The sequence below is a fragment of the Agelaius phoeniceus genome, chromosome 17, assembly GCF_051311805.1.
Source record: "Agelaius phoeniceus isolate bAgePho1 chromosome 17, bAgePho1.hap1, whole genome shotgun sequence".
In the NCBI taxonomy this organism is placed as follows: domain Eukaryota; kingdom Metazoa; phylum Chordata; class Aves; order Passeriformes; family Icteridae; genus Agelaius; species Agelaius phoeniceus.
Genome location: NC_135281.1, coordinates 1,053,734 through 1,175,670, shown reverse-complemented (window position 1 = coordinate 1,175,670; position 121,937 = coordinate 1,053,734). Strand labels below are relative to the sequence as shown.

At 48.9% G+C, this 121,937-nt stretch overlaps 5 protein-coding genes across 13 annotated transcripts in view; 2 read left to right on the top strand and 3 right to left on the bottom strand.

The window, feature by feature from the left end:
- The window catches only part of TP53INP2 (tumor protein p53 inducible nuclear protein 2), a 21,953-nt gene extending 13,374 nt beyond the window's left edge, over positions 1-8,579 (bottom strand). For both annotated transcript variants that reach the window (XM_054644326.2, XM_054644327.2), the window contains exon 1: positions 8,368-8,579. The gene's annotated coding sequence lies outside the window, so the exon portion shown is untranslated. The remainder of the gene's footprint in view (positions 1-8,367) is intronic.
- Positions 8,580-33,561: 24,982 nt separating this feature from the next.
- PIGU (phosphatidylinositol glycan anchor biosynthesis class U) lies at positions 33,562-53,558 on the top strand. Of its 2 annotated transcripts, XM_054644568.2 has the most exons (12): positions 33,562-33,782; positions 35,448-35,512; positions 36,808-36,867; positions 38,373-38,435; positions 39,705-39,814; positions 41,473-41,573; positions 43,533-43,630; positions 45,668-45,822; positions 46,341-46,484; positions 47,254-47,378; positions 49,159-49,301; positions 52,016-53,558. In XM_054644568.2, exons 1-12 carry the CDS (start codon positions 33,653-33,655, stop codon positions 52,127-52,129), a joined length of 1,308 nt encoding a protein of 435 aa, XP_054500543.1. In that variant the 5' UTR covers positions 33,562-33,652; the 3' UTR covers positions 52,130-53,558. The 2 variants fall into 2 exon arrangements, with proteins under 2 accessions (XP_054500543.1, XP_054500545.1); XM_054644570.2 differs by lacking the exon at positions 35,448-35,512 and having other exon boundaries at positions 33,649-33,782.
- TLDC2 (TBC/LysM-associated domain containing 2) lies at positions 53,339-63,223 on the top strand. Its single transcript, XM_054644663.2, is given in 8 exon segments — positions 53,339-53,376; positions 55,531-55,683; positions 55,685-55,745; positions 56,470-56,625; positions 57,004-57,156; positions 57,304-57,399; positions 57,929-58,002; positions 58,458-63,223. Coding segments are annotated over 8 exon segments (867 nt in total). The 3' UTR covers positions 58,594-63,223.
- SAMHD1 (SAM and HD domain containing deoxynucleoside triphosphate triphosphohydrolase 1) lies at positions 61,560-88,990 on the bottom strand. Its single transcript, XM_054644542.2, has 16 exons — positions 88,798-88,990; positions 88,651-88,717; positions 83,712-83,784; positions 82,213-82,373; positions 80,444-80,559; positions 78,442-78,512; positions 77,539-77,694; positions 74,840-74,940; positions 74,633-74,741; positions 74,044-74,135; positions 72,581-72,696; positions 68,953-69,092; positions 66,192-66,281; positions 64,996-65,100; positions 64,543-64,680; positions 61,560-63,463 (listed from the first exon to the last, which is right to left on the bottom strand). The coding sequence occupies exons 1-16, from the start codon at positions 88,958-88,960 to the stop codon at positions 63,341-63,343; spliced, it is 1,821 nt and encodes a 606-aa protein (XP_054500517.2). The 5' UTR covers positions 88,961-88,990; the 3' UTR covers positions 61,560-63,340.
- Positions 88,991-95,617: 6,627 nt separating this feature from the next.
- RBL1 (RB transcriptional corepressor like 1) lies at positions 95,618-121,446 on the bottom strand. Of its 7 annotated transcripts, XM_054644292.2 has the most exons (22): positions 121,285-121,446; positions 121,036-121,169; positions 119,914-120,114; positions 118,538-118,602; positions 118,318-118,446; positions 118,052-118,212; positions 117,253-117,302; positions 115,417-115,600; positions 113,819-113,985; positions 111,811-111,923; positions 111,250-111,353; positions 110,564-110,701; positions 108,585-108,749; positions 108,280-108,415; positions 106,511-106,777; positions 104,219-104,397; positions 102,204-102,380; positions 100,749-100,820; positions 100,481-100,565; positions 98,606-98,772; positions 98,031-98,195; positions 95,618-97,793 (listed from the first exon to the last, which is right to left on the bottom strand). In XM_054644292.2, exons 1-22 carry the CDS (start codon positions 121,414-121,416, stop codon positions 97,623-97,625), a joined length of 3,162 nt encoding a protein of 1,053 aa, XP_054500267.2. In that variant the 5' UTR covers positions 121,417-121,446; the 3' UTR covers positions 95,618-97,622. The 7 variants fall into 7 exon arrangements, with proteins under 7 accessions (XP_054500267.2, XP_077043536.1, XP_077043537.1 ...); XM_077187421.1 differs by having other exon boundaries at positions 118,052-118,446; XM_077187422.1 differs by having other exon boundaries at positions 104,219-104,343; positions 118,052-118,446.
- Between the last annotated feature and the right edge of the window lie 491 nt (positions 121,447-121,937).

Sequence of the window (121,937 nt, the reverse complement as noted above, 5' to 3'; positions counted from 1 at the left end):
CTCTGGCAGTGGGAAGCCATTCCTCCTTGTCCTGTCACTCCAGTCCCTTTTCCAAAGTCCCTCTCCAGCTCTCCTGGAGCCCCTTTAGGCACTGGAAGGAGCTCCAAGGTCTCCCTGGAGCCTCCTCTCCCCCAGGTGAGCACCCTCAGCTCTCCTAGTCAGGCTCCAGACCTGACAGACTCCAGCCCTTGGAGCATCTCTGTGGCCTCTCTGGACTCACTGCAGCAGCTGCATATCCTGCTGATGTTGGATCCCCAGGGCTGGGGCAGCTCTGCAGGTGGGGTCTCACCTGGGTGGGCAGAATCACCCCCATCTGGTGCCCACCCTGTGAGGACAAGCCCAGGGTGCTGCTGGCTCCCAGGGCTGCCAGCACACACTGTTGTTCACATCCAGCCTCTCATCCCAGCCCTTTGTGGGTCTCTGCCTCACCTCTGCTCAGCTCATCACTGTTTTATCCCTGGGAAAGCAGATTCCCTCCAGTGTGGGGGGAGGTCAGCACTCATTCATTTCATTCATGTCTGCCAAGCTCCTGGCAAGGCACAGGAGGGGCAGCCAAAAGGTGCAGAGTATTATTTGTGTGTTATTTGTGTGCCACTTGGTCCAGAGACATTAAAAGGGCATGAAAAGGCCATAAAATGCCAGCAGGAGCTCAGTGCAGTGAGAGGGACAGCTGGGTGCTGCCGTGCTTGCACACTGATGTGGGTGCATTGAAAGGGTCAATCCCCATCTCATGGCAAAGCCCAGGTCAGGACCAAGGGGCCATGGAGCTTGAGTGATGCTGCACCCAGTGAAACTCCATCTGCTGCAGGCAGAGTGGAGTGGGAAGGGTACAGGAGCACCACCATGGACGCCCACGTCCATGCACACCCCAATCCTCCAGCAGGAAAAGTTCTTGCTCAGCCCTGCTGCCCCCTGGCCTCCCCAGTCCCAGCACCCTGCCAAGGTGGCTGGCCTGAGCACTGCAGTTCTGGGGCTCAGGCACTCTTTTCTTCATCCCTGTGGGATGGAAATGCCTTTTGCAGTCTCTCAGGTGCCTTGGGAGGAACAGCATCTGCTCTACAACACAGAAAATGAGAAACCAAAGGAGCCTTCCCCAGGGATGGGATCCCCTGGAGCTCAGAGGCCCTGATCTCAGACACTTCCAGCTGCAGAAGGCAGTGATGGAGCATGAGGCAGCCCTGCAACAGCCAGCTCTCCCTCCCTGGCATGGCAGGGCAGCAGTGTGACTCCACCTGTCCCCCAGAGCAGGTCCCTGGTGACTCCCATTGCCCCAGGGGCACAAGGCAAACCATGAGCCACAGCCATGCCCTCCTGCAGACTGCAGTGCTCAGGGCTCCAGCTTCCCACCCACTCTGGGATGGCTCAGCTGAGGCTTGTGGAGAGTCTCACCAGGAAGAACAGGAGGTCAGGGAGGACTCTCTGCTCTGTGTCCTGAGAGGGTCCCTGGCCTCCTCTGGAGGCACTGAGCAGGGAGGGTTTGAGCACTGAGACACGGCAGAGTGGTTTCTGTGAGCCCACAGCCCGCAGCCATGCTGTGACCCTGCAGTGCTCTCAGTGAAATCAGCCAGGCTCCCCCTGCACCTGGATCATCAAAGCACATTCAGATAAGTCAGGGAAACACCACACAGAGGGGCTGGTGCCCAGCTGGGCTCTGGCTGCACTCTGCTGTGCTTCACTCCCAGCTCAGTGAGAGCTGCCCCCACGGGATGCCCACGTGCCCCCAGGAACAGCTCAGGCTGGCAAAGGCCACCCTGGCAGCCCCGAGGGTGGGGGTGGCCTCAGCACCAGCTCAGCCTGGAAACCTGGCACCTGCCTGAGCACTCACCTAGGCAGTAAATACCTTTTAATATGACATGAATATTAATTATTTAAGATGTTTATTAAATATCTAATTGTGGCAGAAACTCCACAGCTCCCAGGCTCCTGCTGGTGATGTCCCAGAGTCTCCCACTGTTTGCTGCTCCCCAGGTGCCTGGGCAGGAGAGGCTGGGGCAGCTCGTGGCAGGCACAGGGGTCACAGGGGTCACAGGGGTCAGTCCCCCAAGGCCACCATGGCCCTGGCTCAGTGTGAGGCCAGCAGTGGGCTCATGTGCTCATTGAGCTGGGGCACTGCCAGGCTGGCAGAAGTGCTGAGCCAAAGCTGAGCCCAGTGCCAGCAGGGAGGTCCTCAGGGTGACACAGTGGGGCTGGGGACAGCGGGGTCCCCTCTGCTGTGCCCAAGCCCACCACATCAGGAGGACACTGGCAACACTCTTGACTTACTCATGCTAGTGTCAGTCATTGTCCCTGCCCAGATCTGGATGTCACCCAACAGCAGAGCTGGGGACAAGGTCTGGCACACAGGGACAGGGGAAGACAGTGGCCTCAGTTTGGCTGCCAGGGCAAGGTCACCCAGAAAAGCTCCCAAGCAGCCAGCACAGGTCAGAGGCTGAGGCAGGCAGGGGTTGTCCCTGTTGCCTAAGACAGCCTGGAATCTCTGACTGCACCGAGTGCTTCCCATGCTCTGCAGCCTTGGCTTTGGGAGCCCCTGCCAGGGGCTCATCCTCCAGCAAGATCAAGGTCAAATAGCCACTGACATGGTCAAAACCTTTTAGTTTTCCTTTGTTAAATGATGATAAAAGCTTTTACAAGACAGTAGGAAAGCTGCTCCCCCAGGAACCACTCAGAGCACCTGCCTGCTTAGGGACTGGTCCCCAGAAAACCACAGGAAGGGAAGTGAGGTACCTGAATTCCTCAGGTCCACCCCAACCCAGAGGTAATTTATCTTTTCTGAGGACACAACAGACACTATTATTTTTGATTGTCCTCTCTCCCAAATGTCACTTCTCAAGTTAAGGCACAGGGGCTCACAGGCAGCTGCCATAGCTGTGGAGGAAGTGGGAGAGAATTAAAAGCTCCCCTAAGAGCAAAATTTGAAATGGATCATTTTAAAGGATCAGTCCTCAAAGAATTCAAGTAAATCTCCAGCTGTCACCCTCTCCAAGCCAGGGAACATGGGAGGGCCCTGACTCCTTTCCTGGTGCAAGAGACTCTGTGCCACGGGTGGGCTGGACCAGCCCCATGGTGGTGTCCAGGGAGCTGCAGGAAGCTCCTGGCAAAGCTTTCAGGATCAAACCTGCAGGGTGAAGGCATGAGTGAGGCCAAAATGTAGGCAAGGGCCAAAATGAGCATTAATCCTCCCCACTACTTTACCCTGTCTCTGAAAGCAGCAGGATGAAGCTCTGCTCTCCAGAGCTCTCAGCAGGTGTGGGGATGGCACTGAGCTGTGTGGGGCAGTCAGTTCAGCAGCCAGAGGGGTTGGGGCACCCAGAGGGTCTTGGGCAGGCTGGAAGAGCTCAGGTGAACCTCATGGAGCTCAGCCAGGCCAAGGGCAAGGTCCTGCACCTGGGTCAGGGCAGCACCAGGCACAGGCTGGGGCTGGCTGGGTGGGGAGCAGCCCTGGGAGAAGGACTTGGGGGTGCTGCTGGTGACAAACTGGATGTGACCTGGCCATGGGCACTGGCAGCCCAGAAACCAACCCTGCCCTGGGCTGATCCCACAGCGTGGGCAGAGGTGAGGGGGGGATTCTGCCCCTCTGCCCACCCAGGTGAGACCCCACCTGCAGAGCTGCCCCAGCCCTGGGGACCCAACATCAGCAGGATATGCAGCTGCTGCAGTGAGTCCAGAGAGGCCACAGAGATGCTCCAAGGGCTGGAGCCCCTCTGCTCTGGGACAGGCTGGGAGAGCTGAGGGTGCTCACATGGAGGAGACTCCAGGGAGACCTTGGAGCTCCTTCCAGTGCCTAAAGGGGCTCCAGGAGAGCTGGAGAGGGACTGGGGACATGGGATGGAGGGACAGGACAAGGGGGAATGGCTCCCCACTGCCAGAGGGCAGAGTTAGTTGGGATATTGGAAAGGAATTCCTCCCTGTGAGGGTGGGCAGGCCCTGGTACAGGTTGCCCAGAGAAGCTGTGGCTGCCCCTGGGTCCCTGGCAATGTCCAAGGTCAGGCTGGAGGGGGCTTGGAGCAGCCTGGGACAGTGGGAGGTGTCCCTGCCCAGCACAGGGGTGTGGGATGAGATGCTCTGTAAGGTCCCTTCCAACCCCAAGCAGTCTGTGAGTCTGCACTCTCCCACCCCCCTAGAAGGGAGCAGCTCCTGGCCTGGGAGACCCTCCAGGCCCTCCCTGGCAGCCACCAAGCTCATCCATCAGCTCATTGTAGAGGGCTTGGGTGACCTCCCAGCCCTTCACAAGACTAGAGACTCCTTGGCCAGCTCCTGCCCAGTGAGATGGCCACATGCCACCTCCATCCCTGCAGGTTCCACCAAGCACTTCTCTCTGGAGCAGCCAGCAGCAGATCAAGCTCTGAAGTTTATCCAGGTATTTGGAGTGCTTCTGCTTTCCCTGCAGCAAACATTTTCCCCATTTACACCAGGGCATGGAGGGCTGGCAGCCTCAATGGGAGCTGCAGTGCAGGAAGGACCCGATTGTGTCCCTGACAGGGGACTGAGGTCAATCTGTGCCTGGTCACCAGGCAGAGGCGGTGCCCACAGAACCGGTTTGGACCAGGAGATGCCTTCTCTTCCTCTCAGGTCCCTTCTTCCAGCTTTCCTGTGTCTGCAGATGCCCCACATCTGTGGGGGAGGTGTGTCCCAGGTGTCCCTGCTCAGGACACAAGGGGACTGCCTATGTGCCACCCTCTTGGGGCTGAGCTGCCCAGAAAGCACACACTGAGCCCCTGTCCCCTGCCAGAGCTGGGGCCACCACCACGAGACAGCTGCCATCCTTCCCAGGCTCCCACAAACCAGGCACTGCCAGCACAAGGGGACAGCCCGCCAGGGACACTCACCTGGGGACAGACAAGTTTCTAAATGAATTATGTCCATCAGAATCCTTCCAGAAAGTCCAACAGCATTTTACAACAAGCCAGAAGGTATTAAAAATATTAAATTTAAAGTGGAAGTAAAGAAACCACAACGCATCAAGTTATTTTTTCCCCTTCAGAAACCTCGACACAATAATTAGTTTTCTGAGTCACCGTGGCTGCAAATAACCCCAGGAGCTAAGAATAGAGAGCAGGAGGGCAGCAGAGCCCCGGGATGCGCCGGGAGCTCGGGGCAGGAGCTGCAGCGCCGCGGGACCGGCGGCTCTCAAGTCCCAGCGTGCAAGAAAACAGCAACTCCCCTTGGAAATGGCAACAGGCTCCCTGAAGGTTTCCATAAATACTCGGCGGCGGGAGGGATGCTGCTGGCAGGCGGCGGGAGCGGCCCTTCCTCGGCACAGCTAAGAATACCCCGCGCAGTCAGCCCAGCAGGAGGCAGAGGTACAAATCAGGTGCCTTCCTCCAACCCACTTGGGAAATGGGATTCTCAACTCATTTTACCTAAATTAGACAAGCGTTTCAAAGGCTCGCTGTGCTGCTTGCAGGAAAATCCTAAACCTGGCACAGAAACACAAAACACAGAAGGGATCCAGCAGCTGGGTAGCTCAGGGGAGTTCTGCTCATGACCCCAGAAATGTCCAGTGAATCATCCCTGGGCTGTCCCCCAGCCCTCCCCACCAAGGGAGGGACCAGAGCTGGCAGGGACCTGCCTGGGACAGTTTGGTGGGGCTGAATTAACGCTGAATTAGGTCCCACAACTACTGTGCTCCAGGTCCAGCTGATCTCACTGATGGATTGCCTTGGGGGAGCCCTGGGCACAGGGGCAGAGCTGCACCCTGAGGTGCTGCCAGCACAGACAGACTGATTCCAGCAAAACAGAGGCTGAGCCAGAGCCAGAGCCTCTTCCATGGCAGATCAGAGGAGTAGAGGGGGGGAAGGCAGAGAGGAGTTTGAAAAATCCCAAAAAACTCTTCATCATGACATTCTTCTTATTAATGGCAGACCAAGACAGGACCGGGAAGGCTTTTCCTCAGCCAGTCCGGGGTCTCAGCAGGGACTAGAGCTCCCACATGCTCCTCCAGATCCTGCCTGAAGGAGGGGGACCCTGCAGAATGAGGAGATGTTTTCCTGGAGCTGGTCTCTGCATTCACAGCAGCTCTTCTGTCACTGCTGCAGGAAGGTCCTTACCCCAAGGGCAAATGTGATCTCGTGCTGCTTGATATCATCACACACAGTCCTGGCAAATCTGCCAGGGGCTGGCAGGATCTTGGAAATTTTAGATTTGCCATGAGCCACGCTATGAAATTTTAGAGCGTTCCTCTCTGGGATGCGCTGAGTGAAGCATCCCAAGGAGTGAAGCATCCCAAGGAGCTGCACACACTGGGAGGGAGGGGAGCAGCCCAGCCTTACAGCCTCCCCACATCACAGAGCCTGAACAGAACCTGGTGCACTGCACTTCCACACCACAAGAACCCCGAGCTCCTGCAGCTCCCCCCAAGGCCACTCAGGGCCCCCCTCACCAGAGCAGGACTCGCTGTGCAGTCAGCATTAAAAACCCCTCACATACAAGTTTGTGTCACTTGTTTTCCAGTCTAATTACAAGCAGGTGTTACCATTTTATTACCTGGGGAAAAACTTTTCTATTTTTCCTTTTTTGCTCATGCAGATAAGCAGCAGTTTGACAACAGGTTCCCAACAGTGGCAGTGAGCTACAGCAGACAGCTTTTGTCTTTTTTTGTGGTAGGTTTGTTGTTTGAGGGGGGAGAAGGGGGGTGTTACCATTTTATTACCTGGGGAAAAACTTTTCTATTTTTCCTTTTTTGCTCATGCAGATAAGCAGCAGTTTGACAACAGGTTCCCAACAGTGGCAGTGAGCTACAGCAGACAGCTTTTGTCTTTTTTTGTGGTAGGTTTGTTGTTTGAGGGGGGAGAAGGGGGGTATTTTGGGGGGAGAAAAGATAAAAGGAGAGGAAAGATTTATTTTAGAGCAAAACAACCAGTTCTTGGAACTCTGTAGATAAAGTCTGGTGGGAAAGGAGGTCCAGCAAAGTCCTGTACCAGAGCCCAACACCTGTTTCTGGGAGGGTTTCTGGGATTGTTTCCTACCCCAGCAAAACCTTGGCCAAACAAGCAACAGCACTTGGCACCCGCCCAGCTCAGCCCTCGTTGGTGCTGCTTCAGCACTGGCTATTGCTGGGCTCAAGGGAGTTTAATCCACTATTTTGGGATGCCAGGGTGCCAGTCTCTTTGCTCAGGTGCTCTGAGCAGGGCTGTAGCTCCCCTATACAAATATGTATATTTATGTGCATAAAAGAATTACAAGAGCAAAAATGTCCTTTTTAACCTGCTTTTACACTCCACGAAGTCCAAGTTTTTCCACAATGAGTCCCCGTAGATGGGAGCAGGATTAGTTTCCAGGGCCTGCCAGGCTCAGCCAAGCTGAGGTGAGAGACATGAAATCCAGAGGAAAGCGGCCCTTTTAGGACTTATGACTTTTTTGAGCTGTCCCAAAGGAGGTGCCCTTAGAGCAGCAATAGCAGAGGGAGATGCTGTGTTTGGTACCTGAGGGACTCCACCCTGGAATGTGGTGGAGTTGCCCCATGGCACAAACCTCAACTGAGCACTGCCAGCACCTCCCCTTCCACATACGGCCCCCGCCCGGGCAGCACAACCAAACTCAACAAAAACATCAAAGCCTCTGAATCTCATAAAACCTGGGGGGATTTACAAAGACAATCAAGATCTAAAGACAGAGGGATCTAAATCCAAAGCATCAAGGATTTCCTGGAAATAAGTTAAATAGATAATATTTTGTGTTAGAGATTTACATCTATTTACATTCTTTACACAAATTTATTTCATATAGCATACTATATATATAGTATACTATATGCTGTATTTTATACAGTATATAACATACAGAATAGGAAGGTGTCCCTCCCAGGACATCCCCCCCGCAGGGGGTTGGAACGAGATGATTTTTAAGGTCACATCCAAACCGACTCATTCTGTGATTCCATTACATATTTCATACATTGACACATACTTATATTTATATATTCACATTCCTTTTCCAAACCGCCACGTTTCGCACCCGAAATGCGTCTAAACATCACGGGGGGAGACGCATCCCCGTTTCCTGCCGAGAAAAGCCACAGCAGCGACTGGCGCGGAGGGGCCCGGGGCCACCCACGCGTGCCCACGGCGGGCAATGCCCCGTGCCAGCATCGCCACGGCCCCGGCCCGGGGGTCACGGCGGGACACGGGGGGGAGCGCTCTGACGTCTCAATGTCAAATGCAAATGAGGCAACGTCACCGCAGCGCAGCCAATGGGAGCGGGGAACGACCGCCAATCTTAATCCGGTGAAGAAGAAACAAACAACGGGCGCGGGGGGGCCGGAGCCGAGGGGTCCCGGGCCACCCCCGCCCCCGCCGGGCGCTCCCCGCCCGGGCCGTGCGGGCCCGCAAAGCCCCGGGCCGGCCCCGACCCCGTCCCACGGGCACTCACCGGCCCTGCGTGTCCCGGGCGGCGGCAGGCGCTGAGGTAGTGCCGGTGCTGTGTGTCCCGGTGCTGTGTGTCCCGATGCTGTGTGTCCCGGTGCTGTGCGTCCCGGTGCCTGTGTCGGTAGCCGTGCCCGTCCCGGTGCCGGTGCGAACCCCGCCGTTCTGCCGAGCGCGCGCCGCTCCCCCGCACAAATCGGCACCTTCCGACAGCTGATCGTGACGTCACAAAGCGGTCCCGCCCCCCGGGCCCGCAGCCAATGGGAGCGGGCGCAGGGAGGGCGGGGCCCGCCCGGGGCGGGGCCGGGGGTCCCAGGAGGGGAGCGGGGTCTCGGGGGACGCGAGCGGGCTGGGCCGGGGCCGGACCGGTTCCTCCGGGCCAGGAGGCGGCAGAGCCCCGGGCAGGGGGCGGCGAAGGGCTGGGGGCTCCCGGAGGAAAGAGAAAGGCTGCAGAGTGTTGGGGCAGAGGGGAAGGGCTGAGCCCCCGGACGTGCGGGGGAAGAGGGGAGCTCCGGCACCGAGATACAACGGGAACGGGAGGAGGGAGATGGACGGAAATGAAGAGCTGATGCCACTGAAAAAAAAAAAATTATAAGAGTCCGGTCCCGCCCGCAGCGGCCCGAGGACGCGGGGGGGACAGGAAGGGTGCGGGGGATGTGCTGGCGCTGCCGAAGGGAAGGGACGGAGGCTTGAGGCTTCCCAGACACCCGCTCCCCTCTCACTGCTGCGCTGCACAGCCCTCATCCGCTGAGACAGTTTGGACACCAATGAGGGGGCTGGGGCCGAAACCCCTGGATGTGCCACCCGATCATTACCCACCTGCGAGGGGGCGAGGGGGGTTCGGGAAGAACGACACCAGGAACGTCCCTGGAGTGTCAGAGCCCCTCAGGATGCTTGGCATCACCAGGTTTGCCTTCGTCCTCAGCATGGGCCGACCGTGGGACCAAGGTTTGGTTTGACCTCGTGCCAGGCTTGTCACAGGGCAGGATATTGTCTGTATAAAGATAGAACATTTATTAAAACAGTCATTAATGGAGCCGTTTGGGTGTCTGAGTCATGCATGGAACAGTTAGGACTCATCTGGCATCACAGGTGAGAATTCCCCATTGTAAATTCACAAGAGGTAGAATTTAATTGTGTCTTATTCAACACGAGGTCACAAATTAAATAACATTTAGTCTTCTGTAATTGAAGGATCTTGCAGAAGAGTGTAAACCATATTGGGAGGAGAGCTGCCACTCTGCAGAGCTCCCACCCCACTTTGCTAGGAGGGGAGCAGAAGCCTGTGAAGCTTGAAACAGTCTGAAGCAGAAAATCCACTCATTTGGGATGTCCATGGAGGGAATTTTGAGCTGGCCATGGCAGTTTCAGTGAATGCCTGAGGAGCTGAAGTTGCTGGACACAGAGGGGGATGATCTGCAGAAGACACCCAGAAGTTAGAGCATAACCACACTTGTCCCCCAACCTGGTCCCTGCCTGAAGCCAAGAGCTCCTGCTGCCCAGGAGGTTCATTTTGCTGCTTCTGCTTGTCCTGGTTTCACATGGAGTGATTACAGGATGGCTCCTGCTGGCTGCAGCAGGAGTGCAGAAATTAGCCTTTAATCCTGCTGCCATAGAGGAGGGCATAAATAAATGCAGCAGAATGAATCTTGTTAGGGTGAAACATGTTCCAGGTAAACTGCCCCCTTTGTGCTGGCATATGCCCTAAAGCACAGGTTTAAATGGGATGCCCCTCTCCATTCCTACAGGGATGGGAAATGCTTCAGTCTCTGCTGCACCCTGCCCTGGTCTCCTGCTGCCAAGAGGGGGTGGCAGTCCCCTCCCAGGGCAGCGTGTAGCCCCAGTGATTTACTGCTGGAAAAGCACAGATGGTGAAGCAGAGGAAGGAGCTTCTCACCAGCCTGAGGCCATCAGCAGTGGCTGCCAGGGGCTGTGGCCAGGGGCTCTGGGGTGGGTGACAGCTGTGCCGTGTGACAGTGGGAAGTGACTTTAATCTTGCTGGCACAGGGAATAGTGGGCAAGAAGCCGTGGTGGCCCAGCCCTCGTGTGCCTACAATCCTGCAGGGCTGAGCTGGGGTCCACGTCACTGTGTCCAGTGTCTGCTGACACTGAATAAGGGAAGGGAAACCAGAGTGCCTTCCCTGTGGCATCCTGAGCTAGGATGGGGGGACACAGAGCATGACCTGGCATTGACTCCTGCATGGCCCTGGCCCTCAGGTCACTGGGAAAGTCACGCTGAGCTGAGCTGCAAGGCCTGGGGTGGCTGTGGCTGGAGAGGATGAGCAAGCAGCTGACTGCACCTCACCTGCCCACAGGTAATGGGGAGTTAAGTGGGGCCTTGTGTGTCACAGCACGAGCCCACCCCAGCAGCTGCCTCGGGCTCTGCTGCTCAGAAGCATAACTGGAGGCACTCTGTGAACTTGGGTGACTGCCGAAAATAGGAAGGTGATCACACTGGCTTCTGCTTCATGCAGGAGGTTTTGGGAGCAGCACTGAGAGCCTCTGGCAAGGTGCAGGGCCAGTGTGTAATGCACGTGCTTCATTTCACCCAGCAAATGGCATGCAAAGCAGGCAGGGTGCTCATTATAGAATGGTTTGTGTTGCAAGGGCCCTTAAGGATCACCTAGCTCCAAGCCCCATTTACGTGTCCTTTATTTAAAAAAAAAAAAAAAAGTTTCATCCAGCTGTCCAAAACTTCTAAAACAATAAGAGATCAGGCAAATAATAGTATGTTTGGATCTTTGCAAACCCCTCCAAGAACACGTCTCCAGCATTTGGCATTGACCGAGAAGGAGGTCCCAGGGCACCCCTCCAGCCTCAGCTGCCCACTCTGGTTACCCTGCAGGTGCCTGGGGTGACCTTGCTGCATCCCAAGCAAGTACTGCTCCTGGCATCCCTGCCATGATTTTCCCAGAGCCCAGGGAGCTCTGGCCCAGCCATTCCTCCTGGTGATGCTGAAGTCACCAGGTAACTACTGAGCACCTGAAGAAGCATTTCCCAGCCATGTCCTGGGGCTATGGGTCAGCAGCTGGCTCAGCCCTTGCAGCTCCCAGGTGCCTGAAGGCCCCAATCTCAGTGTGCCACAGGGCTTGCTGCCACACTGTGAGCTGGGCGCTCGTTAGCTGGGGCTGGGAAGGGCAGTTAATGAAGAAGTACATGTGCAGTGTACAGAGACAATCCTGCAACACAGGCTCTGTGCCAGACAGCAGAAAACAGGGAAATGAATCACAGAATATACTGAGCTGGAAGGGACCCAGAAGGATCATCGAGTACAACTCTGAAGTGAATGGCCCATACAGGGTCAAGACCTCACCTTGGTGTTATTGCCACCATGTTCTGACCAACTGAGCTAATCTCAGGGTCTTTATGAATGAGCAAAAGCTGTTCATTCTCCTTCCCCAAGCCATCCTGTCTCACCCCCATCACACTGAGAGTCCTTGGGGCACTCAGGGATGTGCCCAGACATCCACCCAGCCCCAGTGAAATGGACTGGGAGGTGCCACCAATCACCCACGCACACCCCTGGTGTCTGTATGTGCCACACCTCAGCTCCTCAGGTGGCTGTTCCCATGCTGCTTGTCCCTTGGGATAAATTTGCCTGGAAGTTCCTGCCTGGAGCTGTCTGTGTTGTAGATCAAGAAAATGCAACATGCACCCTTTTCACATCATTAAAAATCCTCATTGATCTCCTTGGGAGCCCCTCTGGTCCCTTGAGTGGTGGCACTGGAGACAAGAGGTGTGCTCCTTACTTAAACTGGGAAAGACCACCAGTCCCTGAGGAACCTCAGTGCCTCGCTGGGCTTTGGTGGCCTGAGTAAGGTCTATGAGGCACAGGCTCAGCGTGGCTTCTCCCCCACTGCACTGCCCCTTCCAGAGATGCCTGAGACCTGTCTGGCTCACGTGGTCTCCATCCCAGGTCCACAGGACTCCACAGCAGTGTCTCCTCGCTCTTCCCAGAGGGATGCTGGCAGGGACACACAGCTGTGTCTGGCCAGACACACACCCAGCTGAAGGGCTCAGTTCAGCCCCTGCCGGGGGCAGGGCAGTGTGGATGTGCTGTGGCTCAGGTGAGTGGTGAATGGGGGCTGTCACCAAGGTTGGTCACTTGCTGCCTGGTGGCCAGCACCCCAGTGCTCCCAGCACAGGGCTTTGCATGGGCTCCCAGGCCCCAGGGGGCACAGAGACCTCTGCCCAGCCCCCTGGCACGCACTAGAGAAGAGCTGTGAGACACTCAGGGAAGCTGTGGTTATTACAAGGCTGGGGACAGTTCCTTCCTGGGACACCTGTGGGACAGGGATGTGCTCTGCAGTGGGGAGGAGCTGCTCTGTGCTGCATGGCCTGGATGAGGGACAGTGACCTGAGTGAGGTGCAAAGCAGATGGCTGATGATCATATCTATGGGGCAACCAGCACCCTCCAGCTCCATAAAACCTCCTTGTGCCCCCTGTAGATACCCACAGCCCACGTAGCACCTGAGGGTGGAGGGAAGAGATGGGGCTTAGCTCCCCAGCTGCTCTGCCGTGCGAGAGGGCAGCAGGCCACCCTCATGTGGACTTCCATCCCAGAGAAACTGCCCAGCACCTGAGATGGGGATGGTCCATGAAGAGCCTGGGATTTGCCTGAGGCTCTGAGTGTGGCTTTCCAGCAGTGAAGGAGCATGGAGGAGTTTACCTAGAAAAAATACGGTGAGTGCCCTCTGGGAATGACCACAGCCAGGAGGTGACCTCACTGGAAAGAAATCTGGGTGTTACATTTGTACTTCTCTGACAAAAAGACCTATTTCCCAAAGATGAACGTGGGACAGAGGTTTTGCATTTGTCGCATAAAAAATGGACTTGCTTCTATATTTAGAATTTGGGTCACCAGCAGCTTTCTGCCAGGAGACACCAAAACAACTTTGAAAAACAGAGCTGCAAACCGGCTTTCGGCCAGACAGCAGTGTCCGGTCGGGAAGGCTGCCCAGGGGGAGTGATCAGAGGAGAGCTCGGCCGCCTTTGGCAGCAGCGCCGGCCGGGCCGGGCTGTCCCTCCTGCCTGGGGACGCTCTGAGCCCCTCCACGAGCGCCCCGTGATCCAGCCCGGCGGCGCTCTGACTCAGGGTATCCTGCACCGACACCTCCTTGTTTTTCACAAGCTCCTCGCTTGGCTTGGGGACAGAAGGAAATAGCAGCTGGTGAGATGAGCCCAGTAATTTGACCCAAGGCGATTTTGGGGTGTGTGTCTCAGCACGGAGTAACCTTGCTGGTCGGGGTGCAGCAGCCGGGGTCAGTGCCTGTGAGGCGAGAGGATGGCGAGGGACTGGAGCCGGCAGCGTCCTGCCAGCCCCTGGCACCGCCCTGCGAGCCCCTGGCACTGCCCGAGCCCGGCGGTGGGAGCGAGCAGCGGCCACAGCCAAGGAGAGCCCGCAAAGCTCCGCACTCTGCCCTGCAGAGGAGGGAGTGGGAGCGCAGCTGCTGCCCCGCTGACAGCACCGGCCACGGTGGCTCCTGATGGGTCTCCTCAAAAGTGACTGACACCCGGCTTCAACCTTCCACACCGTGCCAAGAGAAGGAGCCTGCCCACCCTGCTGCCCCTCGCCCCTCCATTGCGGGCCCTTCCTGCTCCCTGCCCTTCTCAATCCCCCGAGGCTCCTCATTCCCAGCCACTGGATCCCAGCAACAGCTGCTACCCCCAGGGTCCCCCAGCCTCACCCCAAAGCAGCTCATGCCATAAGCCATAGTGGGGGATATGCTCCATCGTGGTAGGGTGCTCTCCACAGGGGTGATGTGTACTCCATAGGGGTGGAATGTGCTTCATGCAGGAGGGATGTGCTCCACAGGGCAGTGTGCTCTCCATGGGGAGGGTGTTCTCCACGGGGAGTTGCTCTCCACACAGGGAAGTGTGAGTTCCATCGAGTGTGCATTAGCCCAGAGGGCACACAATGCCTTGGAGGCAAGGAATGGACCCCGGCTCAAGGCTTGCTCTTCCTGTAGCCCTTCTGACTCCAAGCAGGCTGGACAAGGACCCAGGAGCCCTTGGGGGCCTTGGCACTCAAGAGTCCCCCAAGACTCTGATGCTCCTGAGGGGCTTCAGTGATGGCATGGCTTTGTAGCTCCTATAAATCAGGACAGTTGTATTTTCCAGAGTTTGGATCACATGTCTCTGGCTCTTCTGCCCACTCCTGGGTAGAAGTGACCCCCTCCTGACAGATGCTATGAGGTGCCCAGTGTTCTGCCCAGTCACTGGTGCTTTATTCCCAAGTTGCTCTCAAGTCTGTGTGACCCAAAAGTGAGATAAGCATTTGAATCAGCATTTAGGACCTCTTTAAGGTCAAGGTTAAATCCTGCCTAAAACAACCCCAGGCCAGTAGAAGCGCAAGCCTGGCCATGCCTTTGTCATCGAAGGTGCTGCAGTCCAGTGGGTCAGGGCAGGTTATGCCATGGTGCTGCTGGGGCCCTGTGTGTGTCTGGGCTGGATGAACCCTGGAAGCTGCCACCTTCCACACAACAGCATTTCTGGCTCTTTTGACTCCTGCCATATATTTGCCTCATGCAAGATGAGGTTTTGGCAGTCAGTCCTGCTTCAGAACAGTGCTGAGCCCTGGGATCCACCCAGGCTGGGGAGGCTCAGCCCTCCATGGCAAGAGTAGAAGAAAAGGTTGGGCTGAAGCTGAATAAAAAAGCAACCACTCAATCACCTGGTCAGGCCTCCCACAGTTCAGTGTGGATTTGTTTGAGCCCCAGGAGTGCACACCCTGAACTGTGAGCCTGTCTGGGCTGAGGCACAAGGCAGTGACCATGGAGGACTTAATCCTCATCTTCACGTGTTCATAGTCCCATATATTTGTACCAATTGTAGTTTAAATCCCTCCCTAGGACAGAGGCAGGAACTTACTACACTCAACTTCAAGCCAGGACAATCATAACAAATAAAATGAAACCTGGGTCTTCCATTTCAGGGGATAGGAAAATTACAGGGTAGAAATCACTCTTCTGTAGCTGCCCAGCCTTGATTGTTCAGCTAAGGCTTGCTGGGGATTGGTCAAGGTGTTGTGGGCCAGGTGGACCAGTTTTCCTGCACTTTGCTGGTGCCATCCAACATGCTCCTTCTCTTTTGTCCTTGTACTTCATGATCCAGAGTCACACCACACCTTCCCCAGCGGCCGGTGTCCACAGGGGACACTGCTGCTGGACACCACCATGGTGACATGGTGACACAGCCTAGTTCTGGTGTGGAGACAAGCCTGCTCCATCAGGCTTTCCTGTGGCTGCCTGTGCTCCCACCCAAACCACATGGCCTCACCATCAGCATCCTCATCTGAGAAGGTCTGAGTAGAGTGGGGAAAAATGACCCCATCACTCCCTGCTGAGGAATCTCTGTCCTGCAGTTTGGTTTAGTCCCGATGTGGAGGGGCAGGGCTCCCCAGAGCTGGCAGGAGCAGCCTTGGGATGGCCATGCTGTGCTCAGCTGCCCTGGCCAGGTCACCACCACTAGCTCTGTAATAGGTGAATTTTCAACAATCTAAGTTGTCCATGCTGGAGTAGGATCCAGGCTCATCAGACAAAGACAGGCTCATCCAGCACTCAGTGGTATCCTCAGCCTTGGAGGATCTGTTCCAGCTGGGCTGATGGTTGTCCATGTGCTGAGTCACCTTGACTCTTCTCTCCAGACTATGATATGCCACCCAGGAGAGAGGCAGCTCCCACCATGGTGTCTGAGCTTCCTGTCCCGAGGTTAGAGGCAGCCAGGGGGGAAGCTGCACTCTGCAGCTGCCCTGGTTGAGCAGGGACCTCCCTGCTCCTGCAGCCCTGAGCCTCAGCCTTGCCTGGGTCTCCCTGGGGACAGGGACCACCTGCCTGCAGCTTTCTTTATGTGCTTCCCTGGTCCCGGTGCTGGGAGGATTCCTGCTCCACTGGGATGTCCCTGCTCATTTGGTTCTTTGGCTCAGTCTCTTCTTGGAGAGACCCTTACTTTCAGTACCCATTGAGAATCACTTTATATGTTTCATGGAACAAGATTGTAAAGCCAGGAGTGAAAAAAGGAGATGAGGGAACTCAGGAGTTGATGGAGAGCCTGGAGCAAGTTCACCAGTTTCCATATGGAATCTCTCCAAAGGAGGGATCTTCTTCCTTGTTGAGTTTCCGTGAGTGTGGTAAGGACCAGGCAGAATCTTTGGAGTCTTGTGGCACAGAGGGCACAGCAATGGTGTGATGCCACACCAAGAAACCTCCCGTGCCTCACACAGAGCTGGGATGGCTCTGAGGGCCATGAGGGGGGTGCTCCAGGTGCCTGGCACCACCCTTGTGCTCCCACCTTGCCCAGTGCTGGCCCCAGCCTGCAGGGAGCCTGGGGCTGTGCAGGGCAGGAGGACTCTGCAACCTCCTCTCAGCTGCCTCCAGCAGCACTGGAGTTTGCTCCCAGGTGTCACCCCAGAGTGAAACCCAAGAGAGTTCCCGATAAGGGAGGGCAGCTATAAATGTCCTGTCCTGTGTAGGTTTCGCTATATTGAGGGGAGGAAGGGAACACTAAAGTCTCCTCTTAATCCGCAGTGTGGTTTTGTGCTGAGATGAAGGGAACAGATCCCCTGTGACCATGGCCAGGGTGCCTCCCCCCAGTCCCAGTGTCTGCAGACACCGGTGTGTGCACATCCCTGCACGCGGCACGTCCCCAGGACGCCCTCCAAGCCCTGCCCACCACCCACCCCAACGACCTGAAAAATACACCACAGCCCAGATTAAAATTAGCCTGGGGATATTTCCAGTCAGGCCAGCAACTCTGCTCAGGGGCAATGCTAATGCATGGCTGGATATATCACAGCATGGCCCTGGTTGGAGAAGGAGCACAGCTCCCACACCAGAGCAGTGTAAGATGTGGGACTACTGCTACATCCAGCCAGGCGTGGGCTGGGGATCTGGAGAGGGGGGCTGGAATTCAGCTGCAAATGGCCAGGCTCCTTTTTCTACAGACCTGGAGATGTTTGGGGTTTGTAGTTATTACCTCAGACTGAGCCACAGCACAGGCCTGGGGAGGCAGCACTGCAGTGCACAGCCACATTAGGGCCATCGGGGAGAAGATTTCCAGCCCACCACTGCACATCTGGTGCCTGACAGGACATGAGCAGGTGGACGACTGGCTGCAGTGCCTGCAGGTCTCAGATGAATCAGGCCAGCAGAGCACTGGTCTCATCCTGGCTCTGGTTCTCCTCCTCTCCCACAGGCACAAAGCCAGACCCCCTTGCAGCCGTGCTGCCTTGTGCACAACCAGGAGTGAGCCCCACCATACAGAGCTGTGCCTCGTGGGCAGCCAGCTCCTGAAAAGCCAAGCACAAGCCACTTCCACGTGCTGGCAGCTATGGATGGGCAGCACTATTGGTCATGTTTGCTCTGGGTGCTGCCAAGCACCTGCTTGTGCTGGCAGGGCACCCTCCAGCAGCCCAGCACAGAGGCAGGGAGAGGCGTCCTGCTGTGGTGGGGTGCTGGTGGGCCAAGCTCTGCCGTGCTGGTCGGGTCCTGCAGGCTGAGGCTGAGGTCACCCCCAGGGCAGATGGGAGACAGCAGCTTTGCCCTTCCATGAGCCCTGGGCTGACCTCGGCTGGGTGTATCCAGTCTCACTGTGCCAGGCTGGGTGGAGGTAAACACTGCAGAGCTGGGTGACAGGACTGAGAGCTCTCAAGGACTCTGTGGCATTTCAAACATCCTCCCCCAGACACCATGAGAGGCAGAGTCCCGCTGTGTATACCTTGGCACCTTGCTGAAGGACCATGTCACCCTCCCCTGGAGCCAGCAGAGGAATTAGGATTGCAGTTACATGGGAGACAGGATCCAAATTTGAGAAGAGGACAAGGGGAAATTTTTTCATTTGCTTTTCAGGCACCATCCCAAGACCTTTGATACACAGAAGAGTTTTACAATACCCACAATCCCTGGTAGCCCCATGCCTCTGGGTTACATCATCTGGGTGCTGGGTGCAGGCCCAGTGTGAGTGTGGTGGCAGACACAGCTCTGCAACGCTCACCCTGCCTGCAGCAGGCTTGGTGCTGGCACTGCTCTGCTGTGACTGGCAGGAGCACTGTGCTGGCTGTGCCCAGCTCCACTCCAGGCTATGGGGGCTCTGCTGCTCAGCACCTCCCAAGGCAGGTGAAGCACCCCTGGCCCTGTGTCACCACACTGCTCTGCCCCATCATAGCAGTGAGACCTGTCACCCTGTCACGGGGATGCTGGGGACACGTGTGCCTGTCACTTTGCTCCTTGGATGGTGGCCTCCCCAAGCATGGTGCTTTCCAAGGAGCTGACCTTAAAAAGAGCAAAACACAGGCTGCCTTGAAGGTTCCTGCTTTCAGGCATTCCCATTGGGTCTTGGCAGGCACCCTGGTCCTGCCAGCCAAGCTCTCCCACCAGGAGGGTGGCTGTCACCAAGCCCAGCCACCACTGCCTTATAAGGACCCTTCACTGAAATTGCCCTTGGATCCCTCTGCTCTCTCCATGTTGCACATGGAAATGAAAACCTCAAGAACCACCAAACCACTCCAGACAGGAGATGCCCCTGCACCTTCTCCTTTTCTCTCCCACATGAAGCCCAGGCTTCTGCTTCTCTGAAAGTCTCCTTCTCTCTGAAAGAGAGTTGGCAAAGACTTTTCATGGTTTCCAGGCTTAGCTGCTCCACCAAAATGCCTTAAAAACAATTTTCTCACCTTTTTTTGAATATTAAGGAAGAAGCCAAAAAGCTTATTTCCCTGACTTCTCCTTAACCCCCTTCCAAATATTTGAGTACCTGAGGATCCCAAAAATGGAGAGGCTTTGACCTGTGATACAGTTGAGCACAAGAGGAAAAAGGGGCCCTAAGTCAGCACATAGCCCAAAAATAGAACCAAGGTTATCTGAAAAATGCACTAAATATAGACAAAAGCGTTTCAGCCCCAGCTGCAGCCAGTCCAGCCCAACACAGGGCTCAGTGTCACTTGCAGGCAGGATTTTAAAGGTCCACAGTCCCAGCTAACATGCTCAGAGCAGGTTCATGTCATATCTTGGTTGGTTACAGCCCCACCTTGCTCTGCCTTGGCTCTCAGGGCACCCAAAGTGAGTCCCCAGGATTCCCACCCCCAGGGGTGCTCCCAGGGTGAGGAGGAGGCAGCAAGCTCAGCTCTTTACAGCCCCAGGCACGTGGAACTTCCATAGAAAGTCTGCACTGGCTCTTGGAGGGCAGAGGTACAGGTGATCCTGCTGGGAGTGAGACCAACCAGAATGCCACAGCCACCAGACCTCTCAAATCACTCCAACCTCACAACTGACTTTGCTGTCGGTTTAAGCCAGAGAGGAAGGTGCAGGCAAGGACTCCTTTCATCTGAGTCAGGTCATTCAGCTCCATTTACAGCACAGTGGGAAAACTTCCAGTTTTCTGGCACTTTACAGCCTGTAAAAGCCTATCCCTTCCTTCTGCCCTGCCCAATGTGGAATGGTGACCTGCTGCAGAAGCTTTCAGGAAGGGGGCCCAGGCAGCCCTGAGCCCAGCAGCATCTGTCAGCCTGTGTAACATTGCTGCCTCTGGCACCATGCAGAGGGAATGTCCCCAGTGGGTCTCTCCTTGCCCAGTTTGGGGCACTAAAGCCAGGCCCAGGGGGAATTTTTCCACCTGCTGCCTGCCAGACCCCTTGACCTGATAGATCCACCTCTTCCCCATCTCCTGCCTATTGAGTTGTGGTAGTGACTGTACCATCCTGACACACGTTCCAAGGACAAGAGGCAAGGTCTGTGGGAGGAGAGGGCAGCACCAGTGGGCAGCAGGACGGAAGGAAGGGAATTTCACCCGTGACCCCAAGGCACTGGAGGACTGCTCTCCCAGGAGATCTCCAGAGCTCTGGGTGGGCACCAAAATGGATTTATAGCTCTGCATGTTTCTGGGATTTGGTGATTTTTGGTCATCAGCTCCTGGGATTTAAAAAACCCTCTCCTGAGTGTAAGGGCCGACAAAGGTGGAAAGAAACTCATAAAATGTGTCTTACAGGGCCAAGTCTTGCTGTCTTTTTAAAATGAGATAGGAAATTTCCATGAAAAAGGTCCAAGATCCTTTGAAGTTCTCATGGCTCATTGCCTGCAAGCCAAGTGACCCTGGCAGCCTGGCATCCTCCTCTGCCAGTGCTGGCAGCAAATCCAAGGAACAGCCTCACCTGCAGCAGTGGGGTCTCTTTTGGGAACAAAGCACGAGGTGGCCTTCCTCCCCAATGCCTGGAGATGTGCTTTATTTGTGGAATTTTTAGGTGAATGCACACTTTGCCAGGCAGGCCTGATGCAGCCATCTCAGAGCAAGGAGCACAAGAATTGCTGCTGCTCCCCACGGTGCTGCCCTCAGAGCCAGAATCCTTCCCCAGCACCTCTGCTCTGAACTCACTGCAGCCCTTCCTGACCTCCAGCTGCAGCCACCCAGTTTCAGCCGCCGAGGGAGCCGGTTTGGCAGCACCAGAAACACAAACAGCCTCCGGGGCCTGTGCCCAGATCTCCCCTGATGCCCCAGACTTTCTGAATAACTTCTTTCATAAAAACAATGTCGTGGCAGGGTGCAGATAAGCTCTGACAAACAGCACCAGGCGTTCCTGTCCTCACCTGTCCTCCATGGGACCATGACACCCCATCATTAGAGCTGAGACCAGGAAGGGGCTGGAGGGCGAGGCCAGCACAGGGAATTCTCCCATGGGGGTGCAGGGCAGGGTGATGGCTGGTGGGTGAGGAGAACCTGTAAAATGGAGAGGAACAGGATGGAGAAGTGCTGCTGTTGGCAACCCCTGCGAGGCTTCTCCCTTCCCCTGCTGGGAGCAGGGTCACCCCTGCAGGAGGGGCACTGGAGATGGAGGAGAAGCAGCACTTTGTGGGACTCAGAGCTGAGAGTGCTCCAGCAGGCATGGGTCAACATGCCCACCTGCCCATGACCTGGGCAGGCAGAGGGATGGGGGCAGAGCCTCCTCTGTGTGCCATCCACTTCTCAAAGTTATGGGCCTGGATTCTGCCTGGATGAGGGCATCATGACCCACATCCAGCAAAACATGTGCATGGCTGGTGATCAGAGCCAGCTGAGATGAAGGCAGGCAGCACTGGGAATAATTCCCTCACATCACTCCTCTCCTGCACCACTACCTGGGCAGCAGCTGCAGCACTAGTGTGGGATTGTGCCTGTGTGCCCAGGGTGGGGTTTAACCCTAGGGAAACTTCCCCGAGCAAGGACACCTGGGAGGTTGTTATGGCCTGACCCAAAATGAGGGTGATCAAACCATGGATCCAATGGGAAAAATCACCCCCATATACTTCACCCAGCTCCTGTCTCTGCATTAACAACCCCATGTCCCTGCAACATCCTCCTAGGCAGCTCTGCTGCATGCCTTCCCAGACAGGCATTATTCCCAGGAAATAAAATTCCTGTGAATTTTATTCCAATGAACCTTTTTTCTGGTCTTGTTCAAATTAAAGCAATGAGAGAATGAGAGCAGAGCAGCAGCAGAAAGAGTATGTCCAGGAGCACTGCTGCTTTTCTGGCTACCCAGCTCTAACCTGGGAACCCTCACACAGCTGGATGAAAGGCTTCACAGAACTGCTTCTCCTGTCAACCCCATTTTGCCCCAGTCAGATAATTGGTGTGTTGTGTATAGCTTAGGTCATTAAAATACCCCTTTTTACTTCCTGCTCTTCTGCACCTGGAGGCTGCTGTCAAGGTGATGCAAGAGGCAGCTGTGATTGCAGCTGGGTGGCACCAGCACTGTCCCTACTGCCCTGCCCCGGTCCACAGGGTGTTTGTTGTTCATGGGGGGGATTTAGAGAGCTGGTGTGAAGGTAAGGCTGGAGACAGAGGTTGGGAGTTGGGGGTGATGTGGAAAAGCAACAGAGAGACTAGAAACCATTCTTTTGGTTACCAAAAAGTATTTCAGATATGCCTAATTCAGCATCCCAAACACTGCAAATGAGATGAAGCCAGAACACTGTCACTCCCCCCCTGGGGCTGGCATCAGTGGGGCTGGTTCAAGGAGTGCCCATTATAGAAGAACACTCACAGATGTGCTTCTCTTTAGGAAGATCCTTCCAAAGGCAACTGGACTCCAACTGCTCCTGTGCCACCCTCTAACCAGGCACCTAAAGGCGGTGTTTTCATCACCACCTCTTTCTGATAGAAATCTGAAGAAATACAAAGGTGAATCAATTTGACTATCTCATGGAGGGTAGTGCATCCCCCTGCTCTGCTGCCCTGGGATCAGACAGAAGTGGAGGAGAGTGACCAGGTCAGTGCTGGGGCCAGGGTCCCCTCCCTCCATGCCCACCCCAGCAGGCCCAGTGGCTGGCACTGGCACGGCTGGGGCTGTGCTGGGTTGACGTTGGAAGCCAGGATGGGTCCAGCAGACCTTCCCCCTGCCGTGCAGGCAGCTGGGGACAAAGACTGGGCAAGACTGGCCTGAGCAATCTGGCCAGGCAAGTAGAGCCATGGGTGGCAAGAAGCAGGAGAGACAGGTTTGGGAGAAGGACAGCAGCTCCTCAGAGTTCCCTCCAAACAGCCTGTGCCAGCCTGGACCATACTTCCACGGCCAGATCACCTGGACGTGAGTCCCTGTCGTGGCCACCGAACCCCGTGGCTGCTTGGGGAAAGCAGCAAAGCCAGAGGTGCGGTGGGTGGGAGGCAGAGCCGAGCACACCCGGGGTCTGTCTGTCCTGCCTCCTGCCACGCCGGCAGCCCAGCCCTGACCCGCTGTCGGAGAAGGCGGCCGAGTCCCGATGGGAGGGAGGGCGGGGCCAGAGGGAGGGGCAGTGCCCAGCTTGCGCTCCCCCTGCCGTGGGCCCTGCAGGCCATCGTGGCTCCGTGGCAGATGTGGATGGTCTCCAGAACACGGCACTGTGTTGGGGTGGCACCTACACAGTCTGGAATTACCTTCCACCTGAGGAAGGCTGCGAGGCTCCATTCCCCTCCCTGTGCCCCGGAGAGAAAAGGAATGGCCATCATGGGCCAGGCAGGCAATGGGTGCACCCCAATGGGACAGGGTCCATTCCAGAGAGCCAGGGTGTACCCCAACAGCTCAGGGTGAGCCCCAGTGCTCTCATCCTTCCTCAGGAAGGACACAGGGCAGAGGGTTTGGCCAGGACAGGGCTGCAGCACAGGAGCCCTGGCTGCAGGGATGCTCTGTTGTGGCAGCAGCTGGGAGGACATGGTTTTCCAGACGTTGGCTACAAACATCCCACTGCTTTACCAGAGCTCAGATCCCCAACACTCTGGCAGTGGGATGGGGAGAGCATGGGGATGTGGTTGGCAGCTCAGGTAACGCATGACAAGCACAAGGGAAGGGTCCCTGGGGCAGCTGACAGCCGAGTCATGCACCACAGGACAGGTGGCGTGGGGACTTCAAAGAGCCCAGTCCCACGGGACTAAACAGGTGGGGAGTGACTCCTCTGGCAGAGCTGTGTGAGGCTGAGCACCCAGCAGCCATGCTGAGCATGCGGAGCAGGGACAGTCACAGCCAGGCAGGTCATGCCTCACGGAGGCTTCGGGCATGACCACAAATGGCCCCAGGTTCAGGCACAGGGAAGAAGGACCGGAGGTCACCGGCTGAGTCACTGGCAGGTGTGAGCACCACAGTCCCCAGCTCCAGCCACAGGCTCCCCTCCAGCCCCACTCCCCAGAGCACTCCCCAGCACCTCCTGCCACACTCTCGCACTTTGGCTGAATTTCTGTTCTCTCCCTGAGAATGCCTCTCCCCCTTCTTTTTCTCCTGAGACTCCTACCTGTGCCAGGAGGCTCGTCCCCACCAAACTGGTGCCAGGAGACCTCCAGGAGCACCCACATCTGGGGGGACCTGTGCCCAGGCAGAGTCACCTCACCCTCAGCTCTGGTAGGACTCAGCCCTCAGAGCTCCCCCAGCACCAGGAGATGGAGCTGGGAGTCCTTGCTCTGATGCCACACCTCTGTCCCAGGCAACCTGGCACAGACACAGTGGTGCCAGCACCTCCACCTCCACCAGGCTGGGCTGAGCTGGACACTCCCAGCTGGTTTGCTCATGGCCACTACCTCTCATCAGGGCTTGAGGAGGGCAGAAATTTTTTTATAACTTTAAAAGCCTGGGAGCATCTGGATGAGGCCTTGGGGTGAGGCAGGAAAGTCCTGAGCTACATCTGATCCCAGGGAAGGAAACTGTGGCTCTGTCCCTGCCCACGGGGTCCAGAGGGGTTTGTTACATGAGACAGATGTTTGCTACCTGGCCTGTGCACGCCACGGCAGAGGGAAGGGAGCCCCTCACAGCCCAGGAGCACCACACAGACTCCGGTGCCAGTGCCCTCAGGATCACCCACCCACCCACCCGGGCTCTCACAGATCAGGGTGCTTTGGCTTCAGGGAGGGACCTTCCCAGCCAGACCCTGAGCTGCAAACTTTTCTAATTAAGAAATTCAACATATTTTCAACCTGGAAGCAGCCTATCCTCCAGGTGGGAAGAGGCAGAGTGGGCAAGGGAGATGTCTCCAGTGAACGACTGCTCATGTGGGAATATGGTTTTGGGGAGCCTCCCTTGCTTCTCACCCCCACAGGACAGAAACAGTGTCTGGATGTAGGCTGGATATAGGGTGTCCAGCAGTGCTTTTGTTCAGGTTCAGAGCAGGATGGCCATGCCTGGGGATTTTCAAAGAGCAGCTCAGGGGTTCATGTGCCCATGTGGTGCTCCAGCCAACAGCAGAGGAAGATGTTTAGGTTGGATATTAGGAAAAATTTCTTCAGGAATTGGAACAGGCTTCCCAGGGTGGTGGTGGACTCATCATCCCTAGAAGCATTAAAAAACCGTGTAGATGTGGCACTTGGGACACAGTTTAGTGGTGGATCTGGGTTAACAGTTGAACTAAATAATCTTAAGATGTCTTTTCCAACCTTAACGATTCCATAACTCTGTGTTGGACACCTTGATCACCCTGGTGTATTTTTTGTCCAGTGCTCTGGACATGTTCTCCCCTGCACACTGGCATGGAAAGCTGTGCTTTGCAGAGTTGCCATAGCCAAAAGCCTGGGGCTGAGGAGGGGATGGCACTGTGCAGGGAGGACGCTTGCTGTCCCTGCAGTCCACATATTTTTCCTTTTTCTCTAGGCCAGAGCATTGCAAGCTGTGGGTTCCTCCATACTGGGTGCACTGAGAGCTGTTGCCAGGCCTCAGGACTCTCATTTTCCAGTAACAGGCATGACTCAGTCACTCTGCTTGACTTGGTGGACTTTCTTTGTCTATGACCATCCTCCACTTGTCTCTCCCAGAAAATTATCCTTGATTTTAATTACCAGGTCCCAAGCAGAGGGAACCAGGGGATTAGGACTGGGGCTGGGCTCAGGATCTGGAGATTCATTCACATCTGACTTGGGACAAGCATCTCCAACTCTCCCTACTTTTGTTTTCCCCTTGCCTGTTTCAACAGAGCCATCCTCTTGCCTGTGTCAGTGTAATCTCCAGTAGTGCTAAAAATTACTATACTTGTAATGTCACAAATACTGTACAAAATGCTCACTCAGACCCCATAGCACCCACCAAATGCCATTAATAGGACATTTGGGTTAACTTCAGTTGTAAGATTTGACTGATAAGGGCAATCCCCAGTGGCTCCTTCCAGAGAAAATCATGAACTCACAGCATGGTTTGGGTTGGATTTCAAATTCCATCCCACTCTTCCTCCTGCCATGGGCAGGGACACCTTCTACTGTCCCAGGCTGCTATGAGCCCCTTCCAACCTGGCCTTGGACACTTCCAGGCATGGGGCAGCCACAGCTTCTCTGGGTACCCTGTGCCAGGGCCTCACCATGCTCAAGATAAAAAAATCTTCTTTGCAACAGGAGAAGTCCCTTCCCTGCAGGTATCTCTCTGCATGCAGGAAATGTCCTCTCCCCTGCAGAGCTGCCAGAGGGGCCAGGGCAGGGGGACAGTACAGCCCTGGCTCCCTGTGCAGCACAGGAGAGGCACAGGGGCACAGGTGGCATTCTTGTGTCTATCCCAACTCCATCTCACAGATGACCAGTCCCTGCCCCAGTCCCCTCTGTCAGTCTGGCAGCCCTCAAACAGTTTAACCCAGTGAGAACGTGGAAAGACAACTTCAGGACAAGCCAAGCTTCCACGTTCCTTAAATCTGGTTTTACACATCCCCCCTTTGCCCCTCAGACTGGACTGGATCCCAGCTATTGCAGCTGAAACCCCGGGTAGCAATGCCAACCCTTCCAGCAACTGGTCCTTACATGGACTTCCTGTGGGGAATTCCCAGGAACTAATGGTGCCTCTGTACACAAATCAATACGCACAGAATTGAAGGATTAGGAAGAGGAGTACTTCTCAATGTCACCCGTGGTCACCAAATGGTGGAAGTCACAAGTCTGCACTTCTGGGGGCTGATGTTGGCTTTGCTGCATTGGTTTGGACCAGGATCAAGCTTTCCACAAGTTTGACTGATGTTCTGGGGAAAGCTTGCTGCTCACCTGACTTTGATTTTATCATTTAGCCCACTCTCTCCCATGCCTTCTGAGGATTAACTGGAAAAATATTGATCAAGACACTGGTTTCAGCTTAGCAGTGGCTTTCCAAGGCAGGGCTGCTTCCCACTCTAAGGACAGCATGGCTGCCTTACAGAACAAAGCAGGGATGGACAGAAAACTTGTCACAGGATGAATTTGCAATTCCATTTCTTTAAACCAAGAAATATGTTCACTATTACTAAAGCTGCACACAAGGAGGTGGGTTCTGTATTCCTGTTGCCTTTATTTCCAAGCAGAGGATCAAAATTTGTACTTCAGTGGTTTAAAACAACACCAAGCTCTTACAGGGCAAAAATATTTGACCCACAAGTGCCCACAGGCTCTGACACTCATTCCCCATGGCTCTGCAGCCACCTCCAGCAGCTACCAGAGCCCACATAACAGGAAACCTCTGTGCCATCTGCAGAGTACAGCACTGTAGAACACCACGTGCCTTTTTTCCACATTCCTGATGGAAAATAAGGCAAAAGGACAGGACAAACCCTCAGGCACCTCCACTGCAGTGCTCTGGGGCTGGATCAGGCTTGAGAGCATAGGTCTGGGAAGGACCTGGTGCTCCAGGAGGTCAGCAGCTGGGAAGGGCTGCTCCAGTGCCCTACAGCACCACTACACACCTCCTGCACAAACCCCTCCTGCAGCCAAAGGCCCAGCTGCCTAGGGGCCACAGATTGTTTTTTCACACCTCTACTGGACACTTGGGTGTGCAAGCTGGTCCCTAAGCAGGGGGAAGTTCAGCCCAGGAACAGTGCATGAGTGATATACTAAGGTCTGAACAGCAGGCCTAAGCCTGGGGTGACTTATAAGATGAATCTTGAGCATGATGCTGGTAATATCATCAAGGTTCTTTAGTTAAAAATAGATTATTAAAACATTTATATTAGTTATTCTTAATGCCAAACCGGCTGTTTAGAGATGTTTGTATAACCTTGTGTAGGGTATATCAAGAAATCCTCCCTACAGATGTCCCTAGAGACTTGCCAGTAGAATATTTTAGGCAAAACCCTCCTGGCTGTGGCCTGGGCTCTGGCCAAGCCCTGTCCCCAGCTAGCCATCAAATGTTTTCTGCACAAAAAGGTAAACAAGTAATTTGGACTTGTCAGATTGGGCCTATAAAGCTGGACCTTGGTTTTGGGCGAGCTGGAGAGCTCAGCTATGGGTGGCTGCACCACGTGGGATTTCCCAGTTGCTGGAAGGGTTCTCCAGGCCCTTGGTGCAGAACAGGGCTGCCCAGGCACTGAGGGCTCTGCCTGATGGTGGAGTGTTAGGCAATTGGTGATGTATCTTCCTCAGCCACTATTCTCCCTCTCTGGCTCATATAGTAATGATTAAATGCATTACCTTGCTTATTTTTACCTGTTGCTAAACCCAAGAGAGTAATGAGCCTATTGTTTTACCAAATGTATCCTTTTACTTCTGTTTTGCCTCAATATTAATAGTAAAACAAGACCATTCTTCCTCTTGGGGTCTGTGTCCATTCTATTGCCCCTGTTAACTTGCCAAAACAATGAGCAGGGAAGGGAAACAGGGAAGGGATTCATTGCTCAGAAATGCCCATAGGGCTTCTCTGCATCTGGCTCCTGCCTGAAAACACACACTTGCCTTGAAGACAAAGAAATCTAATAAAATGTTTGAGAAAACACTCTGCACTCACAGTCCCTGCAGCACATAAAGGCACCGTGCAGTTCAGCAGCTGCCAGCCAAAACCCAGCTTTTTGTTCTTAAAGCACAGAGACACTTGTGTGTAACCACACAGGGAGAGGGAGCATCCACCATATGATCCTGTGGCCTTGAACCACTGCCAGCAAAGGCTGAGGCAGAAGCAACAAGCCACATGTGTCAGAACAACAGAGAGAGAGAGAGACAGAGGGGTGCCAGCACTGGGTGTGGGAGCTTCCCAGGAGGGTGAACCCAGCAGCAGCTCCTGCTCCCAGAGGCACTGAGTGACAAGCAGTGCCTGGGCAGCTGGAAGAAACCTGCCTGAGGAAGCACTTGTCCTTCCCCACTGTCCCTGGCTGGCTGTCACCAGCAGCTCCTCCTCAGCTGGGACAGGGCAGAGCTCAGGAATGTGGGGCAGATCCAAGTGGGATTCACAGATCTGCTTCCTACTGGCTTCCCATAGAGGAAAACATGGCAAAGAAACAGAGTGTGATACACAGAGCTGCTGTTCATAACCCACTTTGCCTCTCCAGTCTCTCTTTGCTCCAGCTGTTACAGACCCACCTGGTTTTCTTTCACTTGAAATGGAGGAAGGAAATGGTGCTGCTGGCTGTGAATGCTCAGCCATGTCCTCAGCATACTGCATCTGGACAGCCCATTTTTTAGAGATGTCATGGTGAGTTGTTTAGCCAGTGCCCAAAAGCTGAACAGTGCTGTTTATCAGACCCCTTTGATTCCTCTTGCCTAACTTCAGGTGCCTAGAGTTTCAGTGTTGAGCTCATGTCATGAGCTCATCCCTTCACCACCCAGGAGAGACGTCTGAGGTGAGTTTGGAGCTCTCTGCACAAGCCCATCTCTTCCCTCATGTAGATGACAAGCTTCCACTAGATGATTAATTGCCTTAACTTAGCTGGCAGGAATTTAATCTTTGGGGATTTTTTTTTTAACATTGCCATTTAAAACTCACTCTGAAAAATATTCAAAGCAGAAATACAATCTTTCTGGGCACTGAGAAAAAGTTGATTTGCTTTCTTACAAAAATATCTGTCTTACATGTAAGGAAGTTCTGGTACATGAAGCCAGTCGAAGAAGTCTGAAGTGCAGTTTATTTTCTCCTGTCTCTGAACCCAAAGAAAGACCAGCTGCTCAGGTTCTGTTTTTGATCCAGACCACTGCTAACCTCCATAAAAGACGACAAACCTCATGCTGTCTTCTGTCAGCTAGCAGCAGAAAGACTGGAAGATACCTGCAGCAGTGGTACTGCAGACTGCTGGGAAAATCTGTTGTTTTCCAAGTTAATAAATAAAAGGCACTAACCTTTCTCTCAGCAATTCCTAGAAACAGCAAAACCCTTCAATTTAACAGCAGTTTTTACCCATGAACCCCCAGAAAAAAAGAAGTAATGAGTAGTCATGTAGCCCACAAAAATTAAAGCCATATGAATTTATGGATATTTTTTCACTGACAAGCCGAAAAGCTGTCAGGTGTTCTAGTCAGTAAACTCCAACAGAAGACAACTTGAAAAGAGGCAAAAGCAACTCAAATGTTTATCAGTAAAGGACCCCAGTACAGTGAGATAAGATATGTAAATGTGACTTTCTCAGGAACACCAAACCCAGTGAGGAGCCCTAATGACTACAATGCAATAACTACTGCTGTGCAAGGTCTGTGGTGGGAAAGGCAGAAGGAAACAAAGTATAACACTGAAGTGGTTGACTATGAAAATAAAACATGACAGCTTGGCCAAAATAAACAGTGGGTAAAAATTACCCCTGGGACATGGGATAGGGTGGGATACATCCCACAGGAACAGGAAGCATCCCTGAGATATGTAAGTCATTGCACAGAGCCCTGATGAAATCTCAGAATAACAACAAAGCTGTGGTCTCCCAAATGCAAAAAAAAAACCTGCATTAGGCTGGAAGAGTTGCCAGGGAGGACTGGAGGGTGCCTCAGGAATCAGAACACCTAATTTGTACAGTGAGTCAGGAAAAGGAGTGGCTTGTTTATCCCAAAAAATGTCACCATTGCATAATTCCAGGAGGGCACACAAGAAGTGCCCATACCAGCATCTGTTTGCAGGAACAAAGATGAATCATCCCTGAATTGGCTCAGTGTTAAACAGAGTGTTTTATGAAAGTTCTGTGATGCAACAAGCCCAGGTTGAATTCACCCATCCCCCGTGTGCTCTACGTGGGTGCCTGGCGTGGGCAGCGCGACCGAGGGAGCGCAGAGCTCCCAGCAGCAGCAGCAGCAGCAGCAGCAGCTCTATTGCATGTTTGGCTCCATCAGATCTTCTCTTTGTAAGGCAACAACACCTGGAGGCTGCAGGACAGGCAGTGTGAAGGTCCCCCTGCGAGCTGCATTTGCTGCTCCCTGTGTGGACCAACAAGTGTTCCACTGTCACACTGTCACCCTGCTGCTGGCATCACGGCAGGAGATCCCAAACTGCAGCTCCTCAGACTGCTCACAGGCCTTAGCACACCCAGCCCTCTGTGCATGGCCCCACCAAATCACTTGCAGAGTCAAGGAATTTCAGGAATAAAGGATAGCCAGTAAATGCCCCAGTGCTGCAAAAACTATCATCAGTTTGGGGTAAACACCAGGACTCAGAAGATCAGGTTTATGCCTTTGGAAAAAAAAAAAAAAACAAACTGCTGCACTAACCAAGTAAACCAGAGTTTTCTCAGTTTTCTGGTGTGTGTCCTTTCAGCTCCTTGCTGGAAGTCTCCGTTCAGCTCAGTATGAGTCTCTGACAGCCCCAAGAATTCTCCTCTGTTCTGTGTCATCCCTCTCTGCCCCTGCACTGCTGTGCCAGCTGACTTGGAGCAGCACAACAGCACTGCCAGGTCCCAAACTATTGCCTGTGCAAAACCCACCCCAGCATGGGTCTCCTGAAACTTCCCTTGATTTCCATAAAGCCTGTAAGGACCTCAAGGGTTTTAAAGGTCTGTTCCTTCATCTCATTAGGCTGAGAGTGGCTTCAGAAGTTACTGCCAGACAAAAGGCAGCATCACAGTGTGTGTGTGTGTGTGTGTGTGTGTGTGTGTGTGTGTGTGTTTACTGCAACTCCTCAAGGCAGCTCTAACCCCCAGATTAGTGGCCATCAGATAGCAACTGGTACTCAACTCTCTCATATTTGCCTGATGTATTTGATGCTTTGAGAGGGCTGAATATGTCAATTAGTTTAGGAATTTCCCTCCATTGCTAGCCCTAGGATCTCCTCCTGGAGAAATGCTGCAGCAAACTCATGCTCCAGAAAGCATTGCTGCATTTATCATTAATTATTCTTTGACCTTTCTTTTTGGTTGGCTTTGCACACTAATTAAACACAGAACAACTGTAGTGGCATGATTCTACATCTGACTCCTTGGGGCTTATCTGAATCTTCCCAGGGCTGCATCAGACACTGCTGGGCAGCACATGGCACAGCTCAAACTGGCAAAATCAGCACCCTGGAGCAGTGCAGCTTTAACCACACTACTGTGTACCAGTCACTCAGCAAAGCAGCAGTCACAGGCAATAGCTGTCAAGTACTTGGATCAGAACTGTCATTTGGAGAGAACCAGCACACCAAAAAGAGCATTTCTGATCAGAAAACTCAAGATACCATTGTGAACAGCTGCAAAGAAGAATCAGCATTTCTGACTTCCTATTTACAGATGCTTGCACAAATAAATTAACTTGAATGAATTCACCCTGATTTACCAGAGGATATGGTAGGCTCAGTCAGTCCTGGGGCCATCAAATCCCAGGGCCAGCCAGAGCCACACTCTCAGAGCAGCTTTACCAGCACAACCCACACCTTTGTGCCAGAGAGCCTGAGAGCAGAGCAGCTACCACATGGCAGGCTGAGCACTGGAGCTCTCCTTATGGCCTCAGCACCAGCTCTGCTGTCTGTGGCAGTGGATGAGAGAAGCCCTACAAAGGCAGCAGCTGAACCCCAGTGCGGCAGCGAGCACAGCAGGAAACAGTCCAGGGACCATCTGAAGATGGCTTGGATTCATGTTCCAAGCAGCCATGGTCCAGAAAGTTTATGTGACTGAGCACCTAACCCTACCAGCCTCTCCAGTCCTGGGGACAGTACATACTGGGTCACCTGGGCCTTTAGGGACCACGTCCCAGAAGAATTCAGCCTTTCTCCATTTCTGCAGATGGGTGCAACTCTACAGATCAGAGGCTGCATAAATCCAACATAAATGTTGGCTTAGATATTATCCAGCTCTTTTCAATGGCAAGCCCAGTACATTCAGCAAAGCCTAGTTTTAATTACATGAAAAATTACTGTCTTCACATACCATGTGAAATGTGTTTTTCACTGTCGCTCATTTTTAGGAGATTATCATGTCTTCCTTCCACCTGCCTCCATTCAGATAAGTGTTGTAAAGGCTATTTTTGTGTGAGATTGTGTGAACGGGCTGCACACGTACCCAGGGATGAGGATGGAGGAGCAGTTGTTGGAGAACAACACGGAGGTTGATGCTGGGAAGGTGGGTGATTGAAAGTCTCCCAGAACTCTTAAGCTCTGGAGCTGTGGAAACCACACAGACTGAGAACCTGGGTCTGCCAAGAGCCTTCTGAAACCAAATCAGCGTGCTCACAACAGCCCTGACTGTCTCCACAGCCCAGCCAACACGCAGGCAGATACCATGAGGGTCTGTGAAATACCTGAAAAATAAAGAACTGTCTGAGGGGATTTCCAAACAGCTCAGAAGCCACCGACGCTCCTCGTCCGAGCTGGGCCCAGCCCGCCAGGCCTTGCCCCGGCTGGGCAGAGCTCTCATCCAGAGGCAAATGAGATCCACAGGCGGTATGGACGGCCCGCGGGGAGCACGATGCCACTCGAGGACAGACCCATCCCTGTCCTCTGGCGGAGGAAGGGCTGTCCCTTGTGGCCGTCCTGGGCAAGGGCGACCCGAACGGGACAGCTCGGGGGACGGCATCGGGACTCCCGCCTGGCCGCTCCAAGCGCGCTCCTACTAATTTAGCCCCCCTGCGGCCGCCGTAGTTCCGAGTTGTGCCGGAAAGTGGCGGTGCGAGGGCCGCTGGGATATGTAGTCTGTCCGGCGGGCCGGTTCATTGGCGGCGTGTTCCCCGGCGCCGCTCGGGAACTACAGCCGGCGGCAGCGGCGGAGCGCGCGCCGGGATGGCGGCCCCCTTGGTGCTGGTGGTGCTGGCGGCCGTGACGGTGCGCGCCGCGCTCTACCGCTCCAGCCTCGCCGCCTTCATCGCCGAGCGGGTCGAGGTGGCGTCCCCGCTAAACGCCTGGAAGCGAGGTGAGGCCCGGCGAGCCCGGGCCGAGGCGCTGCTGGCCAGGCCGAGCCCCGCGGGGGCGGCGCGGAGGAGCCGGGGCGGTGAGACCCCTGAGCCGGGCGGGCAGGGCCTGATCCCGGCCAGGCGGCGGGCTAGAAGCGGCCCCGCGGTGCGGGCGCCCGGCTGCGCACCGGGCAGGGCCGGCCCGTGTTCGGCCGGGCCCGAACCAGGGCTGCACGAAAGGGCCCTGAGCAGCCGTGCCCGGGAGGAGCCCGCGGGTGCTCGGCGGCTCCGGGGCCGGGAGGGCCACGCGGCTGGAGGCACAGGCCGGGGCTACAGCCGGGGTGCCACGGTTCGCAGCTGGCCGGGACACCGGTGGTGTCACACATGGGCACGAACGGGCGCGACCCGCCCAGCACAGAGCGCGGGGCTCCATCGGCCTCGGCTCCGCTGGCCCTGCACGGGCACCGTGTGGCCGTGAGAGTGCCGTGCACGGGCCCCGGTTCCCTTCCCTTGGTCAGCTGGTGTCCCACACGTTACCGGCCATTCACATTCTCTGCTGAAGGCTGAGTGAGGTCCTGGGTAATCGGGGCTTTTCAGTGATGTTCAGCTGTGTATCATCTGAGCCTGAGGAACCTTAATTTATTTTGAAGACTTCCCTTTGGTATTCAGTTATTATGCAGGTAAAATTATTTGCAGTTTTGGGGTGGAAAAGTGTGAGCGGAAGTAATAAAGTTCAAAAGTACAAGTATATTTGATGACCTGAGGCCTCTGCTCCACAGTATATAGAACTTCATGCTTCCTGTGCTATTGAATCTTTCTAAATACCACCTTAGAGCATCAAGGTAGGTATCTAGATAGTAAAGGGGAAAAGTGGAATCATCTTGAAAAGTCTGGGCTGTCACCATACAGAAAGTTGATGGCAGCCAGAATCTATTTCTAATAGATTTCTGTTTCTAACAGAAATATTTCTGTGTCACTGAACTGAGCACCTCTTGTGTTTTCCTGCAGTGTCCTGCCTGTTTCCCTCTGAACAAATGGGCCATTTCCCTTAGCTTCTTTTACTGCATACTGTTCAGTCCAGGGAACCTCTGTGCTCAGGAGGGTGGAGATTCCTTGGAAAAGCACACACATGCATTGCAGGGCAAGCTGTAACTCCATGAGCACAAAGGAGCTGAATTAAGGCTATAAAATGTCAGGAAGTTTCAACAGAGATAAAGCTTTTAGCTTTGCCTGGCAATATGTTTTCATTTCTGTTCTTCCCTTGTGATTTTGGACCTTTGAGGCCTCTCTACATCTAATGAGGAAAAACAGTTCAAGCTCTATATTATGTTGTGACTGTCCTCTTGAAATTAAGTATTTCTCCAGCATAGATGCCATGTGTCACTTAATAAGTCACTCAAAAGGAGGAGATATCATGCATGTGATTTATATGAAGTGCAAAAGATTTCATCTAGAACACTTTTAGCTGAAACAAATCAATAGGTGATGAGTGCCCATGCAGGAACATGCACAGAGCTGGGGTGAATCTGTTCTGGCTGGCTGTTGGCTCAGGGAGGTATGGTCTCACCCATTCTATGGGTGATATTCTTAGAAGTGTCAGTATTTTGAAACTGCAGTTTTACCCTCAGGGGATCTCTGACTTCGCACATTCCGGGGTTCTAATGCAGGTGTTTTGTCTGTTTCAGTGGTCGAAGGATTAGCTCTGCTGGATTTAGGGGTCTCGCCATACTCTGGAGCTATTTTTCATGAGGTTGGTTGGTTGCATGCTGGGTTTTAAATGTGATATTCCAGTGGCAGGGGTCTTAGTTTGGCTACTCAGGGCCTGGAGAAGGCTGGGGGCCTGTTTTGTCCCAGAGACTACAGAGAACCTTAAGTTGTCTGGTTACACAGAGCAGTGGTTACACAGTAACCAGCACAAGGAAATCCAGATATTCCCAGTGAATTCCCTGTGCAGGAGCAGGCAGTGTCGTATTTGTTAGTGCATAAAGAAACTCTGAGACAGGGGGACTCTGTAGTAAGTCAAATACTCTCCTCACACCCAGCTGTTCTGTCAGCACAAGCTGAAGCAGGGACAGTGTCACTGTGAGTCTGATAGGATTTACAAGGTATCAGCACCTGGAGTCTCTGCATTTGCAGAAATTCTAATACTAGCACAAGCATGCAGTTTATTTATTCCTCATCTTGAAAACACCTTTTTCCTACAAAAGCACTTAAGCACCTGTGGGGTTTTGTGCCCTTGAATGCCCTTGCTGACATGAGGGTACACTCATACATTGTGTGCCTGGGGTGAAGCAGGGATCTGGTATCCTCTGAAAACTGGATTCTTTCCAATAAATTCTATTTCTTTAGACATAATTTCTCCCAGACTGTGAAATATTCCCCCATACTTATTTAGACCATCACATAATTTTTAAACTTTTTAAAAAGAAATTTATTTTCTCACAGTGAAGGCTGATTTTGCAGCATGTAAATATAGTCCTTCCAGACTAAGTTTTTGTGTGATGGGAATAATTCAGAAACATACTTTTCCTCTTACCTCAAAAGGGAAACCTCTAGGAGTAAGAGAATTATAGGATTATAACCCTACAGCTTTATGTTTTTAACATGCTTTCTTCTTTTTGCATTATGAAAGACACATCTAAACAGCAGGGGAACCAGCTATATAGGAAATCTTTCAAAAGTACCTGCAGACAACCTGAAAAATAAATTTTCTATAAGAAATTACTTTCTAAAGCTGGTCTTTGTACGCTTTCTATTGTAAGTCTACCACTATTGTAGTAGAAATAAAAAATTCGAGTAAAATACAATTTTCAGAGTTGATGGTGTCTTTTATAAAGTGCATTGAGGACTTTGCAAGGAAAAAGACCAGTAAGTGTGCTTTGATTAATCACTTTGCTCTGAAATACCAGTGTTGGAGTATAGACCAAAGGAAATTACCTTTGGAAGTGTCTAGTAGAACTGCTCAACTCTGGTAGTTTGTCTCATCAAATCACCAGTATTTCATCTGGACAGTATTTAATATGTATTTCCCTTTTGCTCTTTCAGACCCCGCTGATAATCTATCTCTTTCACTTCCTAATTGAATATGCTGAACTGGTATTCATGGTAAGTGCTCATGGAAAGCTTCTCCTGAAAGGTCCCATTCAGGGAAATGCTGAGTGTGACGTTCTTTTTTCAGTCCTTCAGCCTCCCTGTAGCTCAAATTCCTGCTGAGCTCAGTTAATTAGAAAGGCAGCTTTGCCTGCACAAACCCACATTCAGAGTTTCCCCTTCTTGTACATATTTGTGGTGGTACCAGTTGTTGGTTGGTCTAGACTGAAGGCACTTGAGACAGTAGTTCATGTTTGGACTCAAGTGTTTATTATTTTTTATCAGTAAAACAGTCTCACTACTGAGAGTTCGGCAGCTTTTCATTAGAAGGCACAAAATGGCCAACAATCTCTTGTTGCAAGGTCTTCTAAGACTAAACTATCCAATTAAGAACTGAAACCTAGATTATTTTCCCTTTCAACCCAATAACTGATCCCACAGAACCCACAATGGGGACTTTTCTGCCCAATTACAAAATGTCACCCAAACCCATGCAGAATAAGGAAGAAGAAGCATGAAGAAGAAACCCAGGACAACACCCTGTGCCCTCCATCTTGCTTCCATCCACAACATAGTAAAAATCCCAGAACCTAAATTTCTCACCAAGTGATACACCTACACTACTCTCGGTAATCTGTTTCACACTTTTGTGGATTCCAGTCTATTTTGAAGTCTAGGAAACTTTCTCCATGAATGAGGGTCAAAGTCAATGCTCCCCTGGGGGTCAGGGCACCCCAGAGCAGACAGAGAAATATTCCCTGTGTGTCCTGGGTTTCCACACATATTCCTTCCTTTTTGTGAGTTCTTGCTTAGATAAGTATCCCCACACAGAAATAGGAAGGTGTCATTTTGTTTCGAATTTCAAAGGTTAACTCTTCCAGCTAACACAATACTGTGTCGCCCCAGCCTGATGCCTACCCTGCTGTTTCTGTCTGCCAAACCCCAGACAGGCAAGGAGCACAAATGGCTTTATCCCCCAAATATCTCTTGTAAATTGTTCTCAGAGTTCTTCTGCACAATTCAGAAGGACAGAGGTGCTGTAGCTGGCTGCACACAGCAGACAGTGGAGGCTCAGTGCCCAGGTCCCTGCCAGGCAGGGCTTGTGCAGAGCCAGTGTGCCCTGTGCTGCTGCCTGGGCAGTCTGGGGCAGCTCAAGGCACTGTTATCCTGCCCTGGTGGCCAGGTGGGCTCAGCCAGCTGGGCACTGCCCTAGTGTTGCTGTGCTCTCACTACACCAGTGAGTCTCTCTATTACTCTCATGTGCTGCTCTCCATGAACAATTTCTTTCCTCTTAATTCCCTATTCTCTTGTTTTGTGAATATAAATATTTTTATTCAGCTTGTGTCTTCAAGGTGAAGTGGTGTGTAAGAGCACTGTACAAATCAGCCTTTCAGGATTTTTAAAGCTTGTGTTTTGTTTCTCTGAGCTGAGTCAGATCAGAGCTCCTGTCAGCGCTGACCAATATATTTTTCTCCATTTGTTTGTTTTGCTTACAATCAGTCTGTCCCTTGCTTTTTTAGATAACTGATGTGCTAACTGCTGTTGCCCTTTACTTGGCAATCCAGGACTTCAACAAAGTTGTGGTAAGCTGACTTCCCAGTGTGGCTGGTCCTCTTCTCCCAGCAGATATAATTATCTTGGGCCAAAGAAAAGATGTGCCAGAGGATGTGGTGTCAAGTTCTTGTTGCAGTAAATCTGGTCATATTTTAATGATAAACAAACAGGACTGAATGTGGCAGACAACTGAGGCATTTTAAATTCTGTACTATTACAATGTCTGTAGCTACACACTGAGGTGATCACAGCAGTGGGATCACACAATCTTCTCCAGCCTGGGTGTTATACCTTGGAGAGGGTTTCTTTGCACCCGAGCATGAGGTAATACACAGACTAGAAATGTGTAAAGGAAGGAGTGAAACCTTCCAGCAGTTCTGAGGGGACATAGATCATTCTTTTGAGCATGGTGAAAGTCTGACATCAAATACTGCTCGCTCCCTTCAAATGATAAAGATGTGTATTTGGAGGTGAGTGATTCCTCCCAGCTCTCAAAGAACATTTTGTGTAAGCAGTGCTGTGCTCTTTGCAGTTCCAGAGGGGTGGGGATTAGGTATCAACATCAGCAGGGGACTACATTTTCTACAGTATCTCTGTGGTCTCCCACCAGGCTATGAGCTTGTTCCCTGTCCTCTGACTTTGAGGTTAAGGAAATAACCCAGGATAGAACTGCAGGCCTGTAAGAATTCCACATGTGAGTTACTTTGGTTGTTGAGAATTCACTGCTAGCATCTCTGTTCTTCTGTCTCACCATAACATAATTCAGTCAGTTCATATTTCAGATTTCTCTCTTGTCTCTATAGAGAGCCTCCTAAAACAAAAGAGATTGAAGAGAGATTTGTCATAGAGGTATCCATCTTTAAAACAACAAAGAGTGCATATGTGTGGGGTTTGGGTTTTCAGGGGCTTGTTTGTTGAACAGTGAATTTATAAAGTTAGCTTTTCATTAGAGGTCCAGAGAGGTGTTAGGAAGATTGAGTATTGGACTCTAGTGTGGTGAACTCACTGGTAGTTGTGTCAGGACATAGACACAGGTAATAAAGGAAGTTTAAACAAGTAGAAATTATCTACTTCCTCCTGACTCTCACTTCAGGTTTTAAGTGTTTGGGGAAAGATAGGAGTTTTTTGTTCTCTACGAGTCCTCACATAAGTTCTAGCTCACACCAGGGGCTTGAATATGCTCCACAGTAATAGAAACCCCAGGTAACTGGCTGAGTAATATGAAATAGAATTACACAAGTAGTACACAAAAATGGCTTTCCTGTTCTAACAGTCTTTGATCATTCTCCCTTGTTCAGTTCAAAAAGCAGAAGCTCCTAATAGAACTGGATAAATATGCACCAGATGTGGCTGAACTCATCCAGACACCCATGGAGATGCACTACATCCCCCTCAAGGTAGCACTATTGTAAGTATTGCTCCTGTAGGCTGCAGTGGGCTGCTTTGGTTCCTCAGCTGCCTTTGGGGTTTATTTGTCTCGTTTGGGCCTTCAAAAACTGGCAAAAGTTGGATTTCTTTCCCACAACAATTCTGAATTTCCTATTGGCCCTGAATACTCAGTTTGAACATGAAAATCAGATGCATTTACATGTGCTTGTTGCTAACAAGTAAATGCACTCAGGCCCTTTGAGATGGGCTCAGCAGCAAGGTCATTATCTGGGTAACAAGAATGTTGAGTCAGCACAGATCACATTCCCATTTATGTTGCCTGTATGATAATGTTATCAAAATTGATCCTCTGCCTTCCAACTTTTTCAGAAAAGTTAGGAGAATTTCTCAGCAGCTGGACAAAACATCTGAGTGTGTGCTGAATATCACAACTTGAATATCCCAAATTTCACACTTTGAATGTCCCAAATTGCTTATAACAGTTAAAAGATGTTTTGATGTTGTCATTTTATTAATTTTATGTCTTGGTGTTCTTCTATATACAAAACATTTTTTTTTAATTTCAGAAGGCTTCAACTAATATACAATCAAGGCGCCTACTGTTACAGATTTTTTTAAAATTGATATTTTGACACAAAGAAATTATCCAAATTGATCTGTATCAGAGAGAGTTCTCCATTAGATAAATTGCCATTTTTTTCTTATTTTCATATGAATTTTTTAAATGGCACAGTCCCTGTGGCCAGAAGGGTAAAGAGGGTAAATTTCAGACTGTTTTGTACATTGCCACAGCAAAGTTGGCATTAAATTGTACCTGTCCTGCTGTGAGCTGCCTTCTGGAAACACTGAAAAAGACAGACTGGGACTTGGAGATACAGGAAAATATAAGGAGAGAATTAGGAAATTGTTAGCCCTGTCTACTGACTCTGATGAGTAATTTAGTTATTGGCAAGGCTGATCATTACATTGTCATACTTACTGTATTGGTAGTCCTCCAAGCCTTTCTCTTTGCTCTGAACCTACTTAAATGAGATTATTGTAATTCTTATTTCCAAAAGGAGCTGGCATGCTTGCTAACTAAAGTGTGGCTGAATTCTGGAATGTAAAGTTGTTAAGAGTTTTTCTGTAATTCCAGTTAAAATGTGTCAGTCTTGCAAAGCTGGCTGGTCTTGTGCTCAGCTAGTGCCATGGTAAAGGTAAAGGCTTGCTCTGCCACAGCAGGAGGCTGGGATGTGGGAAATTCTGCTTATGTCTCAGATTTCTTTCCATCATGTTTTCTCCTTATTCCTCTTCAGAAGTAGTTGGTGTGAGTAGCAGAAAAAGTTTCCTTTGGACTCAATAATCCTAGATCTGACTGAATAAATGTATAATGTTTCTGCAAAGCAAGAAGCATTTTTGGTAGTCATTTTCTAGGCCAGAACTTGCATTTTGGACCTCTTCCCAATGTTTCATTTCTGTAGTGGGCTCCTTGTGGCCCCTGTGTCCAAGTCTGCAATTCAGAGGTCTGGTTTTTACTTCAGATTGAAGAACCTGTTCAGCTGAATTAATTTGCTGATGAGAGGATCCCATCAAATGTAAATAAACTAAAAGAAAAGGCAAAGTGCACCTTTTTTTCCTTTGAACATCTCTTTAATTAGATGCTCCTTGGGATGTAACCTGAGCTTTGCTCTTTTTCAGCTACCTGTTAAACCCCTACACTGTGATGTCTTGTGTGGCAAAGTCCACCTGCGCCATCAACAACTCTGTCATTGCATTCTTCATTTTAGCTACAATAAAAGGTAACTCAGTGAAGCAAAAGGGTTCTTTATGACTTTTTAGAAAGATTAGAAATGTAGCAAAAAATAAATCCGGGAGGAGCTTTGCAGATAGGATTGCTACAAAGATCTCAGTGAAGCATGGCACAAACAGGACTGAAACAAGGTGAAAGTTCTACATGAATTTGTGACTTCAAAAGACTTTCTAGTCAAGTAAAGACTTACTTTCACCTCAGTGTACCCAAGAGTTTACACTAAAAACTGACTCCTTTTCCTGGTTGGCTTCAAATGGTTTTCTGTTCAGGAAGAAACATGTCTGTGTGTTGCAGAACAGAAGAGCTCTGTTGCTCTTCTTTTGCATGTGAATATGCACTTAAATGTCATACACAATTTATTTTCTAAGCTTATCCTTGAACTTTTATTCAAAAGCAGGCATTTGCCTGCAGCTATTATTTGGCTTTCCCTCGCAGGTGTAAACATGGTTTCAAATGAACTAATTAAGCTTTGGGGAAGCAGAAGCAGCAACCAAAGACCCAAAACAGCCCAGTGTAAGAGATTTTGTCAGAATCAGTTTCATTCATTTTCTGCATAATGCCAGCTTTCTGTTTCTTTTGACTCCTCAGTATCTTTTAGCCTATGTGATTTCTAATAGTCACCTACCTAAGTTTTAAGGAGTTCTCTGCTGGATCAGAGGAAAGGTCAGTCTGGTCTTTTGTCTCCAGCAGGGCCCAGACCCAGGCACTGAAAAAAAAAAAAAAAAAAAAAGCTGATATAGATGGTTTTTGTCTAAAGAACGTTTTCCTATAATTATTGGCTAATTAAGTCAGGAGGTGTTTTAATTTAAAAGCATTTGCAATTGCAAACAAGTGGAGTCCATTTAGTTAAACTGATTTTTAACTGTTCACTGATACCCTGAGACCAAAACTTTGGTCATAGACAAAACTGTCTCGTGGTTTGTCCCTGACTGGAAGTGTAGCATTCTGGAGTTGAAGTGGGCAAAGAGAATATCAGGTTATAACTGTGATTTCTGGGAATCACTTATTTAGATCTGTGCAGAACAGAATACTGGATAAAACACAGGATAGGGAGGTTTCTGTCAGGAGAGTGTAGTTGAAGAGAGGAGAGGCTCATCACCAGGTAACCCTGTATTTTCCCTTTCAGAGGAGGAAGCAGAGAGGAGCTCTCTGAGTGTTTGCTGTCAGCAGAGGCACAGTGGTTCTGTGCCCTGGGTCAGGGCTCTTGCTGTCTGAGCTCTGTTTTTACAGAGGACTTCCATTGAGTCTGTAGCTATAACCAGGCTACTGCACTGGGTGCTTGCATTTTTTATTGTTTAACCTGAGATCTTTTGGACATTATTTCTGTTAATTGGCTGAGAATATTTCTGTTATTAGTTGAGAAATGTGAGTGGTCAACACTGAGACACTTCAAATAAAGCTGCCTCAATAAAGACATATATACATACAAAATCACTTGGAAAAGTTGTGCCAATCCTTTCTATGCCTCAGTTTTGGTATCAGTAAAGCAGAGCTAATGCTACTCCACTCCTTCAGTGCAGACTTTGCTTGCTCTCTTGCACACAGCTTTGCTGAGGCTGCAACACATTCTGGTGATGAGGTTATCCAGCAAGCCCAGTATGGCAGTTCTTACATGCAGATATGACTTAAGTGAATGCATTCCCATGCTTTAACAGCAGCTAGCATGGGCTTTATATAGACTAAATTATATGAATCTCTTTCTGTGTGTGAATGACAGGAGATATAAACCAGCCAGTGGTTTGTTCTTATGGAATGAGTCATTCTCCATTCAAAATGTCATTAACAAGAGGACACCCTGCAGGATACATTCTGCTAAAAATTCCTTTAAGGGGTGTCATGATACTTGTGAATCCCCTTCAGAGGCTTATGAGTTTCTTCCCATTTGGACTTGCTGTCTGTATGGCTGTTTATACTAAAAGTTCCTTATAAACTTTTTTTTTCTTTGCAGGTAGTGCCTTCCTCAGTGCTGTGTTCCTGGCCTTAGCAACATACCAATCACTCTACCCTCTCACACTGTTTGCTCCAGCACTGCTTTACCTTCTACAGGTAGTTGATTTCTAACTCTTGGTATCTGTTGCCTTCTTGTAGCTGTGCAGGGGCAGTCCTGGGGAGGGGAGTCAGACAAGGGCAGAGTTTCAGCAAAAGTGACTTCATGAGCCATGGCAAGTTTGAGCCCTGAATGGGAATGCCTGTGTTTGGAGAGAAGGGAGCAGGGAGTCTACAGAGCTGGGTGCTGTTTAGCTTGCCCAAAATAAGTGCTGTTCTTTTTGTTGTGTGGGCAGCAATGAAGGGCTCAGACCCAGAGAAGTTCAGAAATACTGGTTTGGGGTTTTAAGGCAAAAGGCATGTTCTGGCAAGAGGCTGGTTGTTCTTTCTCCCTCTCCATGAATCCCACCAGGGCTGCCCTTGCTAATTTTATCCTGCTTTGGCAGCAAGGTGAGGCTGAGATGCCAGCAGAGGCTCAGCTCACTTCACAGATCACTTTGTGATAATGTTTAGTATTTGAAATTCTTAGAATTCTTACAAAATTCTGAATGCTGCTGCTGTACCTTTCACCACTCTTTTTTGTTGCTTCTGATGGTGATGCTTATACCTTATCTTTACTTAACTAGCCTGTTCTCAAATCTCTGAGTTTCCAGACAGAATGGGAGTCAGTTCTAATTAATCTTCTTGCTCTGACATGAATGTCTCTTACTTTTTTTCAGGAATTTTATTATTATTAGTCTTTACAGGAGAGCTCTGTAGTCAGTGTTGCTTTTTCAGTTTGATGAATTTTAGGAGAATTTTTATCTTCAATATTTTAGCCTCATTTGTTCTCTTTTAACTTTAGTCAAAGTAAATTGGGAGTGAAGTGCAAGCATTGTACTTTGAATTCACAAACAATAATACAACACAAACACAATAAGTGCTTTGATACGTGATTGCCTAATTTGCAACTTTTAAAGGCAGTCATGCCAGTGTGTGTCCTTTTATCTAAATTTGTAAATGAAGTTTCCTGCTTTCTTTGTACAGAATTAAATCACTTTTCTCCTGCTCTTTTCAATCTGTCCTGCCAAAATTTCTGGTAATGTTGTTTACATTGTCCCAGCAAGTGACATTAAGCCCACTACAACTGAGAAAATCCAGAGCCCACAGCAGCCAGGGCAGGTTTTCTGCACATCTCCTGTCACTGCAAATCCCAGGGCCAAATGGAAAAGCCACATCACTGACCTGGAGCTGCAGAGTGCTGAGCAATTCCCAAAGGTGTTGGCCCCTGGGTGTATTTGTCTGTACACAGGCAGTCAGGGGACCTGGTGGAGTGGGATATCCCTGCCATGTGACAAGGACACGTGGCAGTGGCAGGACGTTGTCTGAGGATGCCAGCTTTCAGAGGGGCTCCTCTTTGCTTAGGAACTCAGTGGATGTCCTCTTGCCCTGATTTCAGCAGAGCAGGCGTGCCAGGCCAGGCCTGGTGCCACAGGCTGGAGGCTCTGGAGCAGGGCTTTCAGTCACCCTCTTTTTCTTCAAGAACATATTGAACAAGAGGTCATTGGAAGAATTCTAAAAGCCAGCCTGGGTAATTCAGTGACTGAAGACACAGACATAACTAAAGCACAATCAAATTAATTCTTTGCCTCTGTATTCACACATAAAGTTTTGGGATGGCTGTCAGAAACAGACATAAATTTCCCAGGAGAGGAAGAAAAAGTATCAAAGAAGGTACCATTCAGCCAGAACAGGTGATCAAGTGGGGTCAGGCAGGAGAAGACAGGGACCAGTGCAGTATTGCAAACATCTGAGGTACCAGTGCACTGTGAGGAGGGGTGTAAATCTTACACTTGTGTGTGTGCTCACATGGGGAACTCACTGCATGCAGAAATGACCAGCTTTGCTACTGTATTTTCAAACACAGCTCTGAGAGTGCAGTGTGTGTGATTTAATTGGCCAGAGTGAAGAACAACAAGCAAATTGTGCTTGAAAGCTGCTCCTTCAAATGCCATAGTGCCAATGTTTAATCAATTTCATCAATTTGAAATGATGTTCTGAACACTCACACGTTTTTGTGGCTCTCCCCCTGCTGAGGTACTTCTGTTTCTCTTTCAGCGCCAGTTCATACCTATCAAACTGAAAAGCAAAAGTTTCTGGCTCTACACCATGCAGTATGCATCCCTGTACCTGTGCAGCCTGGTGGTGATCATCTGCCTCTCCTTCTTCCTGCTCAACTCCTGGGATTTTATCCCATCTGTTTATGGGTTTATGTAAGTATAAGGATTCTTACTGATGGTTTTCTCTCCAGCCCCATCCAGCCCACACAGACTCTTTCTTGCCCATCACACACGGGTGTGTGCTTGACCCAGGAAGTGTGTGCTCTGTGATTTACTGGCAATGCAATAAAAGAAGGAATATGTAGAGGAAAGCAGCCATTAGCCAGCTCCAATTTCTGTTAAATAAATAATAGCAAAAATTAAAAGACAGGAGCTGTTTTCTACTGAGTGATTGGAAATGGATTTGGTTGTTAAGCTACCATGGCTGTGAGATATTCCTCTCTGGAGAAATGTCTACTTGAGAATGGTTTAAATCCTGCTGTGACATCAGGAAAGATTCCTCAGCAGGATTTCAACCTGCTCTCCATGTTTTCATCCATTTGGTTTCTCTCATGGATTTACAATTAAGGACTTACATCCAGTAGCACACAATGATTAATTAATGCAACAGAAGCAGGGCAGGGAAGAACAACCATTCAAAAACTTACCACAACTTTCTTTTCAAATTTCAGCCTTTCTGTTCCAGACCTGACACCCAATATTGGCCTTTTCTGGTACTTCTTTGCAGAGATGTTTGAACACTTCAGTCTTTTCTTTGTATGTGTGTTTCAAATCAATGTGTTCTTCTACACCATTCCTTTGGCAATAAAGTTAAAGTAAGTATGAATGTATTTCTCTACCACTTTTTTTTTACTCTTAAGTTATCCAGTGGACACTTCTAAGGCTGAAGTTGGATGTTTTGACCTACAAGCCTGAAAAAGATTTTTAACAGGGCTTATCATCCTCATTTCCCATAGTTTCAGCTCTTCAGTTTCAGTTCCTCTTAAATAGTGACTTGGGCTCTGCAGTGGAACTCTGTGTTGCAAGCATCAACAGAGGCAGCAGAAATGGAGGCTGTACAAGTGCTAGCATAGTCAGAAAGCAAGAGCTGGCTGGAACTTCCAGCTCTTCATTGTCAGAGAAAATGTGGAAACTTGAGGACTTTTCTATTTGACTTCATTGACTTCTTTCTGATAAAAACACCCATTAACACACCTGGATTCTCAGTGAGCTTGTCCTTTGGCTTACACTTGATAGATCAGGTGGACCAGAGGGATAACTGGGCTTTGGGCTTCTCCAATTACCATCAGAGGGCAGGCGCTAATTGCTTCTGGTGAATAAGGCAGAGCTGGGAAGCACAGTGCAGGTGTAAATGTGCACTGAGGTTGCTGGGTGAGGGCTGTGGCAGATGTGCCTCCCCTGACCCTGCTGCTCTGCAGGGCAGCTCCATCCACCCCACCCAGCATTTGGAGCCTAGTTTGAAGAGAACAGGGCTGCAGGAGCTTCTTTGAGCCTGTCCTGCAGCACATCTGTGCCCTTGCTGATATTCATTTACAGTTTCCAGAGGCCCTACTGCATCCTCTTAGCCTTTGTTTTCCTTTCCAGGGAACATCCTGTGTTCTTCCTGTTTGTCCAGCTCGCCATCATTTCTATCTTCAAGTCCTATCCCACCGTGGGAGACGTTGCACTGTACATGGCCTTCCTTCCAGTCTGGAGCCACCTTTACAGATGTAAGTTCTTTGTGCTTGATTATTACTTATCTGGAATGTAAAAGGGCCTGCCAAATAATTAAATTAAATGGTCACCACTAAACCCAACCAGACCCAAGTTCATAGGCTCTCATGGCCTCCATGGGGTGTCTAGAAGGAGGCTGGATTTTGGAGGTTTTTTCCTCTGGTGCTACAATCCCTAACATGTCTTTAGGACTTGGGTTGAAATTGGTCAAGGAGGGAATTTTCCCTTGTACCTTATCTTCCCCCTCTCTCCAACTTGTTCTGAAGATTATCTTTTTTATAAGAACCTTTGGCAGTCCTACATCCTCCAGATGCTCCACTCCCATTTAAGGCTGTGTAATTTGAACAGTGCTCCTGCATTTGGCGAGTCCCCCAGCCTTAAAGTGCTGAATCTTGCAGTTGTGCTTTGTTTTGTATCTGCTTGTTTGCTTAGAGTGAAAATAACTGAGTTACTCCAAGCAGTTGTCCAGACTTTCTTAAATGCTTCAAAAAGACTCTCTTTATCTCCTGAAATCACAGAGAACTTCCTGTGGATTCTCAGGCTCAGTCTATAGAACCTGCTTCCATGGGGAGACTTGGAGGTGTTGAGTTTTTCTGGCATTTCTTGTTTAAACCAACTGCTCTGACCAACCATGCCAGGTTGTCCAGGCCTTTCACTGCAGCCTTCTCCAAGCCAGGCCAAGTGTGTTCATGGACAGCTCACCTGCCTGTTGTAGGAGACATATTCAGGAGACCTGGAGACCATATGCTCTGTGGGTTTCAGACTCAGGAGAGCTGAGCTCACAGCAGCTGTGATGAAACAGGGCAGGAATCCCCAGGCTGGCCCTGAACACATCACAGCTGTAGCAGGTGATGAACTTCTTAAAGTGCTTGCTCAGCATAGTTCAGTTCCACATTCCAAACATGCAGGGGGAGGGACAATCATCTGTCACAGGCTCCCACCCTGCAGTGTGTGAACAGACCTTCTGAACAATAAATTTAAAATAGGTGGGAAAAGGTTTGGATGCAACAATGCTCCAAAACATCGTCTGCCCTCAACTGCAGGGTGGTGGGCATGGGCTGAGCTGCAGCCAAGCACAGCAGCACAAGTGTCAGGATGGATTACGGCACTGCTACCAAAGGACAGGCATAAGCACTTCACAGAAAACAGAACCTCTCCTGGCCTGGTAGTTCCCAGCTCTTTTAGACAAAGTTATGCTTGGTTTTTGTCCACCTGACACGTACTCAGGCAGACTGCTGGGTTCTTGCACCTCCCCATGTCATGTGTCTGTCAGTGCATTTGGCCTGTATGACTTTCTTCCTTTTATGGTGCTTTCATTTCCTTGCCACCTCCCAGGAAAGTATCTTGTCCTATAACCCACAGATTCATTTTTTCCTTTGTCATTAGCTTGATGAGGCAAGGGATTGAACTGCTCTGCTTTCCAAATTGGGTGCTGCTGGCAAGGCCCCTTTGCAGGCTGCTGGTTACTGTAGTGTAGATACCAAAAAGCCAAAGTCATCCAAGAAAGTGTTTGGAAGCAGGATCTAGAAGGCAAGAGCTACAAATGGGGATTTCACACTGCAACAAAGGCAGAAGTATTTATTTTGAAGGGAAATATAGTGGATTTCTTATAACCACTATCCAAAAAGTTACTAAAGCAACCTGTGGAAGGTTATTGGAGGAAAGTATGTCTTGGCAAGTCCCTCTCGCCCCCTGCACACCCCAAATACCATTACTGGTTGTGTGACCATGACTGCTCAGTAATACCTCATTTTAACAGCTGGTTTTCTTTTACAGTCCTCCGGAACATCTTCATCCTGTCATGTGTGCTCATTTTCTGCTCCTTCCTGTTCCCTGTTCTGTGGCATCTATGGATTTATGCAGGAAGTGCCAACTCCAATTTTTATTATGCCATCACATTGACTTTCAACATAGGGCAGGTCAGTAGAGTGAGGCAAATGAAGCTGCGCTGTGGGCAGGCTGCTGGAGGGGGTGGCCTGTCAGCAGCAGTGAATCCTGCAGGATGGGGCTAGCTCTCTGCATCCTGTGTGGTCCTGCATAGCAGCTTCCTGGCTCTCCTCCTGGATTCTGTCTGTTCCTCAACCCCTGACACACTAATGGGAAAGAGTTCTTGTGGTGTGAGCTGTGGCTTAACAACCCAACCCGGCCAACTGCAGGTTCTGTGCTCTGCTGCTGATGGCCAAGGAAAAGCATCCCAGTATGGCAGGGCCAAGCACAAGTGAATGGAGAAGGAGAGCTAAGAGGGGAAATGGAAAAACTTCAGGGCAGTGGCAGTGGGTCCAGGAAACAGACAAATGAGACCTGCCCATGCTCAAGGACATGACACCAGTATTTCTGAGACGTGGCAGCACGTGCAGGGTCCCAGTGATGCCAGGACTTGCCCTCCCTGCCTTTCCCAAGACCATTCTGGATACATGACTTCCACTGGCCTTAGGGAAAGCAGGGCTTAGCACCCTTGAAGGATGGAACTCAGTGTACGCAGGTGCTACAACCTTTTTTAAGTCCTTTCTCTTCTCTGTGCTGCTTGTCATGTACCTGAGCCCTGGGGCAGTTTGACGTGTGGGTGAGCAGAACGTTCATTTCATGTTAAAGCTGCCTTTAGTTTGAATGTGCCTCAGCCATTTATGCTTGTCTGGTTCTCCTAAAGCCAGGGGAATGCTTTGGCCAGGGGCAAAAAATCACCTACTCTTACCCTTGATTAATGGGGAAAACACTTATTTGGTAAAACCAAAAGAGGCTGCACAGGTTGAGAGGGAGAGTAGAGATTCTGCTAAGAGGGACTGATAGAAAACTGGGAATGGTTCGTTACAGGTCCTATGCAATGAAAGGAATAGTAAAACTTTAACTAGAAATAGCAGCTGTTGATATTCTAAGAGGGTTTTATTTCCTACCTGAGAAAGTCATAGCAGGTCCTGCAAGGTCTTGTGCTCTGTGTAAATGCAGACAGCAAGTCTCTTGTCTGATTTCCTTGTGAGAAAATCTAGCCCTCATCCCCACCTCAGCTCTTTCTTTTCCCATTTAGATATCTGCAGAGAAGCTTAGGTAAAGGTAAACCAGCTGCGCTGACAGAGCCTGTCAGCAGTGCAGCAAAGCAAGCAGATCATGGCTGTTTGGGTTGACCCTCTCCCTGGGTCTGTTCTCCTTCACACTTTCTCCCCTGACCTCAGCAGTCTGCAGCCCCATTTCTCTTTCCCCTGCTCTGCACCTGCTCCTCCATCCCCCCCTCTCCTGCCATTGAGCCTCTGCAGCAGCTGCTGTGTTTTTCTGTGCTGTATTGCACAGTAACCCCGGCAGGCTCTGACTGTCCCTCCCTCTGTGCCCTTGGTCACCTGAGGTACACAGCAGTGCTTAGTGCCAAAGGGATGCTTTAAGTGGCATCTGCACTAGGACATGAGGACAATAACTACCAGCTTGGGCTGGCACTGAAAAGGTTTTCCACTCTAGTTACCTGCTCCTGTTTCCAGATGGGGGAAGGCATCAGTCCTGTGGGAAGGTCACACTTCAAGAGGCTAAGTGACAAATGGCACTACTGAGCCAGCAGGTCCCTGCCACAGCCCAGTCTGCCCCAGCAGTGGCAGCTTCCCATGGCTGCAGCTTTAGAGAATCCACTGTCACCCATTCCTGCCATCTCAAGGCCCCAGGAGTGGGAACAGTCTCACCATGTGCCTCAGTACAGCCAGACGTGTCCTGGCTCAGGGCAGAGTGGCTGGGAAGGCCCTGGGGGTGCTGCTCAACAGCAGCTGAACAAGAGCCTGGTGTGCCCAGGTGGGCAAGGGGCCACTGACACCTGGCCTGTACAGCCATGGGGTGGCAGCAGGACCAGGGCAGTGACTGTCAACTGTGCTGGGCACTGGTGAGGCACCTCAAGAGCTGTGTCCAGTTCTGGGCATCTCTGCCCGGGAAGGACATTACAGGGCTGGAACAGCCAGAGAAGGGAACTGAGCCCCAGGAACAGCTGGGGGGGCTGAGCCTGGAGAAAAGGAGGCTCAGGAGGAACCTTCTCACTCTGCACCTCCAACAAGAGGGTGCAGCTGGGGGGTCAGACTCTGCTCCCAGGGAACAGGGACAGGATGAGAGGAAACAGCCTCAAGCTGTGCCTGGGGAGGTTCAGGTTGGACATTAGGAGGAATTTCTTCACAGAAAATACGGTCAGGCATTGGAAGGGGCTGCCCAGGGAGGTGGTGGAGTCCCACCCCTGGAGGTGTCCAGGGGATGCCTGGATGTGGCACTCAGTGCTCTGGGCTGGGTGACACAGTGGGGGATCAGTCAAAGGTTGGACTTGGTGATCTCAGAGGTCTTTTTCAGCTAAAATGGCCCTGTGATTCTGGGACAACACTTGGATAGAAGGAGTCCTGTGGGTGCAGCTGAGATGCCTGTGCAGCTGTGGCACAGCTGGACCTGCCATTGTCATACACTTTGGCAGTTTATGGAGCTGCTGTATGTGAGTCTCCCCTGGCTTAACATGGCAAGGGGATGGACAAGGTGTTCCCAAGGTCACAGTGGCTCCTCCAGCAGCATGTGCTGAACAGCCCCGGAGCTGCTTGACCCCCAACAGGGTCTGTCACCAACACGTGTCCCTCTTTATTCCTTGCTCTGGAGCAGCACTGATGTGTGTGAACATCTCACTCCACAGATCCTGCTCATCTCGGATTATTTCTATGCCTTCCTCCGGCGGGAGTACTACCTCACCCACGGGCTGCACCTGACAAGGCAGGACGGGACAGAGGCCATGCTGGTTCTGAAGTAAGGACTGGACCACCATTTCCTGGGACATGGGCCACTCCGAGGAACATGCAAAGCTTGGACTACATGGGGTGGGTGGGGAAGGTTCCCTGAAGGAGGTCTGACTTTGGGAATGATACCTACTGAAAGAAAGGGCTGAGGTTCTGGGAATAACCACTGAGCTGCAGGCTCAGCACAGACTCTCAGAGCTGCAGTGCCTCCTCCCTCAGCTGTGCTTTTCACTTCGACCTCAGCCATCAGCTCTGGGCAGTCCAGCAAGAGCCGGAGTGTCTGAGCTAAACCCAGGGCCGCAGCTCAGACCATGAACTGTTTTCCACCACTGCTTCTTGGAGATGTTTGCTTCTCCGGGGACCTTCCCCTTCACTGCTTTGACCAATAATGCTCCTGCTTGGCACGAGGCAGGCTCGGGGTACCTGGTGCCCCAAGCCTGGCTGCAGGTTCCATTTCTTGGTGGTTCTACTGTTGAGGGATCTGGAAGAATCCCATGTGCTCAGTCACAGTGGGTGCTGTGAAAAGGTTGGGTGACTAAGGACAATGACCTTGGGCAGCATCTGGAGCTGGTGCCACACCTGGTAACCTCAGCACTCAAACAAACATGAGTAGGAACCAGAACTGGGATGGGATCAGGAGCAAGGTGGGTACCAGGTAACTGCTCTATCCCATTGGAGCAACATAGCCATGCCAGGAGCTGCACAGAGGCATTGCAGGTCTCCGAGGGAATACTACTGAGGAGATGGACTCCCACTGCTCCCAGTTTCTGTTGGGTGATAAAGCCCGGCAGTGCGGGGTTCACACTGTGCTGCTGTGATCACTTGGGGCAGCAGCTGGGACCAGGAGGTGTCACAATCTCCCTGTAAGGCCCCAGACCAAATCCAGGAGGAGTCTCAGCCACTGCTGTTACGGAGTTGTTCCACAGCTGCTTATCACTACAGGATGTGCACTTGTCTGTGTCACCCTGTGCCAGTCAGTGCTGGGCTCCAGGCTGTGCATGGGGGCTCCCTTCAATCAGTTCCCCTGGTCCCCCCCACTCCTCTTTGTACTCAGACCTGCTCACCCTGGAGCTGCTGCTACTGCCCCCTGAATGTGACACTGTGGGGTGAAGCCACCAGCTCTGCTGGCTGTGGCTGGCACTGAGATGCAGTGACCAGAGTGTGACAGCCGCCTCCGGCATCGCCACTGCTCCCGCGGGACAGCCGGAGGTTGGGAATGAGACATGGAAACCGCACCGGGTACGGAGCAGCTGATGGATGGGTGAGCCCAGGCAGGTTGTAAAGAGATCCTTCTTTCCGGACAATTCAAACTTTTGCCTTACTGCACTTCTGTCAGCGCTTTGGGGGTGGAGCCGCGCCCGGCCTGGGGCGGCCCCGACGGGAGCCTCGGGCCGGCGGGGGCACGGCCGGGAGCGAAATAAATAAAACTGTGCGAGTTTTGGACACCTCTGTGTGTGTGCTCTGGCTGTGCGGCTGCAGGGTGAGGGCGGGGTGGAAGGCACGGGAGGGGCTGGGAGAGGATCTGAAAGCAAACACGGCTTGGTGGGGGGAAACGAGTGACAAAAAATGGAGCAGGTCTGTGGGGCAGGCTGGAAGAGCCCGGCTGTAGGGCAGCTGAGCCGGCTGCAGGCAGTGCCCTGTCCTGTGCAGAGCTGCCTTTGGTCCCGGGGCTGGGCCCACTCCCGACCCCCTGTGCTGGCTCCGTCTGGGTGTCCTGAAGGAGCAAGTCCCAAATTTGGACTCAAGGAGTCCTGAGGAAGGTGGTGGGGTCAGCACTGGGGCAGAGAAGGAGCGAGGGCAGAGACAGCTGGGCCAGGGCCAGGGGAGGGACAAGGAGCAGGGTCAAGGGTGAGGAGGAGGAAAGGGCAGAGTAGGGGCAGGGAGAATGAAAGGGTAAAGGGACAGGGCAGGGGCAGGCACAGCGTCAAGGACAGGGGTATGGAAGGGTGGGACCAGGAGCAGAGATGGGGCAGGGACAGAAGCACTGGCAGGGGTAGGGGCAGGGACATGGATTGCAATGCTAACACAACTTGGGCAGGGACTGGGAGCCCTGGGGTCACCAGAACTGCCTGGTCCCCACCAAGTGCTGCCAGTGACCAAATGCCAGGCACCAGGAACCTCCAGACTCCCAATGCTGTGGGGACAACACAGCAGACACCCACCAGGGCTGCAGTGGGCCTGCTGTGGAGATGGGGAACAACCCAAAAATGCCTGCAGTGGGCCCAGGGCTAGGCATCAAGGCCATCGTGCCACCAGGCAAGGCACACAGGAAGTCCTAAATTGGCATAAACGGAGGCTCAGCCAGGCTGAGTGGTTTGGGGATGTCATCAGTGAGAAGGGGCTGCACTGGGGCACGGCACCTCTTCCCTGCTCTGCAGGGGCTTCTCCAGAGGCCCCTGAGCCTGGCAGGTCCCTCAGCCAGCAGCTCCCTCCCTCAGCTGCCAGTCCCAAGCTGGCTCCCTCAGTGAGGGTCATTTGCCACCAGGGCCTCCTGTACTGGGTTTGTGTGTCCAGGTTTTGGTATTGGGTTGGCTAGAGGAGTGGCTTCTGTGAGAAGCTGCCAGAAACTGCCCCTGTGTCTGGCAGAGCCAACTCCAGATGGTTCCAGGATGGAGCCACTGCTGGCCAAGGCCCAGCCCAGCACAGATGGTGGTGATGTCTCAAGGATCAGGGATTTAAGTAGAAGAAAAAAGTTACTGCATAGATGTAATTGCAATCAGAGAAGAGCAGATGAAAATACGTGAGAGGAACAGTCCTGCACACAGCCAGGGCAGGGCAGGAGGAGGGGCTGGAGCTGCTCCAGGAGCTGGAGCTGAGATTCCCCTGGGGTTCCATGGGGAAGGCCATGGGGAGGCATCTGTGCCCCTGCAGCCCCTGGAGGAGCCCACGCCAGAGCAGGGGAAGGACTGCAACTCTTTTCCCTGAGCAGCAGCAGAAACACCAGGTGATGAACTGATCATAACCCGTATTGCACATCTCTCTGCACTGCTGGAGGGGTGGAGGCAGAGCTGGGAAGGAGAGAGGTGTGGGGAAAGTTTTTTTTAAGGTCTTATTTTACTTCTCATTATTCTGCTCAGATTTTGTTAGTAATAAATTCAGTTAATATTTCTAATTCAAGTCTGTTTTGCCCTGAAAGTATTGGATGAGGGATTGCACCCAGTCCTTAACTCATGAACCTTTTGCTGTATTTTCTCAGCCCTGTCCAGCTGTGGAGGGCAGTAAGAGAGGCCTTGGCAGGTGCCTGGTGCCCAGCCAGGGTCACCCCACCACAGATGTTGGCAGTTGCCACAAGCATTGCCACAGTTGTGTTGCAAAGAGCGGCTCTGCACAGGCCACAAGGGCAGCCCTGGCCTTGGGCTCTGCGCTTGGCTCCAGGTGACCGTGGGCTGTCAAAGAGGTGACAGCCATGGGCCAGCACGCCCTGTCTGGAGCGGGATGCCTGCCCACGCACCCCCGGAGCCGAGACAGGCCGCTGGCACCCGCACCAGCCCTGTCACGCACCCGTGGCCAGGGAGGGGCCGGCGCGGCTGAACATTAACCCCGGGCGGTGGCCAGGGCTCCCTGCGGCACAGCCCCAGCACCCCAGAAACAGCTGCAATGAGGGGGCTCCGGTACGGCTACCAGCTCCTGGTAGGTCCATCGTGGGAGGGAGAGCGAGGAAGGAGCTCTGGGGCAGCGCTGGGACGCACCACCAGGCTGGACACGGGGCTGGACAGACAGAGGGGGCTGCCCTGGGGACAGGGAGGGGTTGGGCAGGTGCGGGGGTGATGGGCACAGCGGGACCTGCCCCTGCAGCCGCTGCCTCCCCAGGATCCCGGCAGCCCTCGGGCATGGGCTGCACCCACAGCCTGAACGCGTGGCTGGCTGAGACACTTGTCACTAGCGGCCACCAGGACCGCGGCACATCCCCGACCCCTTCCACGCTGCGAGGTCGGCCTGGCCGTGAGCAAAAAGGCAAGGCTTCACCCCTTCTACGGGGCTGCAGCTGGAGAAGCCTTCCCTGCCTTCTCTTCCTCCTCCACCACTTCCTCCCCCTCGGGTGGCCATACACCCTTGAAGTTCCGTGTGCAGTGGTGCCACGGCCTGGCGGGGTGCCAAGGCACGGCATGGCATGGCACGGCACGCATGGCATGGCATGGCACGGCACGTAATGGCATGGCATGGCGCCTGGGCTGCCAGGAGCAGCGGGCAGCCGGGAGCTGGGCTGTAGGCTCAGCCTGGTGCCCATTCCCGTGGACTTGGGGCCCCTTGTCCCAGTCCCTGGACAGAGGATGGGAGGCGCCCCACGCTGGGCGGGTTTGGGAGCTGCTGCTCCCTCGGGCCCGCAGTGATGCTCATCTCCTGCTGCCCCCAGCCCGACCAGGACGAGGAGCTGCCCATGGGATGCGAGGACCCAGCTGGAGAGGGGCAGCGGGGCTGGGAGGGAGCCCCGGCAGCAGCGGAGGAGGAGCCGAGCAGGCTGGTGCTGAGCACACCCAGCAGCATCCTGCGGGACAGGGACATCGAGGAGGTGAGGCACCCCGGCCTGCACAGGGACCCTGCCCTCCTCGTCTGCCCCGTACCCACAGCCGTGACCGCTGTCCTACCAGGAATAGTCCCCTGTGAGGCCAGATGGGTGACATTCCCTGTGCCTGGGGACGGTCACCTCTTAGGGGGAAGGATGCTTGGGGAGCCATCTCAGAAGGGTTTGTGGGGTGAGGACGCTTTGGGAATGTGTTGAAGGGGAGAGTGCTTGGAAGCATCTCTCGGAAGGATGCTCAGGTGGGTGCTTGGAGGCTGCTTGGAGGGATGATGCGTGCTCCACCTCCTCGATGAGATCTCAGGTTAGTGCTGGGGCGGGGGGAGGATGCTCAGCCGATCAGCACCGACTGAGGCCGCTGTGCCCCAGCTGGGCCCCCAGCTGCCCCCGCGGCTGATGCAGCAGCCCTGGCACCTGCTCTACTCCACCGGGCGGGACGGCTTCAGCCTGCGGACGCTGTACCGGAGCGGGGCCCGGCCGGACTCGCCGGCCCTGCTGTTCATCAGGGACACGGAGGCGCAGGTACGGCCGTGCCCTCCCCAGCCCGGCTGCCCCGCGTCACTGGGGGCTCGGGCACCTCCTCGCTCCGTCGGCAGGACGGGGACACGTCCCGGCGCTGGGAGCCCCTCTGGACGCAGCCCCGTGAGTCTCCCCCTTCTGCTTCCCCAGGCTTTCGGTGCCTTCTCCGCCACCGCCATTCGCAGCAGCAGCGGCTTCTACGGCACGGGGGAGACCTTCCTCTTCTCCTTCTGCCCCGAGCTGAAGGTGCGGCTGCGGGCTGCCCGCCGAGGGGCACCCGGGCCGGGGCTGGCCGTGCCCCGAGGGCCGGGCCGTGCCTGGGGGTCCCCGCGGTGCTGGGGGGATCCGGGGGGACGGGGCTGCGCTTGGCCCCGCGCTTCCCCAGGGCTGGGGGGAAAAGGCGAATCCCAGGCAGTGTCGGGGAGGGAAGATCAGGGAAGGGGACCCTGCCCAGCTGGCTGTCACCGGGTTCCCTCCACATGGCACGGCGGTCACAGCCCAGCTCTAGGCTGGCAGAATGTGGAGCAGCCATGTCGGGCACTGCTGTGCGTGTTAGTGGGGGCAGCTGTGCCCTGGGAGGGCCCACAGGGCTGTTGGCAGGGATGGATCCGAACCACATGCTCGGCCAGGTCTCCCGGAGATGTGGAACACGGAGATGCCCGAGCAGAGCCAGCCTGGCTCAGCAGCCCCCAGCTGGTCCTCGCAGGACAGGGACAGGAATGGGGATGGGGACACTGCCCCAGTCCACGGTCCCCTGAGTGCTGTCCCCATGCAGGTGTTCAGGTGGACGGGCAGGAACGACTTCTTTGTGAACGGGGATGTGAATCTGCTGATGGTCGGTGGGGGGAGGTAGGAACTGCACCGGCAGCTTGAGCGGATCAGAGGGTCCCCAGCCCCGATGGCCATCAGAGCCATCACAGGAACCCAGGCTCCCCTACGGAGCTGGGTCCAAGCGCGTCGTGATGCTTTGAACCCCAAAACACTGGCGCCGGTTGTCCAGCAGCACTGGGCCTTTTATTCCCTGACCCTACTGCCCGCTGGAAGGGCTGCCGGTTCCCAGCCCGCTCCCTGCCTCTCCCAGTCCCTTCCCTGCCCCTTCCCTGCCCGCTCCCAGCACCTTCCCTGCCGCTCCCTGCCTGCAGGCACGGTGACAGACCTGGGCCCGCTGCTTGTCCCGTCTCATGTCCGTTTTGGGGAGCAGAGAGTGAGGACGGGAGGTGGCCGGTAGCCCAGGAGGTGGCGTGGGAGGTCTCCGGCCATGGAGGAGGCGGGTCGCAGCTGACCGCGCTCTTGCACATTCGCAGCGGAAGGTTTGGGCTGTGGCTGGACGGGGACCTGCGCCACGGGGGCAGCCAGCCCTGCGAGACTTTCGACAACGAGACCCTCTCACAGCGGGAGGAGTTCTGCATCCAGGATCTGGAAATGTGGGGTCTGGCCTGACCCCAACAAAGACACCCAAGAAAAAAGGTGCAGGAGAGGGGACTCTTTGGACTGATGTCTCGAGCACAGCTGCTCCCTGACAGCACCTGCAGAGCCTGAGGAATGCTACCAGCCTCACCCCTCCTCCTTTCACCTGTTCCCAATAATATCCCGACTTCACGGGGAAAGAACAGCCAATGGGAGCAGCGTGATTGGAAAAAAACAGCAGCGGGGTCTCAGGCCTGCAGTGTCGCTGCCATGTGGCTGGGGAGCCCAGAGTGTGTGCATGGGCCCACAGGGGCCCTAACCCTAACTCTACTCCTAGCCCTAACCCCCAGCCCAACCCCAAAGCACCTGGCTGGGAGAGGCAGAGCTGCCCCAGGGGCAGGGCACTGGCAGAGCCGGGCACGGCAGGGCCCCACAGGGAGAAGGAAGCTTCAAGGGCAGTGACACTTTAGGACTGAGCAAGCCCAGGCAGCCTCTGCCCCAGGGCTGGCTCTGGCAGTGCTGGGGACAGCACGGTCACCATTCCTCAATAAACTTCTCCTGGCCTCATCCTTGCCCCTTGAATGGCTCTGTGAAGGTGTGCAGGACCCACGGTGGGGAGCAGGCCAGCAGCTGTGACAGCCATGTCTTGTCCCAACCTGGGCTGTGTGGCCACAGCAAGAGTGGGGGGTCAGCCTGGGGCACTGCTTCAGGGACTCATCCCCCCTCTGGCACAGTCACACCCTCTGTCTGTGAGGACCAGGGCTTCCTCCTCAGGAGGGGATGACAAGAGCCCTTCCCAGCCAGAGATCCACAACCTGTTGCCTCTTGCCTGGCTGACAGGGTTTAGCCTCATTCCTGGAGGCTGAGCCAGATCTCCTCCTCCTCCTTGTCCAGCACCCCTGTCCAAGCAGCAGAACCAGCCCTTCAGGGGGATTCCAGGCAGGGGTGGCTCATGGGGTTCCATTGGAGCCTGTCTGGTTTGACCACATTTGATGTATTTATCATGGGAGCACAGCTGGACATCCAGCTGAAGTATCACCCCATGACCTCACCTGATGTCAGCTCCTGTCCCTAAATCTGCAATTTTGTGAGGCTGCATCCCACAGAGCCCCAGCTTTACACCCACCTACCCTCCCAGCCCTTGAGTACCTTGTGCTGAACCTCACCAGTTGTTTCCCTGCTGATTCCATCTCCCATGGCCAACCTGTGCCATCTCTCCAGCAGCTGGCACTTACTCCTTGCAGCACACATGCACACAGGCTGGGAGTTTCACTAAGAAATAGGTGAAAATGGATTTAAGAGGACAGACAGGATGGTGCAGGGCTCAGGCAGACACTACACTGACCAGCCCTATTTTCAACACAACCCTCTCATACCCCTTTTCTCTCTACCCTTTCATATCTCCCCCCTCCACGTGCAGAGTGCCACTGACCCCCTCCACTGTCCCAGACCCCCAGTGACACGTACCTGGAGTCCCTTGCAGCCCTTCAGGGCACCCAGCCCCTGTGCCTGGTGCCAACCAATGCTCCCTGCTGAAAATGGCTGCACAGCACCAAACCCTGGGATCACCCTTGTGTCCACCAGGACCTTATCCTAATCCCAGCACTGCCTCACCCCTCACTGACAGAGAGCCCGACTTCAGGCCCATTTCACACTTCTGCCAGTGGCCCTGGGCTAGGAGCTCAGGCTGGGGGAGGCTGGAGGCACCTCTGGAGGTCACCTGGCCCAGCCCCTGCTCCATCAGGGCCACCCAGAGCCGGCTGCCGAGGATGTGTCCAGGTGGCTTTTGAGTCTCTGCAGGGATGGAGACTCCCCCAGCTCCCCGGGCACCTGCGGCAGTGCTCGGCCACCCTCCCAGTGCAGAAGTGTCTCCTGAGCTCGGAGGGCCCCTCCTGTGGGTCACTTTGTGCCCGAGGCCCCCGGGGCTGTCCCTGGCCCTGTCCCCTCTGCAGCCTCCCCCTGGCTTTTCATCCACAGGGATGAGATGCCCTGAGCCTGCTCTGCTCCAGGCTGGGCAGGGCCAGCTCTCTCAGCCTCTGCTCATGGCAGAGATGCTCCAGTCCCTCCATCAGCTTCATGGCCCTGTGCTGGACTCTGTCCAGTCTGTCCCTGTGTCCCGTCCTGGGCAGCCCAGCTCTGGGCCCAGCACTCCAGGGCTGGCCTCACTGGTGTGGAGCAGAGGGAAAGGGTTCTGTACCTGCTGACAACACCAGGACACTGCTGGAACACTTGGCTGAAAGAGGAGTTGTTGCACGTTTTTTGTGTCATGGTGAACTCCTGGATCCCTTCCTCTACACTTCCTCATGGGTGGATGGCCTCAACATATCCTGGTGAAGGAAATTACCCTTCCCAGACACAGGCATTGCATTTCCTCTTCGTGACCTTCAGGAGGTTCCTGTCAGACCCTTTCTACAGCCTGGTAAGACCCCTCTGGATCCCAGCACATCCCTCTGGAGCACCAGCCACGTCTCCCCATCTGCAAATGTGCTGAGGGTGGACCCTGTCCACAAGTGATGGGCCTCGAACTGGAGCCAGCACCACCCCTAGCACAAGACTTGTGCCACTGATAACCCACACTCTGAACCCAGTCCTGCAGCCAGGCTTTGGTCCAGCCCTGCTCACCCAGCCCCAGCCCACTGAGGCTGACACCACCACTGTCCCCTCAGCACAGAAGGTGACTCGGTTGGTCAGGCAGGGCTTCACCTTCACCTTCCCCTCCCCAGCAGCTGGAGCAGCACCCAAGGCTGCCCTGGCCCCTGGGGTGGCTGCCCAGGCTGTGGCAGGGTGGCAGGGCCAGGTGGCCACACTGAGCACAAGGAGTGCTGGGACCCTCCCTGAGCCTGGACCCCACTGCCCACGAGGAGACAGGAACCAAGAACCTCTTCAGAGGGAAGCTCTCCCACAGACAGCAGGCAGGAACACCTTGGCTGCTTGGGATGACACAGTAAGACTGTTTTTAATAAAGTCCACACACTGCAATTTTTTAAAAGAATAGTAAATCATCGTTTATAAATTTATTCTTCAGAGAGGTTCACATGAACATGTTGAGAAAAGAAATGCTCTCAGAACTTAAGTATACACTTTTGGTTTAACATAAACAAAAGATCTTTTCCAAGTATAAAGTGCAGTTAGTAACAAATTAAAAACAAACCAAATCAACAAGAACAAAATTACATCAAAATGAAACTCAATCTTATGCAGACAAGGGAGATAAATGATATCTCTAAGATATTGTTTCTTGAGGAATAGCAATTTTTTTAAAAGCTTTTAAAGAGGTCACACGCCCTTCTAACCAATCTGGTTCATCTGCAGGTCGGAAATACTGTTAGACAGGAGCACCAGAGATTACACCTTCAGACACATGAGCACAGGTACATAAGCAGCAGAACTACCTGGCTACTCATTCTCCCTCCCTCTAACAGCATCAGTTCCCAGGATAAAAAGGGCAAAGGAGATATTACAGGGATTGTGGAGTTCTATCACAGCACCTTCCCACTGGGTTGTTTTTCAGGACTTACCCTGGCCACCCACACCTGACTGCCTGAGCCAGATGTTCAACACCTCTCTCCCCTTTCCAGATATAAAAGGCCACAGATTGCTCCAATTCTTGAGCATTACTGAACCTTTTACTTTGTATTTTTAGTTTTGTGATCAGACTTTTTCAAGCTTTGAGGTTTTATTTAATGAAAGCAGCCTTCCTCTTAGACCTGAGTAAAAGATGAGAGGAAAATGGTCTTCATTTGTCCAACAGCACAGACATTCAGAACACTCACACCCGTACTGCCAGTACAGGAAAATTGTAAGAACTCTCACAGATCTACAAGAGACAGAAAAATGATGCAGGGACAGCCATGAGGTCCAGGAGAACAGAGCAGATACAAGAATGGAGGGATTCCTGATGAGCCTGCCTGCCCAGTACAGTGTAAAGCAGAGCCAAGGTGCACTTGGTGCAGGATGGGCAGAGCAGGGCAGAGCCCTGCTGGCACTGCCCTCTCTGCACACCTGAGCCCTGGCAAACACCTGGGCAGCTTGGCCTTCCTGCAACCACTCACACCACTGGCCTTTTGAGCAGTCTTTGCAGGACAGACAGTAAAAAATATAACATTCTATGTATCAAAAATACACAATAAAACAATAAAAGGCTGCATGGCACTGCAATGCATTGTTACTTCAATAAAAATTGTGGTCACTTGTAGCAAGAGGTCTGCACCAGCTTTTTGAATACCAGAAATTTAATCTTGGATTATCAAAAGATTCCCCTCTCCCTCCCTTTTTTTCTTTTTATTAAATTAATTTTACTAATTTTGAAGATGCCACCCATGGTAATTTCTTCTTTACCTCACTGTATTTTCAGAAGCATACTTATCCCTCTCTTCCTCAGACACTAAGAAAACCCCAACCCCCTCCCAAAACCCCATCAACCCTGGGCTGGGATTTTTTCTGCTAAGTCATGCAATAGGAAGGGATCAGGACTGGATGGAGTAGTAAAATCTTGTAATAACAATGAATTGCAATTTTTAAAGTCACTCCTGCTACACAGTGCCACTACATTAAAAAATCAATGAGAACTGAGTTTAATCTGTTATAATAAATTGTTTTTTAGAAGTCCATCTGGAATATGCACTTTAAGTATCTACATTAAAACATTCTGTATTGCAAAATACATTCTGCATTGTTCTGTGAATTATTCCAGGCCATCCAACCAGCTTTTAGAAAAGTTGATGCTCAAATTTACTCATCTTCTGAGGAAGCAGACTGAATAGCACCAAAAAGAAACTTGTTACTTATCAAAAGAAAGCCTTTGTTTGCAGCTGGGTTCTGAGGCTCTCCTGTGTTCATCATCTGTCATCTTATTCCAGGTTTCCTTCATTGGGGTTAGATGAGGAGCAACAACATCACCATCCTAGTATGAAAATACAGGAAACATTAATTCACTTTTGCTTTCCATTCTAAGGCCAGGGAAAAGCAGCTCACCCTCAGGCTGAACTGGAAAAAATCAATCCAAGGTCCCAGAATCTTTGTAAATCAATAAACACTAGTGACTGTGCATCCCAGAGGTGGAAACTGCTGCAGTGAGTGGTGGGGAGACAAAAGTGCCCTGCTTGAGAAGGCATCACCACTGGCAGTCAGGTTCTTCTTAAATTATTACCAGAAAATCTGGAAGGTCACTGGTCTACTAACAGAATCATTAGAGTGTTTCCTGTGACCTCAGCACAGCCCCTCATTAGCACTGCTGCAATCAAGCTCCCCTTGGTGCTGGAATGTGCCCTGCACTGTCTGAAACAAGCAGGATTGAACAGCAGCTGAGGCAGTGGGGCTCACCCCAGGCAGATGCAGGTGGTGATCTGTGCTCAGGCATTCCAACACAGACCATCAGCTGCCTAAGATCAGAAATTGGCTGGTGAGATGCACATTGCTGTGCTCTGCAGCACGCCAGGGCCTGCAGGGAGGATGTGCCTGAACCTGAACAATGTGCTCAGAGGACACAACCACATTCTACAACCAGGGAGAGCTGTTGCTTGATCCATTTGTAAAAAGCCTTTCTAAAATTACCTGTTCTAACAGACAGAGGCCACAAGAATGACCTTAAGAACAGGCCTTACCCAGTTTTCCATGCCTGCATCCCCACCCAGGAGCACTCCTCTCCTGTTTGAGGATGCAGCTCTTTCCCCTACCTGGTCTAGTGGAAAGTGTCTCTGCCATGGCAGGGGTTTGGAACAAGGTGATCTTCAAAATCCCCTTCCAACCCAAACCATTCCATGATTCTATGATCTTGTGGTACTTTCAGGTGTCTCCAGCACTACTTCAGTGAAACCAAAGCACCCCCAGATGGGAGCTGTGATAAAACCAGGGGTTAGGTGAGTGAGTGGGTGCCTCTGCCACAAAGGCAAGGCCTGAATGTCCAACTTGTTACTGAAAAAGCAAGCTTATGGATGAATATTATGAGCTCTAAACAAGAAATATAATGAGTGAATTTGTTACCTGTGGTTTGGTGAAATCATTCTGCATGCACCACTGAACAAAGTACTGTTTTGCAGCTGAAATAATACATGGATCCTGACTTTTGTAATAAACCCGGACAACCTGCTCCATAAATATTTTGGGTAAAAGCTTTGAAACCTTTGAAATAAAGCAGAAAAAAGCTTTAGTATTTCTTGGAATACAGAAGGAAAGCAGCAAGAAGCTCCACTACAATCCATGAGTTTTATCCAAAGCAATTGTGATATTCCAGCTCCTAGTGTATTCCACTTACATACTGCTCATAGGCAAAGGCTGCCAGGGTTCCAGATTGTCACAGTACAACACACACTGAAGATTACAAGGCCATGGATCCCACCACTTCTCCACAAATCCTGCATGAACAACCACCCAGGACTGTGATCACTTCCATCACAGGTGGTGAAAATGCTTTTCAGAAGGAAAGTAAAAACCTACCTGTTCTTTACTGATTTTAACTGCCTTGGAAGGATCAGCCTTGCAATAGAAGTGAACCTTATCAATTGGATTCTGTTCCTTCATTCCATAATCCATGCTGATAACCTTGCATGTACAAAAAAGAAAATGGCATTTATTAATGTTTGTCTTTAATTTTCTCACAATAAATACAAAAGGCCACACACACACCACTCCTGAAAATTACAGTCATCAAATGAAACAGTATTTAACAAATTACTACTTAAAAAAACAATCTGGTATTTGTATTTTCTTCTACCCCCTCTTGCTCTGATGCTGCCAGGTGGATATTCACATTTACAGTGACCAGCTCCCAGATGTGCTCTGAAACATTCCAGCTTCCAGCACTGGAAGTGGACTGGTCCCTTGCCAGCTTGGGCCTCCCCAAAACACACAACCTACATTATGATTGCAGCAGAGCTTACAATCATAAACATAAGGTTTAGACATTATTTACATCAGCCAGGTACACCAACACTTCTGTGGTCAGCAGGGACCCACTTCCCTACGATTTCAGTCTGTGGGATGGGAAAATCCCAGGCAAATTTTGTAAAGCTCAGTGAGCTGCTCCAGTCTGGCCCAGTGAAGGGAACCTTCAGTGCAAGGGCGCTGCAGGAGGGGCTCGTGATGCACTCTGTGGAAAGCCACTCTCTCTTCCCAGAATGAACTGAGAGCAGGGATTGAGCTGGGTGATGCCTGCAGACTGCCCCAGCTCCCTCCCTCCTACACTGCTGGCTGCAGCCTGAGCCGTGGCAGCAGGTGTTTTGTGCCTGCCAGGCATCAGGAGTGCAGCACCTGCAGCCTGGAGGTCACTTTGCCTCTTTCCTCCCTCTGGGGGTTTCCTGCCTTCCTCACCCACCCAGTGGTCCCTGGGCTGCTGCCATTGACACCCGTGTCTCAAACCCCACAGGATTCTCCACTGCTCCTTGTCAGGGGGAGGACAGTGACAAGAGACCCCATTTGTCACCAGGAGCAGTGTACAGGTGACAGCCCAGTGAGGCTCCCCCTGCCTGCCCCACACCTCCCACCACAGCAAACCCCCCACAGGAAACCTCCAACCCTCAAAGGGAGCCAGGCTGCAGCCACAGACACCCTGTGTGCTTGTTCTTCCACCAGGCTACACAAGGCCCTCTGTGATGGAGAAGTTTTTACTTGAACCCGCTCTGAGAGGTGTTTACATCAACTATGAAATTCTCAGCCTTTAGCTCCACATCTGGAGGGTCCTTCTCTGGCTTGGAATTAGCAATGCTTTCTGCCAGGCTGTTACTCTGGAAGAAACCAAACCAAAGGATTAACTCAGTAACTCAAATTACATTTATGCACTCTCAGGTCTAGGTAAAGGCAATACAACAGGTGACACAATATGTTTCTAAACTAAAGCTTTCAATTCTTCACCATTTGACAAGACTCTTGCAACAATCTGGTTGTTTGAATTACTGTACACCATAGCCATTAGTATAAAACTCAGTTTTTAGAAACAAACCAAATGTATGCAAATGAGAAAACCCAAAATCTGCCAGTCTGTGAAGGAGGAGCTTTACACTGATAATGGGGCAGGGGGAGAGCAGGAGTGCAACATCCAGAATGCTGAAGCATAGAAGCAGAAAATAAGTACCTTCAATCAACTGTTTTACAATACAAATGTGTTACAATTAATTTCCCCAAAGCTGAATACTAGACATTTTCACTGAAATTTTCAAATGAAGGGCTGCAGGATCTTATCCTCTGATAAAGCTTTTATGTCTATGCAGTAAAACATATAAAAAGCCACAAGAGACAGACAACCACAAAACAAAAAACCCACAAAAGTACTCCGCTAAAGTACTCCACAAAAGCTAAAACCCACAAAGGGGTTTTGTTTGGTTTTGACACCAAGGGAATATTCCCTGCTGACACTGAGGCTAACACAAAGCAGAGGAGCATGGTTAGATGGAGAACAGGTGTCCACTGAAATGTCCTCATTCAAAGGCTGTGGCCTGTTTTCAGGGCTGCTGTGTTTGGGGGAAGATGCAAAATTTGAAGCATCAAGATTTCCTGGGAGCAACTGAGACTCATGGGAGTGCAGCCCAGAGCAGTCTGGAGACTGTCCAGGAGGGAAGGAATTCTGCTAGGAGCAGTTGGGTTGTTTTTTGGTTTGGTTTTGTTTGTTTGTTTTTGCTGTTGATTTGTTCATTGCAGAGGTGCAGAGACTGATGAGTAGAAAAATCACACACACTGACAAGCTAAGGCACGTGTGTGGTTTGCAGTGACTCAAGAAACCAAAGAAAGACTGAGAGCAAGCTTGGAGGAAAACTCTGCCAGGAGGAAACAGACTTGAGGCTGTTTGTAATTATTTCTACTCTGTATCAGAATGTATATGTGTTAACTTACTGCCTAACTTTGCTTGCATCATTTTGAAATTACCTCTCTAGTTGCACTAACTGGAAACTCAACCTGAATTTGAGAACTCTCAAGCTCTTTGGGATTTTCCCCTGGCTCTGGACAGCTTGAGAATCAGAGAAATGCACAGGGCAGGAGCAACCTGGTTTAGTGGAAGTCGTCCCGGCTCCATGGCGGGAGGTTGGACTGGATGGCCTTTGAAGGTCCTTTCCAACCCAAACCATTCAGTGGTTCTAAACACAACCTTGTGGTGTGGGAAGGAGCAGAGCAGACATAGCTCTGTCTTGTGCAGCTCCTCTGCAGCGCTGGGAGGAGGCTGAGCCTCTGACATTCCTGCCACAGGCACTAGAGGGGGAACATCCTCCCTCAAGCCCTCAGCTGTGCACCCCGAGCTGCAAAGCACTGGCTGGATATAATTACAGCACCAACAGGGATCCAGTCTCCCTTCAAAACAACACCCTGCATACCCCAAGATTCAACACCTCTGGCTGCACTTTCAAAGTGAGAGTTTTCCTTTCATTAACCAAGCTTCTAAAAGCAGCTGTTTAAAGGTAGAAATCATAATATTTGCTCTCACACCCGTCTCCTTATTTGTTGGGCCACTTACCCCAACCTTCTCCTCAGAAGGGCAAAAACTTGACAATCCATGTATAACTATTTAATGTTTGCTTTCACCTATTTCCTCCTGCTTTTGTAATACAGAATCTCTTAACAGGACTTTTTCGTAAACAAAGAACACAAGCAAAGCTTCTCTTCAAACAAAAAGATGAACAGTTACATCTAGTAGTCCTTTTCTAACCTTATTCTTTAAAAGAGCTGAACTATTTTTATGAAGGCTTTCTAGATACAGACATCCACTTCTGGAAATCAGAAATAGAAAGTTTTCACCATGATGCCTGAAATTTGGGGATAAGTAACTGATGATGTGACAACACATTAAAAGAGCTGAGCCAGCTGAAGTGAGCTCTAATATATCATTATTTTGAAATAAGACAACAAGAATTAAACTGCTATCTGCTTTGAAAAGCACTCATGAAAAAGACTGGGAAAAGTACATGCATTCTCATGCTTAGTACAGAATTTAACATCAAGAAATTCAGCAGCTATTATTCAGTTTGATATTTATTCTCAAAGCAAAGCACACAAATTATGGTTCAAAGCAAACGAGTTCCTAATTGTTTTTGAAATTTTCATGAACATCAAATGATGTAATAACCTTTTCAATCACTGGACTGTAAGAGTCTTTTATAAAATTTTGTGTTTTTCAGAAAAGTTTTTCCTGGAAATATTTCTGCAGTAATTCAGCTTCTGAATTTCCACCTGTTGGTGTTCTTCTGACTGTTTGTTGATAAAACTTTCCCCAATTTCTTATATGTTTCATGGCTCAGCTACTTAAAGATGGGAGGATAACTTTTGACTCTATTTTTCAAATAGCAAATAACAAAAAAAACCCCAAACCCTCAAACTAAACAAAGCCCACGTAGAGACAAATGATGTTCATCAACTTCAAGAACATTTTTAAGGGGACAGAATTCAGAACCTTCTGCTAAGGGACATTACCTTTATAATTTCCTTTTTTGATTCAGGTCGAGTTTCTCCTAAAAACCTGTATAATTCGCGTCGTTCTATTTTACGCAAAATTTCTCGTGCCTCCTCCAGTTCTGGATGACTTGAGTGAAGAATTTCCAGGTAGACACAGTCTGCCAAAGTTGCATTGATTTTTGTTATGTATGTCACAATCCAGTGTCACAGTAAAATGAACAAACAGGGCCAAAGGTTAAAGCAACCAGAAAAACTGCTGGTTCAGGAAAGTCACTGAACCGTCAGGGAATGACGGAACTAAGTCTGACAATGAGAAGTCACAATAGTATCTTAATTATCATTAGATTCACAATGGCTGTTGGCAGAAAAACTATCTCAATTCTCACCCTGGCAACATACTTTGTTATTTCACTAGAAATTACTTTTTTCTCTTATTTGGCCAATCTTGCTTAGTAGACTACCCTGAACTCCACCACTAACTAGCTCAGGACATGGGTAAAGACTCCATCCTGTAAAAAAATAAAGAATGGCCTTTAAGCCTTCAGGTTTTCTCAGACTTTGGATGCAAGCATCAAAATCCTCCCTCCTGACTCCACACGACAGTGATACATGCAGCAAGATTCCCACCATCAGGTGGAGCAAGACAGGCTTCTTTTGATGTGGCTTCAGAGCAGAAAGGTTACTTTTGGCTGTCCTAGAGACTGCTGTTGCCAGGATGCTGCTGGCCTCATCTGCACCCCATGACTGCATTCCCTGGCCAGGAACACCTGGGCAGCTTCAACACATGCTGCAAGCACAACCCTGCAAGAGCCCACCTGAAGCTGCAACCGGCCTGAGGAGCTCCCAACAAGGTCCAGAACAATCTCTGAGCCACGTACCAAAACACCTTCAACTGGTTTAATGGACAAGGTCAACCAAAGCCAGGAACTCCTCCATGAGGAACCACAGACCAGGTCTCTTCAAACAAAGAATAGATAATGCAGGGGAAATAAGAAGCCCACGAACGTCTTCCCTGTGCAAAAGCAGCAGTGACAAGGAATGCTTCGCTGTCTCAGCCTTTACTAGAACTAGGATTTGCTGCCAAATCAGAAGGCAACACATGGTGGTTCTTCACCCACCACCATGGAAGAAAGTTAGGAAACCTTCTGTTGCAGAACCACTAATTCGGCTTCCTGCTGGGTTCAGATTTGCCCCCGAGCAGGCTGCACAGGCCAGATAGCTCAGTCCTTTATGGGGACAGACTGCCCAAATTCCCAAGCAGCTCTCAGCCACTGGCAACCTTAGCAAGCATAAGGGATATCAGCTCTTTAGTGATTATCAGCTCTTTGTGATTCCAGCTCTTAGCTTGCTCAGTGCCGCAGGCAGGCAGACACAGGGTGAGAGAGGAGAAGGCCGTTCTGGCGTTCCACAGCGATGTCTTTATTGGGTGATCTGTGAAGTTCCAGTGACAGCTCTTCTACAGAACCGGGCTAAAACAGCCCATTCTATAGGGTATAGGGGGATCAGAAATTGTCCAGTAGCAGGGGTTAAAAGGGAGTGACCTACAGGGTTACAGAGAGATAAGCAGGGGTCCAAAAGGCAGAAGAGAGGGGCTTCTTGCTATTCACCGTGACTTGGCATTTCCTATCTTTAGGCCTCTGCCCTCCACAGGGCCTTTGCAGTCCCTGTGCCTGCTACAAACCTCCCAGAGGTTTCTCATTTGTAGAGGTCCATAACTGGACAATTTCACAGAAGCATAACTCACCAGGGACTGCTGAAACAACTCTAAGGAGTGTCCAGGTTGCAAGCACTTGTCCTGGATTAAAGGACAAGGAAGGCGGGAACCTCCCTTGGAATGGAGAATATGAGCCCCTTCCCCCTGAATTATTCTAACTTTGAAATCACAGGGCTTTCAGGCAAAGATACAAGAAAAGGAATAGCAGTTCCTTACTAGCATGTGTGTGTATAACAAGGCAAACACCAAGCCTGGCAGCACCGACCCGGGGCCGGCCTTTCCCACAGACGCTCCCTCTGGGAATGGGGAGGGGGCTGGGGTCCCCTTCCCCTTGAGGTCGGGTGTTGGAAAGGTCCCAGTTCAGCAGCTGAAGCTCAGCCCCGGTGAGCAGAAAGCAGCGCAGGACAGAACTCCCCGCTGGCAGCAATTCTCCCCAGGACAGCAGCCTGCCCGTGTCACCTCTGAGCCCAAGGGCGAGAGCGAGCGGGGCTGAGCCCAGCCCCTCACCCAAAATCTCCCACTACTCTGCCCTTCCCAAGAAAACAGTAGCAAACTGCACCCTTCCCCCTCCTCCTTGGCTACATCTTTTGTCTCTCTTAACTAATGTACATTTCCATCTCTTAGGCAACAACTGGAAGAAAATTCCCTGAGCGAAAAGAAAAAAAAGGAAAACTCTTACTCTCCACAGCACCAGAGGCAGGAAGGAGGTTTAAGAGGAGGCCATACTCGTCCTTCATGCTCCACTGTACATGCTGGAACATTCCTCACATCCCTCTCCCTTGCTGTTCAGCCGTCCTTGCTGAACAGATGGTCCCAACAAGCAGCACCTTGCTGTGGCAGACTGTGAGAGGCTGGGCACAGCCCTGCTGTCCTTGCCCTGAGCTGTGCTCCTCATCAGGTACCAGAGGTAAGCAGGCAGTTACAGCAGGCCTGCCAGGCCAGCCATTCCCCAGGAACAACTTCACCTCAGTTCTTTCCTTTCTGCCCAGCCTTCCATTGCTCAGCAATGCAGCTCACATTCCCCAACAACTACTGCCCCTCAAAGCAGCCACCCTTGTCCTGCCCCGAGCAGAGGCACACAGTGACAGAGGGGACTCCTCACTGCAGCAGCAGGAGTGTGGGCATACTGCAGAGGGTGTGGCACATGAAAGACTGCCAGCAAAAGGTCTTTAGCATGACAAAGGCTAAAGCACACAGGATTCTCTGCAAGTGCCCTCAGGCCCTGTCATCCATGGACCAAAGATAGAAGTTCTTCAGTCTCTCTCTTGGCGAGCTAAGGCTTGGTGATGGAAACTCAGGAGGGTTGGCTTGGAAGTCCTGGTGAGCTGTAGCTGACAGGTGCTGCAAGAGCTGCCAGTGATCAGGAGCAGCCCTGAGCAGGACCTGCAGCACCCGTGCCCTGCATACAGAGCCAACCACAGAGCCCTGGAGCAGAAGGGTTGCCTGGCCCCACTGCAGCTCTGAACACAACCAGGGGAACACCAGGGCCCCACAGCACACACCAGGAGATGCAGGCAAGCAGGGCAACCTGAGACTCCATGAGAGCTGTTTGGAACCTGCTTTGGGTACAGCTTCACACCACAAAACTCGTCCAGAACTTCACCTGACAGAGCCACCTGTAGTACCACTTAGAGCTCACTCACATCCCACTTGTGACAAGTACAACAAACTCAGGGCACAGGCGGGACCTTCTAACACTGCTGAATCTGAACATATGTGGAATATAAAGTTAGTGCTTCTTTCTCTCTCTCTCTCACAACATAAAAGTCATTTCAATTAGAAGGTATTGCTCTCCCTTCTAGCAAGATTTCAGATCACAAGCATTAGACAGTCCAGGCCTGCCCCACCTTCTGTGCACAAAAGCAATAAAATCAGCATTTTAACAGGCAGCCATGCTGTTTTACTTAAGGAAATAATTCTGAGACCTCATACCAGTTAGTTTAGTGTAGGCTTCCATGTCCTCCATTGCTGTAGAAATCCGATACACTTTTCCTCCAGAGCCTCTTATTTCAAAAAATTTGTCTGCTTTTTGAAAGGCTTCTGTTATCCTAGTTTGAGACAAAATTATGAGTTCAGGATAGTATGATTTTGAAACACCTCACTGGTCAACAGGAAAAATGAAACAATTTAGTAGTATGTTATAAACAGAAGACAACATATGAAACTGTATCCCAGCACACAGCAGACACTGATCACTGCAACATCTTGTCTCCACGCTGTCACTGCACATTCCAACAGAGATTTACTGAAGACAGGTTCAGAACAGAATGTAACCTTTGGATGAATGAGCAAATTCACTTTGCTCTGCTTTAGACGTGGTTTAGCACTGCTGAGACAATTGCAGAACCCTGCAAAACAGTGACATGGTCCCTCAGCTGCAGTGAAGGTTCCCTCACAGATGACCAAACCCTTTGTTACAGACTCCCTGCCTCCCCAGTTAGCTGAGAAGGTGCAAAGCATTGTAAAGGGAAAGCATCACAAGCATGTAATATTTTCAGATGGGAAAAATTATAATCTAAAGATGATGTTCTTCCAAATTTCCATATACCTTGCTGTCATTTCCAGCTTGGACACTGTTTTGGAAAGGCTGTTATAATTATAGGAAGCCAAGAACTGAGTTTTTCTAAACTAAAAAATATGTTTTACTTGTCATATGGAGGTACTGTCAAACCCAAGCATTTTTAGTCTGAGTTTTAAAGGATCCCTAAATCAGGAGCTGAAGTTTACAAAATGAAAACAATCCAAATCACTCTTGTACTGTGTAATCCTTAACATTCCTTTTTACCAATGTCAACAGTTACCCAACAGACAAGACCCTAAGGAAAAAAAGATTTGGAGATACAAGTATTTCTGACTCTCAAGAAAAGTAAAATGAATAATGTTATAGGGAAAATTCTATAGACATCAACAAGAGAGGTAAAACAGCAGGTAGGCAGCTGAGCTGGTCCTGAACAAATCTTGTATTACATAAACACAAAGCCAGGCCTCAGCTAAACTACATGAGCCCTTTCATGACTTTATTAGCAACCTTGCTCTAGTAACCAGGCAGTTTGAGCTAAGTGTTCTCTAACTTGCAGATAAGGATTTCACTTCAGCTGTCAGCAGTTTAAATGGTTTAAGCACACCCTAGTCTTGTGCTTCTTCAGGCCTTTAGCAATTTTCCTCTGATTTAATTTAATGTGGAAGGATGCTTTTGTCCTCCTCTCTTTCTGTTTTTGTTTGCTTTGCTAACCACAGCCTCTATGATACCTTAAGCACTAAGTCTTTTCACAAGAATCAGAAGTAGTTTTTATTCTATGTCACACCTTATTGATTTTCTGAATATTCCAATGGATATGGATTGTTTCAAGAATTTAAATATAAATTGAAAAGGAAGAAAAGGAAAATATACTTGCATTATTTCAATGATGTTGCCAGTCTTATGCTGGTATGCTCTCCGGTGCAGGCAGTTCCGGGTGTGGAACATCTCGTACAAATTTCCAACTTCCTGAATCAAAAAAACCCAATTAGCATTTACTTTTGCCACTGTCTTAGTAGGATAATTAAATCAATCAATCAATTAATCAAATTAGTTGTCTCCTCCCATTCACAGCATAAAGCAGAATGATTATTATTCATAATTTCCAAATTTTGAAACTGGCTCAGGCCACCGCAGGAGAGCAGAATGCTGACAGTGACCCCAGGCAGTGCAGAGGACCCCTCATCCCTTTAGCAGCCCCTCACCACAGCTACATTCACTTCCTGCCCAACAGACCTGGAGCAGGATTATGCAGATCTGAGGGGTCTGTAGAGATCCCTGACAGGATCTGCCACAAATCCTTTCAAACAATGGTTTGCTCTGTCCCTCTCCCAAAAAGCAGCTTCTGAGAAAAACTTTCAGAGCAGCCAATACTTCTCTCCCTCCTCGACTAAGGAAGCAGGGGCAGGACCCCCAGCCACGGGGTGCAGCTCCCCTGCGTGCCCCCAGGTGCTCCCCCTGCTCACCTTGTCACGGGGGCAGATGTGCTTCTGGTTCCCCACTTCACAGACCCGGGTGAAGATAAGCAATCGCTTATAGTCAAAATTATTGGGGATTCCCAGGTGATGGCAATCCCTAGAAATATTGCACGGAGTGTTTAACCATATGATTATTTTTGTACATACGGCAGCATTTTGTCAAGAGGAATTCATAATAAAATGTAAGATTTGTACCTTGCAAAATAATCCCACTTGTCAACGTCAATGCCATTTTTTTTATTAGCGACAATCTCATAGAGGAAACTTTTCTCCTTTGGTCGACCACGGTAGGGCCACTGACAGGGCAGCCAAGAAGAAAAACATCAGAAACAACAAGAAATTAAAGTGTACCATCAATGTCTAATGGCTTTTCAAAGACAGTGGGAATACACTTTGACTTTGCTTGTGATAAACATCCAACTCTGAGGTAGTGAAGAACACAAAGACAAGAAAAGAACTTCCAGAAGCTATCAGGCATTAGAAATCCAGAAGAGGGCCTAAGCGACTGTCTTCTCATAATCCCAAGCAGAATAAAACCCATGAACACAAGTATTCATTGCCCATTACTCTACTAAAAGAAAGCCTGCAGCTTGGGAATGAAAAAAACAAAAAACAACATATCAACAAAGAGGGGAAATTTTGGAATGATTTAATTTTGAGGGAATTAAATACACAAATATGTCACTGTCCTGCAATCTTTTGCAATCTACAACTTCATAGAACAGAGTTAAAAACACTTACTTAGAAGTTTTAAGAAAAAATTTTTGAATATTCAGCTACTTAAACTCCTGCCTCACAAGGGACAATTCAGCCATAAGGTAAAGAGGAAATGAACACCAAAATACTAAGATACAAGGCACGCATTTTCTTGAAAATTTAAAGATTTTTCACCTAAAAATATGCCATAAAGTGGCCTTGAAATTCTGAAAGTGGAAAGCATTGTATGCAAACATAGCTTCCATGTTACCTGCACTACAGAAATACTAAAACTGATGTAAATAGCAACAGAAACACATGCAAGCAGAAGGATGCAAACACATCATGGATAAAAATCCCATGATCACAGAGCTCTGCTACTGGGACATGCTCAGGACACTGTTTATGTCTGGTGCCTGAACACCCATTGTCCATGTCATGACAGAGGCCTGCACCACAGTGCACAGCCTTCCAGTGCAATCTGCTGCCTAACACCAGGAAGGTGCTGCCATGTACCGTGTGTGGCACTCCTCTTCCTGGTATCCTGCTGGAAAACAGGCACAGAATCCAAACAAGGCAAACCAGACACAGGGAAAGAACCTGGAACATCATCAATGCCAGTGGCAGGCACCAAGATTCGTGTGCAAACAAGCCCAGTGGGATAAAAATAAGCTTGTGGATTTTGTAAATGGATGTCCTCTTCCTATAGGATCTCAGACTCATTTTCACTACTCCAAGTTCCTTGTATTTGCCGTGGGATTGCTACCCACTCCTGCAGCAGAAAATAATGGGCAAGTGTGAACATTTGTGGGTTACTTGTTTGGGACTACATATAAATTCTGATTAGGACCAGATTGTCCTGACAGATCTCCCACTGACTTCAGCTGCTACCAGTTGTTTACTCTGGTGGCAACTTAACGAGTGTCCTTGAAGAGATGACAAAAGTGTAAAATGAGGAGGACTGAGATCTTTCATAGAGTTGCAATGATTAACAACTGCCATCCCTTCTTGCTTGCTTCTTGAGGCAACTCATTTCTTCAAGTCTTATCCTCTATGTTGGCTACTGCAATAAATCCAAGCATTTCACTGCTGTCATCAAAGCTGTTGTGGCTCTGGCACTTGGGCCAGGCTTGGATTGCTCACTGCCTCATCACTGCCAGTGCCCAGTTTTGTTATCCAGACTGGGGGAGGCCTCCTTTACTCCAGGCCAAGCCCCCCTAGATCCCTCAGCTGCTCCTCATCATACTTGTGTTCCAGACCCTTCCCCAGCTCTACTGCCCTTCTCCATTGCACCTCAGAGTCTTTCTTCAAGTGAGGGGTCAAAAACTGAATGCAGAATTTGAGTTGTGTCCTCAGCAGTGCCCAGCACAGGGGCACTGTCACTGTCCTGGTCCTGCTGGCCATGCTGTGGCTGGCACAGGCCATGTGCAATTGTCCTCTTGCCCACCTGGGCACATCTGGCTCATTTTCACTCACTGTCTACCAAACAGCACCTCTTTTCTGCCTAGCCACTTTCCAGCTGCCCTGACCCCAGCCTGTAGAAGGACCAACATGTGGCATTGTGGAACCTCACACAATTGGGGACATTGATTCAACTTATCCAGATCCCTCTGTAGAGCCTTCCTACCCTCCAGTTGAACATGACCTGCATTTCCTAAACCCAGGCTGGTTGGGCCTGGTTCCCTGCTTGTCCTGTACATGCTGCATGATGGCATTCAGGATGATCTGCTCCATGACCTTCCCTAGCACCAAGGTCAGGCTGACAGCCCTCTAGTTCCCGGGATTATCCTTCTCACCCTTGTTCATGGAGCCACATCTACTGATTTCCAGTCAACTGGAACCACCCAGGACTGCATGTAAATGATGAAAAATACCTTGGTGACCACTTCTTCCAACTCTTCAGTACCCTTGAGTGGATCCCAGTTACCAGTTCAGTTCCCTAAATACAAGTAACTTTCTACAGCTTTCCTCTGATCTGGAGGCTTTTGGGTAAGAATTCTCAGGGAGCTGTAAGCACATTAACACATCTACCAGCACTGTAAGAAATAAACACAACACTCCTCCAGCATCAGTTGTGACAAGATTCCCAGAACTTCATAGAGCAATAAGTAACATACAGTAGAAGCCAAAATTATCTGTTCTTCCAGCGAAATAAAGACGTTTCTTGGCATTACCACAGGAGCAACACCCTGACTCACCGATTTCACACAGGCAGTTTCATCTATAGGCCCTCCTATTTGTTCCTTGATGAACAACAGATCTTCTTCCAGGACAAGACCATAGGACTTCATGACTTCTTCTAGTTCATTGGAAGTGATCAAGTGCTCAAACATTTGAACAGAAGAAGTTTCATGCTGTGAAAAAACCCATCCAAATACTGTATTACATAGTTTAAGCATCTTTCCTGCAGAGTCACAGCTTTACTCCAAGCCATCAGCACTGCCTAGCAGGGCACATGGGCAGGCTGGTGTGAAGTGCAGAAGCTGGGTGCTTTCCTAGTCATTTTCAATTAAACAGAAGAGGAAATCACCCGGTCTACAGAGTCCAGAAACACACTCTTCTGCAGAGAGCTGTTAATTCTGTGTGTGGACAAACAGCAGTGATGCAATTACAATGCTAAAAGACAAAATAATCAATTTTGCTGTGTAAAAGATTAACCAATTTACTCATCTGATTTTGCTAAGAAATTACAAGCAGAGAGAGGCCTGAAAGGACTGTGTTGCACTTCATTCACAGCAAACAACTGTTTTGGAAAGTTTGAATTCTAAACAATATTGAATATCCTGCCGTTGGACTAAACATACCAGAAAGGAAGCAGCCAGTTGGTATTTTTAAAATGTAAAATATATTCTGCAGAAAGCTCTCAATATGCATTTTAAGGCACAATGCTGACCAAAATTGATCAGTGCAGACCTAACAAGGATATCATCACAAGATTAGAAAACAACATTCTGGTTTTCAATTAAGCCATCAAAATGATGCAATAAGGTAAGGCCAGATGACCACTACAGCCTCAAAAGCATTGGAACTCTTTAAAGATTAATTATTCTGCCTCTAAAAATTTCAGGTTTGTCTTTTTATTTTAATAGTGAAAAGCCTACCTTCCAATTCAAATCTGGACGAGTGAGTGGAATAAATCTTCCATCAAACATGTGTGAAAATGGCCCATGACCTTAAATATAAAGATTACACAGTCTGAGACATAGCTGTCAGCAAAAATTTCTTGAGCAAGCTTAGGATCTGAATTCTCCTGTATTTGACTTTTCTTGACACATCACAGAGTCTCAGACTGGTTTGGGTTGGAACAGACATTAAAGATCATCTCATTCAGACCTCTGCTATGGCCAGGGACACCTTCCACTATCCCAGGCTGCTCCAAGCCCTCTCCAACCTGGCCTTGAATACTTCCAAGGATAGGGTGGCCACAGCTTCTCTGGGCAACCTGTGCCAGGACTTCCCCACTCTCACAGGGAAGAATTCTTACCAATATCTCATCTAACCCTGCCTCTGCCAGTGGGAAGCCATTCCTTCTTGTCCTGTCACTCCAAGCCTCTGTCCAAAGTCCCTCTGAGCTCTCCTGGAACCACTTTTATGTGGTCTAAGGCCTCCCTAGAGCCTCCTCTCCTCCAGGCTGAGCACCCCCAGCCCTCCCAGCCTGGCTCCAGCCCTTTGTGTATCTCCAAGGCCTTGGGGCAATTTTGGGGTGCATAAGTAGCACCCCATCCTTATGCTGGGGCACAGGGCTGGTGGCAGCTCTGCAGGTGGGGCTGTCACCTGAGCAAGGCAGAGGGGCAGAATCCCCCCCCCCCACCTCTGCCCATGCTGGGGATCAGCCCAGCACAAAGGGGGTTCTGGGTGAAGAGGGTCCCATGGAGAGTCGGCTGAGTACCGACAACCACACCAACATGGCTCCACGTCCTTCTGCTTTATTCAGCAACTTTGGAATATTTCTGCCTCTCTCTGCATTGCCTCTCTTAATGCTCATTGGTGAAGTGGCTGCATTCACACATACATGTTATTTGCTGATTGGTTGTCACGCTAGAAGCATTTTCAGCTAAGGTGTGCTAAATTAGCAGTTCCCACAATGTGCCTGGCATCTGGCCTCGTCCTGGCACAATGCTCATTTTTTCCTGCTGTATCCATTCAAGGACAGTACATGGTCTATCTTGTTTTGAGGACAGTACATGGTCTTCAAAGTAACTCTGTAATCTGCAGGCCAGGGTCGTCCAATTCTTGTAAAAGTATGCCCTTGCATGCCCTTGTTCTGCCAAGAATTCTTCTACATCTGGGCTGCCTCTGGTCCTATCTTACCCATCAATGCCCCCAAGTTCTTCTCCTGAGGGCTGCTCTCAATCCACTGTCTGCCCCTCCAGCCTGTCCAGGTCCCTCTGGATGCCCCATCCCTTCTCTCCATGTGACTCCATCACACAGCTCGGTGCTCTTGGCAAACTGCCCAAGGGTGCATCGATCCCACTGTCCCCATCACTGACAGAGATATTCAATAGCACCAGCCCCCACTCCTCACTGGGCTCCACCTGGACATTGAGCCTGTAACCACCACTCTGAGTGCAACCATTCAGATAATTCCTTCCCCATCACCTGCGAGGAAGACTCGGGTATAACAAGTACACTTTCCTAAGATATTTCAAGTACTACTGCACTTAACAGCCAGTACCAGCACCTACACCACAGGCAAGTACTGCAGCAACACTGAGAATATTAAATTATTCTGTGTCAGATCTGAGGAAAAGAAGTAGTTTATGAAATAAATGTTACAATTTTTGAAAGGAACACTATTTTTCATTCTGAAATGTTTGAAGAGACCTGGAGAAACCACAGAAAGAAGTGGACATTTCAGCCACTGAGGGCAGAACTCTAAGCACCATTTGGAAACAGGACAAAACACTAGCTAAGAGTGGCTACAGATTCAGGTGGAACTGTCTCCACAGATGTACTCCAGACCAAACAGAACAGATAAAACCTGTCTTGGAATATGGCCATGCATTAAGCAGCCCAAACCAGCTCACATGTTCTGACCTCACAGCCAGCTTTTCATCCTGGTTAGCTTTCCAAGAGCAACAACCCATCTCAGGTGCTTCTTACCCAAATCATGACAAAGCCCAGCAATTTCTACACAGAGGATGTCTCGCTCGGTTATATCCAGGTCTGGTTGTCTCTCCTTCAGTGCACGAACCAGACATCCCGCAAGGTAGCCAACCCTGTTGCAAGACGAAAAGAAAGAAATACAGCATTGGTTTAGGATGAACTCTGTTTTGCTCCATGAAGTCACAGCCCTTATCTGAGAGGCAGCATACAAAGAATACCCAACCCTGACGTGGGAGAAAATCACAAACTGCTTCCTGTAGCAGTTTTAGTCCTCCAAAAGCAAAAAAGCATGGGATACCATGCCCAAAACACAGAGGCTCTAGAGCATCCTGCAGTATTTCATAACACACAACCCCATGGTAGCTGTGTAAGGGAACAGCAGTGCACCACTGACAGTGAGAATCTTAAAGCGCCTCAGCTTACACTGAATCCTTGAATTCCAGCCAGGGCAAGCTGCAAAGGTCCACACCAGTCACCAAAGCATTTGGTACTCTTTTCAAACTGCTGCTTTATTAATAGCTCATGACAATTATTTCCCTTCTTCTCATCCATTTTAGATTTGAGAATTAATTTAATTGAATGGGCACAAAACCAGCAGGAGCAAATATATGGCACACAGTCCCATAAACTGTTTATTATAACCTCTACACAAACCTCTTTTTCTACTTGCCTCAACAGCTCCCCTTTCAGAACAGCTTAAAGCAAGACAAGGACAAGGTAATAATTAGTTCTGTGATAAGGTAATATGTTTCATTAGTCCAAATTTCACCATTTGATGGCTTTTTAGTAGACCAATAAGCACACAAAGCTCAGTTCTTCTATTTGTAACACTGTAGAAATCTTTGGCATTATATACAAGTGGAGAACAACTGCCCTAAATTTAACTCAATGGAACTGTTCAGAAGAAAAGCTACTGATAGAACTGAAGTTTTCAGACTTCAACCACATTTATATTCAACCACATTTCTGTCTCTTTGGTTTACCAGATGCAATCAATCCAGGCTGCCTCATTCATCTCATCCTTTTGCGAACAGCCATTTGAATCTCATTATAAGTAAGCCAGATTTACTCCACAATATTTCAGCACCAACAAAAGCAACTTTAGGCTGGCCAGATCACCTGAATAAAAACCACTTACAAGCTTAATTTTAATTTAATAGCTGCTCTTTGAGATATACCCTTAAAACAAGCTCAAATTTGTCATTCATCAGCTTTCCTGATGAGTGTGAATGACCTAGTAACACTCTATGAATCCTTGTGTCTATCATATTTCTGCTTAATGGAATGACAGCTATCAGCCTCACAACCTGCCATGGATTGCATGAAGCACATCTACCTACAAAGACAAACATTACAGATCAAACCATTTTGGCTGTGCTGGATGATGTGCGGGGATTACAACTGTCTGCCAGATCATAAGAGTAGCCCTGGCACACCTACTAAGTTTATGCTTTAAAACTTGTATTTTGACTGGAGGAACATAAAACACTTACAGTTTTCAGCTAACATTATTCTTAGAATAATAAAGGGTGAGGAAGAAAATCTAACTTTGACCCATCTTGGTTTGTTTATCTGTCTTTATTAAAAGAAATTCGAGGGAACAGCCCACAATGACATGGGCTATCCAGGAACATTTGAGACCAGAAACATCCCCCAGCAGTTTTCACCAGTGCTCAGACAGCAGTGCCCCGTGGCTGGCACTCCACAGCAGCAGAACCAAACAGGGATATCCAGATGCCACAGATGCATCAGAAGCAGCACCTTACCCCAGGGAGTGTTCAAAGCGGTTGTGAGAGGCTCCTGGAAAAACAAAGTACGTTCCGCCCAGCTGCTTGATGTACCGGAGGCGCTGGAACTGAGGGGTGTCGATGATCCGAACCAGCAGGGGATGCAATTCAATGTGCCCATGAATAGGATCATTAAAAACCTACAGAAGTAAGAAAAAAAAAATTAAAATTTGACTTTGAAAAGAAACAGGCACCAAGGTAAAAGATATCTAGAATGGTCAGGTATTCGGTTGGAGAGACTGTTCATCTTCTGTAAAACAGACATATCCTGCCAACTCTATATCAAGATCTATCACAGAATCATAGGAAGGTTGGGGCTGGAAGGGACCTTAAAGATCACCTTGTTCTAACATACTACCATAGGCAGGGATGCCTTCCACTAGACCAGGCTGCTCCAAGCCCTGTCCAATCTGACCCTGAACACTTCCAGGCACAGTGCATCCTCAACCTCTCTGCGCAACCAAATTTATCTTGGAGAACTACTAAAGCTTGACACCAAAAAGTTAAAACTGCCTATTTCACATAGCAAGGGAAGTCAAAATGACTAAAAATGTTATCTCCAACTGCGTAATTCCAAAACTTAACACCTGTGAAAACTGCTGTCTTTATTAATCTCCTATTCCAATTAAAGCAGCATACTGCAATGCATGTCTGAGATAGCCAATAAAAGTGTTTGCCCGGATACTGTTCATGCTTTTAAAATCAAATGCAATATTGCTGGGTGGAAATTATGATTGTTACTTTTTTCTTAAAACAAAATATAAACCCCCAAAATGACCAAAATATGAAATAAGTACTTCCTGACAAGCACATATTTTTAGAGACATCTCAGTAACTAGAGGGACTCAAGTAGAAAAGGTAAACACATTTAATCTTTAACCTTTGCTGTTAAACTGCAGGTAAAACCATTCCATCACACACCTATCTTGGTAAAATACTGAGGCAAATAAGGGTTACCTGTGCTCTCTACCCTTGGTCACTGAGCTGGGAGGGCTCTAGCAGATATGCAGACTACTAGAGAACAGGCACAGCCCTGGCCAGCCCTGCTCCACAGCCTTGGAGCAACACACACCACTGGGAGAAACAGCTGGACACAGGAAACAGTGACAGCAAGGAGGAGTCTGTTAACTCAGGCCTGGGGAAAAACTAATAAAATAAACCAAGGGGAGGCTCTACACAAAGGGATGTGAAAGGGAGCTTCTCCAACACATGTCAAACAGCTCTTCTGCTCATTTAATCCCTCACAACCTGGAGGTGCGCACCGAAAGCTTCCACATGATGATTCTATTGTTTCTTCTAGTTAATGTGGTTTTTCACAGATCACCACTACCAAGGGCCCAGAGTTTGCTGCTGTGCAAAGGAAAGGCACCAGCTGGCAGCACCAAGCCAAGAAAGGGGAGGCAGAGAGAGGGAGCAGAGCCCCGTGCAGGGCTTGGGGCAGGACCTGGTCATGGTGTCCCCATAGCATGTCCCCATACCTTCATCACCTCCATGTGCTGCTGTTGCATCTGTGTCAGGCACGCCAGCACTTCCAGTCGCTCAGCTGGGCAGCTAGGAAGGAAAAAGAGACACTGAGAGCCAAGTCTGCAATGCACGTCCCTTTACAATTTGCAGTACATATGGAATTACTCATGCACATTCACATTACTTTGATGTTCCTTGATGGAAGAAGACTGCAACTGCAACTTTTTCAGAAAAATATTGAAAGCATTTATCCTTCTAAAATCAAGTATAGAAGGAAGGAAACAAATAGCTACAGAACATGTCTGTAGAACAGTGTAAGTGCTTCTACCACTTACACAGAACTGAGAAATAAAACCACCAGGAAAACTGATGAAAAAAATTGTGTAAACCACACCTAGTGTCCTTTAAGCTTATTCAGATGCTGCACGTTGCTTTCCCATAACTGACACTTTTTAAGGATGCAAAACTTCCTTCAACTAGAATGTCAGAGTCCCAACAAATTATTTTTATAAAAATTTCTCGTAGTTAGTCAACTGTCTATTAATAGTTTAATTTTGTCAAATTAACTTGAATTTTACATAAATTAATTTCAACTCCAGCAGCAAAACCACTGCAGTTTAAAACATGTTCCAATTTTGCTGAGACTGATTCTTCTATTTTGCAAAGATATTTTGCTGTCATTTTTAATAAAGTATTAAAGGTCCCCTTCACAACACACAGCTAAACTTCCAGTGCAGGTACTCTGCTGTAGCCACAGCAGCCTAAGAGGACAGGTGGGATAAGTCTGGAGAGAGAGAGAGATAATATGCCCTATCACACTTACTTTTACTAACTCTATCTGCAAGCTTTGCCCTTGAGCTAAATGGATTCAGCCTCAGTAGGACAGCAAACACTACCATGAGAAAATACTTTTCCTCCCAGCAGTTAACCACTGAGATTGGTTTGATATCAGCCTTTCAACATAAAATTTAACATAAAATAAGACTATAAAGTGTCAACGATTAGGAAAAAGTACTGCTTGATGCACTACGTATTCTCATCTGAATCATTTAATAATTCACTATCCCTAAAATATTAAAGGCATGTGATGTTTGAGCTGTTGGTGAGCAGTGTTTCTCTCAACCACTTGGTGTTGCTTTCCCTAACAGGGAGCTCTTGGGCTGTAGCTGCTGCTCAGACTGCCACAAGGCAGTGCTGGAGCACCTCTCCTATGCAGACAGGCCGAGAGAGCTGGGGCTGTGCAGCCTGGAGAAGGGAAGTCTGCATGAAGACCTCCCTGAAGCCTCCCAATACCTTTAGGAGACCCATACAAAGGAGGGAGAGGGACTTAGAAGAGCAGATACTGTCAGGACAGGGCCAATGGTTTTAAACTGGCAGAGGCCAGGGTCAGATTGGGTATTAGGAAAAAATTGTTCCCTGTGAGGGTGCTGAAGTCCTGGCACAGGTTGCCCATCCCTGGAGGTGTCCAAGGCCAGGTTGGACAGGGGTTGAAGCAGCCTGGGATAGTAGAAGGTGTCCCAGTCTGTGGCAGGGGTCTAAATGAGATGATCAATAAGGTCAACCCAAACCATTCCACAATTCTAAGATGAAAAGCTCCCTTGGTGATGCCCAGACCAGCATGTGTTCCATGATACTCTGAGGGCAAAGAAATCAACATTGTGACCAGCAGCTATTAAACTAAGATAATGAATGCCTTTAACAACTTATTTTTCACACAGAATCACAGAATTAACCAGGTTGGAAAAGATCTTTGAGATCATTAAGTCCAACCTATGACCTAACATCACCTTATCAACTAAACTATGGCACTAAGTGACACATCCAGTGTTTTTAAATACCTCCATGGATGATGACTCCTCCATCTCCCTCCTGGGCAGCCCATCCCATCCCAATGCCCAATCATTCCTTCTGTTAAGGATTTTTTTCCTAATGTCTAGCCTAAACTCATCTTGGCACAGCTTAAGATTGTGTCCTCTTGTCCTGTCACTTGTTGCCTGGGAGAAGGTAGCTCCTGTCAGGTAGTTGTAGAGAGTGGTAAGGTCTCCTTACCTGAGCCTCCTCTCCTCCAGGCTAAACAACCCCAGCTCCCTCAGCCACTCCTCATAAGGCTTGAGTTCCAGACCCTTCACCAGCCTTGTTGCCTTTCTCCAGACGTGCTCCAGCATCTCAACATCCTTCCTAAATTGGGGGGCCCAGAACTGGACACAGCACTCAAGGTGTGGCCCAACCAGCACAGGGGAAGAATCACTTCCTTAGTTCTGCTGGCCCCACTATTTGTATTTTAATATGCTCTGTTCAGATCTGTCATCTGGCAACCCCTTGTGCCCCACCCTGGGCTCCAAGAAGGATTGTTGTGGATTAACCCCAGACAGGAACTCAGTCCCACACAGCCACTCGTTGCTCTGGTGGGATGAGGAGAAGAATTGGGAAAAGATTAGACCCTGCATGCTGGCTACTGGTGTGACCAATTGCCTGGATGCCCCACCTTCCCTGCTCTTCATCCTCCTTCAGATAGAAAACAGCTGCAGGGCATTTTTCACCTGAAGTCTACAAGGCCAGACCCCCCTAAGCAAGACAAATCCTGTTAATACAGAAAACTGTAGTTTTCCAGGACTCTGCATTTCCTCTAACAGTCAAAGCAGCATTACTGATGGCTGCTTGGAAATGGTGACAACTGGCACTTCCTCATCCACTCTCCTCCCTGCTCGATCCATACCCTCCTTCATGCCACAGGTCACAAGGACCAGAAAATCCCTTTCCTGTACCCAAAGAGGTCAGCCAGACAGCCCCACTCATCATCTGTGTTCAGCACTCTGTACATCACAGGAAACATCCATTGCCAGCAACATGAGAACACCTGGGAAACTCACTGCACTGCCTCCAGGCACCACCAGCCCAAGCTCTCCTCTCTGAACATCCAGGAACCCAGGGAACTAAAGACATGCATTCATTAGTGGCCTGTCACAGAGAAATGACCCAACTTACTGCAGGACAGTGTGCAGTGGACAGCAAAAGAATTGTTCTTACTGCAAAGTGAGAGATGTTTACAAAAAGCAGAATGCTTGAGCAATTTCTCATCCAACTCTCACCAGTTTCAGCTTAACAGAAACAAGATGTCAGATCTCACAGAAGGAAACTTATACAAAGTTAACAATATCTTATACAAAGAAAACCCACAAGCCACCTGTAAACCCATCACCATCTGCTCTCCACGTCAACTGAGAGGTCTCCACAGTCCTGTGCCCCCATCACCTGTATCCCATGCTGAGGGACCCCGGCTACCCCATCCTGCTGCCCATGTTCTGCACCGACAGACAGTCTCTGCCTCCCCAGACTGGCTGCACATGTCCAGTGTGTCCTGGACACATGATGCTCCTTTCCTGCTAGAAGCAACCAGCCTCCAGGCAAATCCTAAATAAAACTAGACATCAGCTTGTCATTTCAGTCAGGCAATTACCTGGTACTTCAGGAATAAACAAAGCCTTCAGGTGCCTTCCACGACATCACAGCATTTCTACCTGCACACTTCAAACTGCTACAGTTAAACTCCTCTTCCACAAAAAGAGAAATCAAAAATACCTTATACTCTCCAGCACGTCTTACCTTGTCCAAAGCACAGGACTTCTGCCTTGTCCTGCTGCGTCACACCAGCTTTTTATTCTCTTCTAATACTCACACCCAGACACCCGCCCTTTCCCACTCCCCTTTGCACGCTGATGTCTCAATAAAACAGCGGAAGAGCCCTTCAGCCCCAGCACAGCATGAGCTCAGACGAGCCTTCAGCCAAGGAGCCAACAGCAAAGTGCTCTAACCCCCAGCAGAAAGCACAGCTCTGCACTTGTGTGCACCTGCCAGATTACACACCCCAGCTTACCTCAGGGTTACCAACCACAACATCAGCAAACAGCTGGAGCCAGCACGTGGGTTTTGAGACAAATTTGAAGGAAACAGTATAAACAAGGTTAACAAAGGAGTAAAGAAAAGACATTACAAGATTAAAAACCACCAGGAAGTATGTGGTGAGCAAGCAGGCTCACATCCAGTAGAGGGGAGCAAAAAAGGATTCCCGGTGGGGCAGAGAAGGGGCAAAGGGGCCTTTCCAACGCACAGAACAGCACGACAGATTCATACTCTTTGCTGTTACAGAAAAGCAAGAAAATATATTTGCATATTTGCCCCCAGAAAGATAAAAGGGTTTTGGGCCCAGTCGTCCCTCACTGTTGGGAACAATCCTTTACACACTTTAGAACAGCACCCAGTGTCCCCGTGTTTGTGGCAGGTGACCATTACCAGCCGGGCTGCCTGCTCTGGACTGCTCCGGGCAGCAAGGACTCGGCCACTCACCCACAGGCCCCTATTCTGCCAGAACACACTACAGAAGTGTTCTGCCAGAACACTTCTTTTTCCACAGCAGCCCATGCTCCAGTCGGCACAACAGAGAGCCAAGTGCTGCAAGGCTGACCTGTCAATGCCCGGGATTTCTCCAAAGGAGACGGGTGACACTCCGCCTCTCCCGAGCAGCACCTCCCGCTCTGTCAAACATCGGGGCGGCTGTCGTTCCTGGAGTCGGAGCAGCAGCAACTTCAGGCAGCAAAATAAGTTCCTATCAGAACCTGGAGCTCACACTTGCGTTCCCAGCTACACTTCAAAGGTCACTGTGCTACCCCAGGTGATTTTCATAAAACCTTTCTAAAGGATCGAGGTTTTTTGCTTCTCATGGTTATTTGGGCAGCAAGAGTCCGCGCCGTGGTTGTGCTGGGATCAGCCGGAAACGGGAACTGCTCTGAGAGTCCGGCATCGGCCCCATGGAGCCCGTTCCCTCGCCCTCCCCCGCACAGTTCCGCTCGAGGCGTTGGGGGCGGCCGCGGCCTAGAGCCGGGCCGAGCCGGGCCACGCGCGTGTGCGGCCGCTCCCCGCGGCTTCGGCCCCCCTTTCCCCGCGGGCGGCGCTCACCAGACGCGGATGAGCTCGGGGGCGCAGGCCGGCAGGTCCAGCAGCATCCTCCCGGTGACCCCGCTCTCTGCGGGAGCAAGAGAAGCGTCAGCGCCAGCGGCCGGGCCACATGGCCACGGCCGCGGCTCCGGCCCCGGCCCGCCGTACCTCGGAAGCGGCGCAGCAGGCTGGGATTGCCCACGCCGCAGCGGGCGAGGTGCTGGCAGAGCCACTCCGTGTCCCACAGCCGCGGGTCGCTGCGGTCGCTGCCGGAGCCGCGGGGCCCCTCGCACCGCGCGCGCTTGGCGGGAGCGCCCGCCGGGCTCCCCATCCCGCACCGCCACCGCGCAGGCGCCACCGGCCCGGGGGTCGGCGCGCGGTGACGTCACCGCCTCTCGCGGCCCCTTGGCCGCGCCCGGTTATGGCGGCCGGCCCGGCTGAGGGGCCCAGCAGCCGCTGCAGCCCCGGGTGGAGCCTCCGCCGGCCCACAGAGCCCGCCGCACCCCACAGGGCGGCAGGGTCCCCCGTGGGGCCCGCCGATGCGTGCTCGCCGCGGCGACCCTGCTCTGGGGGATTCACGTGGACCACCTGGAACCCTGCACTGCCGCTCATCGTCCCAAATCCCAGGCATCCCCGCAAACGGCAGCTGCCTCGTGGGGCTCCCAAAGGAAGCGATGCCTCGGCACTGCTGCCTTCAAACAGCACTGCTGAACCCGAACTCGTTCAGGATCTCATTCCCAAGACATCATGGGCCATGGAAGCAGCCTCACCACAGCTGCCAGGTGCCCCGTTGCCCCCAGCCATGGTAATGGGCACCACAGCCATCCCAGGCAGAGACATGGGCTGGTTTTTATGTATTTTGTTCTCATATAATTCTCAATATCCATGAAAGCAGCTCAGCGGCCCAAGGCCTCTGAGTGCCACGAAGGGCACAGAAGGGGCCTAAAACTTTGGCTCCCCATTACAGACCCCACAGAGCAAGGCTGGCAAATTCTCTGCTGCCTTGATCCACCCCGCCAGCCTTCTCAGAGCTGTGTCTGCCACACGTGCAGCTGCACACGGTGCCCGATGGACCAGATACTCTCACCAGCACATCTTCTGGGGGAGCCCACTCACTGCTGCCAGCAGCCCCATGGACTAAGGGTGTGCCAGGCACTCCTTGGGGAAAGCCTGTCGCTCCACTGCCATCACCAGCACCAACAGGGGCATCCCAGAGATCCAGGCCCCTGGACACCTCCAAGATCCCTGTGTGAGGCAGCAGTTCTGTGATGCCCAGCACGTGCTATTGTTTCTCACATTGTGTTCACTGCCATGCTGCATGGGCTCCCACGGGGAAGGTTACATGTTATTCCTCAGCAGTATGCTTACATGTGCTGGGTCTACATGGCCACATTTGGGGAACAAGGAGGGCAGTGGTGGCCTCTGTACATCAACACCAGAAGCTGTTCCTATGTTGGGCAGAGCTGGCTCAAGAGGCCTCCAAGATAAATGCACTGTGGCACAGCTGTAGCTGGGAGGAGAAGCCACAGCCCTGCAAGCCCCAAGGCCAGGGAAGGAGGGGCAGGAGGTGCTCCGGGCACCAGAGCAGAGATTGCCCTGCAGCCCGTGGTGCAGGCCATGGTGAGGCAGATCCACCCTGCAGCCCAGGGAGAACCCCACGCTGGAGCAATTGGACATGCCCTGGAGGAAGCTGTGGCCCGTGGAGAGCCCACACAGGAGCAGGATCCCGGCAGGAACTTCAGCTGTGGGGAGATCCCGTACTGCAGCAGGGACAGAACGTGAGGTGGAAGGGGCAGCAGGGACAGAGCATTACAAATTACCCCTCCTCTTTCCCCATCCCCCTGCAACACTTGCAGAGAGAGGAGAAAGGGCAGTCAAGCATGAACTTGAGCTTAAGCAAAAGGGCTGAGTGGGGAGAAGGTGATTTTAGTTTTGGTTTTGTGTCTCATTATCCTACTCTATTTTTAATTGGAAATCAAATTATCTTCCTCAGTTCCTGTCTTTTGCCCATGATGGTGGCTGGTGAGTGATCTCCCTGTCTCAATCTCAAAGCTGTTTTGTGGTATTTTCTCCCCACTCTGCTGAGGAGGGGAGGTGAGAGCGTGGCTGAGTGACCTGGCAGCCAGCCACAAGCCAATGCAATGCATATCTGGAGTTGCTGTGTCCTCTTCCCCACTTCCTTCTCCCTTTCAGATGTGTAGAGGGGAGAAAAAAATGACTATAAAAACCTCCCATCATCTTAGTAATAAATAGTCCTTAATTTTTTTTCTTGAGGTCTCTGTTTCTGAGGGAAAAAGCTCACATTTTACTGTCATGCTACAGTAATTTCCTTTGTAAACAAGCATCCTGCTTTCTTACTTCTTGGCTTTAGTTAGGAAACATTATATGTACTTTGCTGTCTGATTTTCATTTGGCTGAGAGTCTTTCTCCATCCCCTCTGGGTATCTCAGTGCTGATCCATCAGCACTGAAACGAAACTGGCTGGGTCCCACCCTTTTAGAGGAAACTTAGTTCTTGGAAGCAACATGAGGAGGCAAAACCAGGCCGGATCATTAGGGAATGCAACCATACAAAATTATGTCCATCTTTCTCCATTTCCTCTGTTCTACACAAGTGACACATAAATGTCACTGGTGCTTGGCTTTTTAAGGAATAATTGATCACCAGTCCATTCTACACTTCTAAGAAGAGTCAAAAACCACTCTATATATAGCTCTACCTAAAGAAGCTTTGTGGGGAGGGGAAGGAGTTGAAGGACATACATCCTATCCACAGGCCCAATACATCTGGAGAGCTTATTAAAAAAAATAAATTAAGAGGTAGCTCATTGCATTTGTGGCCTAAAAAACAGCAAGGGAGGATTGTCCTGAAAGAACAGGACATCTGTCTTGGATGCAATCAAAAAACTGCTGACTTTGTAACATGAGATGAACACATGACACAGCAAGAGGACAGAGATTACTAGTTTCACTCTTGGGCAGAAGGAAGAAAAAGAAAAAAATACTGCACTAGGGTGTTGTTCTGAATAGCACAAATTCCTTCATAATGAAACAAAACACATGAAAAAGGGGAAAGGAGGAAAAAGTTATTTTTGGACTTGTTTGTGTGCAATAGAGGTGACCTGAGTGCCTCCCCATCCCTGCCTGCTGCTGCACACACAGGAAACCATCACCTCTGCTCAAGCAACGTGGCACTAAACCCAAAATTATGCCAACGAATCCACCTGCAATGGCAAGCAAAACTCAAAGCACATGGTCAAATTCAGGCTGAAGAGGAATTATTCCTGTGTAAGGGCTCTTTATTTTTTCACTTTACATGTTTCTTGTAGCACTTTCCTGGTGTTCATGGCTAGGATTGGAAGGGACTTAAAACCTTACCTCGTTCCAACTGCCCCTGCCATGGGCAGGAGAGCCCTCCTCTAGACCAGGTTGCACAAAGCCCTGTCCAACCTGGTCTCAAACACTTCCAGGGTTGGGGCATCCACCACTGGATTGACTCCCCTTGGTGGATGTAGCCATGATATTTTCTGAAAAATCCTTTCCTTAGGATTTTTTCTCCTGAGAAGCTGAGACGCCTCAGGAACAAAATGTAACCAATGGTTATCTGCTGCTGTGGAATGCAACAGGTGCATCTGGGATTGGTCTCATGTGGTTGTTTCTAATTAATGGCCAGTCACAGCCAGCTGGCTCAGACTCTCTGTCCAAGCCACAAGCCTTTGTTATTGATTCTTTCTTTTTCTATTCTTAGCCAGCCTTCTGATGAAATCCTTTCTTCTATTCTTTTTGTATAGTTTTAATATAATATATACAATAAAATAATAAATCAAGCCTTCTGAAACATGGAGTCAGATCCTCATCTCTCCCCTCATCCTTGGACCCTTGTGAACACTGTCACAGTGGACTCCATGAAGCAGAGCTACAAACTTGCCACCAAGGAACTGAAAAGTTCACAGCAGAGCCACCTGTGAATCGGCACCAGTTTGCTCCACAACCTCAGCTGCTTGAGCCCCATATTTACACATGAACTAGCTGAAATGTGTGTGACTAAACCCTTGCAGAGCTGTTTTTCTGTGGCTGGGAACCATGAGGCATGATGACATGTAAGTGAAGACAGAGAAGGTGCTTGCAGTAAAGCTGCTGCAGCCCAGGTTCCTTGTGCCTCAGCTGAGAGACAGCATTGGATCACAGGAGCACTGCTGGGGAGCACACATGCAGGGGAAAGTGGGCTCCCTTAAACCAAATGTTCCCCATTGCTCAGGTGTACAAACCTGCAGGATGAGGCACCACGTCAGCCCTGTGCCCCAGTGGCTCTGCCCAGCCTTGTGGCTCGCATGGAGCCAGGGCTGCATGAGCCCAGGCAGGCTGGGAGCCACAAGCATTACCTGCCTCTGATGCATCTTCCTCCAGTGCATTTCTGGTCACTCAAAGAAGTTAAAAAGTTTTAGGAGTTTGGCATTGTGTTCATCTGACACCAGTTTTTCAAGAACTGCTACTTGGGAGATGAGTTCTGTGCTTATTGCAAACTTTGATTGTTGTAATCAAAGCAATCAAACTGAGTAATTACTGTAATCAAAGCAATCAAACTGAGTAATCTCTGTTTACTCGGCCTCTTTTGGCCTTAAGACACACTCAGCTTCTTTCATCTGTGATCCCAGCACTGCCTACACACTTACAGTTTCTTCATGGCTTTGTATTGTGTCCCCAGTTTCAATTCTTACCACTCCTCAGACATCAACAAAAACCGCTCATGAGTCACAAAACAGCAATACAAGAAGGGTAATTCCTAACGGGAAACTAAAGAGAAAATCAGTTTCGATTCCCTGAGTTGTTTAATTGCAGTCTAACCACAAATTTTTCTTAAGGCCACACCTTAGTACAACATTTGGAGTGTGGCAACCTATTATTAACATAGTGCTTATATGCAAAGAACTAGCAGATTTTTGGCATTCTCCACAGGGGTGTTAACAACTTTTTGACTCTAGAAAGCTGAGCTGTAGTAAACAGGGAAGCTCTGAATCCACTTCAAGGAGCATTAAGGAGGTGATATTTTCATATGAAGAACTGGTGAAATCCCTCAACCCCCAGCAGACAGGATGGTTTGCAAGTCTGGAATACAAGAGCCTAATTTCTGAGTTTAAGCTGCCCACAATGCTGTCCCCCGCTGGCAGGGTTACCTGCAGAAGGAAGTTTACAAAGATAAAAACCAAAAACCAGTCAGGTTTTCACAGCTACAACCCTCATCATCCCCTTCCTGGTAACTAATCCTTGGGTAAGACAAACAAACAAAGCTGGTGACTACAATGGGCCACCCAGCCAGGACCATGACACTAAGGAACATGTGTTAATCAAGCACCTTTGTCCTTATCTGACTTCAGCTTGCCAGATGTTAACAGGGAACACCACACAGCTGGCACAAACTAGTCCAGAAAATTCCTAAAACACTTGGATAACAACTTCATGGTACAGGTACTAAGGGAGCTGACCGGGAAAGGTGTCCTCCATGATTTGTTGCTACTAGAGAGGGTCCTGTAAGGGAAGTGGTGATTGGTGGCCATCTTGGCCACAGTGACCACAAAGCAATCAAGTTTAAAATCTCTGATGACAGGAGGAAAAGTGTCAGCAAAATTTCCAGCCTGGCCCTGAGGAGAGCAGAGTTCAGGCCGCTCATGGAATGAAGTCAGTAAGGTTCCCAGGGAAATGCTTTTGAAGGTGCTGGGGTCCCTCAGTGCAGTGTGGAGGCCCAGGAATGGGACATCACACCATGATCAAATATCAAGTGGAGCCGAGTTAATTATCCCTAAAAGGGCTATATTTACAGTAAGTTTCTACTGTTCACACCTCTCTAGCTAATACATGATTGGTTAATCCCAGCTGTTCACGCGTCTAAAGCAGAATGCTGATTGGATCGTCTGATTTTCACGTGCCATGTGAGGTCCCTTGGTTGGTTCAGCCAGGAGGAGACAAGGTCAGCCCTCATCAGGTCTGCAGCTTCCTCCCAAGGGGCAGCTCCCATCTCTGCTCCGTGACCAGGGACAGGACCTGAGGGAACAGAGCTGTGCCAGGGCAGGGCAGGCTGAGTATCAGGGAAAGGTTCTTTCCCTAGAGGGTGGTTGGGCGCTGAACAGGCTCCCCATGGAATGAGGACGGCCTCAAGGCTGCCAGAGCTCCAGGAGCACTTGGACAACACTCCCAGGCACAGGGTGAGGAACGAGATGATTTTGAGGGTCCTCTCCAAACCAAGCTATTCTATGATGCTGATTTTTGGGGTGTCTTGTGCAGGGCAGGGCATTGGACTTTGATGATCCTTGTGGGTCCCTTCCAACTTCGAATATTCCATGATTCTGTGATTCTATGAACTAGAGATTAGTCTTTTAAAGCAAAAGCTCTGGCAACAAAGAAGTCATTACAGCAGAATCTGCACAAATTGGCCTTTTTTCCCTCATAGAGCAGATGAACAAGAGTTATTTGAAAAGCTGAGTTCCTGCCAGCTTTATGCTTACCTGGAACAACAAAACCAGCATGACACCAGCTGGTACAGATCTGAACCTGTCCAAGAACCTGCTGGTTCTTAAACACATCTGGGAGCAAGGCAGCCAGGACCAGCACCTGGAGCTCATGCCTGCAGTGCTCAGAGATGAACTAGGAGCCCACAGCTCAGCTTTGCTGGAGTCACACCTGCCTCTGTGGACACATCACCTGTCACTGCAGGGTTCTCTCCCTTATGGTGCTTTTTGGTGACTTCATGCAATATATTACTCACCTTCTCCCAAAATCCACCCCTGACCGAAATACAAACAGTAAAGAAACGTCTGGAGGAAACTTCAGACAAAACACATGAAATGTCATGAATTCAAACAGAAAAAAAATCTCAAAGAAATCTGAGGGAGCACAAAAATGATGAAGGTCTTTGATATTACAGAAAATGCAGATAAGAAGGCATTCTTTAATGAACTGGCACAGCAAAACAACAGGAAATACAGTAACACAGATTAAAATGCTTTTTAGTTGTTTATTATAAAATACAGATTTACATGTGAAGGCACTTTAAAACCGTTACAAAAATTCCATTTTGTTCATTCCATTTTGTCCATTCCATATTGTTTTAGCTGTTCAACAAGCCCAAAATAGTTTTTAGATCACCTAAAAAGGTGAAGAATTCTGAGCTGCATCCAGTTGTAGTACATTCATTTTCCTAATGAAGAAGCACTATACATAATAGTTAATAAGAATTTTGGCTCCATCAGTTGTCTACTGTCAGAGAAGGCAGTGATAGTGTGAGGAGCAGAGACACCAGGAGATGTGCACATGATATTGAATTAAAACGATGTCAATCGTTGTAAACTCTCATTGTACAATACCATGGAAAGACTGATGCTGTCATGCCTAACCATAAATTTCCTATCCTATTGCAGAAAGACTGCAATCCTCCACTTTTTATCTCAAAATCTAATGAGAAACATTAAAACTTGATTAAAATTAAATTGCTACATGAAACCTATTCCACTGCACAGCCATTTCCTCATACTGCAGCTCTCCATGGGCAAGCACCTTTTTTTGAAAGTAAAAAAGTTTAAAAAAATATCAAATATTCAAGTGGTTAATGACTCAAAACCAAGTTTGTAAACTTTTTACTCATTGCTGAGTAGTGTCCCTGCACACCTACACTTAGAAATTCATTTCTCCTTCATCATTGCTGAGGCTGCTCAAAATCATGGCAGTGTTCTCCCCATGACCTGTGGATCTCACATACTAACCCACCCAGCCAATGAAGGAAACAGAATCCCTCAAGTAAGTCCTGTGTAGTTGTTCTTTTTTTTTTTCAGTTGAGTTACACAGAAACTGAAAATTACAGTGCTGAGAAGTTTCTCTATGGCTCTAACCTTAAATACAATTATAAAATAAGATCAAACTACTGATTTACAGTAATGAGTAAACCCTGACTTTTCTCCATTTTGGTAAAATAGACCCTACCAAATCTTCAGCATTAAAAACTCAGTCACAAGAATTGGATGCTGGAATTTCTACTTTTCCAGTGAACCCAAGCCTTCAACAGCTATAAAACCTCACACATACACACCTCCTTATGTGATGGGCTTACATTCAGTGTAGATACTACACAAGAGGCTAAAGGTCTTCAGGAAAAAAAAAGACATTCAATTTGTTAAATGAATTTTTGTTAAAGCATTTGAACAGCTTTAACATGGCCAAACCCCAGTTGCTGATTTCAGCTGTAACTGTATTTTCTCATGGGTGAGCTGCCATCTGTATGAACAGCATCTAGGGCAGGCTGCTCTGTGGCTTCCAACATGGAGCACCAGTGGCTCAAAAGAAAGGGAATCCAGGCTCACAGAACTGCATCTCAGGGCTTTACCAGAGTCCAGCCTAAGTCGCCACTATTTGTGTTTTTAGATTATTGCCTTTGTTACTGCAAAAGCTGTCAGATACATGTCACAACCTACACTTTAACATAAGTTCTGACAGTTCAAAACTACTCAGCTCTTCCTGAGGCTAAATAATTAATTTCTTTTCCCTCCAGTTACTCCACAGTAAAATAATACATAAAATTCTGTATTCTTTTCAAATAAGGCACTTTGTAAGTTTCTTCTCTAAATGCCAAAAGCTTGAGGAAACTTCACTGATTTCACTAACTTCTTTATCACTCTTATCCTAATAATAAAACTGGTATTACAAGCTGAGTTACACTCAAAATTCATGATGCTCCTAATGAGGGCTTGAAAACATCCAATATGGCTTTCACAGAACACTCTTTTGCTAAAACAGCTCAGAGTAAGTTATAGCACAGCGTGGTCTTTGGGCATGAAGATCACTGGCATTTCCTACATAACTCTTTACTTTTTGCGTCCTGTGCAAGTCAGGTGAAAGTTCAGTGTTGAAGGAACTTGACAGTTGTCTATATACAAAACCAAGAAATAAATAGCACAACAGCTGTATCCAGCTCCGTAACTTAGAGATCCCACAGAAAGCAGAAGTTTTTTAGTGATTTGCTCTCTCACTGACAACATCCTGCAGACGTTTTAGTAGAACATCATCATTTTCCTGGCAGAGTCGCTTTGAAGGGGATTCAGTGTCACTGTCAATTGTTATTGCTCGCTTCTTACTCCTATGTTCACCTTGTTTTATCATATTGTTGATGTCCTTCAAACTCTGCGATCAAGACAAAAATAATGAGTTACTCTGACTCCATTTCAAACTTGCTCTATGTCTGAAATATCAGAGAACAACAGATTATCCTGCACCTCTGAGTGATGGAGTCTACATACAGAATTCTACCTTTCAGTGCAAAGTGAGAGACTATTCATTATAACACATCAGAGCTGCACTAGACCACATCCTAATTAGAAGACAATTAACCCTTTCTCAACCATTTGTTTTTGTCTGTACCTTGGAGGGGCTGCCATTGAACCTGTAGAGCAGAGCAGTGCGGGGCGTGAGGCAGGCGCCGTTCTTGTGCGGGGACACGAACACCGAGTGCTGCTGTGAGATGCGCCGCGGCGACACCGCCTGCTGCCGGATGCTGGGGAACGGCGACAGCGGCGGCGCCTCCACCTGCACGAGAGGACACGGCTGCTCAATCCGAACATCCTGACAGCAGGAACCTCACACAAGAGAACATTCATACACTTCCGGGTCTTCTTTAGAATATTTTATCTCGTGACAGTGAAACAATAATTCAAGTAACGACCAAGCAACAGAATTATTCTTCCAGATGCCTTACACAGACAGTCTACAGGCATTTGAGCAAGTAAGTATTGCACTGATGTAAAGAAGTTAGAAATGGGTTTGCAAACTGAGCAGCATCTACATTTGTCCTCTTGAAAGACTGTTAAAGCAAGGGCTCATACCATTACCTCCAATTATCTGACTTGACCCACATCAGGAGACAAGACAAAGTTACTGACATACATTTAACTGCCAGAAAAAATGACTCTGTATTAATTCCAAAATACTTTACTTACCAGATGATCCTGGTTTGTGATATCGTACTTCAGTACAAATGACTTTACTCTTCCTACGTAGACTGCGTTGTAAAATTTAATAAGATCTCCTCTCTCCTCTGTTTCTGACTCACTCAAATTCTCTGCTGTGGACCGTCCCAAGGAGCTGCCAGCTTTCATAGATGAGTCTAACAATAAGAGAGCTTCAGATTTCAAAACTACAGCATTGGCAAACCAGGCAATTCAGAGTTGAACTTACGATGTCCAGCTGGCAAGAACTTGTCCATAAATTGACCAGTCAATGACAGGAATTCAAGAAATGTGCTTGAGCCAGGAGCAGGCTGTGCTGCAGGTGGTTATGAACATCAGGAGGAGCTACCATTTGCTGTGAGCAGGCTTGTGGGTTATGTCTAAAAAGGCCAGTATCAACCTTTATTCCAAACTTGGAAATAGCTGTAGCAAGAAACTGTAGCACAACTGACCCCTTCTTCCATGTTTATTCTGGAGAGTGTGGGGAGTGGTACAAAGCCATTACTTGGTCTTAAAACTAAATTTTAAGCAGTTTGACAGCTCCCAGCTTTTGGCTTCTCTGAAAGTCTGTTGTGATCAGCTAGCAGAGAAAAACTTGGTGCTCAACTCAGATCTGGACCAAGGAAGTCATGATGCCATTTGTTCAGGCATGTTCTGTTAAGTGGGAAAAGCTGTAGCCACACAGCAGGTGTATTTCTGTTGATGTCTGCTCTCCCCTAATTAAGCTGAAGTGCTACTGAACACAACCTTCTATGTGTCCTGCATTCTGCTGTCTGCCAAGTAAAACAGAGCAGCAAACAAAGTCTCTGGCAATCAGTGCACTGAGACAAACATCCAAAGCTCCAGCTTACACCCATAAGTGACTCCTTTGTCCATCTGCCTTCCTTCTCTCACAACACAAGCACAGCTCCTGTGAACTGGCATCAAAAGACCCGGAGTTAATACTGTGTAAAGGAGACATGAGTCCATAAACTGAAGAAAGTCTGGTAGGAAAAGACACTGAAGAACTTTGTAACCACGTATATTTGTCTGACAAAATACCAAAGCCCAGTGTCACTTCAGATACTCCAAGTCATCCAGTAACTGTGGAGGTGTCAGACAGGATTTAGAGGAGATCAGTACTTTCCATGACCCTGACAGAATCCTCAGCAGCCCTTTAAAAATGGCTCTAATATTCATTAATGAATGAATTAAAGATGAATCCCACCCAGAGGGAATTTGCCACAAAGAACAAACTAAATTTTATGTGTGTCCTGGCTACAGATCTGCTCATGGGTTCATACATGGGCTTGTGATCTCTCACTTTCCTGACATGCCACTCAAAACAGGCATGGCACAGTTCCATGCTTTTCTCAAATACTACTCTTATCCCTTTTCTTCTCTAACCCAGAGCAAAGAAACCATTACTTATTTAAAAGAAACCTGAATATAAGAAAATGGCAGTCCTGGAGAGTTAGCATTTTTATTTTTTTGAAACAAGTTATTTCTACTTCAGTCTTCAGAATAGACGATATTAAAAAAAACCCACCATAATATTCCAGGTACTGTTAATCTTCATTCTTCTTTGTTATCAGTGTTGCCATCCAAGAGCTACAGTATCATTGACATACTAAGAAAACACTTCCACCCTGAGCAACCAAATTTAGGTAAATGAAATTAAATATGCTTTCCAACTAGGAAGTGTTATTTTCCATACCTAATACACAGGAGAGCTACTTACAAGATGGTTTCTTTTTCAACAATACATATATTTTTCTTTAATACACTAAAAACTGTAAAACTTGTTCCACTTATTACTTGACTGTCCAGTTCTTTAAAAGCCCCAAGTATGTTATTGAAAAGAGCAAATTCCTTTGCTGTACTCACCTTCTGTCATCGCCATATCTGGGTTTGCATTTTTGCCCAATGGAACATCATCAGAAGTATTTCTCAACAAGACACTCCTATAAACCTACAAGATAGCAAGGAAAAACACTCTTGTCAAGGAAAGCAAGCAGGTCAGGAGACTAGATGAAATCCAACTGAACAGGAGCAAGTATTACACTGTAGAGGATTTGACTTCTCTTATGAGCACAAAGACTTCAAAAGCCACTTCTGAGCTTTACAAAAAGTAAAGCCAGTGTTATGGACTTACATGGCTGTTTGCCTGGGGCTGATTTCTGTAACTTTTCATTATGTCCTGAAAAGTTCTTTCCTCTTTGGTTACCTGGAAAAGAAAAGGCTGTTGAAGACCAAGTGCAAGTGTGAAGGCTGCACTGCCTAGGTCCAGTATTTAGCTTTTTGAGGAGTATTACTATGGATACATAATTTAAAAAATTATCTCTAGTGATGAGAGCATGAAACAACAAAGATTTTTCTTGTTCAGGAATTCCTTGTTTCTTAGCTACTAAAGCTTTTTGTTAGTTATGATGCTTAGGCATTACTCCTTTCCAGACTTTTCTTCCAATGACACTTAAAATTAAAGAAAGGAAATATTATTAAGTCAAAAATGTGTTTTGTGAATTTGGAAACTGGATCCCTAACTTTTCTAAACAGAAAGCGGGGAAATCCTGAACAAGACATTAGGCAGGTACACACATGCAATTTCACTTTGCTTTTTTATTTCAAAATAGCTTATTTCTTAAAGGGTTCTGGTTTTCAGCCATACATTTGTAATTTTAAGAGCAGACAAGCAACAGTTTTTGTAGTAGGAGCCAGGAGACAATGTATCAATGTCTCTGGCTAAGCTGTCAGGTCTCACACTGCACTGGAGACAGCATTCAAAAGCTTGGATTATAAAAAACCCTAAAACAACTGATGAATTACATGATAAAATACAGAGCACTATTAAATGGCATTGCTATCAGTGTTGACATCAGGTGAACCTAACCCATGCTGCAGTTAGGAGCACAGGTAGCCACAATTTAAACATCAGTTTCCCTCCACACACTGCTACTCTTCATTTGCCCGCAAGAAAAGATAATCCAGCCTCCTGAATTTTGTGTCTGAATTAGGCTTGATGGACACTGTAACCATCAGCTCAAATTTGAGTCAAACCAATAGTCCAGTTTCACAATCCAATTTAACACCACCTTAAATTAAAGCTGGCAAATGAAATAAGAAATGAAATACAACAGGCAACCACCTCAATTCCTCAGCCTGAATCATCAAAAGCTAAAAGGATTTTTGGGAATAGAAACCACCTTACATAAATTTGCTCCTGCAAATTTCTGCACCTGCCTAATTCTGTAACTGTAATGGAATTTTTAGTTTAGATCAACAGATTGTCAAGATGACAAATGGGACAGAAAACAAATACAGGGCAATAAGACCACACAGTGCTTTGTCTGTGTCAACCGGTGCTACTGTAAATGCACTCAAGAAGAAAACAAAAACTCTGTCAAGAATTTCCATCAATGAGCCAGTGAGCTAAGATATGCAAAACAAGGAAAAAACCATACTGAGACTTCATCCACTTCTTGGAAGGACTTTCCCCTTCCCTCCCGTAATACGACACGAATGAATCAAACTATAAATGCTGAACACACCTGATATTTTGAAAATAAAATGGAACATAAAATTCCATTAATTTCTTGAAACTACATGTTACCTTTGCCATGATATAAAAAGCACAGAGGAGGAGCTGGTCCAAATGCCTGTCTTTCATAAGATCAGCACAATGAACCAATGTGAATTCAAAACATGTCCATATCTTCCTGCGCAAGTCATTGGAAACATCCAGTTTTAAGCACAGATCACGCAAGCGCACGCTTGCCAAATGATACACCTGGAAGGAAAAGACACACAGTCAAGAGTGAAGCCAAACAAGCTTATCCTGGCCTGCAGAAATAAAAGACATCAAAGCAGAGATATTCTATAAGGGCCACGAAGATGATTAGAGGGAAGGAACACCTCTCCCATGAAAGATCTGGGAGAGTGGGAGTTGTTCAGCCTGGAGAAGAAAAGGTTCCAGAGAGGCCTTAGAGCCTTTTCTGCTGCCTAAGGGGACTCTGGGAGAGCTGGAGAGGGATTTGGAAGAAAGGCCTGGAGTGCCAATGGCTCCCACTGCCAGAGGGCAGGGTTAGATGGGATACTGGGAGGGAACTCTTCCCTGGGAGGGGGGTGAAGCCCTGGCACAGGGTGCCCAGAGAAGCTGCTCTTGCCCTCTCCTGGAGTGCTCAAGGCCAGACTGGATGGGGCGTGGTCTAGCAGAAAGTGTCCCTGCCCATGGCAGGAGATGGAATGATTTGATCTTTTAGGTCCTTTCCAACCAAAATCTGGAATTTTGGGATTCAAAGACTAAGCTGTCCACTCTCCAACTGTTGAACCTCTAACACTTGCAGAAAATCCACCTAAAAACATTATGCCTACAGCTTCTATACCATATCCCTCACTAACTAATTAGGCACTTTCCTTATGCTGGAAAGCAGGAAGGGGTAGTGTCATTTTCACTTGCTCTACTAAACAGAAGCAAGAAAGGAAAGTAGGGGAAAATTATCATTCTGAGTACAATGATCACTATAAATGGAAAGTCAAAATTTAACGACAAATATAAGTCAAGGTTTTAGTTTTTCATAACTAAGAGGAATTATGTTGTCTATGACATGCTTAGTCAAAGACACAGCTACACCTGAAGTTCTCCCCAGCTGAGAGTAAAACTTCCAAAATGCAACATTCCCAACTGGCAGGTGACTGATCAATTCTTAATCCTTTCTCAGAGAAACCGCCTGTCACTGGCAAAATTAAAGAACCAATAGTTCAGACAAAGGATGTGGCTTACAAGTGTTATCAGAAATGATTTTTTTATTAAGCTGTACCTTAAAGAATGTTCATGATAGAACTTCTTAAGATCTATTGTATCTATACAGATACCCTCAAAGGGGAAAACCTCAGAAAATAACTTACTTAGTAAGAAAATAACAGCAAAGAAAAATCTTCTAGTATTTTTGAGAGAGACTAATTTAGGGATATATTCTTTGTAGTCATCTAGACCAAGTTACCCTGCTTCCTCCAAAGACCCTTCACAAAATGCACACTGAAAATGAAAGCAACTATAAGTAAGTCATCTGAAGTTACTCTGAAGGACACCCAGTTCTTAACTTAATCTTTAAATCCTGCATTATTTCAAACTCATTCTTTTTAGAAACCTTAAGCTACTATGTTATTCATCACTGCTTCCTGAGCCCCCAGCCCAGCAAGATCAGCACCGCTGGGCAGCCTTAAAAGTGGCAAAGGAGCATCTCCAGATGCTGGATCCACAGCAGTGCAGCTTTGAATGAGTGACACACAGGAAAATCCTCTCATGTCAGGTCTGTCTAACCCTTGCAAATGTGAGGGCAATCAAAATAGCCAAGAGAAGTAAAATCTGAAGTAAAGCATGCCTTTGATATTTATTTATAGAAGCTCCTAATTAAAAAGAAAAAGAAATCTCATGGGTGGGAAGGAGAAAACTGGACTCTCTGCAACACTCAACATCTTTTTCCTTCTTCTTCAAGGTATATAAGGACTGCATGTGCCAAGCTTAAGGCACATGAAGACTGAAGGTAATGGGAGCTGCACAGGGAGGCAGGCTCCAGCATGGCCACGAGCACAAGTACAGCCCCCCTCCTGAGGAAGGGCACTCACCTTCCTGTAGAACAGTGCCAAGGAGCCTGTTCTCTTCGGCTTGCTGGCCGCTGGCAGCACCACTTCTGCTCCTTGGTTCCCAGGAGGGTGGCAGGGAGCCTGAGCATCCACTTTACATGGCTGGCCTAAATTAATCGAAATGGGGATCAAGGTGATTCCACCCATGTCATTTGAAATACCTGGAGAGGATACATATACCTAGAAATAAACTGGTTGCTCTCTTCATGCTGCAAAGTCAAACAGCAAATCAGGCTCATTTATGAACATTTGATACTGAAGACATCTCATCCTCTGTACTACAGTCTGTCCCACAGAGTCTTCAGAAATAGTAAAAACTACATTTCTGGTAAGGTTTAAAAGGAGAATCTGAATGTGAATGATCTTTTCTAAAGGTTATCTGAAAGTACAAAGTTCACAAGCAATCACAATTTCTGTACTTGGTTTTCCACTCTGTTGGGGGAAAGTGGGTATTCTTTTTTTTTTTTTTTTATTCTTATTCTGCAAAACTGACAGCATATCCTATACAGTCCTCATTAGTTTCCTCAGTAAACAAATTATCTTGCTGAAAATCTCCTTAAACATGATTAGTGCAGAATTTTTATTTTAATCTTTAACTATAGACCCAATTTTTAAATTAAGAATGGCTAAAAATCTCATTGCTCATTTTCAGAAATATTCAAGTATCACTGAACTTCCACAAAACAGAAGTCTCACAGTATTTTGCTAATGTTATCACGTAACTCTTACCTAGAAGTTCCAGAGCCTTTTGAGATTTTAACAGACCAAATTAAGACAAATTGCAGTAAATCATTAATGGAGCTGAGAACTGAAATACTGATTAATGTGTAAGGCAAAACTGGAAATAGCACAAACATGATCTTTTCTGCAAGAGGAGAAATCCTCAGTGTGTTTGCCATGGATCAGATGTCTCCAAGGTGGGATGTCAATATAAACTTAACCTTTTTAGTAGCAGTTGGAGCTTAGGATTGCTCCTTTTGTTTTCTTTTTCTCAGGGAATTTTCTCCCATACATTTCTAAGAGACAAAAACCACCAGTACTTTAGAGAGATAAAAGGAGTTGCCTTGGCTCAGGGTAAGGATGGGGAAAGTTTCGGCTGGCTACTGTCTTTACCTGGCAGGTTTTCTCTTTGGAAGGTAAAAGATACCCCGAAAGTTTGGCCAGGTAGTGAGAGGCTGGGCTCAGCTCCTCGCCCTCTCTCGCCATTGGGTTCGGAGCAGGATGCTCCAGCTGCTGTTTATGGGGGGAATTTGCTGCTGCAGCTGCTGCAGCCCAGCCCTGTCCTGCTTCTGTGCCATGAGTGAGCATTTGCTCCTGAGAGCAGCCACCGAACGGGGACATCACTGGCACCGTGCCTCATTGGAAAGGACCCTGCCATCTGCTCGGGTGCCTCAGGGGAAAAGACCGGGACCCTGAGCCCCAGCCCCATCCTGAAGGATGCATTTCCCTGGCTGTGTGATGCTGCTGCAGAGGAGACCTCTGCCCACCCCTGCTCTTCTTTTGCCGCTGCTCTGAGTTTTCACTACCCTGTAGTGCCGTACCCCTGCCTGCCGGGGTGCCCCACAGGGGCCACAGCTCTGCAGTTTCTGCTACATCTCATTCATTACAACAGGATCTGCTCGCCTCTGCCGTTCCAGCTGCTTCCAAGGTTCCTGCTGCAGTCCATTTCCCCAGCCAGAGGTGCAGCAGGACCGGCCATCCCTGACGGTTCCAAAGGCAGCCCCTTCTCCATCCCTTCTGCCAGCCTGCCGCCATTGCCGTGCGCAGAGAGGCGGCCGAGCTCCCACCACAGCGCCCCCTGCAGACCCGGGAGAGTCATTGCCCTGCCCTGCCCGGCCGGGAGCCAGCAGCGCCCCTGCTGGCTGTGCCCGGAACTGCACCGCAGGGGAAGGTGCCTGCAGCCGGGACCAGGCCGGCCCTGGGGCTCTGCGTCTGCTGGTCGGTGCTGCCGGGCTTGGTGTTGGCTTGCCTTGTTATACACACACACGCTAGTAAGGACCTGCTATTCCTTTTCTGGTATCTTTGCCTGAAAGCCCCGTCATTTCAAAGTTATAATAATTCAGAGGGAAGGGGGTCATATTCTCCTTTCCAAGGAAGGTTCCTGCCTTCCTTGGCAGACACCTGTCCTTTAAACCAGGACAGCTGTTGTTGACAAAGTAACTGTTTTTTCAGAAAGAAAAAGCAACACATTTTCAAGATGCATGGTTGGTCTAAGTATAACTTAAGACTAAAGAAAATATCCTAGTAGAGAAGAAAAGCAGCAAGAATTCCTACCATGCAGTGGGATAGTGACCTTCTGTCCTGCTTTTCCTGGTCCTGTAGTGGTTGTCATGGTCAGCACTGTCTGGGCAGGAGATGCTGACATGTTTTCAGCACCAACGCTTGATGCTGGGGCAATTGTCAGCTTAGTTCCTTTCGTTAAGATTTTTTCCATCTGCGTTTCTTTGGGGCTGTCATCTCCAAAGAGCCTTCTCTTAGCACTTCCAGCTGTAGGAGAACTGTAGCGCTCATGAACGGAGATTGGAGACAATGGCTGCACGTCTGGCATGTCAAGGAAGAAAAAATAAACCCGACAAAACCTTAACAATAGCAGCTTAATGGAAATACTTCTGCAGAGAAGGTGAAAGGATACCTTCCAACTACAGCAGCAGAGATCACTTATAGCTCAGGCCTGCTCTCAGAGTTCACTGTTCTGAGGTGATAAGAACAAGATCTGTAGTCTGACTTTTTTCAGTTTCGCAGTCACCCCAGACAGTGCAGTTCTGCCATCAGGTATCACATGGAAGCTGAGCAGTCACTCTGATCCACAGAGACTGAGGAACACACAGGATCAGAGGTACTTACTCCAGTCAGCCTAGCAATTAGGGAATTTTTGCAAGTGTTACTCCTGTGAATACCTTCCTCTACAGAAACCCTGACCACACTCCTTGGACATGCTGTCTTCCCTATGTTCTGGCTTTCAAACTCTCTCTAAACTGCTCCCAGGCAGGTGACTCCACTCTCACATAGCCCCAGTTCCTCTCAGGCTTTCCTGTTGCTTTCAAACATTTGCTCCAGTAATAAGCCTGAAATACACAGCACTAATGTACCAGGCGTCTGCTCACAGGCTTTTTGCTGCAGTCTGACAATCACAGTGACAAGAATTTCCTATTTCCCATGAGTCAGAAATTATCTGGATAACTGGCCAGGTAAGACTGATTGGAGACTGCAGGGATTGAGAGACATATGTAAGACACCATCTCCAATCTGGTTCCTCTTCCATCAGCAAGCCCTAACACAGAAACTGCTTGTACATCTCCTTCCCAAGGAGTATTTAAAAAAAAACACCAAACAGCCTTGTCTTGCTGCAAGACAAACACTGAAGGAGACAACATTACACAGCCCACCAGTTCACAGAGCACGTGCAAGAACATACGGACCAGTGTCTGGGATACAACAAAAGCTGCAATTCCTAACTAGGGAAGCATGCAAAGGAAACATCAGTACTGGCACTGCTTCTGCACCCTCACTGTTAGGAGACACTTCTGTGTGAGATCCAGGAATCTGCAAAGAGCAGCTTCAGAGGACAGAACACTGTAGGCAAATTGTCCTCCACCCGACACAAAAACAGTTCTGTAGGAAGCAGGATTTAAGTGTAGCTCTTCACTATATCTAAAAAAAAAAATCACCTAAAATCCAGTCAAACTCACTGACCATAAACTAACAGAAAGCAAAAAAAACCCCAAAAAAACCCTGGAAAAATTCAAACGTCAATGGACAATAAGTGATTGATGACAATCCATCTCAGAGTAAGGTCACCCTGGCATCAAGCCAGTAGCAAAATCTTCTCTAGTCCAGAAGGGAAGCACTGTCTGAGCGCTGTCTGCAGCCAGTTAGTCACAGCACTGGTTTGACTGGGTGCATCTAGACCTTCTCTTGCTCAAATAAACTTCACAATTCTGAACTCTCAATTCAGATTCAAGGATGCTTTTTCCAATTACAAAGAATCGTAACCCTCTTCCCAAATTCACACATTCAAATAATATCAGAACCCTTAAACTTACCTCGTCTTAAACTCCCACCAAGATCTGTCCGAACCTCTTTCACTCGAGGATGAATTATGGGAGATAATGGCATCATGGGCAAGTGCCCAAACCCACTTCCTCCATTGCTGGCCTCAAAATTACTGGGAAATATTACCTGAGAAGTAAGAAATGTCAGTCTAAGACAAAAAATTAATTTCCCTTCTTTGTGACAATCTATTAATAGAAGATTTTCTGCAGTAATAATCTCATTTAAACAGTTTTCCAAATTAAAAAAATGAGAAAAAGAACATCAATTTCCTAGTAACAGGAATGAGATCACATACTTCTTCACAAGTTGGGACTTTGTTTTCTGAGGCCTCGAGTGCATTCCAGAGTGCTGAGTTCCGAGTCCAGGCCAGACTCTCCAGAATCTGTTCCTCAACGCTATTGAGGTGCTTCACCATGTCTCTGGAAAGTCCTTCCTCAGAGCGAATCAGCACTTCAATAACCTAATGGCAACGACACACAGCAATGTCACATTGCTCATGTTTAACACCATCTAACTGTTATTTATTTCAGGCTCCTGTTCAAAACGTCAACACAGAGTGCTCCAGGCTCCACCTCACATCTTCATCTTCCCCAACCCTGTTCGTTTAACCCCCTTTTCCAAAGCAACCTGGGGCTGGAAGAGGATAGCAGATATGCCACTAGTGCACAACAATCCACGCCACGGTTTTTAGGGCCTCTCTCACCACTGCTAACTGTGCACAAGTGAAAGCACTGGGAACATGCAGCAATGACCTGGCACATGTGATCAGGTACAGCTGCTCAGCAGGGGATGTGACAGCCCCAGCATTTCAGCTCTTGCAAACAAGCAGCCCATAACATGAGGAGCTGAAAACCACTGCTTTAAAGTTTCATTTAAGAAGCACTCAGAACCCTTGACATGGATAAATGGGGGTTGAACAGAGCTGACTGCAGTATCATACTCCAACACAAGATCCTCCCTGTGTCATTCCTATCAGAGGAGCATTCAGCCTGTTTTGCTAAAGCTCCAAGGATGGAAATGCCACAAAAATTCCATGGAAGACCAGTTTTGGTTATTCCTGCTACAGAAGAAGATACACCTAGAGAACAAAGTTACAAATGTCACAAGTCTCTCTTGTGTGAGACTCCTGTAATGGCAATTTTTGTCCAAATAAGAGTGCTGCAAGAATATACACTGAATAGCTGAGAAAATTCAAATCAAACATAAATCTGTTCCATAAAGTTGGATGTGCACCAGTTTTGATGGAGGCTACCAACAGCCACAGCCATATTGACAGATTTGTTACAGCACAGCTGAGGAGTAAAGGAAAAAGGAAGGACAGATAATGAACCAGCTTTCTCAAAGGCTTCCATTTTTCACTTGCTGTCATCTAAAGAGAAGTACTTGATTTATTCAGAACTAACCCCAGTAAGCTGCTAGGCATCCAGCAAAAACTGGAGGTATATGGATAGGTGATAAAAGGATTGAAGTAGTCAAAAATCAAGTTACATTGGAAGTGGGGAAAATGTGGTTAAATGAAGAGCAAAACCAGAGAAAACTCTGGAAAAGATATTCTATGTTTTGTTACATAAAGGAAAAGCCCCCAAACTTAGCAAAGCAAGCCTGTGATAAGTAGTAGCAGCCAAAGCCAACATTTCAGATCTGTATCTGCTATTTCAGAACTACACTGTAGTCAATAAATATAAAGATCAACAAAATATATGCTTGAAGGCTTTAGTCTAGTAGAAGTTGATGGGCAGTATGTAACAGATCAGTACAATTTACAAAATGGGTTTTGTTCTTTATATTTCAGCTTCAGCTCTGGCATTATACCTTCCAAGTAATACATTTCAGGACAGCCAGCATTTAGAATAGGCCTGATGTTGCCCTGATTTTTTAAGATTTTCTAAGCCTTCTGATGTTTACATTCTTGTAATGAGCTTTCTCACACACTTTATGTAAATAACTTATTGTTTTGCATTCTTTTATGGAGAAGGAGAAATCTATGGACTGTTGGTTTGTCCAGAGTCATTGGAGAGGTGGCACTGTCACCCTCCAATCCGCTGTCACTTTTGGAAATCTATAAATGTTGGAGTCAGAAATTAAAAAGTCTCTTTTTACCTTGAAAGAGCAGCGTGTCCACGTCGTGTTACTTTGTGTCCTATAGTGATATCCTAATGCACACTTAATATCAGTCCTTGTCTTACCTGACTCCCTAGGGAGGACTCTATGACTCTTAATCCAGTAACATGCCATTTTGAATACCAATCCTGTCCTAAGCCAGCGTTTATTTACCTTATAGAAGTAGAATGGCCTGATGTCAAGAACTTCAATGATCCAGGGGAAGGTGCGAGGGGAGCTGTAGGCGAAGAGCACGATCTCCAAGCAGCACGCCAGGAGGGAGCGGTGAAAGACATCCTGCTCCAGGAGAGCCTGCAGAGAGCACATCAATGCCACTGGCCTCACATTTGGGAAACACGAGTTGGAATTTTGTGGCACTAATACTACACAGCTTATTGTTGGAAAGAAGCTGTCTTCTTCTCCCATCCACAACCTCCTTTTTACAGGGAAGTTGAGGAGAACAGAAGTAGAGTAACAACACCAAAAAATGATCACATTTTGCATGCTATGGACAAATGAACTGGCCTCATTGCTGTGCATCATAAAGCAGAGCAACTGTAGTGCTGACTAACATGAAGCATTGGTACTGCTCATTGGGTAAAGAAGATAATAAAAGTTATCAGTCCATAAAGTTGTAATTCTAGAACGCAACAGAAATTGAAATGTTTAGTTATGATAGTTATACTGGTCTAAATTGTAGAAGAAAAATACATTTTGGCAGCTCCCATGTATTTCCCCTTTTTAGTATTAACAACATACACAGAGTGCTTTACAGTACTTTGTTCTGAAACTGCCTGAAGATAAACTCCCAAGAAACAGCTACAAAAAGTGTTCTCATCTTTCACTGGTTCTTTACTTACAGTCAGATCCTTGCCATGCAGTCTCCGTGTTTCTTGCACTATTATAGTCTCCAAGATTTTATAATACAAGATCTCTGCCAGTTTTAATCTGTTTACAGCAAAATCTGAAATTTAAAATCAACAGAGATTAAGTCAAATGCCACTGGCACAAACAGGGTTAAGACTAAACTGACCAGCACCTGTTCTCATCAAAACAATAGTTCACGTGAGTATATATATATACTTTGCAAACAAAAAAAAAAGTTCAGAAATCCACTAGTCCCAGACACAGCATGAAATTCCATTAACATTTTAAAGGATTATTTCTTGTAATATTTCTTGCTATGTAATTTTGCTTTTCCATAATTTCTTGGTTATCCCAGTTTGAACTGCAGTCTTGGGATTACTCTGCCATAACTTTTTATATTTTACAGTGTACTATTTGACAGCAGCAGTTTTCTGCTTGGGTGTATCCTGGGATAAAACCAGCTTCAATGTAATAAATACAGAAAACAGTATAGGTATGCATTCTGTTTGCCCTGGTTTAGTATTTTGAAACACCCCATGCTTTTCAGTCCATACCTATGTGAGATCCTGGCTGTTCATCTGTTGACTGAGTGTAGCAGCAACAGAAGGTCTCACCAATTTCCTTCACTCTGCTCACGATGCTTTCCAAGGGGCTGCGGGCACAAGACCTGAAGCCAAAGGCAAAGAAAGCCTTGTTTATACCAATTAATAACCAGATTAAAAAATAAATATCAAGAAACAACAACCATAAAATCAGAATAAAAAGACAGGCCAATTACACCAAGCATTCCTCGTCAGCAAGAACCTGTATTACACAGACAGAAGAAAACATAAAACATACACAAGTATCATGTCCACCCTTCCTAACAGGGCCAGGGAGGATCTGCAGACCTTGAATAAACATAGAAGAAAGCAAGAACCACAGCAGCAGGGAGGAGAAAGATGAACCTGCCAGGAGTGAGGAGGATACTGCAACAGCCAACCAACCAACCAAAGGCACCCACAACACCACACTGGCCAGGCTCAGTTTGAGGCAGCACAGAAAAGTTTAGAGGGAAGAGGCAGCAGCATCTTCCCATTTCCTACCAAGACTGGGGGAACTGATGAACTCCACATTGTTACTGCCATAAAAAAGGGCCATAATATCTCTAGTTGGAGATGCTCAATCTAAATGCTTCTGAATTTTCCAGCAATCCTGTTTTAGAGGACAGCAGCCCGTGGCTTGTGTCAAATTAAGACACTGAATTACTCTGAAAAGCTAGAACTAAAATCAGCTAAGGTTTCTCTTTGAACAAAGCCTTCTAATTAACTTCAAAGCTTTTCCATGGAATTTTAATTTGAAAAAGAAAATACTGAAAAGCATAGAAGATTACACAGTCCAAACTATAGTTTGTCGATTTCTTCCAGGGACACAGTACACAGACCTGAGTGCTTGCTGAACCCACATCCTGGATGAGCAAAGTACTCATCACAGCTCTTGCCAAAGGCTCATTCAATTCTTGTTCCCATTTTAATATTTACCTCTTTCTTGACAGGCTGGTTTATAATTTGGAACAAACACATGTTTTATTAGAGATTACAGACACATTAATGTCTTAACTGTAGAGTATAAATAGTATCAGTCCTTATAAAAACAATCAAAGAAAGATTCTAAACAAATGCATCCCACAGAGCACAGTTGAAAACTTTTAGGAACTAGTGCTAGCAAACTTTCAAATGTACGTGACTCCAAAGATGAGAACAGAAAATAATATTTTTCACCTGTTCATAATGGTTACTTTAAAAAGAACATTGCTTTTGGTCTTCAAATATTAAGTGCTAATACTAAATCTCCATTCTGATTTGTAAAAATATATCTGGAGACCTTACACTGTAACACAGCAGGACCTCAGCTTGGAAAGATATTAGGCAAACACCCAGCAACTTTACAGGTATTTACTATTCAATTACTGCTTTTTATGAGCTGTGCTCAGGGAGGAAGGCAGTAACCTGAAGTGCTCAGGGAACAGCCACCAGAACATCCTGAGTGGGAAACATGGCTGCTGCTACTCCAGGTCAGCACTGACAGTGACCAGGGTCACTGAGAGGCTCATCCTTGTGCCATGGGGTAAGACCAACACACCCTGCAGTAGTGTCAAGGAAAAATGGGCAGCCTGTAAGTGCTTTTAGTTTTATCTTCCCAGCTGAGGGCAAAGACTGCAGCTTGTTCACCTGAACAAGCCCTTCTTCAAAACCTCTGTCAACATGGTTACCACATCTTTTAATTGATAAGTACTTGTTTAAAATGTTAATAAATAAAAAAGGCATTTGGCTTTCAAGCAGACAGATAAATCAAGATCAGCAAAAGCTGAAGCTCCATTAACACAATGGTGGTGACAAGTCAGATGGAGGGGGGCGGTGTGTGTTCAGCCATCCTTCTCCAGACAAGATCATTGAGAAAACAGAAGATCCTTCAACAAGAAATAATACAGAAACACAGACCAAAATATTCTGCCCCAAAGGGAAAAAAAGCCAAAAGATGAGTTTCTGTGTCAATGAAAGCAGCTGAAGTGGACATACTCACTCAAAAATAGCTGTAAGTTGTTCACTTGGTGCATTTTTCAACCCAGCCACCATGCTCTGCAAACGGCTCACGCTCTGTGTGGCTGAAGCCACAGGAGTGAAGGCAGTTTCCTTTTCTCGCAGGTATCTTCTGCCAGTCAGTGGGGTTGAAGGTGCAAAGGATCTTTTCTGTCAGACAGAGAAAAATAATAATGAGAAATCAGCCAACAAAACTGTTTCAATTACCTTCCAAATGAGCATCTCGTGCAAAATTCCTTCAAAGATTAAAATTACATCAGTAGTAGAACCATGTGAAGGCTTCACCTTAGACCTCAGAAGTGACTAAAAATGAGCCAAAGTTTTCTCAGGACTCCATAAATAGAAAATATAACAAATCTTTGCGCAGACAAAAATTGACTCAAAGGGATTTTACAACTAAAACACAGTAAAACAAAACCTAAAATCTTAAAACCTGTAACTTTTTAGGCTTATTTGAACTTTGAAAATACAGGGCAAGGAAGAGGAAGCACATGCTTCCATTCTCAGCCGCCGACTGCATTAGCTGGGTGACACAAGGAGTGGGTGGCAGAGCTGCCCAGGAGAGGTTCACAGGAGAACATTCCCTGGGAAATGGGCCTCCCTACTTCCTCCATCCAAAGGATGAAGTGGCACCGAGCAGATGGAGCTCTGTGAACTGTACTTACCTATTTGTATCCTGCTCTCTAGAAGTGATGCAATAAAGTTTTTGGATTTAATTATCTGAACTGACAACATTCAGAAGATACAAGGCAAATAGTGAGAAAAGGTGAAGCCTGCAGTTGTTATGCATAAACAGTAATATTATTGTACTACAGAAACTGAAGCTCAGAATTAAAAAAACCCTTTCCAAACTCCCACCTTTAATGTGCCTGATTATAGAATATACTTATATTTGGGAGAAAAAGCCAAGACCTATGATTCATTTACACTTGCACCAGTATCATAGAAAAAGAATTCTGATTTTTTTAATTGACATGTAAATCAAACAGTATATGGCTCTTTCACACAGCCAATACTATTTTCCCCCCTTATCAAAGATTAAAAAGTCATCAAGCAACTGTTTTCCGGCATGTCAGCTTCATTAGATACATTTTTAAACACAGTGAAACACTAACTCTGTTTATAGGCTACTTTTTGTAATGAAGAGAGACTTTGTTAAGGCTTATGTGTGAATCTTATTTTCCATAGAAAAGTAGGAAAGTTGACTTTTCCTTTCCTAAGAAATGAAACAGTGGGAAAACTAATCCAGTGTCAAGGTTTTGTGGGATGATTATATAAATGAAGATTGATCAAAACTAAGACCTACATATTTGGGTATTAATTACTGATTTTTCTTGGACAAAAACAAACTATACACATGAAAGTGCACTCATTCTGTTTAAGGAATAGTTATTTTAAAGATTCCTCAGGAAAAAAGATACCACCTTTTCTCCTTATAGCAAGACAGCACTGAAGCCTGTGTTCACCATCTTCCTCTCAGGAAGAAGAAATTTCAAGTCACCTCAATGATTCAAAGAGTGTATAAGGGTGAGAAAACTTGAAGGAGATCTTCAAGTGAGCTTGCCATGTTAAATGAATCACCTTTTCAAAATGCTGCTGCAGATGACACTCCATGTGAGCTCTTGCTGCTGTTTTCTCTCCTGGCACATCTGCAGGGAATTTTCGAGTGCCAATTTCTTCTTCAGCATCAGCTCCCAGGAAAACTCTCTCATCAAAGTCACCCACGGTCAGAACATACTCTTCATACTCTTTATTCAGTGCTTTGCTGAAAGAGAAGCCCAGGTTTGATAGCAAAGGTTTAACTGCTGAAGAAACAAAGAAGGTGCCCCAGGAGCTCAGGTGCTGCCCCAAACAACACAGGGTCAGAGTTTCATGCTCTGGGCAGCAGTGCTGCTCCCACCTCCCTGAGCAACCTGCCCCTGGTCATCCCTGCCTGTCCTTGGACCCAAAACCTCTCCAGGATCACGGTAGGAATCACTCTTCCACCAGAATTTGGATGTCAGTAAGAAGAGGGAAAAACCAACTTTGCTTTCATGCCAGTTGTGAATAAACCAATCTGGAAGTGCTCAGCTGATCAGAGGTTGGTTAAATCTGTGCACCAGGGAGAACTGCACCCAACTGCTGCACTTCTGGGTTTGCCACTCTGTAGCCCATAATTTTCCTAATGGTGCAGAGGAGGGGAAAGTGAGGAGTTGCCTGACTGGCTTTTACTTCTAAAATCATTACTGACATGTGATACCAAACAAATCCTTAATTTTCTTTATTCCACCAAACCCAGCTGGAAAAAAGGAATGTTTAATCCCACCAAGGTTGCAAGGCTTTAAACATATACTTGGGAAGCAGAATGGAACTTCTGGATGAAAATCAGAAATGGCTTGCACCAATAATCCTGCCTGCAGCTGGGCCAGGAATGCAGTTCCAGCATGTATAATAATGGAATATAACAATGTATTCATGACACAAGCAATGCTGTGATCCCACAGGAAACCTCACTGTATCACAGGTTCAGCTGCCCCATGACATTTAGGAAAATGTAAAGGTCTGTGGAAAGCTGGACAAAAAAAACCCCCAGAGACGCTAACAAGAGTCTTTGAGATGTCAGACTACTTGCAAAAGAACAGGGACTACTGTGTCATTCCATATGACAGTGTTACTGAAGGAAGACTATTAATCTTAAAGTAGAAATACTAGGAGAAATTCAATTTTCAATGATCAAAGAAACAAGTTTATATCTAAACTGAGGTGTTACCTACATTGTTAAAACAACTGAGTCTTTGCTCAAAATTCCCAAAGCAAACCAACAAGTTAAAAGCTCACAAACAAAAGGCAGAAACAAATTAATAGGTATTTTTGCAAAAGGCAAAAAAATTGACAAGGATTTTTTATAGTTTGCATTTAAAGTAGCTTTCAGAAGCGAATTCAGAGTTTCTGAAACAACTACACTTCCCTCCCATCAAAATTGTTCACCTCTTTTTTGTGGTTTTGCAATTGTTGCTTCTTTTTCTTTTGAGTCCATCTGCCATATGCACAGATTTATACACTCAATTACAGATAGAGAAATAAATTCAGAGATTTCCCTACTTGGAAATAATATGTGTACAGAAACACATCTGCAACCTTCAGAGCCAAGGTTTTAGTTTGCATTACATTATTCAAAGATTACGGTTGCCAGAAAATCAGAGCAAGCACCAAAAAACCTGGTATCAAGAAAAAATCCCTGCAGCTCGAACTCCTGACACTGGCCACACCTCTGATCCAGAAAGTGTTTCAACCAGAGAGCAGCTTTGGTGGTCAAATACTCAAAACCCATTAGATATGGAAACACAATGGAATGGTAAAACTGAGATTCAGTACACAAAGGCCTGTGCTTTAGACATGAACCAAGCCCTGTGACTGAGAACAAAAGCTGTAACTTACCTATTTTCTGTAAAGTTGCAAAGATCCAACAAACAATCTCCTTTTAAGATCTAAGAATAAAAAGCAGAAGTATCTTAGATAATAAAATCAAAACTGCTTCAAGTGTGAGAGCATGATGGTTTTAGTCAAAAAAACGAGATTTAGGTGCATAACTGGACTCTTTTTTTTTTTTGGCCTGGACCAAAGGGCTACAGTGCCATTACCAAGACAGAGCACAAAGCCCAACTGGATCCAAGCTCCAGACAAATTCACTGCTCAGAGCCAGCCCTGCAATGCAACATCTGCTCACTGCTGGCTTAGGGACTGGCTCGATGCGCAACTCCAAAGAAGCTTCCACAGAGCTTGGAAAACATTTCCAGGATCAGAACTAGACAGGACAATTTGTACATCTGCAAACTCAACCTCTCCTTTCAAAGCATTTTGCTCAACTTCAAGAAAAGGAGCAGGACACACACCCCATTGACAGACATTCCATACAATTTTTTCACAAGGAGATCACTTTTTTTTTTGCCTGAAGAAAATACCATCCTTCATGATTCAGTTTCACATTGCCAAGAAAGGAAAGTAAAGATTCTTCACTGACATAAAAAGCTGAAACAGGGGAGACCTTACAGCACACAGCATTAAAAGTGTGAGGGAATTCTGCTCCTGCTAAAATACAAAGAAAACCTGAGCCAGTCTGAGTTCCTTTGCTCATTAACAAGTTCCTTTGCTTTCCCCTGTGGAACCTGCAGGACTTAAATGATCTTGAGACCACCACGGAGCACCAGCAAGTGCTGATAAAACTCACAAGATGTACCTTCCTATCAAACAGCTTTGCAATGTATGGTTTGAAGTAGTGCTCCTTGATGCCCTTCGCCTCCACAAGGAGCCCGTCGTGCAGCTCGCAGAGCGTGGCAATGATGCAGGGAGGATCCTCAGAGGCTTTCATCTCCAGAGTGTGGAATTCCACTGGTAAGCCTGGGAACCAGGAGGAGGGGGGAAGACAACCAACCTTCAACTTCATTTCAAATGAGCCAAGAGAACAAAGCACAGTCGATTGTAAACAATCTATCCCCACCATACCTTTAAATGATGGATTTAGCAAATCTCTTCTGTTTGGACACAGAAGGGCATTGGCAAAAATCAGGTCCAAGCAGCACAGAAGTAAATGATAGGAATTTACTAAATCATCTCCAATCATACGGAAATTACCTTTAAGAGACAGCACATCACGTCAAGCAACACAACAGAAGTTCACAGCTGGGAATGTATACAAACCATGCAGGCAAAGCAAGCATCCTACCCTTAGTATACACAAAGAGAGTCCAGCAGAAGTTGAAGAGATCTTTGACGCTGCATGGCACCCGCCTGCCAACAAGAAAAATAGGGGGAGAAGTCATTCCTCAGTTCCAGGAAGCCAGACCTTGTTCTACAGTTCAAATTTCATTCCATTTCCTGTTCAAAACAACAGCTGGAGCTGCTGTCTTAATTTCACACTAAGGCACAGTATAAGCTACATGTCCTGAGTTCAGCTCTCACTGCCTGACAGACAATGCCTGACCTGGCTCCAGAGTGTCCTGCACACATCTACAACTTTCCAACCCTGTTCCCAAGCCAAAGGCTGCCTCTGGCCTCTGACCCTGCCACACTATTCTGCTGGTGTCACACTTCCCACAGAACCGTCCCACAGCCACAGGTGGGGAGGTGACAAAGGCTATATATATTCCATTGATGGTTTTTCCAAAATATTTTACTAAAGCATCAGCCGTCCCTTCAGAACAGGCAATTATAGCTCGTACTACGGTTCAGCTGCAGAACTATCCAAGCCCATGGAGCTGGAAGACCAAGGAAGACATGACTCAACACATAGAGCAGCCAAAGCTGCAGTGGCACCAACCAAAACTGCTCTGAGAAAGGAACACCAACAAAGCACCTCCCCCTGCACACTGCCTGTGGATGTGGAGCTATACTGGAGCATTGCACCAGAACAATTACCCCCCCTCACATCCAGAGAACCCACATAAACTGACAAAAACACCTTGCAGGCCAACAGCTTGGCTCCCTCATCCCCAAGGCTACAATCTCACTACAAAGCTGTCACAGCCACATATTCTTGCAGGGAGTGTGGATGAGCTCCTTTCAATAAGGCAGACGTTCTATGTGTCAGTTGAAGATGACACCACACGTTCCCAAATTTGTCATAAAAATGAGCACATCAGCTGTAACTTCCTCCCATTTGGTGTTCCCACTCATCTGGCAACCATGGCAAACAGCCAGCAGCGTGGAGGTGACAGGGATGTGACAGCCCCTGAGCAGAGGGATCATGGTGTGACACCAGCCCCCAGCCAGCACTGTGCCAAGACAAAACACTCCTGTGCTATTTCAGCTATTTCTGCTAAACATTTCAAGTGTTGATCTCACTGTACCTTGGAGCTAACCCACCTCATGGTACCTGTCCCCACCACACCCTGACATCCTCACTGTGGGACAGCTCCTGTGTAACAGCAGCTGCATGTGAAGCCCAGCTGGCCTGAGCGGCACCCACCAGGCTCAGGGGTGGCTCTGCACTGGCTGCATTTCAGAGTCAAAGAGACACCATCACTCTGGAAATTAATTTTCATAAACTTATATTGAGTATAACTCTTTCCAGGGAAAAGTCACATCAAATCTAAAAAATACCTCTGCTTCCTGCTTCGATGTGGTTTGGAACTTTCTTCAAAAGGGTTTTGAAATATATCAAAAAATATTGGTTCAAACTTTTTGAAAATCACAGTTGACACTTCAAAATTTCTCTCCAGCCTCTCAACTCGCTCTCGGAATTCCTGGGGTAGGTTTGACATGTCCATCCACTTCTTCATTTTGCTAAAAAACTGAATTAAACTTAAAAGAAAAAAGAAAAGTCTGTTTTGACCTTTAACTAATTTCCATTCTAAAATTTTAAAAAGCCAAAATGCAACATATTCACTCCTTTAAAGACTGACATAATTACTACATGGGTTTACAATTTATTTTGATAAAACTCCCAAACTGTATGTTATCAGCTTTTTTGCCTTTTATCACTCTGGGATTTCTCCTTGACCCCCTTTAAGGCACGGGAACATTAACTTGATATGGAGGCTGCCAGCATGGCAGGGCAGGGGTGGGCAGCAAAGTGCAGGCACAGCTCTGTGTGTGTTGAGGCAGAGGCAGGACAGACAACAAAACAAGCCAAGAGTAGATGCCTGTCAAAGTTACCTGCACAAAAACCTGTCAGCTGGGGATGTAAATAACTGACAAACCCTCCAGCAGCTCAGCGGGAAGTGGGGTCTTTAAATGGAACGAGCAAGAGCAACATTCCGGGCTCCATGTCCCCAGGGCAGCGACAGGGCAGCGGCTGCCGGGGGCCGTGCAGAAGGTGAGTTCTGTGATCAACAGTGCTGTGTTCCCAGAAAAACCAGCACTCCATCGAAATTTGGCCTGAATCCTGAGCCAGACACACCTTGTACCGGGACGGCACGCGCCGAGATGTTTGTGGTAAAATTAACTACTGAGAGAAACAACTGGCGTGTGTAGAACAGCTGCTGGTCCGACACAGGTGGTTTCCTAAAAGCTTGAAGTTGGAAATTAGTGTTTGCATCTAATTTCCATTTGTAGTAACAGCGGATTTACTGCTTTAAGCCCGCCGCGGCTGGCAGCGCTGGGAGCGAAGGAGCGGCGCCTGGACTAGCGGCTCTGGCAGGGCAGGGCAGGGCAGGGCAGGGCAGGCAGGGCGCTCCTGGCGCTCGGCACCGGCAGAGCCCGGCCCGCGGGCGGGGCGCTCACCTGAGGCGTGCGGAGCGCAGGATGCGGGTCAGGGAGACGCCGTTCCCCTCCATCGGGCTGCTCCCCACGGTGGGCACGCGGCTCCGGCGGCAGGCGACGTACAGCGCGCAGGCCAACCAGTGCAGCGCTTCGCCCTGCGGGCACGGGCGCCGCCGTCACCGGGGCAGCGCCGCGTCCCGCGGGCTCGGCCGGGGCGGGACGGCGCCGGCGCCCGCCCCCACCCGCCCGGCCCCACCCGGCCCCGCTCACCTCCAGGCTGTAGGTGCCCCGCAGGGCGGTGAAGTCGCGCAGCGCCTCGGCCGCGCTCGCCGCATCCAGGTTGAGCTCCCGGCAAAGCCGCTCCACGGCGGCGCCGGGATCGGCGGCCCCCGGGCGGGACATGGCGGCAGAGCGCGCGCCAAAACTGCCGGAAGGGCGGGGCCGCTTCCGCCGCAGGGGAGGGGGCGGGGACGGGAACACGCGCGGGGGGCGGTGGTCGCGGCCAGCTGGGGTGAGCCGGTGCTGCCCGGGGTCAGCCATCGTCACTCGTCTGCAGGCGGGTGCTCGCGGCCCATTCCCGCTCACGGCTCCGGGGGGCCGCGGCAGGAGCGTCTTTTCCTCGGCTCCCAGCGCCCCGGGACACGCGTGGCTGCATCTTCCCGGCGGCCTCGGGGAGCCGCTCCACTCCCGGGCCGCGGCCGCGCTCCCTGTCCTTGGCGCGGCCCCGCCTAGGTCCCGGTCGCGGCGGGCGCTCAGAGCGTTTCCAGGTGCCGGTTTCACCGGAACCGGCGCCAATGGACGGAGCCCCCTTGGGAGCCCTCGCGTCCGTCGGGAGCCGTGGCTGTGGGGACCCCGCCCGCCCCCCGCGCCGTGGGCAGGGGAGCGGCTCCCGCACCTCTGGAAGGGGCTCGAGTCACGCAGCG

Coding starts and splice junctions, on each gene's coding strand:
- RBL1 (XM_077187421.1), bottom strand. CDS start 121,416: ATGTCCCGCCCGGGGGCCGCCGATCCCGGCGCCGCCGTGGAGCGGCTT. Junction 118,603..119,913: donor CATCGAAGCAGGAAGCAGAG/GTATTTTTTAGA, acceptor TCTTGTTGGCAG/GCGGGTGCCATGCAGCGTCA. Junction 100,821..102,203: donor CTTTTTATATCATGGCAAAG/GTAACATGTAGT, acceptor TTTCTTTTCCAG/GTAACCAAAGAGGAAAGAAC.
- PIGU (XM_054644568.2), top strand. CDS start 33,653: ATGGCGGCCCCCTTGGTGCTGGTGGTGCTGGCGGCCGTGACGGTGCGC. Junction 41,574..43,532: donor CATTTTAGCTACAATAAAAG/GTAACTCAGTGA, acceptor TTTTCTTTGCAG/GTAGTGCCTTCCTCAGTGCT. Junction 45,823..46,340: donor CCATCTGTTTATGGGTTTAT/GTAAGTATAAGG, acceptor TTCAAATTTCAG/CCTTTCTGTTCCAGACCTGA.
- SAMHD1 (XM_054644542.2), bottom strand. CDS start 88,960: ATGGGGAGCCCGGCGGGCGCTCCCGCCAAGCGCGCGCGGTGCGAGGGG. Junction 65,101..66,191: donor CTGAGAATTTCATAGTTGAT/GTAAACACCTCT, acceptor TGTACATGCAAG/GTTATCAGCATGGATTATGG. Junction 64,681..64,995: donor TTAAAATCAGTAAAGAACAG/GTAGGTTTTTAC, acceptor TTTATTTCAAAG/GTTTCAAAGCTTTTACCCAA.